At 36.7% G+C, this 144,179-nt stretch overlaps 6 protein-coding genes and 1 non-coding gene across 28 annotated transcripts in view; 4 read left to right on the top strand and 3 right to left on the bottom strand.

Moving 5' to 3' along the window:
• Nucleotides 1-4,745, bottom strand: part of LOC18431467 (uncharacterized) — a 5,372-nt gene extending 627 nt beyond the window's left edge. The window contains exons 1-5 of one of the 2 annotated variants that reach the window (XR_016049602.1): nucleotides 4,508-4,745; nucleotides 1,960-2,038; nucleotides 1,811-1,873; nucleotides 167-306; nucleotides 22-78 (exon numbers count right to left, since the gene is read on the bottom strand). Coding sequence is in view for 1 of the 2 variants with exons in the window: in XM_006841592.4 (XP_006841655.2) it covers nucleotides 22-78; nucleotides 167-211; nucleotides 1,811-1,873; nucleotides 1,960-2,038; nucleotides 4,508-4,707 (444 nt within the window). In the remaining variant the exon portion in view is untranslated. The remainder of the gene's footprint in view (nucleotides 1-21; nucleotides 79-166; nucleotides 307-1,810; nucleotides 1,874-1,959; nucleotides 2,039-4,507) is intronic. The other variant, XM_006841592.4, reaches the window with a different exon arrangement.
• An 8,970-nt stretch (nucleotides 4,746-13,715) lies between these two features.
• LOC18431468 (uncharacterized) lies at nucleotides 13,716-15,206 on the top strand. The gene is made up of 2 exons (XM_006841593.4): nucleotides 13,716-14,010; nucleotides 14,176-15,206. Exons 1-2 carry the CDS (start codon nucleotides 13,924-13,926, stop codon nucleotides 14,563-14,565), a joined length of 477 nt encoding a protein of 158 aa, XP_006841656.2. The 5' UTR covers nucleotides 13,716-13,923; the 3' UTR covers nucleotides 14,566-15,206.
• Nucleotides 15,207-62,087: 46,881 nt separating this feature from the next.
• LOC18431470 (RING-H2 finger protein ATL2) lies at nucleotides 62,088-63,993 on the top strand. Its single transcript, XM_006841595.4, has one exon. The coding sequence runs from the start codon at nucleotides 62,705-62,707 to the stop codon at nucleotides 63,392-63,394; it is 690 nt and encodes a 229-aa protein (XP_006841658.1). The 5' UTR covers nucleotides 62,088-62,704; the 3' UTR covers nucleotides 63,395-63,993.
• A 6,279-nt stretch (nucleotides 63,994-70,272) lies between these two features.
• On the top strand, nucleotides 70,273-98,289 carry LOC18431471 (dual specificity protein phosphatase family protein). The gene is made up of 12 exons (XM_020665636.2): nucleotides 70,273-70,329; nucleotides 70,869-71,045; nucleotides 71,142-71,216; nucleotides 72,043-72,206; nucleotides 75,650-75,854; nucleotides 76,446-76,622; nucleotides 76,712-76,872; nucleotides 77,069-78,143; nucleotides 78,592-78,738; nucleotides 78,851-79,078; nucleotides 80,787-80,944; nucleotides 97,517-98,289. Exons 1-12 carry the CDS (start codon nucleotides 70,273-70,275, stop codon nucleotides 97,821-97,823), a joined length of 2,931 nt encoding a protein of 976 aa, XP_020521295.2. The 3' UTR covers nucleotides 97,824-98,289.
• A 5,936-nt stretch (nucleotides 98,290-104,225) lies between these two features.
• Nucleotides 104,226-109,930, bottom strand: LOC110007012 (hypothetical protein). Its single transcript, XR_016049601.1, has 2 exons — nucleotides 108,913-109,930; nucleotides 104,226-104,615 (listed from the first exon to the last, which is right to left on the bottom strand). It is a non-coding gene; the product is annotated as a hypothetical protein (transcript).
• Nucleotides 109,931-116,055: 6,125 nt separating this feature from the next.
• On the top strand, nucleotides 116,056-124,977 carry LOC18431475 (Tetratricopeptide repeat (TPR)-like superfamily protein). 21 transcript variants are annotated; one of them, XR_016049596.1, is made up of 10 exons: nucleotides 116,056-116,126; nucleotides 116,611-116,874; nucleotides 117,094-117,160; nucleotides 118,017-118,056; nucleotides 118,164-118,296; nucleotides 119,946-120,017; nucleotides 121,249-121,329; nucleotides 123,015-123,076; nucleotides 124,374-124,482; nucleotides 124,776-124,977. XR_016049596.1 is itself a non-coding variant. In XM_011623998.3 (10 exons), exons 1-9 carry the CDS (start codon nucleotides 116,112-116,114, stop codon nucleotides 124,433-124,435), a joined length of 801 nt encoding a protein of 266 aa, XP_011622300.1. In that variant the 5' UTR covers nucleotides 116,056-116,111; the 3' UTR covers nucleotides 124,436-124,482; nucleotides 124,776-124,977. The 21 variants fall into 21 exon arrangements, 11 of the variants coding, with proteins under 11 accessions (XP_011622300.1, XP_006841663.1, XP_011622301.1 ...); XR_016049594.1 differs by having other exon boundaries at nucleotides 124,773-124,977; XR_016049595.1 differs by having other exon boundaries at nucleotides 124,751-124,977.
• Nucleotides 124,978-127,429: 2,452 nt separating this feature from the next.
• Nucleotides 127,430-132,617, bottom strand: LOC18431476 (chaperonin CPN60-2, mitochondrial). Its single transcript, XM_006841601.4, has 18 exons — nucleotides 132,482-132,617; nucleotides 132,365-132,386; nucleotides 132,040-132,171; nucleotides 131,746-131,905; nucleotides 131,272-131,447; nucleotides 130,927-131,022; nucleotides 130,561-130,665; nucleotides 130,303-130,389; nucleotides 130,115-130,204; nucleotides 129,889-129,969; nucleotides 129,734-129,802; nucleotides 129,546-129,623; nucleotides 129,253-129,348; nucleotides 128,971-129,070; nucleotides 128,744-128,847; nucleotides 128,529-128,634; nucleotides 128,291-128,369; nucleotides 127,430-127,840 (listed from the first exon to the last, which is right to left on the bottom strand). The coding sequence occupies exons 1-18, from the start codon at nucleotides 132,517-132,519 to the stop codon at nucleotides 127,732-127,734; spliced, it is 1,728 nt and encodes a 575-aa protein (XP_006841664.1). The 5' UTR covers nucleotides 132,520-132,617; the 3' UTR covers nucleotides 127,430-127,731.
• Nucleotides 132,618-144,179: the final 11,562 nt, after the last annotated feature.

Here is a 144,179-nt window from a genome sequence, read left to right as displayed (position 1 = left end):
AAGTCTCAGAAAAGATCCAACCTTTTTACCAGAGACAGCACTACGGCGTACATCATCTTCTTTATCACGACCAAGGAACTGGGTGCCACAACCAAGAAGCCAGTCATAAGCAGTTCTGCCTAAAGTTAAAACACTGGCAAAACAATAGAAGCGTAAGATATAAAACCTTTGAAAGCTGTATCGGGCTGCTACTCCGCTCTCTCTGCTGCTTCTATATGTAGCTCCCATATAACCAGAGAAGCCATAGCCAGAAAACAAAATCCAGCCAGCCAATCCAGCATCCAGTTACCAGGTTGCAGACCCCAGCTCCAATGTCGAAGAGCCCATCCATGAACAGGCAGCAAGTAATATAAGCACCTCAAATATATGTAGACTCAACATATAGCATTAACTAACCAAGTAACAAACAGAGAAATCCGAAAATAATTTGGTTATTGGCTTAGTTGGTAGTGGAGCAAGGGCTGCATCATTAATGTCCACATTCGTCCCAGTTTATCCGACACAAAAGAAGAAAAACTCAGAAAAAATTGAGAAATATGAAAGAAACCAGATTAATCTAAAGATACACGACACTTACATAAACATCCAAAAGTAAATCCTCAATAATATGACAGCAGATTTCAAGTGTGTGTATATATACGCATACAAGCACAGCAGACTAAAAGTATGGCAGAGTAATGAAAAGTGTATGGATGAGTTTTAAGCATATATACAGAGCTAATGTAATAGCCTGTTAGGCTTTATGGAGTAGGTAACTCCCATTTAGAGAGAGAGGGAATTTTGATCAATCACGAGAAATCCAAATTAATCAATCGTTCAATAAATAATAGGTGCCGTGGACCATATACAGAAAACTGCGTGAACTCAATCTTTTCAATAATACCAGGCACTTCCTAAATAGAACTTCCTTAATTTTTGTAAATGGGTAAAGCTTGAGCCATGACGATATTATCCCACAGATACATGGAACTATTATCCTATAAGAACTTTATAAGCCAGGTGTGGTACGGGACAGAGAGCCAGAGCGAGAGCGTGGTTGGAGCACGAGCAGTGTGTTATATGGAAACTGACATGGGTGTCATATCTAGTACGTGTCTCAAGCATCTAGTATGCCAGCCCAAAACTCTAATATGACACATCTGTCCATGTATGTGTGTGTGTGTGTGTGTGTGTGTATATGGTATTACTTTTAATACCATCTAAAACGGCCATTGGTTCGAACCCCACAAATTGACTACATTTTATATAAACTAAAACATCAATACCACGTGCCAAAATATTAGAAACGCCGTGTTGGAGCAAAAATTCACCCGACACATACAAACAGCATGGAGAGCACGTGTCTGGGCATGTCGACACATGATATGAGAGAAAAGTTGACGTGTCAGAGTAACACTGAACACAAAAGATCAAGGACTCAAAAAGGAAATTGTAAACTATTAATAAAAAGAATGGTTAGAAATAACCATCTAAAAAAAAGTAATGTTAGAAGGCATTGCCATAGATTTAATTAAGAGTTGCAACCAGTGCATGAGCACAGCTGTGACAGAAAATATGACTTCTAAAACGAAAATAGTAGGGGTAAACACGGACAAATGAACATCTAGATGGCTCTAATTGCATGACATCCGCCAAGAAAACATCACTTTTTCATTGTATGGATGTCTCACACTCCCACCAGGACTATTTCATGCCTAGCAAGATCTTCATTTACCTCACAACATCACAAGAGGTGCCTCTACTTAACACAGTTTTGTACATGTCTATTTTTCTACCTTATAGGAAATTAATCAAGTCAATAGTTGCCTACCTCTTTCGGCTTGTGTTTGTGGCTTTTGTGCCTGTGAGTTGAGGCTCTTTCCTTGTCCTTGATCTGCATTAACAGAGAGAATAGAAACTAATTACAAGTGGAGGTTTAAAATAAGTTTGACCCTGCACATTTGGCAGCATACATGATACCTTTTTTCGTTTGTCATCATGCTTGTGTTTCCTCGAACGGTCCATTTCTTCATGCTTGCCATCGGACGAATGGTCACTCCTGCCATTTGATGGTGAGGTATCATCAATATCCAGAAAATTGCTTTATCAACAAATTTTATCAAAAACAAAGTAGACAAACAAGAACAAGTTTGCATGCAGATCTAAAGATCAAAATTGATGCTTTTTGCATGGTCACCCTGTCTTTCATGTAAAAGCAAATAAACACCAGAGATAAAAATATGCCTTCCTAGGCGATTCCCTGATAGTTATCTAATTCTACGCAGTAAAAGCTATGAAATTGATTTTCTTCATTAAATTTATTAGAATGAAATATCAAATAACCCTCCTTTCATTTCTTCACAAGAAATGCCATAACGAACACTAGAAGCACTCAATCTATTAAGATATCCAAATTGAAAGCTTGGATTGACTCAGCTCCATTCAGCTCGCAGCATCTACTTAAGGCTGAGGCAAGCCTTAAGTCTAATGTTTTCTAGGACAAGCAAATTTGGTAGCCAAATACAATACACACACAAGCAGCAAAGTCACGCACAACTTAGTCATTAAGGAGCAAATAAGCCATACCACCTTTGTTATACAAAAAGGTGATATGTAATTTTTATCTAATGCTTGCTCTTACTTACAACTGGACAGACCAGCTCCTTCTCCCTTCTCCGCTACCCTTTCACCAGGGTTACTTATTCTAATTTTAATGAGCATCCAGCACAGAGAAAGAGCTAACACGATGTACTGCAGACCTGGTCTACATAGTTGGTAATTGAACCCTTTAGCCGTGACAGAAGAAACCCTTTAGCCGTGACAGAAGAAACCCTTTAGCCCAGACAGAAGAAACCCTTCAGCTGTAAGGCACCTAGCCAGCCTATTTAAACTGAAGATAAAAGCAGTTTTTGAGGGAAAGTTCTATAGGATCTCCACAGAACGAGAGCGAGAGAAAAACATTCTTGAAGGAAATTTCTCTAGGATATCCATGGTATGAAAGCGAGTTAACGAGGTCGGTTGACCTAGACCCTTTCGAATGAGGAATGTAATTTGGAACAATCTGGGTGCCATCCGAATGATATTCTATGGCCCCTTGTTCATAGGGAGGTCATGACCGCCACAGCCAATGCCACAACTACTAAGCTCAAAGTCTTGCACAGTCTTTCTCTGGCCCATGACGGTCAAGGGAGAACCCCTTAATGTGATCAGGTGTGCCAAAAGGCCAGTCTCCTTTTTTCCCTTCAAAATTGGCTGAACTATTATGGAGGGGCAAAGAAATCAGCATATTTGTAGGCTCGAGCACGAGTTTATTGAGATTCTTTCATTATTTCTTTCAATATGGGACCTGATTGATCCTCGTTTTTTATTTTTTGTGTTCCTCTATCACACCTTATGTTTTTGTCAGGACCCTGGTGTAACTGGATTTCTATGGTCCTAGGCATATGCAGTGTTTCACAGAACACAAGAAGAAATCTATAAAGTTATCAACTTCTCCCTTGTGTTTTCCCTTCCTTTCTCCCTCCTTCATTTTCTCTCTTCTGCCTTAGGGGATATGTCTTGTCTTGAATTCTATTGAGTAAAACTTGATGGTATATTTTCTCATCATATGATGTTAACTATCAAAATCTATAAAGTATATAACTTTATAGAATAAAGAAGACAATCACATTCATGATTGTGATTTTCTTTCAATGACAGATAATTCCTAGATTCTTAAACAACCAGAAGATGTCTAAATGATCCCACCAGAAATTACCAAGGAATGTGACCAACCAACCAACCATGCATGACCAACTGAAGTGAGACAATCACAATTTTGCAAGAATCCGGAAATCCAATAAGATATACTGCTAAAGCCATGAACATTAGTTATTAGATATGCTCCTTCTCACATCGTTTACAATAAAACATATCACGGCATCATTTTCAAATGGTCTTCTGATAATGTTCCCATTAAATGAATGTCCTAATTTATGGAAAGAAATCTCCACATTGTCCTGAAATCAAATACCTAAGAATATTAATGCCATCAAATTCATGATGACATTATGAAATGTCAAATCTAGGCCTGAATTGGCCGTATTTACTAATTTAAATCAGCAAAATACCATGAATAAAGAAACACACACAGACACAAACACAATAAATTTTGTAAATATAACGATTTAAAAAGGCCACAACCCCTCAAGCAACACATACAAAAAAAATTTAAACAAAACTAAACTCAACGATAAGCAACTAAACAGATAAATTATCCAATAAACGGCAGGAAAATCAACCTGAGAAGAAAAATCATAGAATGATAAGACAAAATATTCAGAATCTATTCACAATTTCCCTACTCAACATGCTCCATTCAATAAACCCCTATTTAATTTACCAACCAGTTCTATAAAAATAAAATTGAACAAATTTTAGGGCAAAACTTCTTGTCTGACTTAAAAAGTATAAACCCTAGAACACACACTCCCAAAACAATCCATAAACAATGTCCTATTAGTTGAAATAGAAAGAGAGAAAGAAAAACCTGTAAATTTCTTGAGATGAAGAGGAATCACTAGAAGGGCTTCTTCGCCTGCGCTTGCTGGTGTGACATCTCCTCTTCTTGCGAATTCTGTGCGATTCTTTGACCCTTAGTCGACGGCGTCGACCTCCATGATCAGATGAGTAACTTTCAGACGAAGAAAAAGAGCATTGGGATGACGAGGAAGAGGCGCGAGGCGCCATTGAAGAACAAGCTTTTGGTAGTCGATCCCCGCGTTACTTGTTGGAGAGAAATGCGTCTGTAAATATCTAGGAAAAAGTTTATATGAGGTGCGTGGAATTTAAGTAAGGACAACTGTTTCATGCGGGCTGGACCGCATTTCTACATATGCGGTTCAGAAAAAGTGTAAAGCATCCATCTTCATTATTTCTAGTAGGTGCTCCATCTTAAAAAAAAATGAAAACAAACGGTCCAAATGCTTTCTTATTAGAATTATTATTTTTAGTTTTCAAATTTTATTTATTTTTTTATATTCATAATCTCCATGTTAGAGATTACATATCTTTAAAAATTAAGCTTCAAAAATCCATCTCAAAAACAGATTTATTAATAAGCCCACATTTCTACATATGTGGGCTTGGCCGTACACAAACGGGGTCCAAAATATAATGATATTAAAAAAGGTGTGGTTTGTATAAGGTTGAGGCCTTAAAGAATTAAAATAAAGTGCACCTTCAAATAGTTTTAGAATATGTTGTTTTATTATCAAAGATCTTTATGATGACGTGATAATTTATTTTTATCTCTAATTATAAAATTTAAATATTCAAAAATAGTGTAGATCTATGAATATTTGAAAAACTTCAAAATCGACAATCTAGATGATACATTACAAGATACATTATTTCTAAGACTTGAAAATCTATTTCTTTTCCCATGTCCATAGATCTTGGTGCTAAGATAATCGAATTGAGGGTTTTTTAGCATCAAAACAACATCTTCTTGTAAATTTTTAAATCACGCCTTAGTTTGATTGTTTAGGGCATCGCCCTTATATAAACTTTTTCCTATTAAAAAAGATTTTAATAATTCTCCAATTGATCATCTCAACCTTCTTTTATAGTTTCCAAGAATTAATAATATTTTCAAGTCTTAAAAATGATGCATCTTCTTACAAATTATCTCGAGTATCTATTTAAAAATGTTAAGTATTTATAGTTATGCTCAATCCGTGCTATTTTGACATTTTAAATTTCTGTATGAAAAAAAGATTTAGAGTTTCACTCTCATGAGTCTCTAGCAGTGGAACTACATCTCTAGTCAAAATTTGGAGGTGTATCTTACTTCTACATAAGCTTCACCCAAATATTTATTAATAAGAACCGATATTTTTTTGGTGGTTAAGATGATATGGAAAAGCCTCACCCAAATATTTATTAATAAGAACCGATATTTTTTTTGTGGTTAAGATGATATGGAAAAGCCTCACCCAAATATTTATTAATAAGAACCGATATTTTTTTTTGTGGTAAAGATGATATGGGAAAAGTGTATATAAGGTGTGAACCTTACAGTACACGTAATAGATGCACACAATAAATTCGACAGGAAGATTATTCTAATGTTAGAGAACACTTCAATTAACCATCTAGAATTTTTCTTAAAAAAAAAAGATTTTAAGTCTTAAAAATAATACATCTCCTAATATATCATCTAGATCATCAATTTTTACGATTTTCAAGTGTTTATTGATTAATTCAATCCAATACTATTTCGAAGCTCTAAACTTTTTAATTAGGGGTGGAAACTGGTATTCAGGTCATCATAAGAGCTTTCTTCCTACAACATTTGGAGTTGAGCATTACTTGTGGGCGCCTTCTATAAAACACACCTAATACGTATTAATGGATATTTTTTTTTGGAAAATTGTTTCATGCGGACTGAACGTTAAAAAAAAATGTTCAAAATATTTTGTTTCATGTGGACTAGACTGCATGACTATGTATGTAGTCCAAGTACGTGTTCCATTTAAAAACAATGGGAATTAACAATCCAAATGTTTTCTTACTATAATTATTATTTTTAGTTCTTAAAATTTATTTATGTTTTCATATTCATGATCTCCATGTTAGAGATTACGTATCTTTAAAAATTAAGTCCAAAAATCCATCGAGAGGCCTACATTTCTACCCATGCGGGCTTGGCCGCATAGAAACCGGGTCCTTTTCTTTTTCCCCTAGGGCCGTTTGGATATCTGGAAATATATTGTCTGTGCGTAATACATTACCTGCAAATGGATTGTTATTGTTTGGATAGTATTTTGATGTGGGAAATACATTGTTACTATTTAGCTATGTCTGGAAGAAAAATATGAGAAATGCATTATCAAATTAAAAATCTTTATAATACAAGTTAAACAATGGGAAGAAATTTGATTAGTAAACTACAAGCAGCTTCAGTAATTGAGTAAAAAAAGTTTTTAGATATTAGAGGAAACTAAAGAGGTTTTTAGATATTAGAGGAAACTAAAGAGGTATATCTTATTTCAATTGAGCTTTTACTAATATCTTATGAGGATTATGTTGAGTGAAATTTTTTATTATAATTGTATTGTGTAATTTCTTATATTGGGTGAATTTTTTTATTATAATTGTGCTATTTAATTTTTCATTGAATAGATATGCTAAGGAAAATGGATATAGTAAAGAGAGAGGGAGAATGGAAAAAGTAAGAATAAGGGGGCTAAAAAAAGAAAAAGTCCAGATGAGAGGAAGGTGCATAACGGTAAAGGGGCTTAAAAAAAATATAGATGAGAAGAAGGGGCCTAAAGGGAGAGAAGGAGGGGCTTAACGAGAGTGGGAACTTTATGCAAACCAGTTATTAGGGTTACAGAGAGAGAGGATAAGAGAGTAGGAGATCTTATGCAAACCAGTTATTAGGGTTGCTAAAGGAGAGAATAAGGTGCTTGAAGGAGAGAATAAGGGGCGTAAAAAGAATAAGAGACCTTATACAAACCAGTTAATAGGGTTCAAGAGAGAGGACATGCTTAGAGAGAATGAAGAAAATAAGGGGCTTAGAGAATAAATGGCTTAAAAAAAGTGGTGGACCTTATGCAAACCAGTTATTAAGGTTCAAGTGAGTGGGGACATGCTTAGAGAAAAAAAGGAACAGCTATGCAAACTGAGTAAGAGGACCGAGTAGGAGGTTTAGGATTTTATTTAGCTGGGATAGGGCAAAGACACTGAAGGCGAAAGATTCTAAAGATTACTCGAGCGTAATAGATTTTTCACCTTTATGATTTTTGAAGAAATTTCGGGTAATCTCTTTACAGATTACCAGTCAAACGCATGATAAAGTTTTTATCTTTCACTGAGAGTGTTTCATGATTTTTAAAAAAATCTCGAATAATCTCTCTTTCAATTTTCTTTACTATAAAGAGTACCCAAATCATAAAAATATCATATTTTCTTTATAATCGATTGTCTTGTAATAGATTTCTAAGTACTAACGCTCCCTGGTATATAGCCATAAAGTGCGCCATCGATGCACTTCGTTGTATAGCCATAAAGTACGCCCATGCGAGCATTTTGTAAAATCAGTACCTTCCCTCTTATGCTTCGGGTAATTGCAACTTGTTCATGCACAAAGCGGCATCATCCATGCACCCAATCTTTTAGAAATAATTTCCCTCTAAGATTCCAAACCCAAGCCATCATTCCTGCCATGCGTGTATTGCATTATTCTAGAAAAGATTGTTTTGATGCTCAAATATCTTCAAATTGATCATTTCGACATCAAGATGTATAGACATGAGAAAAAAATGGATTGTAAGTTTTGGAAATAGTGTATTTTGTAACTCAATTTTGAACTGACAATTTTCAAGTTTTGATAAATATGTCAATCTACACTATTTTTGAAGCTTTAAACTTTATAAATTAATATGAAAATATATTTTGAGGCTAGCACAAAGATTTCCAATGTTAAAACCACATTTCTTGATACTATTTGAAGGTAGGGTTTAATTTGATTGTTTAGAGCCTAGGTTCTATACAAACGGCACCCTTATTTTATTGGGCAAGCTTTCTATACTTTTTATGTATAAAACTTATGTACTCCACCTATCCAATTGTTCATTATCAATGGACGGGTGAGATAGTCTCAATCACAATGTCACTCTTCTACACTATTTTATTTTTATTTTTTCTACAAAATATTTTCACACCAAGTTTTTGATGTCCATTCCTCTCTATAACTCACATAGGGAAAACATATAAAATGAATATCCCAAATAAATAAAATAACAAAAATACCCTTTAAAATTTTAGATGGTATTTTGGTTATTGTATTTTATCGAAAATATTTTTTAATATTTGTTTTCGGTGCACTCCATTGAGATGATGGCACGTACTAGATCTAATATTCATATTATTTTTAAAAAATAAAAAATAAAATATTATGAAACCTCAAATCTAGATCAAATAATCAGTGAATTAGACAGCGGACTGAAGGGAAATACATATCTCTTAGTAGGGGAAGTACATAAACATTTCTTTATTTTAAGCATGCCTAGTCGGGGAAGTACATAAACATTTCTTTATTTTAAGCATGCCTGAGGATTCAAGGTTTAAAAGATATGAATCGTAAAAGAAATTTGAACACCGATCAAAATAGTCTCGTAGTGGTTAGTTTTATGATAATTTTATTAAAATGGGATTTAGGGTTTGGCTTATGGGAATCATAAGGATCCCAAATTCCTAACTCATCTACAAATAGGAGAATTACACAAGAGAGCAATTTATTATCTCATGTCAACTCGAAAAGACCCAATTACATTTGTGCGTACGGTTTATATAAGGTAGTAACGTTGTTTGTAGAAGTATGGTTATAATGCTCTAAGAACTTCTATTTTACATGGACATTTTAATGTTAACTCCCATAAAATCCTGTAGGTTACATAAAGAAAGGATGTGAAATACTCAAATTATTTTAGTTGCCCTATAAAATAATTAAGAGTGTTTTTGTCATTAGAATGGGTAATGATGATATTTTTATTAAAAGGCAAAAGATAGGTTTGTTATCTCAATGAGGTATGTTGAAATATTCGTTAAAATATAAAGCCATTTTTATCAATAAAGTTCTTAGAAATTCACTCTCTAATTACTTTTGTCTTTTAGTGAATATATCAACAATATCATTTCTAATGACAAAAATACTCTTACATATTTTATGAATATTGCATAATTCAAACAATAGACTCGGTTCAAAGTCCATGAAAATTTTTGTGACAAACCTCAAGCCCCAAGATTTCAGACTTGACTGTTAGGAGTGATTGTCCTATAAGAAAAAAATTTATATAAATCCAATAGAAAAAGACACCTAAAAAATCCAATAGAAAAAAGACACAGCTCAAAATCAAATAGTAACAAGTAGATCTATAGAAATAAGATACACCTCAAAATCCAATAGAAACGAGCGCTCCGAAGTTAGAAATCTTGCAATTGATGATCCCAACCTCAAGATACATAGATATAAAGAATAAAAAAAGAAATTTAAGTCGCAAATGCATCGTGTAACAAGTTATCTAAACCCTCTATTTTCAAGATTTTCAAGTGTTTATAGATCTACTCGAATTGTAATGTTTATAATTTTTTGAGTTTGATAATTAAGGTTGAACATGAATTTCTAGCTATCGTAAGGTTTCTGGCAGGAGAACTATATCTTTAGACAAAATTCAAAGGTGCGCTTGCTTGTATAGTGTAAGGTAGACACCTCATACAAACCTTGAGTTATATTGATATAAAATACATATTTATATTACTTCTATGATTTTTATGGTGATTTAGGAACTTTTTTTTATTACATGCTCCATTTTTTACTTTTTCCTTTACTTTTACGGGAATCAAAATTTTCAACGATCCATCTTTTCTATCCCTTTTTTATCTTTTATAAACCTTTTAATGACTTTTGCCTTACTTTTTGCTATTTTTTATTTTCAAAAAAAATACCGTGCTCTTTTTTTTTTTTTTTTAAGCATATATTGGGCTATCAAGACTCCATTAATTTCACTCAAATTTGGCATAGTAATATGTCCTTCAGAGAACGTATTTCTACAATAGCATCTTCAGAAGCATGTGGTTATCCAAACAAAAAATTTAAATCAACAATATTACAATCACATACAAAAAAATTAATTCATATTTTATTTTTTTTCAAAACAAATATCTTCATATATATATATATATATATAGCAATGATTTCATACAACCAACGTTTTAAAAAACGGCGAGTCCCGGTTCGACTCGGAAACACGCGTGCCCGTGCCGGTTCTAACCGAAAACCGGGAATCGCCAAGTTCTAGAGTGGAACCGCTGGTTCCCATCCGGTTCAGCCTGGTTCTAGAGTGGAACTGCCGGTTCCCATCCGGTTCGGCCCGGTTCTAGAGTGGAACCACCGGTTCCCATCTGGTTCGACCCGGTTCTAGAGTGGAACCGCCGGTTCCCATCCGGTTCAGCCCGGTCACACACGTAACACATAACACGCATGTGCGAGCGTGCCCCACGCACACTCACACTCGCACACGTGTGTCCGAGCACACGTGCAAGCGTGCCCCATGTACACTCACACGTGCACAGGTGTGTCCGAGCGCATGTGCGAGCGTGCCCCACGCACACTCACACACGTAACACATGACACGCACGTGCGAGAGTGCCCCACGCACACTCACACGCGTACACGTGTGTCCGAGCGGATGCAGGTGCGAGCGTGCCCCACACACACTCACACGCGTACACGTGTGTCCAAGCATACGTGCGACACACATCTGCGAGCGTGCCCCGCGCACACTCACACGCGCACACGTGTGTCCGAACGCACATGCGAGCGTGCCCCACGCACACTCACACGCGTACATGTGTGTCCGAGCGCACGTGCGAGCGTGCCCCCTCGCACACTCACACACGCACATGTGTGTCCAAACGCACATGCGAGGTTGCCTTAATATTTTTATACACATTTTATAATTCATATTGCATAGGTATTTATATACCAAATTTGAATACCCATATTTCGATATGAGATAATTCTCAAACTTCATTAAATGAAAACGAAATGTAAATATAGTCTATTAATCAGCAGTTTATAATTACATAGTTGGTATAAATATTTTTGTTGTTTTTGAATCCCCTTGGGCATGTGTTGTATTTTTGTTGTATATATAGTGGTTGGTATAAATATAAATATTTTTGTTGTGTATATAGTGGTTGGTATAAATATAAATATTTTTGTAAATAATATAAAAGACATAAAAAAATGAAAAATAAAAAAATTAATTTTTTATATAACCGTAAATTTTTGTTGTATATAGTGGTATAATTATTTTTGTAAATAATATGAAAGGTATAAAAAAAATAAAAATAAATTTTATTCTATTTGAAATCTCCATCTTTCTACTAACAATATCTTTTACTAAATTTATTATAGAAACCTAAAAAAATAAATTTTTGAAAAGTTGAAGTGTTATTTCCAAAATTTGTACGCATTTTATTAATTTTTACATTGATAACTAAATATTTTATTTTATTTATGAATTTTTACATTGTAAACCATGTAATATACCATTTTTCTTACAGTTGTCAATAATACATTTTAAATTATCTAATTTGTTGACAGTTGTTGACCATAGGTCGTTCATTTTGGTGAGATGCTTATATTTAGGCATTAAAAGGATTTTTTTCATTTTTTAATTTTTTGGATTGCTTTATTATCATTAGATGAACAATGTTAAAAAAGACAAAAAAGATTTTGAGCTTATAATGGCTAAGATTTTGAAATTCACAAAATGAATGGTCTAGATTCGTTTTTGAAGGAGAACTCATTTTGACCATATCTAAGGTTCAAATTGAATTTGCTCATTGCTTTTATTTATATATATATATATATATTAAGATTCTTGGTCAATCCTCGTTAGATTTTCTGTCCCTAAAATTTAAAATCCAAAATTCATTGTTAAAATAATTTTCAAAAGAGGACTCATTTCAATGGTGGTGAGGCGCCAGACCCATAGAAACCATGTCCGAAATAAAAAGCCCAGAGCGTGAGCGTTGGGCTCGAAGACAGCGGAGAGGGCCGACAAAGCGGCCGTTCCTTTCTCTTTTTGACCGTTAATGATGTGGGGCCCTTCTACTTAACAAAATGACAAACTCCTCTTCCTCTCTCTCCCTTCCAAGTAAGTTATTGGGTTAACAAAGAGAGCACCAATACTATACGATCCACATGCTATGCTCCCAATATTTTCATTCTGACGTTTAAATACCCTATTCGTACATTCAAATGACAGGAATCTCCCTCCTCTTCCCTGGGTAATTTTCCCATGTATTGAGTGTCACCCTTGTTTCAGAAATGGGAATGCATTGTATGAAGTCATCTATTTTTATCACAAAGTCAGATAAGTTTTAGCTATTATATTTGAAATCTTAAATCTGGATGCTAATAATGATTCATAAAATTCGAGAAAACTTTATTGAGCATTTTACACATTCACTTACCCACTCTTAGCTATTTGATTTCGAAAAAAGCTTATATAAAGTGTCAACCTTATACTGCATGCGTAAGGTGCAGCTAAAAATGCACTAGAGAAGGTTGCTTTTATGCTGGAAACCCTCAAATCAATCATCTCAACCTCGAGATTCATAGACATAAAAAATAAAGATTTATAGTCTTAAAAATAGATCATCTTCTAATATATTATCTGGACGGTCCATTTTCAAAATTCTCAAGTGTTTATAAATATACTTGATCATCACCATTTTTAAAACTTTAAATTTTATAATTGGAGGAAACAATAGAATTTCATATCATCATAAGGATATTGCATTTTCGACTAGTTTTGATATGCATCGTAGTATAAAGTTGACACCTTATATAAACCTCAACCTCTGATTTTACATGTGATTAACCTCTGATTTCACTAGCCAAGAGTCCGACCTTTTTATATGAATAGTAAATATTCATAAATTTCATGCTCAGGCCATGGAATTATATTTAACCATTCAAATTTCTCCTGTCCCAAAAAAAAAAAATTGTTTGTAAGGAAAAAAAAAAAGAAAAGCAAAAGTATTTTTGTCATTTTCGTAAACAAGAGGATTTTTAAAAATTACATCATTTATTCGCTCATCAATCACTGGCGTTAATACCGCTGCTTCCGCCGCTTCAAAAAGGAAGCATATGTTTTCCCTGCTCACTTCCCTCCCCTGACTGTATTAAATTAAATTAATAACAATAATAGGATACCACGAACCAGATCCCCATTTCGTCACAAAATCTCTCTCTCTCTCTCTCTCTCTCCTGGTTTTCTCTATCGCAAGAAGGAGCGCTTCTCTCTCTAGAAAACGTGGCAAGAAAGGGGATCTCCTTCCTTCTGGTGTCTCTCCGTCTTTGTCTTGGAGAAAAGAGATCAGGAGATGACGACCAAGTCTCCAATATTCCCAATGCCAGAGCCCCAACACTACAGTGACTATGGCTTTGACCCCCAAATCGACTATTTTCAGGTACCCATCATCCCCATTTCCCTTCTCCTCTCTCTGCTTCCTCTTCTTCTTCTGCCCATTCTTTTTCTCTATACAATTTAGTTTTTAGTTAGAAACCACTTCCCCCATTTCTTTCTCTCTCTACATTTCCCTAATTTTTCACTTCGTGCTGCCTCTCTTGATCAGGTTCTTGAAGAAGCCAAGAAGTACAAGAAAGAAGGCAGAACCTTCGAAGCCCATGAACTGCAGGTTCTGAAGCCATTGCAGAGAGACGACGAGAAGAAGAGCAAGAAAAGATGGTGGAAAAGGTCTGTGTTCTTGTTCTGGAAGTGGAAGAGGAGCGAAACCGTCAGTTTCAGAGAGGAAAATATTGGATATAATGGGGGTTCAACGAAGAATGCGGTTTCAGGGCCTGTTTATGGGACAGAGGGATGGCGTACGCCTTGCAGAAGCAGTCGTCCTTCTTCGGGTCCACTTTCTGAAATGGTACCTGAACTTCCATACCTAAACCTTAAAGACCTCAACTATGTTCAACCCAGAATCTCTACTTCCACGCCTATTTACTTGGTCACTTAGTTTCTCGCTCTCTAAAAAATCAGTCTCCCTTACTCTTTCTCTCTCTAAAATTTATTTGCCTCTAAACCCCTTTTTTCCCTCTATCTAAAACGATTCAGACGGACCCATTTCGCTTTCTCTCCTCTTCTACAAGTACTCTGTTTTCTTTCCTATTCTACAAGTACTCTGTTTTCGTTACAAGCTCCAGTCTCTCTCTCTCTCTTGGATCAATTACTTTTTACTTTTACCGCATTTTTTACATATCTCTCATATTATGTATTTTTGACAATATCCCTGACATTTTATTTACACCCACCATTTCATTTGCATGACTTTCTCTCTCTTCTGGTTATTTCATTTATGAATGGTGCATCGGGCGGTGTATGTGGTGGCCGTTTCAAGGCTGGCTGCCATGGAAAATGCCAAAAAAATAAAATAAAAATTGGAAACGAAGTGAGAGAAAGCATTCGTATTTTTCTCTCTCATCGTATCCAAAATGAAGGACAAGTTCATTAAAGATGAGCACAAAGTTGGTCCATCTGTTTGTATTGTGTGTAATTTGTTCCGGTAATCTTGGGCTATTGTCATTTATTTGTATTACTGACTCAACTCTCTTTATTTTTCATTCCATCGGCAATGTTGAAGGTAAAGGCTACTAAAAAGTATGTACTCCATTTATTTTTATTTCTCTCCGTGAAGAGAATGAAACGCGAGCACGTTCGCTTTGCTGGGCCCCTCCCCTCGCCTAGATGATGGCCGGCCTAAGTTACTTAGAGATTTTGGGAACCGCCAGTGTTCGCAAAACCACCCAGCTGGTTAGAATCGGAACAGGTTGGTTAGATCCCTACTAGTGGGGTGGCGATTCTAGTTAAGGCTGGTTTAAAGGTACATAAGGTAAAAGGACACTCTCCGAAAAAAAATCGGGACCAACATCGGCCTGTTCAATTTCGAACTGACGGTTTTTCTTCAAAACCAGTATGGCTTAACGTTAGTTTTGGTTCGTTATAACGCAGTTCTAACGCATCAAATAACGACAATTATTTGACACATGTCTATTATTTTTTACGGAACAAGATTTTGTAGCTTTTTTTCTCTTCAATTTTGTAGTTTTTTTTTATTTTTTGGATCAAATATTGATGTTATACACCGTAAATTTTCTATAGATCATCGATTATTGAATCAAAAGTCGAAAAACAAAGAGTTCCTGGCGGATTGAAATGGGGATTTTTGAAAATTAAAAATTTTCGCCATTCTATCAAATGCAGCTTTAATATCTCATATATTTTCATAAAAATGGAGGGCTTTGATTGATTGTTGAAGGATTCAACATTTACATATTTCAAGTTTTCCAAACGATGAAGATTTTTGGTTTTTTTGGGCCCGAAGTGCTGCTTATCGAAGAACTGTTTTTATCCAAACAAATTGATTTCTGATCTATCAGTTGATCGATTTTTATTGAATTGATCACTAAAGTTTGATCATAAAGGCCTTATCTATCAAATAAACTAGTTATTTTGATTTACTATTCATTAAATATTTTTATATCGATTTTTTTTGCTGCGTTTTTTCTTGAAATTTTTTGTGATATGAAAAATCCGCAATTTTTTGAATAACGATCTCAATAGTGAATAAATTTTCATGAAATTTGGGGATGAAATTTGGGGCTTTTGAATCTTAATTGAAGTGTCTATCATCGTCAATTTGTTCAAAAAATGAAATATTTGGGGTTGAATTCGACTCTAAAGTTTTTGTGTTCTTTCGCTCGATTTTAGGTTTCTTAAAAAAAAAAAAGAAGTGTGTTTTTAATAAAGTTACGTTTTATTTTTATAAAAATATGTAATTTGTGATGAATATGAGAAAAAAAGAATATATATTTTTTTTAATTTTATATATTTTTTGGTGAGCTTGTTGGATTGTTTTTAATGTTGTATTTTTTTTACAAAAATATGTTTTTTTGTGATGAATACGAGAAATAAATATTTGTTTCTTTTTAATGTTATATATTTTTGATGAGTTTGTTGGATTGTTTTTAATGATATATATATATATATATATATATATATATATATATATATATATATATTTGTGATGAATATGAGAAAAAAATTATTATTTTTTAAGTTTATTTTTGGTGTATGTTACTGATGTCTGTGTTATCAACTTCTTGTTTAGTTGTGACATTTTCTTCTAATTCGTTTTTTTATTTGTTACAAATTATCTATAATTTGTTGCAACTTCATACTCATTAAATTTGTTTATTAGCCTCTATAAAGAAAAGAGGTAGCAACTAAAAAGTGTTTTACTCATCTCTCATGTTTCCACATGTTGAAATGGATAAAAACTTAACCTGTTTTTTTTTTAAAAAATATGCATCTTAATTTTACATTTTAAAGTTGCTATCATATATATATATATATATATATATATATATATATGAAAAGTCTTCCTAATGCCTATAGGCGAAAATGAATAGTGATTTCGCCTACCCTCATCACCGCCCAAGTTTCATCTCGGTTGTTACAATTGTTTGGTAGTGTTTTATTTTTTATTTTATTTTTTTCTATAAATCGAAATAACCTGAAATTTGGTGATTATATATATCTTATTGAGGCACATCTAATAAAAATATAAAAGAAAAATTATTTGAGAAAAAAATTGACCAAAATACCCCTGAAATTTTTGGGGGTATTTTGGTGAATTTTTTTCATGTAAAATTTTTTTTTATATTTTTTGAAGATTCCCCTATTTTTGATGAATACACTTCAGGTCATTCCAATTTGTAGAAAAAAAAATGAAAAATAAAACACTACCGGACAATCGTGACCGTGCGATGAACTTTGAAAGGTGATGGGGGTAGGCGAAATCACACTGTTCATTTTCGTCTATAGGCGTTGTGTAGTGTTTTCCATATTATATATATATATATATATATATATATATATATAATTATGTTTTTTTTTTTTTCATGTTAAAACCCAATTCAAAAGGTTATTGAGTAAATGAGATTTGGCCATTTCAAAATAGATTTGGCCATATTTTTTTAAAATATGTCATTTGGCCATTTGAAGCAGCACTTAAAACCTTGACCCACACCCTGAATTTGATAAACAAGTTACTAAGTAAATGAGGTGCTCTTTCTTACTACCTTGACTCACAACCCTTCGAAAAAATTGGAAATATCTCAAACCCAATTCTAAATCGTATTAAAGGGTTTTTCAACATTAAAACAACATTTTCCAACATCAACATTAAAACAATATAGAAGCATATATTGTTGTATCATCCATTGTTAGTTGGACTTTGTAACTTCACCCATTGAATTTATGTGAAATTATAAATTGTCTTGCATATTTTCATAATATTCAAATATTAAATTAAATAAAAAGTTGTTTCAAATTTTTTTATAAGATAAATGTATGTAATATGATGGTGTATACTTAATCTAAGTTTTTCTATTTGCTTTTAAATTTTTTTGGGGAATTTGACCCTTTTTTTTTAAAAAAAAATCTACTTGACCGGTTAATCTGGTTAACCGCTCCGGTTAGTCCGATTCCGATTCAAACCGCTCCCAGCCTCATGACCGGTTAACCATTCTGATTCGATTTTGCGAACATTGGAACTGCCTACCAATCACTCACAATTCTTTTAAAAGAGAAAGTTTGAAAGAGGACTTTTCAAGAACTTTTTTTTCTCTTTACGAATATTAATAATTATTACTGATAATAAGAGGTTACAATGGTTACAAAGGAGAACAATTGATAGAAGAGAAGCGCCATACTTAACCAAAAGAATCAGCCAAGTTGTTAGCCTCCCTATAAATACAAAGGAAAGAATCAGGGGCATGGCTATATCAAGGATCCGTAACTATAAAGATTTGGGCTCCCAGGGCGCTCTATGCTCTTTCTTACACCATTGTATAACATTTATAGAATCTCCTTCAATTATGTAATAAGTACCTAAATTTTTACTAATGAAGATCTTCAAACTATGAAAGAGAACAAGTAATGCAGTGTGATTGGCCGTCGCTATACCAATTGGACTTCTATAAGTGAAAATGATTGCCCCATTTCAATCTCGCACTACCCCTCCAAACTTAGCCAAGCCTGGATTGCCAGAGAGTTGCTGTCAAAGTTTAGTTTGAACCCACCTAGATCAAGAGGGATCCAAATAGCTCTAGGCTGACTCCTGATAAACTGCGTTCTATACACTTAACCTGAAAACATTGGACAGTCCCACTGCATTCTATGCACTTAGCAACCTTGAGATATTATTTTTTTCCTACGATTTGGAATGCTTATCTTACTTAGGGGTCATTTGGATACTTGGAAATATATTATCTGTGAAATATATTACTGGCATAATACATTATTGCACAATACATTACATGCAAATGGATTGTTACTGTTTGCTATGTCTGGAAGAAATACATTGCTACTGTTTTGCTATGTCTGAAAGAAATATGGGAAATGTATTACCAAAATTTTATCAGCAATTGCCTATAAACTATCATTTCAGCATCATGTATCATACTCTGTTTAGTGACACATAAATTATGCTACCAATAAATGACTTATAGTTGGTAAGATTACAACTCACCTTGATTATAAATGCACCGAAATCATATTAAAGAGTATCAAAACAATTAGCTGTTGTTCATATCATATATAACCTAAACTCCAAAAAAATTTCCTAAATTGTAGAGAGAGAGCCCATATCAAGATTAAGAAAAAGAGCTCGAAAAACTCAAAAGAGAGATTCCCAAATGATGAATCAGACAAAAATCTCGAAAAAAATTCCACAGATAGATACCCACGTACAATAAACAATTATCATATAACCAAAACCCCCCAAAAAAAAAAAAACGATTGACCTTATAAAATAAATATAGATAACTACTGTGTGATAGCCCATGATCAAGATTTTTGAAACCTTTCATAATTAGTGATTTTATTAAACTAAATAACAAGAACGAGCCAAATCAACCTATAACTTTACTAATTTTATGGAAACTAGAGTAACAAAGAACGAAACAAATCAACCTAATCTTACATGCTCAAATCAACCCCTTTGGCTTGTAAAATGTCTATTGTTGCAAGAATCGTTTACCCACCAAACCCTACTTTTATAGGGCATTAAAAAAAATGAAAGCCCAAATTTTTTAGGGCAGATTTATGTCATAGAAAAATAGGTAAAACCCTAATTTTTTAACAGAGAGTGAGAGAGAGAAAAATTGCTCTTACTTAGACACGGTAAGAGAGACAGATGCTGACTTCGAATAGAGGTGAGAGAGGTTGCTCTAAGAGAGAGAGAAAGACAACAGTTATGCTCGTTGCTCCGAGAGAGAGAGAGAGATATCAAATTTGCTCACAGAGGTTACCCACACGGCTTGCTTGTAGTGAGAGAGCACATAGAATGGATGCTAGAAGAGGGACAGAGAAGGGGGATGCTAGAAGAGGTTAAGTTAGCAGCGAAGGGATTTAGGGAAATAACGCGTAAACAATTACTCGTCACGCCCCATAATTCATTTCTTAGCTTTCACACATGCAGTAGTTTTCAATATATATGGGGAAATGATGCATAATCTATTTTCATTTCCTTACTCTTTAAGTGTACCCAAACACTGAGAATGCTAGATTTCCTTGTAATCTGTTTCTTTGTAATGGATTTCTAGGTACCCAAATGACCCCTTAGTCTTAAAGAGGTTACATCACCTAAATTAGAGTCTCTAATATTAGGGGTCGATAACAAGTTATGTTAACCTGACATGTGTCCCACTGCTGAACGAACTTCATAATCCACAGAATCAACATATTGAACTGGAAGGTGTGATGCTTGGCATTGATCTGCCCCTACTTGTGATGAATCACCTACCCTCGACGTATGGGTATGGTTTTGCTACTGTAGACTATGGCTCCGATCTACTGGTGCCCCCGCCTCTGCTTCTTCTGCTCATGGCCATAGGTATGTATTCGGACGGGATACTAGTGTTGCTACTCCTGCTTATGCTTATGGACCTGGATTGGGTCGGGGTCTAGAAATAGGATCAAACATTAAGTTAGGTCTAGGTTTAGAATGATCTAACTCGAGCTTACCCGAATATTTTTGATGTATTATTTATTTTATTATAAGACTATTTTCTATTATACAAGCTACTATTATCTCGTTATATTTTTTGTATGCTACATGATGTAATTTTTAATATAATGTACTTGTACTATTCTATAAGGGTATGGTCTGTATAGAGCCGAGGCTCTAAACAATCAAATTTAAGCGCAATTTCAAATAATGTCAAGAAATATGGTTTCACTACTAGAAATCTTTATGATAGCCTTAAAATATATTTTCATCTTTAATTATAAAATGTAAAGCTTAAAAAAATCGAGCGGGTCTACTAAAAGCTTGAAAATATTAAAAATTGAAGGTTCAAAAATGCATTACAAGATGCACTATTCCCAAAATTTGAAATCCATTTTTTCTCGTGTCCATATATCTTGAGGTCGAGATGATCAATTTGAGGATATTTGGGCATCAAAACAACCTCCCGTAGTGAAATTTTTTGGGTGGGCCTTAATTTGATTGTTTAGAACCTTGTACTTATTTAAGCTTTTTCTATTATATATTATCTCATAAGCTAGAAGATTATGAGATGGGTAGATCCGATTTGGGCTCAGGTTTGGATCCTATTTCTAGACACAATGGATAGGATCTGGGTCAAGAAATAGGACCACACATCAGGTTGGGTCGGGTCTAGGCCTAGGATGACCCAACCCGAATATTTTAGATGTACTGTTGACTTTATTGTGATAATATTGTCTATGATGTAATCTTATATTATCTCATTATATTTTTTATACACTACGTGGCATAATTCTTTAATGTAATGCACTATTATATAATATCTTATAAGCTGGAAACTCATAAGATGGCTTGACCAGACTTGGGTCTATTTTTAGACCCGATGGGTTGGATCCGAGTCGAAATAGGACAAGACATTCGGTTTGGTCGCGTCTAGATCTATGTTCGCCCAACTCGACGTAACGCGAATATTTTAGATAGACTATTTATTTTACTACTATAATATTGCCTATTATATAATCTACTATAATCTCAATATATTTATTATACACTACATTATATAATCCTTTAATTTTTCCTTCTTTAAATGCAATGTAGTATTATATTTTTTATACACTACATGATATAATTCTTTAAATGCATTGTAATACTATATAATATCTTATAAGCTAGAAAGGGATTCCTACAGAGAAAGTTTCTCTCTCTTCCCTTCCATTTTTTTTTTGACCGTTAGATGTTGACCCAATAGGATTCGGGCCGGGTCTGGGTCCACTAGACCTTGATCCGATCGAGTATGGGTCCGGGCTGGGTCTGGTCCACTTGACCTTGACCCGATCAAGTAGGGGTTGGGGTCGATCAGGACCGGATCCAATATAGACCTAATCCAACCCAACCCATTCCCACCCTTACCAAATCCCAGCGATAATGACAATTGCTCCTACATTCGATTTTACCCAAAGGAGTAAAGGGACAGCAATGCTCCTGCTATCTTTCGGCATGAAAACATTGGGATCAATTTACGGGAGGGGATAAAATCTAGGGTTGTGAAATAGTATGATGTAATTTTTTTGTTATTATTATGAAAAACCTTTTCTCTCATTGATTTACCTATAAAAAATAAAAAATTGGCGTTATACTTGGCTTAATATAGTACGTTTATGGTGGTACATGGCACAGAGATATTGCATCTATCGTCCAGTACTACGGACAATCAGTGGGTAGTTACACTGTGCTAGTTTGGATGTCTAGTCATTAAGCACTTCGTGAATCTCCCCATCTGTCATTCAAAGTGGATGGTTGATGGCCCCATTGTGTACCATATGCAACATACATGGTCCGTGCATACGTATTTACCTTATCAGAAAAAAGCTAAACCACTACCCTCTCTCTCTCTTTGCGGCATTTGCTTGAGTGGTGAAAGCGAGGTGTGACATTGGATAGGTCATACGCCTCATTCGAAACTAGGATAAGTGGACCTAGTGTTTCAAGTCATGGATGGGTCGGGTAAACTGGTTATCCACGAAATTGGAATGGATTGGCAATTTTCTTGCTGGTTCAGATCTATAATGATTACTCTGGGCAAGAATAAGTCAATAAAGATATAAAATTAAAATATGTGGAAGCTGGCTCTGGCCGGCCCAGTTTGCTTGATTTGGTGCTAGATCAATTTTCAGTTCCAATTAATAATAACTTAAAGGGCATGGTCACAAAGGCCTTCACTATCCCATCATCCAAGGGTTTAGGGGTGGACTTGACCAGAGTTGGGACCTGATGGGTAGAGCTGAATTTGGTGGGTCAAAATTTTGAACCTGAATACTATTTGAATCTTGCGGGACTCGACCATTACCCGTAGTCATAACGTATATGATAACCATCATGTATCTTTTGCCGCACGCTAGATGTTCATATTTTCACAATATTGACAATATTTACAATATTATTTGTAAAGAAAAGAAGCTTATATGATGGTAAAAAAAACAAAAAACAAAAGAAAAAAAAACTCATAATCATAAGATGATAATGGATCCAACCAAACCTAAGATCCAACGGGTCGATGTATGGGTCCAAACTTTGAACTCGAATACTATTCTAGTCCGGTCTGGGTCCGGGTCCAGGTCTAGCCAGACCCAACCCATTGCCACCCCTACATGGATTTGGATAATAAAGGAAGGAGGGAGGATGCAACATTTGTACAGCCCACTCTTCCTCCATCGACCCGCCTTCTTTGTTAAACATTGTAATCTTAGCTTCGAGTACGTTTAGGACCTGGCATATAACCCCCCCAATTTAGCTACCAATTATCATGTACCCGAAGATTTTGCATAAAAAAAACTCATATGCCATTGATCTGAAAATTTTAGAGAAAAAAAATCATCTTGCTCATCAAGAAAATAATCGTAAGTAGGTCATTTACCCATGTTTGTATAGTAGTTTTTATAAGGCCTCGGCCTTATGAAAAAAAATAAAGCCTCACTTCGAAACGTCACGAGAACTGTAGTACTAATATGTGAATACGCTCATATATCTATTTTCAACTCTAGTTATGAATCTTGACTCCCAAAAAATGGTAAAAGCATTACCACCATTTTTTCCTCCATATTATCCCACTTCTCTTCCTTAATCTCCGTCGACCTCTGCTTGTACTTCTTCCTCTATATGCTGGTGTTTCCCTTGTTTATTCATCCCTCCCTTCTATTTACTTGTTCACAACTCCTTTCCCTCTTTTCTTTTTTTTAATAAGGTTTAAAACAATTTTATTAATGAATTAAAAGATTACAATAAACTACTCAACAAGAACACTGTTGACAGTAATTAAAAAAGAGATGTCCATATTTGCACGCATTTTTGATGCACCACGGCCCCGTGCGAATAATGGAGGCCATGGTTGCAACCGGGGCTTCGGGCACCATACAAACCCAAAACTGTCCAAAGAGCACGTACAAGCCCCAGTCAATATTCATCCTAGCTCAGAAGACAATGAAGCCCCAACTTTTCCATGGGGACTCACCCAATAAAAGCCACAGCATCCCAGGTCTTTCCAGCCCCGAACCACCATGGAGCACGCAATTAGGTGTGTATTTAAGAAGCACGCAGATTAATGACAAAAGGATAGGGGAAGTATATACTATTGTTCCAAAGGACACCCCCAACTCCCGATTCAATTGGATGTCCAAGCTCAAAGAAATGGGAAACTCAACAAGGAACCATAATCCACATGTATACAGGTATGGAGTGTGTAGGATCACTGAGAACCCCTAAAACTCGACTTCATATGGCTTTGGGACCATCACAAATGGACTCCGGATGTCCCAAAACTCCTAACCTACGAATTTCATCTCAATTCGACACATGTAGGTTCGGCTTTTTTAAAGTGGGCCTATGACATACTACTCCAAGATTGTAGTCCAAGAACATTGCAAAAAATGGCAAATTTCTTCAATCATGCCCCAAAATTGAGCAAATTTGATGATGCTATAACTTCCAATAAGTGAGGTGGATTGGAGAGAAAATTGGATATGTTGTTCCCCTCGCCGAGCACTTTCACTTGGCATAAATCTTGCCCATCATAAATGGACCGGATCACAAGAGATCTTAGATAGAAGTTTCCAAGTTTTCATGTCTAGCCCATCCAAACCCATTCAAACCTTGACCTAGCCAACACTTAGTCTACCAAAACCAAATAGTGACACTTCCCTAGGAAACCCATCACAATTCATGTTCGCGCAACCCTAAGAACCAAGTGTAAGTTGATGTGCAAGGAAGTGAAATCAAACCATGCTCTAAGCTAGCGGGTATCGATGGCATAAGTTCAATTCCACTCCCTTGGTGGTACTTGGGTCATTAGGCTCACCTAGGGTGTTTGGCTCACAAGGCCCACCCTTAGGGAGAAAATTTCGAGACTAGTTGCCTTCGTGCCCAACCAGCTAAAGACTATTAGAAGGCTTTTTTTGGCATCAAAAGCCGGTCTAGAGGGCTATGGCCCAGACATGTCCGAACCTACATCCTCTGAGGTAATTCTTACACCTTGTACTCTTTTACCTCAATAAAATTTAAATTTTTTTAGTTTAGCATTCATACGTACCACACGCCTTATCCACTCACACACATATTTGGGGTCACGCAAGTAAAGAATTCTAGAGAGAGAAAGGAACTTTTGATATAATAATTGTACCCCACATTTATTTCTTATGGTGGTACTTTCATTATATATATAATGGTAATACGGTGTAATGTGCACTTTCCTATCCTGTTACATGCATTAAACACTTTCCTCTCTTGTTAACTTCTACGATGTCAATATTTTAATATACACTTTCCTATCTTGTTACATTTTTCAATGGTAATATTTTCTTTCTATTACTCCCCCTCAAACTCCGTTAGGTAGGCATTTGAAGCTTGAGTTTGAAGCAATGATCTCGAAAAACATCTTGTGGCAAAAGCTTGGTGAAGATATCAGCTATTTGATTACGAGATGAAACAAAACGAGTGACAAGTAATCCAATAGCAACTTTTTTTCACAAAATGATAGTGTAACTCAATATGCTTTGTCCGTACATGAAAAACATGATTAACTGTCATGTAGAGAGGACTAATATTGTCACAAAAACGTGTTATGGCTTAGAAAGATGCAACCCAATATCTTGAAGAATAAAAGAGAGCCATTTCAATTATGCAACAGTGGATGCCATAGATCGGTACTCCACTTTAGAACTGGAACGAGTTACAATCGATTGTTTCTTAACACTCTAAGATATGGAGCTGGAACCAAGATAAGTACAGAAACCAGTGGTTGAATGACGAGTGGTTAGACATCCTGCTCAGTCTGCATCAGAGAAGGCATATAACTTAAGGGAACTAATAGATAAGATTTTTATACCACATGATTGTGTACCATGGAGATAACAAAGAATCCGCTTAACTGCCTGAAAATGTGCAATTATAGGGGCATGCATAAATTGACATTCTGTATTAACATTATAGGAAATGTCTGATCATGTTATGGTAATGTATTGAAGTGCACCAACAGTGCTCCGATAAAAAGATGGATCAGGATATAGATCAAAATTCCCATGAATAGTAATCTTCATTGCCGTTGGCATTGAAATAGGTTTGGCACTAAACATCTGAGTGCGTTTAAGAAGATCTCGAGCATATTTGCTTTGTGAGAGAAAAATCCCACCTAAAAATGAGATACCTCTATACCAAGAAAGTAATAAAGAGGTCCAAGATCTGTCATTGTAAATTCCCTTCCAAGTTAAAAAATGAACTATTCTAGACAATTTGATTTATCACTAGTAACAACAATATCATCAACATAAAGGAGAAGGATTATAGTGCTTTTAGTAGTGCGAGAAACAAATAGATATGAATCACAATGCCGCAATAAAACTCAAATGATAATAAATAAGCACTAAATCGATCAAACCAGGCTCGAGGTGGTTGTTTGAGACCATATAAAGCTCTTTTTAATTTGCAGACATGATTTGGATATTTTGAGCTCACATATTTAAGAGGTTATTTCACAATTACAGGTTTTAAGAAAGCCATGTAGGAAATCATTTTTCACATCAAGTTGTTTGATAAGCCAGTGGTATACAATATCTATGGTGAGCACAATCCGAATACTACTAGGCTTAATAACATGATTTAATGTTTCAGATAAATGAATTCCAATAACCTAATTGTATTATTTAGCAATTCATCTGGCTTTAAGTCTCTCTAGACTTCCATCAAACATTAATTTAGACTTATAGAGGCGACGATAACTAGTAACATTCATACTTGGAAGACGTGGAACTAACTCCCAAGTTGAATTAATATATAGGGTTTCAATTTCCTCTTCCTTAGCACGATGCTAGCCTGAGTAATGTAAAGCAGACTTAATGGTTTTAGGTTCAGAAGGGATAATTTCAAAAGTAGGAGCACTAGATATTGCTGTCATGGATGGGAGAATTCGAGGTCTTCGAGTACCATGTGGATATCTCTTAACCATGTGATAACGATGATGCTCAGAGACTGGTAAAAAATTGGATTGATTGGTTTCTTGAGTAGCAACATTTTCATCACTATAGTTGTGTGTTGAATTATCTTGGATATCTTTGATCGGTGTTGCAGTGGTGACATCTCCGTTTACAAGAGAAGTTGGAGAGCTATCATTGATGATGGGCAAAGAAGGACTTGAGGGATTAGATACATCAAGGGCGTCCTGTATGGGTGGTTCATGTGGAACTGATGAATCAAAAGATGAAAGAGCATGTATGTCAAGCTGATAACACTCTGATCATTCTGTATATATGGATAGCTCCCACTAAACTTGAGCACTATCAAACAAAGAATTGGGGTTAGCATAAAGAAATATATTTTTATCAAATACAATATGTCTAGAGATATTGACGTGTCCTGTGGGTGGATATAGACATTTGTAGCCCTTATGTTGGATACTATAACACAAGAATACAAATGGAAGAAAACGAGGACTAAATTTGTTTGCAGCATAGTCTCAAAGATATAGAAAACATCGGCAACCAAATACTCGAAGTGAGGAGTAATTTGGTAAGCGTCCAAATAATAATGAGTATAGTGAATCCATTTCTAAACTAGTAGAGCGAATTATATTGATAAAAAATACTGCAGTATGAAAGACTTCAACCAAATCTTTTTAGGAATTCTTGCATAAAACATCATTGTAATGCACAATTCTATAATATTTCAATGTTTCCTTTCAGCTATTCCATTTTTCTCAAGGGTTCTCGGACATGATAATTGCTGCACGATATCATTGTCATTAAGATGATCAATAAATTATTTCTTAGCAAATTCACCACGTCCATCACATTGAAAAATCTTTAATTCTTCTGTCAAACCTCCTTTCAACCATACAATGAAATGTCATAAATACAACAAAAAATTCAGATTTTCATTTTAAAAGATTAATCCAAGTAAAACGAGTGTAATCGTCAACTAACACCACATAAAATCGATAGATAAAATTGGAGCAGGGTCCCATAAATTTGAATGAATCTTAAAGAGAGGCTCAATAGAGGTTTTATCAACATCACTAAAAAGAAGCTTATAACTTTTTTCCATCTGACAACTAACACAAACATAATGAGATTTATTCCATGCATCAATATTAATTAACTATTTAGATTTTAAGTAACGAACAACTTTATTTTGAGGATGTCCAAGATGTTGATACCACACATCTTCTGATGTTCTTTTATTTCGATTAGAGAATAAATTGTTTCACTTCTTCAAGTGCATACAACCCTCTCTTTTTTCTGCCGCTGGTCAGAGTTCTCACAACTAACACAAACATAATGAGATTTATTCCATGCATCAATATTAATCAACTGTTTAGATTCTAAGTAACGAACAACTTTATTTTGAGGATGTCCAAGATGGTGATACCATACATCTTCTGATGTTCTTTTATTTCGATTAGAGAATAAATTGTTTCACTTCTTCAAGTGCATACAACCCTCTCTTTCTTCTGCCGCTAGCCAGAGTTCTCCCTGTGCTTCTGTCCTTAATCAGAAAACCATTTGATGAGAGCTAAAAATTACAAGAGAAATATGTTGTAAATTAACTAACAAACAACAAGTTCTTTTTCATTTCAGGCACCGAAAGAACATTAAGAGCATTAAAATTTCTAGATCCAATAGCAATATTTCCATCATCAACATGTGAAATAGTTAATTATTTCCATTCCCAACCATGACTATATCTGTATCTCTATAGGGACTAAAATTTTGCAACTTACTTGGATCTCTTGTCATATGAGTGGAGGCACCTGTGTCTAGGAACCATTATAAGTCTTGTGAATCAGCTATAGTTATTAATGTAAGAGCCTGAAGAATATCTTCTAATTAGTACGTGTGGTTGAATTGATGCCAACACTTGAATGCAGCATTTCCAAGTTTTCCACAATTTTGACACTTTCCCCAAGGTGTCTGAGTAGATTGTTGTATCTTGGAAACTTGTTGGAAACCTTGGCATATGGATCGCATCGAAAGTGTACCATCACTTTCTTGATTTTTCTAGGTCATCCCATGACCTACGTTACTGATTTGACTAGTTTGAACAAAACCATATCTTTGATAGTTGACGAACTATTGACCATCAAAGTTGTTTCTCCCTCTACCTCTGTAATTCCGATTTCCTCTGTTGGGTTCAAAAAAAATTTGTTCTCCAATAAATGCCATATATTTGATTTGGATATGAGTATTTGTCAGAAATATGAGGCTGATTTCTAATCTCATGGCTTTGAAGAAGAGGTATAATTTCAGAATATGAAAGAATCGGATGCTTAAACATAGTGGTAGCAAAACTCTCATATATTGGACCAAGTCCATTAAGGAGCCAAAATACCTTATTTTCATCTGGGACAGGTTTTCCAATAGCCATCAAATCATCACAAATACTCTTACATTTGCATATGTATTCTGATATGGTTGAATTCCCTTTCTTGCAGAGTTAGAATTGCTTGGTGAGTTGAAACTCCCTCGCTTGAAAATTACCTATTTAGGCATTCTTCAGGCATTTCCAAACTTCTGCAGAAACCTTGAGACCAACAATAAGGCTACGACATTCTTTTGATAATATCTTTGTAATCCAAGCTTTAAGAAGCCAGTCGGACTTTAGCCATGATTGGTAGTATGGGTTTTCAGTTTCACTCTTACCATCAGGCGAGGAAATCTTTTGACTTGGCGTAGGGCAATCACCATTAATGAATCCAAAAAAATTTTGGCCCTCAATGAAAGAGGGCATTTGAGTTTCCCATAAAAGATCATTATATTATGTCAATTTAAGAGATACAAAATTTCCTATATTAAAGACGTGAGATGAGGATGCTAAGAGAGATAGTTGGACATTAGATGAAAGGTCACAGTATATATATATATATATATATATATATATATTGAAAAAAAACAAGTAGAACTAAAGATTAAAACAAAATATTGCTGGAGAGATAGAGGGTAGAGTAAGAAAAGAGGTGATAGGCTTTACAAGACTTACTCTGCAAGTCTTTGATAACAATGAATATAAGTGAAGGGTATTAAGATAGAGCGTGAAGAAGGTTTAAGGAAATACGGAGTTTAGGAGATAAGTAGAGATGATAAAGACTAAAACTTGAAAATACGGAAGAGGTGATTTAACATCTATCTTATATGCAATGGTGATAAAGAAGATGCTAGGCAGAGATGATAAATACGAAATACTGTATGCAAGCAAGAAGCTAGAAATTAATAAATATGGAAAGCTGAAAATACTCAGGACGACGAAAGATTGAAAATAGAGAGAAACTTACTTTGGGAGAGGAACGGCCCTAAAGTGGAGGGTTGAGAGGATCAATATTGCTATGATACCATAAGAAATTATAGAGAGAGAGGAACTTTTGAGAAGATAATTATGCCCCATATTTATTTATTGTGGTGGTTCTTTTATTGTATATAGAATAGTAATACAATGGTGAAAAATGCATTTTCTTATCTTGTTACTTGCAATATATATTTTTTTCTCTTGTTACCGTCTACAACGACAATATTTCAATATACACTTTCCTATCTTGCTACATTCCTCAATGACAATATTTTCTTTCTATTAGCAAGCACGTACACGCACACGCGGGGTGATGCGGGGGGACTGGCTGACTGGTCCACACCTCGCCTAGCCAAAGAATCGGCCTCCAAATTTGCTTCTCTAAACACATTTTGAAAGGCAACATTAAGAGATGAGCTCCAATACATAATATGAGTCCACAAATACTTCTGCTTCTTCAAATGCCCCCTTTATTGTAGATGAATCTAGCTTCTTGAAATGCCTTATTATCGACTATTGGCTTCTCCATTTCTACCACCCCCCAGATAGATCCTCAAAAGACATATTAAATGAGTTGATTGGGTAATAAAAGCTCATCATGTCCGTTGCCACTCTTGAAGGTCGAAATTGTTTATATGAGTAGATTGTGTAATAAAAGCTCGTCTCGTCGGTTGGCACTCTTGAAGGTCGAAATTGTAATGGACAGAAATCAATTTCTCAAGTTTGACTCTGAGGCATGCAACTAATAAAATATAATCCCGTTTAACTCATACCAGTGTTTAAAACCCAATGGTTTCCAATTTGGATGGGAATAGGTAAGAATTGAATCAGTTATGATATGATATGGGTCCCAGCCTGGTTCCTAGCCAACGGTGAGTGGCTCTCTTGATCAAAATTGGACGGTTGGATAGTAGGAGAAGCATAGATCTATCTTTTATGTTGTAGGGGATGTACATAAACCTTATTTTATATTTATACAATTTGTATAAAAAATGAAAATAAAATACTTTGAGACATCGGATCTAAGATCAAACGGTGAGTGGCTCTCTTGATCAAAATTGGACGGCTAGATGGTAGGGGAAGCATAGATCTTCTGTATTGTATGGGAAGTATAGATACCTTATATATATATATATATATATATATATATATAATATTTTTTAAGGTCCTCTCTAATTCCTCATCCTATAAATACTTATTTTAATTTTTAGTTTATTTTATTTATTTTTTAATATTTTTTAGATCACCGATTCAATGATCCAACACAGATATTAAAACACTGCACATACCATACAGCGTGCTAAGTTAAATTTATTTTGGGTTTTGACCTGATTTTAAAATTTAAAGACAGGTAGTAAATGATTTTAAAATTTGACATAAATTAAAATCACAAATACCTTGTAGGAGAATATTGAATAAGTAAGAGAGCCAAATAATTACATAAAAAACCCTACATATAGACAAATGAAAATTATATTACACAATCATGCCCATTTCTTGTGTTTTCCTTTTTTTCTGTAAAATAACCTCGATTAGGAATTCCAAGGGATTTTTTTCATGCATTTTTTTTTTTTTTTTAACAAGAGATCGTTTAAGATCTTCAAGCTTCTAACCAACTTTTCATAAACCAACCAAATCTAAACTAGTCTTCACTCTAAAAGTATAGTAGACAGGTCAGTTCGAACTCTAAATTTCGCAACGACTCACTCGTCTTTCTTTTCTTGTTGCCCCTTGTGAATGAGCGGTTCAATACTTCTAGTTCCGAACTGGAAGTGTTGATACTTGAACTTCCAAACTGATTACAAAAAAATTTGTCTTGATCTTAAAATTCTGGATCGATATCGTGACTGGAAAAAAAGAAGAAGATATGGGTCCAAAACTTGGAGATCTAAGCTATGGGTCTTTCGGAAAAATAAGAAACACAAAAAGAGAGACTTGAACTTCAAATATGGGGAATATTTTTTTAGAGGAAAAAGTTTACATAAGTTCGCAACCTTATATTATAGAAGTAAGGTGTACCTTAAAAAACCAATAAAAAAGAGTGTTATGAAGTTGGAGAGACCTTCTAATTGATAATCTTGACCTCAAGATATATAGATCTAAAGAAAAAAAAGAATTCCAGTCTTAAAAATAACACAACTTGTAATAAGTTATCTGGGCCGTCTATTTTCAAAAAAATTAAATATTTATAGAGTTGCTCGATTTGCATCATTGTTAAAAATTTGAATTTCATAATCAGAGTTGAACATGGATTTTCAAGCCTTTGTATATTTTTCGACACCAGAACTACATCTGGCAAAATTTAGAGGTGAGTTATGCTTGTATAGTATAAGGTGGACATCTTATATAAACCTCACCCTTCTACGCTGCTCATATTAGAAAAAATGTCCCTAGAAGAAATTGTAATATATTACATATAGAATAAATAAATGACAAGAAATATCAAATAATTCTAAAAATAAGCATGAAAAGCTAATAATAATTAAAGACAAAAAAATTAGAAAAATCAATGCTAAAATAAAAAATTAACTTTTAGGAAATTGAAAAATATTACATATAGAATAAATAAATCACGATAAATATCAAATAGTTCTAAAAATAAGCATGACAAGCTAATAATGATTAAATAAAACAAAATTAAAAAAATCCATGCTAAAATAAAAAATTGACTTTTGTACAAATTTCAAAGTAGAATTGCATATTTCTTTAAAATAAATCATAAAATGGTAAGAAAAAAAAAGAAAAAAAAAGAAAAAAAAAAAGGAAGATGCTCGATCTAGCTGTTGATTAGCAGATACTAGCCGTATCTAGCATTATAATACCCTAATTTCAACTAAAAGGTCAGCATTTTTTTCAAAAAAAAACCCAAGATTAGTTTTTGTCAAATAAAAATCATGAAAGTTTATCGTAATCTATACAAATCCTTGTTTTTCACAGGACGCCTAACAATGTCTAAACAGAAGCTTCTATTGAAATAGCGCATTAATGCTCCAAAATATAATTATTTTAGAAAATTTTGAGGCTACTTTTTTAACAAAAAGAAACGAGCATGTAAACATGGAATGATACAAATATCGTGTGAAATGATCAAATATATGTGTTAGGTGACTGTTTTTCTATTTTTCATTAATTTATTTATTTATTGTTAGCAATTAATTTCATCATTAATTAAAGGGTTATGTTAGGTATTATACGATATAGTATTTTATAATGGAAAAAAGTTTATATAGGGTTGCAACCTTAAAATGTAGAATTACATATGCACCTCAAAAAATTATCGGAAATGATGTTTTAATCTTGAAATATCCTCTAATTGATCATCTTGACATTGAGATGTATAATTATGAAAAAAAAAAAAGAAGAGTTTTTGAGTCTCAGAAATACTGCATCTTGCAACACATTATCTAAACTGTCCATTTTCAATATTTTCATATGTTTATAGATCTACTTGATTTAACCATTTTTGGAATTTAAATTTTCTAATTAGATATGAAATTAGATTTTTTAAGATAATCCTAATAATTTTTTAAAACAAAATTACATGTTATGATAAAATTAGGAGGTGCACCTTAATTGGATTGTTTAAGGTTGTAACCTTATAGAAACCACACTTTTTTATAATTGTGCTTAATAAATTTTGGACACTTATATATCATTGTTTTGTATATGAAACATTTTTTAGTAAGGGTATTTTTAGTCATTAGGAGAGTGTGACATCATCCACATGAAGTATGATCACCTCACATGGAGCACACTAGTGGTATTTAATGTTCTATGTAGTTGATATCACACCCCTTCTAACGACAAAAAATACATTTACTACAATAATATTGTATTATAAAACAATGATATATAAGTGTCCAAAATTTGTTGAGTACAATTATAAAATGCTCTATAGTATGAACACCATAACACAACCCTTAATTAAAAATAGTAAAAAAAAAGTAGTGGAATACAAAGTATACCGCCAACATCAAAAAATGATCAATTGTAACTACAAGATAACATAACCTTAACCTCAAAAGATACTGCACCTCCAACTGCCGAAAAACCCAACTAACCCCCATTACACTTATGTAGAAGTATGTAGACCTCCAAAACGGATCCAATCTACCCCACTATAACACCCCATCCCTTTAACAATCACTTCACAAGCCATGGTCGAGGCTTCGCGCAACCGGCTCACTAGCGACACCCATAAGAAATAACATAAAACAACAACGGTGCACCAGTAGGCAGCAACACACAACCAGCAACCGCAAAAAAGTGTTTGAATGGGTGGTAAAAAGATTAAGTGTAACGAGAGGGAACAAAAAGGAGAGGAGGAGACGAAGCGGGGGGAGTCTGACAACCACATAGCACAACCTAACTCTCACAGATCCCCCAAAAAACTAGATTTGACTACACTAGCGTTCAAACCCCGAAACTGAGATCTGAAAACTGCAACAGGACTCACCTAGCTTGTGTCTTGTCTTAGGTGTTAACCTAAGTAGCCAAATATGCGGGGGCATCCTAGCCTTCAAGGGCAACCCTAAAGGCCCAAGCTATCCCAATGCAGCCTAAGAAATCCGCAAACTTAAGGGATATCTCATCATAGGCATTAACCTATAAAGGGGAGAGAAACGACGACGAAAGGAAAACGAGGTAAGAAGCAAAACCTAGACCATGGATGAAAGACAAGGAGCGGAAGGAGCAGGCGAGAAAAAGGGGATGGGACTGGGAGGGTGGATAGAAGAGGTGATACGGCAAAAAAAAAGGAGGAAGAAAGAGAAAAAGAAGAATGGGTCAGATAGGGTTTGGATCCACTAGGATCCAGATTTGGATACAAAAAATCTAGATTTTGATACAAAAAGTATACATTATATCCATATCCAGATTTGGATCCGATCAAATCCATAATATTCTGATTTAGACTAGATCCAAAAAATATACATGGGATCCGGAACTGGATTCGGACCCGATCGAATCCAAAAAATTATTTTATATATCGTTTTACAGCTATAAACTATTTTCCTAGTTCGGGATAGGGTCCAAAAGATGGATTTCAAATCCAAATCCGGTAAATTTTCAGTCCTTGTGGTTAGGGTCATTAATTTAGTCAGTTTCTAATTTAGTATTAGTCTCTCGTTGAGTAAGTGTTTCCATCGCTCGATTTTAATGGGTTTTCATTGTAGAATACAACCAAATTCGAACACCAGTTACAAGTTTTCCATGAGTACCATCCATAGGCACCTAACAAGTTCCCAACATTAAATTTTTTCCCTTATCAGGTTATATAATAACATAACTTACTCTCTCTTTTCAACCTTGCAGGACATGTCGTTAAGGTCCTTTAGCCTAACATTCAAATAAGTGAAGGCAGGAATAATTGGATAGGGACTCCAAATAGAGAAACGAAAAAACAGGGATGACTACAATAGAAGAAATAGTTTCGGTCCTAGCCTATTTAATTGTAACATGCTCTTGGTTGGGACAATTATGGGAGCTTATAATGTGTTCACATGGGAGCACATTGTAGCATGCAATATAGGTAAAGCACGACTCCGCCCACTGCCGGGCTGAGTCCGAGTAACTTGGCCCAAGTTAGGTAGGTCTTAGCAAGGTTAAAAAATAAAATAAAAATGCATAAAAATGAAAAATATCTTTTTAAGTAAAATAAAGCAAAACACATCTAAATGAGGTTAAAAAAGTAGTAAAAAATACGGATTTTGAAAAAATCAATATGTAATTGTGGGTATTTCAGAAAAGGTGCAGTTCGTATAGAGCCTAGGCTCTAAACAATCAATTTAGAGCCTACCTTCAAATAATGTCAAGAAATGTAGTTCCAATACTGTAAATCTTTGTGATAGCTTTAAAATATATTTTCATCTTTATTTATAAAGTTTAAAGCTTTACAAATAGTGTAGATCGACAGATCTATGAAAACTTGAAAATTGACAGTCTAAAAATACGTTACAAAATGCACTATTTCCAAAACTTGAAATCTATTTTCTTCTCACGTCCATACATCTTGATGTCCAGATGATCAATTTGAGGATATTTGAGCATCAAAACAACCTCTTATAGAAAAAATTTGGAGGTAGACTCTTATTTGATTGTTTAGGACCTCGGCTCTATATAAACTTTTCCTATATATATATATCCCACCAAACTCGGGATACTTGAGCTTGCACTCCTGACAAATTCGAGTTATTCGGGCAAGCCCGAGTTGGTTCGCCGGAGTAGTCAAACACTAGTGGCATATAGTAAACATCCATTGTCTAATTGTTCGTTGGGCAGTGGAAAGTTTGCAGCAATAAGGGCGAGCTTAGATTAAATGGTAAACAAAGAGAAGGGCCCTCTATATTTGGCAATTTAGGTTAATACCTAAGATAGGGCACAGTCTTTTGTTGGCCCTTGGTGAGTCCTGTCGCGGTTTTGAGGTCTGTATTTGGGGGGTTTGAACTCCAATGTGTAGTCAAATACAATAACTTTGGAGAGTCGTGCGAGATTAATTGTGCTTCGGGTGGGTGATATGTGGTCAGTAGCTGAATGGTTTGCCGCTCAACCTTTTGCATGTGGTAACTTATAAATTCACACAGAAATATAAAGCGAGTTCATGGCAAAATTTCTGTGTGAAATGTCGGATTTCCATGACCCATAGATTAAATTTTGGTTATATTGATTTGGTTCTATTTTAGACTATTTGTTGATAAGTTCTTATTTAAGATGGATTAAAAAGACTAAAGGTTTTTTTTTTTTTTTTTTTGACAATGCCCTCAAAATAATTGCATTTTTAGAGAGAAAATAAAAAAGACGTGCTGAAGGATAAGTGCTTGTTAGGCTCAATTAAAATGAATTTTAATGGCAGCTCATTAGATAACCCAAGTTTTATCGATTATCGTGGGGTGGTAAGGGATTCTAATGAGAAGGTTATTTTGTCTTATGTAGGGCCTTGTGGTGTCGCAACGGCAAAACATACTAAATTTTCTTATCTTTTTTATGGGATGAGATTGGTGATGGATAGGTATCCGACTTCATGTTGTATTGTGAAAGGAGATTCATTAAATGTGGATAATTGGTATAACAAACGCAGCAGACCACCTTGTAAAGTTCAGCAATTGTGGAAGGAGATTCATTAAATATGGGTAATTTTCAGCAATTGTGGAAGGAGATTCATTAAATATGGGTAATTGGTGTAACAAATGCAGCAGATCACCTTGCAAAGTTCTGCTCATGTGGTTAGAGGTGATGGATATCTGTGAAAATTTGATGATCTCTTTTCAGCATGTTTAACAAGATGCCAAATTATTAGTAGATGGGCTTGTTAAGTTTTGTGCGAGCCTTTATTGGTTTCTGATGATTTGATTATTATATTATAGACCCGGTTTTTATGAGTTCCCCGACTCATACTATTCTCTTGCAGTCGCAGTGTAACACTTATTTTTTATATTGATCTTTGATCCAAATTTGTAGAGATCCATGATCTACACTATGAACATCATGAATATAAAAAAGAAAATAAGATAAAATAAAATTTTACAATAATTTTTTTATAAAATTTTCCTATCCTTTGGATAAGAATCTTTAATTGTGAAGGTCCATCTTAAAGATGAACGTGTGTGACTCACAAAACACTTTTCCATATATCATTCCATTCCATTTGTTTCTATATTATTCCATTGTATTTGTCTCTTATAATAATGAAAGCTAGAAATGTGGTAAAAAAAAAACAAAAAAATTGCTGGAGGATAAAGTGCTTGTTTTAAAAGGGATGTTTTGACATGAAAGCCTCGTTTAACTTGCACGTGTTCCCAGCTTTGACTGTGAGAATTTCTATTCGCTCATAGTACATGATGGTCCTGCTAGACCATATTGTACATGTTGTTTCACTGGCAAAACACTTAATTAGGGGACTTCTATGACCTGAAAGATTTCAATATATCCTTGATTCATTTTTTGATCAGGTTATTATATTTTTCAAAGAAAAATTATAAGTCCTAAAACCGTAGGTGCTATCTTCCGTCCAAATGGACAATCAAGACTCATTCTTGGAACTTGGAATAGATTTGGACCATCTTTTTGAGTTCCAAATCATATTTGATTGTTTTCTTGATTGACATTAAAGATCCATAGTCATCATTTAGGAATTTTAGGACCCCATTACATTGGTCCCACGGGACCACCAAATCTTTTCCCCTTCTTTATTGAATCAGTATTCCATCATAGACGGACTTGAAACGTTTTTATTGGTATTGTGGTCAAAGCCAGAGAGAATTTTAGGACACGGTTTTTATGAGTCCACGTTGAAATGATTCACCTCTTAACCATTTATTTATGAGATGGATTTTTTTACTTAATTTTTAAGGACATATAATCTCCAACATAGAGATCGTGAATATAAAAAAATAAATAAATTTTGAAAATTAAAAATAATAATTCTATTAAAAAAACATGTAGACCATTGGTTTCAATTGTTTTTAGATGGACTAATATTGTAGAAATGTAGTCCAGACCACATAAAACAATTTTTCTTGTCTATATTGATAGGAATTTCAATGGTAATGATGATCATAGGGTGATGGCCCAAGGACAGCAGTGCAACTACTGAATTTCATTCTATTTTGAAAAGAAAAATATACAATAAGATTATCTATCTTTGACATATGGAGGTCACAATTGATATTAGCCTTTGGACGTGAAATTCTACATTTGTTCGATTGACCAGACTCAAAGTTCACAAAACAAATTTTTGAACTATGTGACTAATCTAAGCCGACAAATTTTACGTCGGATAGTTATTTAAAATTGTAACCTCCTTGTATTAAAGATAAATGGTCTTATAGTATACAATCTCATCTTAAAAATGGTGTCTAAATAAGACTTTTTAAGGTGGAAAGAGCACTTAGTGAAGGCACGTTTATGGAACACGAGGGATCATTGCCATCAGTGTTAAGAAGACATGAATCGCCCACCGACTTGGTCTAGCGGCAAATTGTGTCAGATCGGTGGTTTCAACCATGGTCGGCAGAATCGGGTGGCTATATACCAAAGAAACAAAAATCAATTAGAGATATGGGAGAATCGGGTCAATTCCTAGTTTCCAAATGAAAGTGTTTGTAACCAGTCTATTGAATTGAGCAATTCTGAATCAATTCGGCCATTCTGAACACATTGATTACCATCATCAAGCACCAGTCATGTCCCAGTCTCTACCTCTTTTATCACATGCCAAAACACCTTCGTTGACCATGTATCATTGCCAATCATGCACAGGCAATCAGTAACAAGGGTTTGGCCTTTCATAGTGCTTGGATCATGCCTAAACTATTCATACACTAAACTCAATAGAAAATAACAAAAAGACAAATAATGCAAATGCTATTCCTAAGTCTTGCATTGAAGGATGGCATGTTCTTGAGTCTTCACAACATGATGCCCCTTATTATCACACTACCACCATGTGGTCGCCACTCTTAAACGTGGACTTCCTCTGTGTTGTGAGGGCCCAACCCCCTCATTCTGTGTTCCTCAAACCCTTTCATGCATGTAGGGATCCAATGCTCTCTCTCTCTCTCTCTCTCTCTCTCTCTCTCTCTCTCTCTCCTCCACAGGGCTTTCAATCACTTTGCCTTGATGTAGTGCGAGCCTTTGCACCACCAATACTTCCATAGTAGCTCAACTAACCCTTTATTTTTCCTGTTTTCTTTTTTTTTGGCTAATTTAGTGGGAAAGATGAGCCCTTACTCGTCTTTTAATTAATTAGTAGTTTTTGAAGTTGTTAATATGAATGGAAGCCACAATGTGCAACTGAGGTATGTGGTGTGCTATCACCACGACCTCAACCCCTTTCCCGCCTATCTTCTTCTTTATGTTGTAAAGATACGTAGTATTTTTTATTTACATTCACATGCTACACACAATTAAAAAAAAATGGTTTGATAGGGCTGCACACAAAATTAAAAGAAAATGGTTTGATAGGGCTGCAGTCCTATCAAAATAAGTAAATCCTCACCTCATAATTTATTGAAAATTATGATGAGTTATGAGTTTCAAAATAAGTAATCACACCTCATAACTTATAATTCATAGATTCGCAAGATCTGTATTATTTTTTGAGTTTCAAAATTTATTGTCAATGTTGGAAATTAATTTTAGAACCATCATAGAGATTTCAGACGCCAAAAATATTTTCCAGACAAGAATTTGAGGTGAGTTTTTATTTTGTTATCATAAAACCCAGGACTTATAGAAGGAAAAAGTTTATATACGAATGCAACCTTATAATGTAGAACTACGGATGCACCTAAAAAATCCATTGGAAGATTTAGTTTTAATGTTGAAAAACCCTTTGATTGATCATCTCAACACCATGAAAAATAAAAATATTTTTAGTCTAAAAAATAGTGCATTTTAAAACATGTTATCTACACTGTCCATTTTCAAGATTTTCATATCTTTATAGATCTACTTGATTTTAACTGTTTTTAAATTTAAATTTTATAATTAAATAAAAAATTAAATTTTAAAATAATTTTAAAAATATTTTACATCAAAATTATACACACCTTACCTCTACCGCTACAAATGCATCCGTAGGCCAACTGCACCCCTTATAAAAACATCATCCACGATTAAATTCTCCAATACTCTCTCTTTTCTTTCTCTCTCTAAAACGTCTCAACTGCAGAAAGAAAGTTATCGTAACTCACATGGGATGGGACCATTGAGCTGGTCAATGCCCTCTAAAATGGGGAATTGATCCGCAACGCGGCGATGTGGGGTCACACGCTTTAAACCCCACAACAACTCCAAGTGGGTGTAATATTTTAATTTTTTGGGTGGATTGAAGCAATTTTTTTTTTTTTTTTTTGCTGGTTTTTTATTACGCCAGGTACCGAATTTCTTGACTTTTTGTGATCGGAGAGAAAACAATTGCCTTTTTGGAAGGGAACAAAGTACATTACATTCACTACAAACAAGGTCCTAAATTTCATATTTGACAACCCATTATACTAGTTCTATTTATAAATAGAAAAAGTTTATATAAAAGTGGGGCATAAACAATTAAACTTAGGTGCATCTCAAATATTCACAGAAGAGATTGTTTCAATGCATCTCAAACTTTTAGAAATAGTGCATCTTGTAATGCATTATCCAAAACGTCAATTTTCAAGATTTACAAGTATTTTATAGATCTGATTGATCTACACAATTTTTTAAGCTTTAAATTTTATAATTAAAAATGAAAATAAATTTTGAGGCCATCATAAAGATTTTCCATACCAAAACGACATCTTTCAATATAATTTGCAAATGCGCTTTACTTTGATTGCTTAGTTTATATTCTACGCATATTTATGCCCAGTCGGTCTTGAAAAGATGAAAAGAAATTTACTAACTAAAGAGAAGGATGGAATTCTGGATAGAAATGTGTATCCTTTTGGGGCCTAGCCATTGGAACAACAAAGATTGTGCTTGTCTGAAAGAGAGAAGGGATGTAATGCGATTGAGAATATTGGTGAATAAAAAAAGTGAAAATAAAAGACCAGATACCATGGGCCAAAGGTACGACAACCTATGAGTCACAAGAGATCATCTAAACCTTGACTTTATCCCTTGACAAAAAGATTAAAAAAAAAAGATCAAAAAAGAGAGCTAAAGGTCCTAAAAAATGAAGGGATTAAAAAAGGGAAAATGGTTTGATAGTACTGCAGCTCTCTTAAAATAAGTAAAGCTTCACCTCATAGCTCATCAAAAAATACACTTCAAGTATGCCTTTATATGGATCATATCGGCTTGAAAATTATGGTTGTGAAAAAAATTAAGCTTTCAAACTTAAAAGTAGTGTATATCGTAACAAATTATCTAGACCATCTATTTTGCCCTAAAAATAAGTGTTCAAATATCTGTAAGATCTGTTCTATTTTTTGAGTTTTAAATTTTATTTTCAGCATTAGAAATTAAGTTTAGAGTCATCATTAAGATTTCCGTACTTTCCGGATGAGGATTTGAGGTGAGGTTTTATTTTGTTTCCATAAAGCCTAGGCCCTATAGAAACCCCATTCTTTAAAAAGAGTGAGAATAAGTTATCATCTGTAGTTTGTAAAGGAGTGAACCAAACGCGCGCCCAGTTAAATATGATGGTGACTCGGAGACTGCATAGAACTCGTACATCATTTTTCACTAATATGAAAGTATTAACAATAATTTAAAACGCGGATAAGTATGGAGAATAATTAAAAAAGGCCAACAGCTGCGTTGACGCGACACGGTTAGAAGTGTGAAATGCGAACAACGCAATTGATTTAACAATTTGATAAAGGAAAAAGTTTATTATAAGGTTGACACCTTATAACATGTGGAATTAAGGTCCACCTTTAAAATCCTTCCAAAAAAAGTTGTTGTAATGTTAGAAAAATATTTAATTGCCCGTCTTGACATCAAGATGTATAGATATGGAGAAAAACACAACATATTTCAAGTCCTAAAAAGAACATATCTTGCAACACATTATCTGGTTCAAGATTTTCATGTGTTTATAAAATCTGCTTGAGTTGAACCATTATTGGAGTTTACATTTTTATAATTAGATATAAAAATAGATTTTCACACTATCCTAAAAATGTTTTACACCAAAATTATGTTTCATGACGAAGTTTGGATATGTACCTTAATTTGATAAAATTATGAGCTTCGGTAAGGCCACACCAAGAACCACAAAATTTATTAGAGCCGCATTACAAGATCCCACTAGAAAAATGAGTCCAGTTGAAAAAATCCTTTGTGAGGGCTGGAAGTTTATTTCTGCATATGATTGTGGAACTTGAAGGTCCAAAAAATAGTGTAAACCGGACATATTTGTGAATACTTGAGATGTACAGTTTAAAAATTGCAAAAATATTCAGTTTTAGGATTTGAAATTTATTTATTTCTTTTTCAAACATATGATTGTCAAGGTGGAAAAAATCCATTTATAAGTTTTTGCAAAAAATTTCATTTTTAAGACTTGAAATTTATTTCTTTCTTTTTCACATATATGATTCAAATCTATGATTGTCTAGGTAGATATAATCGATTTATAAGTTTTTTGGCATCGAAAATGTGATGCATTTTCCATTAGATTTGACGTGGAAAATCAAGTTAAAAAACAGACTTTGAGTTTTTTTATTTTTTTTCATGATCTTTCTGGATCAAATATTGATCCTTTTCTACAAAATATCCTCCTAATATCTCGTCTGATCATCGATTCATCAATTTTCTGCTAGAAATAAGCACATATTTTGGATTTGTGTGAGCTTTTAAGATCAAAATTTCACTTTTTTTGACCTGCGTAACCCTAATCTACCATTCTTTCTTATTCTCGCTCATATCCTGACTTGCTAATTAATCGCACTAGAAAATCCCCAAATATATTAGAATAAATTTTTTTGATAAGTGACGTTTTAGGATCCAAATTTAGGTTTATTGAGCCCAAAACCCTTATCTGCCATTCCTTGTTGTTCTCCTTGTACAAGTACTAACCCAAAAATTCACTGTTTGTTTCAAATTGTTGATCATTGATTTCTCTAGCAATGACATAGATAAATTTGGTTCAAAACATATTGGCTTTTGTACATTTTAGCATCCGGGTTTCGAGTTTTTTGAGATTCAAAACCCTAATCCGCCATTCTTTGTTGTCAATTTGAAATACGTTTCAAATATTTTGTAGTAGATCTGACTGGCAAAGCCCTATTGAAATTTGTCGGATCAATTACAAACTTTAAAGAGACCTAAGCTCTTTTGTTTTTTTGGAAAAATGACATTTGAATAAATTTATCTTATTATAAATAAAAACAATATTATTTTCAGTTTTGTTAGAGTTTTTGTAATTTATTGTATAAGAATTGTTTTAGATTTTTTTGTTAATTTTCCTTGATTCCTAGTGAAATAGATATTTTCTTGCTTGGTTCTTTAATTTTTATGCCTTGAATTTTTGAAGAATCTTTTTTTTATTTGTAGATATTATGTTCTATTTTCTTAGGCTTCTTGTTATATATTATGTTAACTAATTTACAGAATTTGTTGTTGTTTTCTTTTCTGCCAGACTTCCAATAATTTCAGTTTTTTGGCTTGGTTTTCTATTTTTTTAAGAGAAAGTTCGATTTTCAAAAATATTATTTTATACAAATTTTTAATTTCCACTTTTTTGGCTTCTCAACAATTAAATAATAAATATATTATAAAATATTTATTACTCTTTATTGTGAAATAACTGTTTTCCACTCTAACTAGAACCAAACTCTTGGTATTCATATTCCTTCCATAATATCACCAAAGCATGCAACATCTATGTCAATGTTTATTCGCAAAATATTCATTTTGATTTTCAAAATTTTTAAATATTTTTCAATTTTTTTAGCTGCTTGATGTGCCTGAACGAGTCGAACAGGTCAAAATCAATCGATTCCCGAGGTCGATTGCGAACCGATAGGTCATCAATTCAACCATCCGATCCAAACTTTAAGCACCTAGACAATGCCTACCTATATTTGTAATGCGTGATGTTTCCCTTGGCTGCATAGATTGTTATCAACGTTGGTACACCTATTGCAATCATCATCTTTTAGACCGGCACTCGTGACTGACATCATACACTGATCATTAATTTTCATTTTATAGTTAAACCATTGTCCAAGAAGAGAACTATGAAAGTATTCGAGACTTAAGATCATTAAAAGGGGAGACCAACTAAAATCTCTATAGAATCTGCTTATCTGTATAATACATCCTCTCTACAAGAGGCAGCATGACCTTCCCTCTTTATGTGAGAAGCCTATGACTCTCTCTTTAGAGGAAGCACACATTTTCCCTAAGGTTACGCAACTAAATGGCACACATATGTTCTCTCTATATAATAGGAATCTCATACCAAATAAAAAACTTCACATAGATGTCTAACATGTCTCAAAACTTAAAAGATATGACCAAGAGCCCTAATCTAATATGCCTTTCCTTGTTATTAATTTCTACTTAGCATTATTTATGGTAGGATATCTTCAGGACAATGACTCCAAATATCTCCCTAGTGACAACAATATCACCAGCTTGCAACTCCACCCTCATCATACAACATTATGATTTCTTCTTATTTGCTCAATAAACCTCTTTTGCCATTCTTGTTGGAGAAAATTGATCTCACAAACCAAATGCTCTTATATTTCTCGCTTTTCTTCAATTCAATGCACAAATCCTAGCTTTGTACTAAACCATGCATTCTAATATCATTTGTTGGGATTCAAACATCCTTTTAGATGTGAGAACATGAAGCTAGAAAATTGGGATCCAACGAGGATTGTATACTTAACCGGTTCTAAACAAAATAATTGGGTAGAAATGATATTGAGAGCATAAAAAAGTAAAAGTATAAAAGCACACCCACCATAGGAACACAAGATCTATGTGTTCACCTAAAAGGGGCTACATTGATAGGCATCACAAACTGAAATCCATTATATCATTGGAACTTACGTAATATATCTGGGACATAGATTTACCCCTCTAACTCTTAAAAACCTTAGTCGAGCAACCCTTTTAAATTAGCTCTTTCCATTTGTTGGAGTTATGTGGCCATTTAATGGCCTTACCAGAGTATATAAAAAGCTTTTATACGGTGATATTGTAACTCCAATAGGAGTGGGGCCAAATGAGATATTTTGATATTGTAGCTCAAATGGGCTTTGATGAGTTAGGCCCGATTGATGTCTAAAATTGCTTAGCCCTGAGCATGTGACACAACAGTGGCAGGTTTATAGAATTGTTCCTTCGTGTGATTGGAGAGATGCCCAATGTAGTTGGCAAGGGGACTTCGTGACCCCTATGTACGGCTAGTAGACCTAAGAGGACAATGATCAAATCCTCATCATTAGCAAATCAAAATATATACATACAATGGCCATCATGGTTAGCGACCCATTGGGACGTGTATATATGTTGAGGAGATGACCCCATGCACAATTGTAATATTGTTTGTAAGTCATATGCGATCTTGCTTGTCTGGGGGGGGGGGGGGGGGGGGGAACTGTAATTCATAGACAAGAACAATATTCTCCTCATTTATCGGCTAATTTTGATGGACTAATCAATAAACGTTGCATTGGGCTGTGGGTCACAAAATCTATTGGGGCAGTTTGAGAAAATGACTATAGTTGCTAATATAAATGAAATGCCTTAATGAATTTACATGATCCTTGACTCGATAGATCCAATTTTCATTTAATTATATTTAATTTTTTTTAATTATGAAATATCAATATGAATTTTTAAAATGCTACGTATATTTTGTTTTCTCAAAAAAAAATTTAGGTGACTAAAAATTGTCTTTTCAGGGTTTTATAAATACACAACTATTTTAGAAATATTAAATGCATTTTAAAAATCATTTTACTAGGTTTAAAATTATTTGGGGTGAGTGGGGCTTGTTTGGAATAGGGCCCACCACATGGAGACCCCATTTTAGTGGGATGTGGGGTCCACATGACTTGTTTTCTCTCTTTCTTTAGTTACTTGATGCTCTAGAGAGAGAGAGAGAGAGAGAGAGAGAGAGAGAGAGAGAAGTTTGATTGATGTGTTTTCATGGACAGCTATTCTTGATATTTTTGAAAACTATCATAGTTTTATAAAATCAAATATTTGATGAGAATGAGTCAAAGAAACTCAGGGATAAGGAAAAATATACAAAGATATTATTTACTTTTAGTACAAAGAGGTCACAACCAGTCTGTCCATCAAATTTCAAATCAAATGGTTGTAAGTGTAATTATGACTAAATTCAAAGAACAACAAAAATTTTCTTAAACTTTGTGACATATCCCAAGTCATCCAATTGAACATCTAATGGCTAGATTTAATTGTGACATACTTATGCTAAAGATAAACGGTCTCATAATATACAATCCATAGAGATTGTGCTTCTAGTACATTCCTTTTAATCATGATGATTGATTTAGGGAATGTGTAGCTCAGATCTCCTTACCCCATATATAACCGACAGTCAAGACTAAATCTCAATAAGATGACAAACTCTAGACCCCATAAACCTTAGTTTGCATATATAAATACCCCCTTGGGAGTAGCCTCAAAATTTCATCTCCTCACCCCATATATCTTCTTAGACCGACAGTCAAGATTAAGTCTCAATAAGATGACAAACCCTAGATCCCAGAAACCTTAGTTTGCATCTATGAATACCCCTTGGGAGTGGCCTCTCTCTCTCTCCCTAGATCCAAAAAACCTTAGTTTGCATCTATAAATATCCCTTGGGAGTGGCCTCTCTCTCTCTCTCTCTCTCTCTCTGTCTGTGGCTACACGCTCCTTCCTCTTATCTCTCTTTTTCTATCATCCCATAGCTCTCTAGCCCATGTTTTTAACGGGTGCCACACCCCAAGATAGGCATAAGGGGTGCCACACCCAAAGGTAGAGGGTGCCTGATACCATTCAAACAACCTTGTTCATGCTCCTATAGTTAGAAATAGGGTTTGTCTTGGCATTCCATTTTGTGAGACAAAGTGAAAGGACTCAGATCATATGTGCATTGGTGTTATAGATTCAGAGTGGGGTATAACAAGTCCTTGGAGGTAATCATTGGTAAGGTATTCTAGTATGTTACCGTTCTATATTTATTGATTTATTCTTGAGTATTGTATCTTGATTTTAGTTAAACAAAAATTTCTTATGGCACTTGAGTGAGCATCCTAAATTGTATTAGGTTTTATCTTTATGGGACTAAAGTTGTATTTTAGATATCATTAAGTGTTCTAGCTGGTATAACTAAAAGAAAGTAAGAAAATTTGAACGGAATATACTTGGCTAGATCACATTGTCCACCTTGCACAATCAGCATCACTTGCTGATCACTCATCCCTATTTCATAGTTGAATTACTCTCTTAAAAGACAACTTTAAAAGCAATTAAGACTTTCTCTCACCAAAAGAGAAAACCATCCAAGATCTCTATGATAACTACTTCTTTATAAGTTTTAAGCAATAATTTTAATCTATTTATCTAAGCTTAGCGCTGCTTATGGTAGGCATGTAAATTTGGATGTAAGCCACTATTATATGATAATTTATCTAGAAAATCTATTGTATGGGCTGCATTTTTTTGACAATCTAATATGCAGAAAGCACATTTTGTTTCGTATTTATCTCCTTTAAATATTTACTTTCTCATATTTGATTCACTTTCTTTCGTCCCTATTATGCCTTACAGGTAGAAGCGATGTAAGTTTCCCATAAACCCTTGCATGGTGTGAGCTACTTAGTAGCCATGCCCATCAACCTCTTTCCACATTGTATAAAATTGGAAAAAGTATATATAGAGATCATTTATATTTAGCACAAAGAGGTCACTCTCATCCGTCCCTTTAAATCGGGTGATTGTAAGTGTCTCATTGGCTAAAAATTAAAAAAATAAAAAAGAAAAAATCTTGAACTTCGTGATACACCCTAAGCCATCAAATTTAACATCTAATGCCTATGAGTAATTGTGACCTCCTTGTAAGAATAGTAAATGGTCTCATAGTATACAACCCCAATATAATCAGTTCCGCAATATAGTGTCAAATAAATAATATCTAGGGAAAATTATAGATGCTAGATAGGGTTTCTATGCGTCGGGCCACACGCATGTACATGCATGGCCCCTTTTAAAATCCATGTCAAAGATGAGGTTTAGATCTAATTTTTTTTAGAGATTCATGATCTAAGCCAAAATTCTTGAATACAAAAAAATAAAATAAAAATCTCAAATTTTAAAGGGTGCGGTTTCTATAAGGCCTCAACCTTAAACAATCCAATCAAGGCGCACCTCCAAATTTGAACATAATAAGTAATTTTGGTGTAAAATGTTTTTAGGATTATCTCAAAATCTATTTTCATATCTAATTATAAAAGTTTAAACTCCAAAAATGGTTAAAATCAAGTAGATCTATAAACATATGAAAATCTTGAAAATGGACGATCTAGATGAAGTGTTGCAAGATGCATTATTTTTGGGACTCAAAATCCTCTTTTTCTTTCTTCATAGTCATGCATCTCGATATTAACATAATCAATTAAAGGGTTTTTCAACATTAAAATAACTTTTTTCGATGGATTTTTGAGGTGCATATATAGTTTTACATTTTAAGGTTGCAACCTTATATAAACTTTTTCCAAATTTAAAAGCATTTTTTTAGTTTTTTTGTGAGGTTTTTTGCACCATTAATTTAGGTGACCTATTTTTTTTATTTCTATCTTGAGATGGATGTTGGATGGGTCAGGGGCCACGTGCATCCCTTGACTCACGAACGTCTTTTCCATATTACGTCCTTTAACCTTACTTTCTAGGCATTGCCCCTTCCCCTCTTTCCCCACAAAATAAAATAAAATTCTCAATACTATTTATTTTTTCATCTACTCCCAAGTAAAGAAGTAGTCTGTTTTTTGGACAAAAATTACCTCCTAAACCCACCTTTTTGTGCCTCCTTTCTCAGTCAATCTCTCTCTCTCTCAAGAAAAAAACTCAAGCCAATTTGGCATTATGTATGTCAGGCCGGTTTCAAGAGAGGGACCAGAAACCGGTCCAGGACATTATGTGTTGGGCCAACTTCACTGCTTAAAATGAAACTAGTCTAGTACAATGTGTGCTAGACCAGTTTCAATAGGGACCAAAAGCTGGTTTGAGACGCTATGAACTAGACTGACATCATTGCTACAATGACGCCGACTTCAATAGAAACCAGAATCAGGTCTGATACACAATGTGCCTGCCCTTATTTTGTGGGGGGGGCCAGGGGGGGGGACAACAGAGAGAGGGAATGGTGCAAAAAACAAATGAGAAAATTGTGGGTTCTGGTAGCTGAGGAGATGTTTCTGGTAGCCCACTAGTGCTGCCGGTTCTTACGGTGTTCAGGGTGGGGATGAGAAGATCACAGGAAGCAAGTTTGGCCAAGAGCTAGATATAAAGATTGGTCAGGATGCTGGGGGCGGTAAGACCCCAGTAGTTGCAGTTCCCTTTAGTTTCTCAAGTGGTCTTTTATCTGAGGAATATTTTCCCATTGTTGGCTCCTTCTCCCCACCTTCTTCTGATATTTTCAGATTGAGTGACTGGGCTAGAAGATGCTGGAGGTTGCCCTAAGGTTAAAATCTTGGGGGAAAATATGATAGTCTTCCTGTTACTTCATAGGGAAGATGCTCAAGTTGCCCTCTCGAAACGGTTTGTTAGGATTAGGGGGAAGTTTCTCTCTCTTAACCAGTGGAAAACCTCATCCCATTCCTCCTACTTAAGCAAGGAGAGCGTTTGGATTAGAGTTCATATTGTGCCTCTGCATGTGTGGTCAATGGATACATTCCGCAAATTGGCGGATTGTTGTGGTGAGTTTTGCGATATCAACAGAGATTCAGTGAAGGGGGTAGAGTTATGCTCTATTGGTATTCGGGTTTGGAAATGGCATGGTGACTCAATCCCGAATTTTGTTAGACTCGTGGTTGGCAAGGAGACTTTCTCCATTGCTATTTCAGTTGAAGAGAGGAGGGGACCTCTTCTTCAAACTGTTGTTCAAGAACCCTTTGAGAACGAGGATTGGAGAAAGGTCTCTAGTCGGTCGTATGGCGACCTAACTGGTTTGGAGAATCACACCGCAATGGTTTCAAGACGCCCTAAATGTTGAAAACCCAAAAAAAATGGAAACACGCTCCAAATTTGAAAATTACCACGCGTTGGACTCTGATTGGTCGTTTCGCGAAGACACCGACACATTGTATAGACGGTCGTTCATATTGTGGGCTGATTGGCTCCGTCAAGAAGACATGTGGGGACTCCTTTAATGATGGTCCACCTCCTTCGGGTGTCTGCGAGGGTTCACCTAATTCTCATCATCTTCTTGGCCTCAAATATACGGCTCATTCCTAGGCGCCGCCCAAAAGGATGGATAGCCTAGCAACGTACATTCTGACGATGCTGGCCACTTCCTTATCCCAACCGTCATTTCCTTTGCTCGCTCCTCAGGCAAGCAGAAGCTTCTCTGTTTGCCCTTCGTCTCGGTGTGGCTTCTAGCTTTCCTTGCTGTTGCTAACAGCCATTGTTCAGAAGTTGCTTTCAATCTCCTGTTGGTGGTTGTTGCGAAGATGTTTCCCCTTTTCCACCGTATAGTGGCTAAAAGGACTCCTTCCTCCACTAGACCGAAGTTTGACCCTCTGCTTATTGATCCACTGGTAGTGATAGTGCTTAACGACGCAGACGATTATATGGCTTTGGATGGGGAGGCTCTGCACCCTGCTCGTGATGTTCCACCTTCTACTGCTGAAGAAGTCGACATTGGTTTGGGGGTTGTTGACCCTGACCGTGCACTGGTGGTAGTGGATGCTCCGCCTCCTCTCGCGGTCTTCCATTTTGATGTTAACCCCCTGCTTTTTCATCTTATTGCTGCCCCAGTTCACCTATCTGGCTTTCCCACGGCTGACCCGGCTCCTACTGTGATGTCCCATGAAGTAGTTGTGGCCGCTATGTCTGAGGAACAGAGGGTTGCTGGTCCGGTCGCAGATTGCGGCTTGGACTATGATGTTCCCATTGCGGTAGTGTTTAAAGACATTATTGATAAGAAGAAGGCTGAGAAAATGGATAATAGGGGTGCTCTCCCTTCCGATTTGGCAATGGCGGCTCTTTCCCCGGGGGCGAGCCAAGGGAAAGCCAATGACAAAGTATCGACAAAAGGGACGAGGTCCTCCAAGAGGCTACTAGCTAGGGAGGAATGTCGCGCTACCCCGCCTGCGAGGGGGATTGTCTTCTTGGAGATGCAGGTGTCTAAGGTTGTGGGGCGCTCTCTCGAAGACAAGGATGTAGAGGAAGAACTGCAGGAGGTTGATGGCCTTGCTACCGGCGACCGGGTGAGGAACGGCCTAGGTTCCTCTTCTCTCAACCCTTCTCCAGAAATATTTTAACCTGAAATATTAGAAGTCTGGGTGACATCAACAATAAGAAGGATGTCTTGTTTTTAGTTTCACGGTTTAGACCCGCAGTTCTTATTTTACAAGAAACAAAACTTCCCGATCCCACAATTTTTAGTGTGAGAGAAGTTTGGGGATCCGGGTCTATTGATTTCCTAGGTATTGACTCTGTGGGTGCTTCGGGTGGCTTGTGGATATTGTGGGATCCCACTAATTTGTCTTCTTTTGCTCTCTTAAAAAAAAAAAATTCCTGATGGTAGGGTTTGTGGGGCCTGGATCTGGTTTTTGTTGGGGCTTACTGAATGTGTATGGTCCTCACAATTGGGCTCAAAAACAACTTTTTATTAATGAGCTAGTTGTCGTTATTCAAGATTTTTCTTTTCCTCTATGTTTGGGGCAGGGGGGGAGGGATTTTAACTTTATTAGATGGCCTGATGAGTGCACTTATACAAACTCTATCTCGACTGCTATGCGTTTATTCAATGATTTTATTGTGACCCATGCTCTCACTGATTTGCCTATTTCTGGTGCCCATTACACGTAGACTAACAATAGCTCTTCCAATTTGTCCATGTCTAAGTTGGATAGGTTTCTGGTGTCTGGGGAGTGGGCTGAATTCTTTCCTTTTGTAGATGTTAAGGCCCTTCTCCTCTACTCTAAGGCCTCCCCTACTGGTCCCAAACTTTTCAGATTTGAGGTCATCTGGCTTTTTGAGAATGAGGTTAGGGATGTTATTAAGAGTGCTTGGGAGAACTCTATTTCCTTTGGCTTTATGAACTTCTAGCACCATAAGAAACTTCTTTGTGTTAAGCATCGGCTTATCGCATGGAAGCACGATAATAGATTTCATGTCAAACTCAAAATTGATGAAATCCTGAGTTATCTTTCCGATTTTGACGCTAATGTTAAAAATTCTTGCTCTGTCTGAGGATCAGAAGCTTGAAATGACCACTAGAACCTTTGAATTGCAGGAACTTCGATGAGTTGAGGAGGTTTACTAGAAGCAGCGGTCTAGGGTTAAGTGGTTGAAGGAAGGTGACCTTAACACCAAATTCTTCTATACTATTCCAAATACTAGGAGGCGCCAGAATGATGTCTCTGGTTTGGTGATTTCTGGTACTGACCCTGACAATTGACTCCACGATTGCTCTGGCAGTGACTGACCACTTTAAAAGTGCCTTTTCCTCTGAGGTGCAAGTCACCCCTAGGCTGTCCCGGGTGGGGTTTAAATGTTTACCCGCCGAAGCGAGAGATCTCCTTGAAACATATGTGTCTATGGAAGAAGTTAAAAGTGTTGTCTTTTCCCTTCCATGGGATAAGGCGTCTGATCCTGTTGGCTTCCTCGTAATCTTTTTCCAGAGATTTTAGAACATGGTTAGCAGGGAAGTCTTGGAGATGGTTCGAGATTTAATGAGGCGTGGTGAGGTTTTTAGAGGAGTTAATTCTTCCTATGTAGCCATGATCCCCAAGAAATTTGTCATTGCAAGCCTGAGTGATAACAGACCTATTAGTCTCTTTTCGAGTCTTTATAAGATCATTGCTAAGGTGCTTGCAGATAGACTGAAAGTGGTCCTCCCTGCTATTATTACTGGGCCTCAGTCTGCCTTCATCAAGGACAGGCTGATCACTGATAGTATTCTCGTGGCACAAGAGTACATCCACTCGAGAGTGTTGAGTCAAGAGGCTGGAGTTGTTATTAAGTTAGATTTGGAAAAGGCTTATGACAGAGTGGAGTATAGTATTCTGCTCAAGGTCATGAAGAATATGGGTTTTGGGGTCAAGTGGAGAAGCTAGATCTTTGGCTGCCTTTCTTTCGCGTACTTTTTCATTCTTTATAAAGGTAGCCCTACTGCGTTCTTCCGTGCTACTAGGGGACGTTGACAGGGGGATCCTTTATCCCCCTTCTTGTTCACCATTTATGCTGAATGCTTCAGTCAACTTATCCTCAATGTTGTAGCTAAGGGCCACTTTAATGACTTTCAATTGCCAAATAATGGTCTGTGTGTATCACACCTTCAATATGTTGATGATACACTACTATTCTGTGAAGCTAGAACTGACATGATGGCTAATGTTGCCATGTTTCTGCGTATTGGTGAGGTAGCACTGAGACTTAAAGTCAATTTTGTTAAGTCGGTTGTTATTAGCATTCATTGTAATGAGACTTTGTTGTCGGATTTTGTTGCTATTTTGGGCTGTAAGGTGGATTGCTTTCCTGTTGTTTATTTGAGGTTACCCATTTCAGATGGGCTCTTACCCCTGGCGGTTTGGGATAAAATCATTCAAAGAATTGAAGTTAAACTTGATCTTTGGAAGTATAAATGCCTTTCTTTAGGGGGTAGGATCACTCTGTGTAACAATCCTAAACTTTCAAAAAAAAAAAAAAAAATTTAAACTTTTAATACATGATGATTCGTTTGAACATGATGGTGTTTAGGGACCATCGCTACTTTTCAAAGCTTTTCATTTAAAAGCTTTGTGTTTCCTTGCTCTTGCCACGTCCACTAAAGGACGTGGGCTTTAGGTGTTTAAAGCGTAAACTAACGCTCACACCTGTAACGTAATAAAAGATTGAGGTGTTTAAAGCGTAAACTAACGTTCACACCTAAAACGTAATAAAAGAATAAAATAATATGTTAGTAGAATTTAAATTCAGAGAGGTGAAGACTCCTACCTTAGAAAACTTTTGAGATTTTTTCTCTGGTCGAAACACAGTGAACTCCTCTCTCGAGCCGAATTTTTATCGGAAGCTCCCTCTCAAATATTTGTGAGTAAGTGACATCATCTTCCTGAAAAATAATCTGTTTAATAAAAATTGTGATATTTTATCTATGTTAGAAATTTTGAATGCTGTAAATTATGAAAAATAAATTTCTTTATTTTTCTTGTCTATTGTTAGAAATAAATGTGATATTTTTGCTTTTAGTAAAATTGTGATATTTCTTTCTACAGTTTTGAATATTTAGACATTGTGAAATTCATGTGCAAATGACTACCTTATTATTTAAAAATTGACATTTTTGCAATTGATTATAGTATTGTTGCGAAATGTTTATTGTGGATTGATATCCCATAAATTGTGATAATTCCATATTCTTGAATTTCTATAAGAGTTTTTCTATACATATTAAATTGGCAACTATGCTAGAATGCCTTTACAAACTGCTAACTTTTGAAATTTGAGCCCAAAATATTTGATTGGTTATTTTTGAAATGTTATAGAGAGTGACTGTTATTAATGATTTCAGTGATATGTTGAGTACATGATATTGCTGCTTTCGAATGTTTAAAGAGATTTAGAAATAATTTAAGTATGCAAGTGGACTCATCCGATTCGCCGGTGATGTATAAGTGGACCTATCTGGGACGCCGGTAGGGATTAAGTGGACTCATCCGATACGCTGGTGAGGTATAAGTGGACCTGCAGGGATTAAGTGGACCTATCTGGGACGCCGATAGGGATTAAGTGGACCCATCAGGACGCTGATGGGGTATATAGGTGACCTACTTGGGACGCCAGTAGGGTATTTTGTGAAATCCTTTGAACTATGCATTGCCGTTAAAAGTGTTATAAGCATTTCAATTACTTGGATTATACTTAATTATGCATTTATTGAAAGTGAAACTGTTGATGCATTTCTGTTAATAGATCTCATTTTGAAAAATATTGATATCTTTCAATCATGATTATTTTTAGGATTATGATGATCACTTACCGAGTAGCCAAACTCATCAAACTATGATAAACATTTTTTAGCATAACTGCGGTTTCATTTGAGTGCTCGTCAGGATCAACTTTGGGAAGATATTGAAGTTGTGCTTAAACTTTCTTTTGTTACTTTTTAAAAATTCGCCATTGTAAATTTGTCCTAAAAAGAGATGTATATATGTGTTTTGACTGCCACATCTCAGGAATATCAGTATTGTAAATTCTTGAGGTGTGACACTCTGATTACAGCCTGTCTATCTAACCTACCCATATATTAGATGTCCCTGCTGCAGATCCCGTCGAGAGTGGCCAAGAAGATTGAAACTATGATGAGGAAATTTTTATGGGGATCCTTTGATAACTAGAAAAAGTTCCACCTTCTTAGGTGGGATAGGGCGTGTACCCCTAGGAAGGAAGGTGGTCTTCGTTGAAGGCGTGTCACTTTGGTCAAGGAGCTTAGTCCTTAAAGATATGTTGTGGTACAAGGTGGTGGCGGCAAAGTATGGTATGGACAGATTTCATGTGGGTGGAAGCAAGAACTGGGTCACAAGGACTGTCCATGACCTGGAAATCTATCAATTATTTCAGGGCTCTGATTCACAGTGACATCCTGTGGTGCTTGAGAGATGGTTGTAATATTTCCTTTTGGCACCACAAGTGGGTGGGCTGTATGCCTTTAAAATACCTCTTTCCAACCATCTTCCTTCGTGTGGTGAACCCTAATGCCACGGTAGCTGAGGTGTTTATTCGCAGGGGCTCTTAGGTTAGCTAGGCTATCGCTCTCCCATACGATAGGATTTCTGTTCTCATTTTTTAAGAATTTGTGGAGCTGCAAACTCTACTTCGTGATGTTTATGTTCCTTTGAATGCCTCAGATACAGTTATTTGGGAGATTCGGACTGATGGTCAGTTCGCAATCAAATCCATGTATGATATATTGCTCAATGATCGGTGGAGATGGTCTATGCCAGAGATCGCCTCAATCTAGAAATGGCATTTACCCCTTAAAGTTCAAGCGTTCTTATGGCTGGTCGTCCTTAATAAGGTGCTTACCACTGACAACCTGATCAAGCGAGGTAAGGTTTTGCCGAATGCTTGCTTGTTTTGTAAGTCGGATACTGAAATAGGTTCGCACTTGTTTCTTCACTGCCCTTTTATCCTTCAAATTTGGCATTGGTTTTTTGATAAACTGGAGATGCCTTTAGTTATGCCGGCTGAGGTTGTTGGCATCATCTCAAACTTGTTTGTGTCATTGCCCAAGTTTGGGTGGCCCTGTGGCAGACTACTTGAGGCTTGATTATCTGGGAAGTATGGAAAGAAAGGAATCAAAGAATGTTTGATGGATGTTGTCTCCTTTTTGAAAAATTATTAGAAAAATTTCTTCACGAGCTCTGGCGTTGCTGCTCCATCACAATGTAGGGGTTTGACATTACAGAAGTTGACATGAAGAGAAGTCTTCCTATTCTCTTCCTTTTGGGTTCCTTCAAATGTAGACCATAGGGTAGATGGGTGGCCCTTTTAATAGGCACCCTCAAACTTAACTTCGATGTGAGCTCTTTTGGGAATCCAGGGAGGGCTGGATATGGGGGTGTGGCGAGGGATTCAAATGGTTCGGTAATTTTTTCCTTTGTTGGGCCATCAGGTTTCACAATGGCCAACCATGTGGAGATGCTGACGCTCCTCAATGGCCTGAAGCTATTCATTAAAAGAGATGTAGGTCGGTTTTGTATCATAGAAGGACGCTCTCTAAATATTATCAATTGGTGTAATGGTGTTAATAAGCCTCTTTGGGAGCTGAGATCCTCCTTGCTACAGATTTGGGACTTGTCCAAGTCTCTTGTTATTTCCTTTGTGCATGTCTTTCACGAGGCTAATGCTTTAGCCGACTCTCTTGCCAAAGGAGGGACATCCTTGTCCTCGCCTCTTTGTTCTAACTCTGTAATCTTTTTTAGCTAAGCAATAAAAGTTATGAACTTCTCTAAAAAAAAAGAAAAATGTGGGTTCTGGTGTTTCACGATCAATGTTGGAAATGAATGGAAAGTGGTGGACCGTGCAGAACTGCATATTGGATCACTTCAGTGCAGCACGAAGCCGCTGACACCGAGTTGGCTCCTATGCCACTAGCTATGCCCTACTTGGTCTCCCGGCACGGTGGAGATTCAGTAGTGCGTTATGAGCATCGGGGCAAAACAGGTGGGGACGTGGGGCGGTTTCGCAACTCAAGTGAACAAAATAAATGAGAAAATGTGGGGGTGTTTTCATCCTTAAAAAAAGTTACTTTTTACTTGGGGCGAATGGAAAAAAATAAAAATTAGTATTAGGATCAATTGTGTGGTTTAAATAGTGTTTGTTTTTTGGTAGGGCCGCTGGGGTATCTATAATTTGCCCCGATGTTTGAAACATCTTCAAAGAATCACATTCGCATGGGTTAAAAGCGTTAAAAATTCATGTTACTTGTGCTATGTCTCTCTCTATATTTCTTACTATTTTTCAATTTTTGTATCTACGTTCACATCTTCTTTTTTTCCTAAAATATCCTCACTTGGAAACCTTCAAGATCCTTATCAATCATTTCGGACCTTAATGGGACTTCAGACTTTTATAGTTTGAAGTTCAATCACTTAAGACCTTGAAGGTCCAAAGCCATATTAAAAAAAAATCCATTTGAACTTTAGTCCAAAGTCATCGTCAGACATTGTGGGAAAAAAAAAAAAACAGAGGATATGAATTAAAATGTAAAAATTGAAGGGGATTTCTATAATAACAGTAATTTAGGGGGCATTAATGCAACTTTTTTAAAAAATGCAGATATCATGATTTAAATGGACTGGGATGTAAATTATGAATAAAAATTCACAATGCCATAATGTCCATTGCTAATTACGTTATAGTTGAATTTTTGATTTTTTATTTTTAACTTATATGTTATAGTTGATTATTCTCAAATAATGTCCATTGGATCATTTGTTTGTTATTTTTTTGGAAATGTGTTTCAAAACAACTATCGTGTTTTATTTTGTGGGGACATTTCAAAGTGATGCAAAGTATGTTTTAAATGAAAATTTCAATCTTATCTCACTTCAAACTCGAGGTACTTGGGAATATGCTTGTTTGCACCTAATTGTATCTTAATTTATCTTAATTCTACATCATTCAATATTCTAAGAAAACGAGTCCATGCCTCCAAGTTAAAAATGAAGTTTGTTGTCAATTTCTTCACTTTGTTTATCTTTCGAGTATCTAGTTCTTCGAACTGCAATTCGCTATCTCCTTCAGTATTCCGGGTTACACAAAGCTCAATTTTGATCCGGAAAAAGTCACTTTAATTTAGGGTAGATCTTAGCTGCACCAAAACAAACCTTTATGTCGATATCTTGAACCTTGCATTTGCTTCTGGAAATCTTGAATGGTCCTTTTTCTAAAATGCTGGTGCCACTACATGTCCTAACCATAAAAAAACACTGATGGTCTAGGTATAAATAATTAGGGGTGTGATTTGTATAAGGTTGCCTCCTTATACTGTGGAAGTAAGGCACCTATAGAATTTATTTTGAGATGTCGTTTAGGTTGGCACACTTCTAGAATTTACTTTGAGATGTCGTTTAGGTGTCGAAAACCATCGGTGGCTTCAAAATCTATTTTTATCCTCAGTTATAAAATTTAAAATTTCAGAAATGGTACAGATCAATAAACACTTGACAATATACGGTTTAGATAACTTGTTCCAAAATGCATTATTTTTTTAACTTGGATTTCTTTTTTTCTTCATGTCCATCCATCTCAAGGTTGAGATGATCAGTTGGAGGGTTTTTCTATGCCGGAATACTCTCCACTGTATGATTTATGAGGTGCAACTTACTTCAACAGTATAAAGTTGCAACTTTAAATGAACTTTTTCCAATAATTAGTGCGCATCGATGGTTAGAGCAAGAACCATTGATGGTCTAGGTCAAAAGAAGCCACGCACCCATCAAGAGTCGTTAGATTGCTCACCTAAATTCTTTATGCTCCACCAAAAGTTTGGTTTGCTGGTTATTATGTTGGTTCGATTACCAAACCATTTACATAAGGAAAAAGCTTAAAATAAGGTCAAGGTTTTATTGAAAAAAAAAAAAAGAGAGCGAAGACTCATCTCAAAACTCGCTAAAAAAAAATATAGATCCAATCCCAGAAAACCTTCAAATTGATTGTCCCGACCTTGATGGTTGTGGTTGTGAAAACAAAATTAGGATTTCTAAGTCCTAATACATTACCTTGACAGTCCATTTTCAATTTATACTATTTTTTGAGCTATAAATTTCATAATAAGTGGTAGAAATATATGCCCGGATTATTTTCTGGGCAATATTTTTAGGTGAGGCTTTACCTTTTTTTTTATATATATATAAGGCTTTAGGCCATACTGAAACTGTAGAAGTGTCTCATAAATGCCCTCGTACTCTTTTTTTTCCATTACTTTTTCTTTCTTTCTTTGATATTTATTTTAAGTTGGACTTAAAATAAAAAAAAAATCTAATCATACCGATCGCATTTTCTTTTACGAACATAAGCCTCCAGTGCTACCAATAAAAACTTAAATTAGTCGCATAAAGAAAAAAAGTTATATAAGGTGGACATCGTCAAATGTATAAAAATGTAGAATTAAGATCCACCTCTAAAATCCATAAAAAAAATGTTGTTTTGATGTTGGTAGCATTATGTGATTAAGCTGCTGGTATCGGTTTTCATTCTTACCAATGCTAACCTCTTTCGAAAACTATTAATGGTTTCAGAAATTGCAAACCCACTACTAATGGTTAACATTTAAATAAATAAATAAATAAAAGTTGTTTTGATGTTGGAAAAATATCAAATTGATCATCTCGACATCGAGATATATAATTATGGGAAAAAAAAAAGAAAAGAAGAGATTTCAAATCCTAAAAATAGTACATCTTACAACACATTATCCAGACCATCTATTTTAAAGATTTTCATACATAAATTTGCTTGATTTGAATTAATTTTAGAGTTTAAAATTTTATAACTAGAGATAAAATAGATTCTTGCACTATTCTGAAAATTTTCGACACCAAAATTACATCTCATAACAAAGATTGAAGGTGCACCTTAATTTATTATGTAAGGCTGCAACCTCATGCAAATCACACTCAAATCTAATATTGTAGTTATTTCTTGAAGAAAAAAATGTGAAAAAGGGCCCTTACTAAAAAGTCTTACACACGCGTAAAGAAAAGATTAAATTAGTAGGAAAGAGACCTCATAAAGTGACCTCAATTTCATGGGGAGAACTCCATGACTCAAGAGGAACACCTCTTTTAACTCAAAAGTTGAAATCTAACCTATTTCAAACTTTCAAAGCCAAATGTTGAAAAGGAAATAGAGAAATCTATAAAAAAAAAATTTATTTTATTTTTGAAAGTTATAGTCTCATATATTTCATAATTTACACTTAAGTCCAACTTTCTGAAAACAATGTATATTTTTCTACATATAGGACTAAACTCAAATTTAGCATGTTGATACTTTTCGCCATCACACTCCTATAACAAATCTTTCAAAATTTAAGCTAACTAAAATTATCAAAATAACCTTGAACATTATAGGGATGTTTTAGTTATTTATCATCTTTGAATAACTTTTTAATAATTTCATAGACGTGTGAAAAGCATGACTATACTAAATTTACACTTAATCTAATAGATGAAAAAAGACAAAAAGAACTAAAATGTTTCTTATGCTCTTAAAAAATAGGACCATAGTGCAAAATACAAAGTACATAATTTTTTTTTTGTATTTTAAAAATAAAACAATAAATTTCCATTCTCTTTGAAAACCTCCAATCGATGATTCAAGTGAGAAAGGAGTCAAAGCCGACGCACAAAGTTTTCGTGAGTGCGCTATCCTAACCAAAACAAACAACCTTTTCGCTAAAAACACACCAGAAGCAGCGCCGAATTTTCCTTCATTAATTATTTCAAACACATATATATCCGTATTATTCCCTCCTCACACCTAACTCTCTCTCTCTCTAACCTGCCACCCCTCCTCTCTCTCTAAACCTGCAACTCCTCCAAATCTTTGCACCATGGGTTTATACAATCTTTTGGTCCTTTAACATATACTCCCTCATCTTCATCTGGTTTCATTAGATTGTAGAGAGGGAGACAAATTTATTGTTCTTTTTTATTGTGACACGCGTCAATACGTGGATTCCTGGCATTTCTCCATTTTCAGGCTGAGTTCGCCTGGAATTTAGAGACAGAAACATTTGTTCTGTTTTTGCTGGAGGTTTGAGTCGGCAAACAGTGTCTTTATCCGGGTCTGTTAACTTCCAGAGTCTGAAATTCATAATACATGAAGAGATAGAAACCCAAATAGAAGAACCAGGGCTCTTCCCCTTTCAGAGCTGCCTTTTAGAGAGAGAAACAGTGTTCCCTGTCTCAATAACCCTACTGCGCCGCGCCCTGTTCCCACAATCTAGAGAGAGAAAGAAGTCTGGGCGTTCTGCTTGTTAGAGAAAGAAGCTGTGTACCCGATTTCTACAGAGAGTTCAACAAATTCTAGAGAGAGAAACAAAATTTTAGAGGGAGAAACAACATAGAGTTCAATGGATCAAGTGCGCTCAGATGAAGCCCAACCTAACTACGCCCTAACAGGGAAAATCATGATGAGCGCGGTCGTAGTCCTCTTCACCATCGTCCTCCTCATCCTCTTCCTCCACATCTACGCCCGCTGTTTCCTCATTCCCCAAGCAACGCGCCGGACCCGTGCGCGCCGGCGCCATCGAGCCGCGGGCTCAGTTAACACGCACCATTTACAGCAAGCGAGTGGGCTGGAACCCGCCCTCCTGGTGGCTCTGCCGACCTTTGACTTTGACCCATCCAACCCAGCCCACCAGGGCTTGGCCGACTGCGCTGTTTGCCTCTGTGAGTTTGAGGCCGGCGAGATGGGCCGGTTCTTGCCAGCTTGCGGCCACGGGTTCCACACCGAGTGCATTGACATGTGGTTTCTTTCTCACTCTACATGTCCTCTGTGTAGAAAGATTGTGAAGAAGGGGGATATCTTGAATGGGGTTCCACAAATTCAGATTGTGATAGACCCTGCCGCCTCGGGTGCGGTTCAAGAGGCTTCATCTGTGACCGCATCCGGGTCTGGGTCTGGTTCGGCGAAGATTGGAAGGTCGCTGAGCTTCGATCATATGTGTTCTTCCAAGGAGGGTTTGGATAATGAAGAGAGTAGCAGTAGCAGAAGGGCTGAGAGTTTTAGGAAGTTGAGGAGGATGTTGAGTTCGAGATGATGTAATGGATAGAGCCTTGTGACTCAAAAAGTCCCACATGATTTTGTGTTGGTTTGGGGTGTGAATCATGTACCTCTACTCATCCGGGTCAGGTCTGGTTCGGTGAAGATTGGAAGGTGGCTTCGTTTGGACATTGAACAGAGTAGGAGTAGCAGAAGGGCTGAGAGTTTGGACATTGAAGAGAGTAGCCGTAGCAGAAGGGCTGAGAGTTTTAGGAAGTCAAGGAGCTGGTTGAGTTTGAGGTAATGTAAAGGATAAAGCTGTCTGACTCAAAAGTCCCACATGATTTTGGGGTAGGTTGGTGCGAATCCTCAGTAGGACCTCTGCTTTTTCGTCATTTCGTCCGAACCTCGTAACAATTATATAAGATAGCTACACGAATCTTGTTCTGTCATTCTCGGGCTTTTATCTTTATTTGGTCCTCGACCCAGCAATTTTGGATTCACAAACTTGGGCTAGAGTTCCTTCTACATTATCCCTATTGTGGTTTGAATGGGGGGTATTTGTTTTTGCATTTGTTTTGGGTACTAGGAGATGATCATGCTCTGTAATATACTACTGGAAGGGAAAAAACATGAGGCAGTACTTCTTTTGGTTCATATACGCGATTCTGTGATATGGCTTGTGCATTAACTGCTGTTTTCCTAACCATTAAGCACAGAAGGGCAATGGTGACTGATGAGATGCTGAAGTTCTAAGAAGCCAAATACTTAATAACTAGTGAGGCATGGTTTGTTCTCAAAAAGTACATGAGCCCTTGCCCTCTTCCTTACCTTGTTCATTTATGTGTTTAATTCCTCAATTTTTCTAAAATCTAATTGTAGCAATTGCCCCAACTAAAGGAAATTCAATGCCTTTTGTATTTGTAAAATTCTGATAATATATTATTTGGGAATAATTTGGTTATGTAGTTTATTAGGGTCCGTTTAATAAAGGTGAGGATCTTGAATTTTCCCTTGATCCATTTTAAGCATGGATGAAGGAAGTGGGATGCATTAGGTACGCAAAACAACTTACTCTGAATAATTGAGATAAGGTTTGGATGATGATAAGTTTATTAAGGAGTTTTGAATGAGCAATGATTCCTTTTATACCAATATCAAAGATGTTCGCATGGCTCATGGCAATTGGTTTTTCACTATAATTTTTCCAAGGAAACAAGGTAATTAGGAAATTTACTAATTCTATGATAAAATGAGTATTATAATTAGTCATTTTCACTAAATTTAACTCGTATATGGTTCAAAAAGATTATATTGGCCATTTGTTTTGGAGTAATGATACTATGAGATTTTTCCACATCCATGTGAGTAGGACCCCAAAGGATCACCATTAAATTTTGATACAGATCTCTATAAAAGTTATCAATAAACTCATTCACTTAAGTCTTACGTCCAAGTGATAATTTTTCTAGAGATTTGTGTCAAAATTTAATGGTGATTATTTTGATATTACTCACATGGGTGTGGGAGGGTCTCATACAGTCATTACTCTTTGTTTTGCGAAAATTTTTGTGTTGAGGTATGTAAATAAGTTATAGATGCTTTGTGGCTTCCAGCCATCCAATTTAAATGGACAGTTGGACAATTAAAAGCGTCTTTATTTTAATATAACCAAAAAAAAAGTGGGAGGATGTGATTGGCTCTTAGCCGGTAGATCATCTAAAGAAAGCCTTAAAGCCCCTCACATCCAAATTGCTCTTCAATGGAGATTGGCCATTTTCTACAGGGAATAAGATTGTTTTCTTATGATACTGGAGGTGCGATTTTTTATAGTGAATCGGATTGTTTTCTTGTGATACTGGAGGTTTGCAATAGAGTGCATCATTTTTTTTGGCAAAGTCGTAACTGTTGTGACAATATTAATAGTGTCCAGGTGTAGGTTTTTCAGGTAGAGGGATTAAGGCTTCTAGTGAAGTTGAGCTTTGTAAGTCATTATTATCATCAACCTTTTTTTAATTATTTGGAATGAGCACGACTAGGCTTCCAGTGAAGTTGAGCTTTGTAAGTCATCATTATCATCAGCCTTTTTCTAACTATTTGGGGTCGATTAAGAGTAGGACTTTGTGAGAATCATATTTTTTATTGTGTCAAAATGTAGCTTTCTTTGAGAGAGTTGCAAGTTATTCTAGCAAAACTTCATGGCTTTTTCTTATGATTCACTGGTGTCGGGCAAGATTAGTAGTTTTCCGGCAATACCGGATCTAGATTTTCAGGCAAAAGTGTCCTCTTCATTTGCAAAGTTGCAGCTTTTCAAGTGAGAATCATAGCTTTTGTGGCAACAAATGTAGCTTTTCTATTGAGTTCTAATTTTTTCGGCCGAAAGATCGGAGAAATTGCAAAGAGAGAGAGATGGGGCTGTTTTGGGTGCATTAACTAATGGAAAATTGTTTCATGCGGGCTGGATCGCATAACTACATATGTGGTCAAAAAGCGTAAAGCATCCATCTTAAATATGGATGTAAGTTCCATCTAAAAACAATGGAAACTAATTGTTCAATCGTTTTCTTACTAGAATTATTATTCCTAGTTTTTTAAATTTACTTATTTTTTCATATTCATGATCTCCATGTTAGAGATTATATGTCCTTAAAAATTAAGTCCAAAAATCCATCTCAAAAATAGATTTATTAATCCGCCCGCATATACGGGCTTGGTCGCATAGAAAACGGGTTCTTAACTAATAAAGGTTTCGATGTTCAAAACACTAGATAATAACTGAACACTTGTCAAAATAAAATATTTTGCTATGAAAGATATTCTTACCCATAGTGGTTTTCATTGAGATGACCATGCCCACGCCATCATTAGTTTGAAGCAGTGTCTTAAAATCTGGTGATTTTTTATCTGAATCGTGAATTCGATTGGGAATCATCCAGGACTGAACAAGTTCTTGTATGATATAGGTCTCAACCCAATTCCCCTAAAACCTCCCTCTTATAAAAAAAATTTCGTTCTTTTTTTTTAAGCTTGTTTAAATGTTTTTTTAAGCCCCTTTTAATCCCCACCATCTAAACAAGCATGCACAGCAGAAAGTTTCAGAAGGTTGATCTTTTCGCTCTATTGTCAGCTTACCATAAAATATGTGAGGTACTTTTTTTTTCCACGTTCATTTATATTTAGAAGATGGCATATTATGTCTTCTGGCAAACACGTTGCAGAGAAAGGACAATTAGCAGCTGCTTATTAAGAGCCCTTAGAATATGACATTAACAAAATTAAGCCCATTATCAGACATAGAAGGGAAAGATGAAGAGTTGAGGCAAGCTTTACAAAGGAGACACCTCTAGACATATGAAAAGGGGCCTCTCTTTCTCTCTCTCTCTCCACCCCTGGAACTTTTCGATTTCCAAGCTTCTCCTTTCATGCCAGCCACTTCTGTCCTAGAAAAATGAATGTTGACATTTTAGAGCACTGAATAGTTTGATGGATTCTCTCGCCTTAAGAAAGGTCTCTCTAGAAAATGTAACTTTACTAACAATTCGATCTTTGATATTTGAGAGCAATGGCAAAGAATAAATTGGATGAATTGTAGCTCTCTCTCTCCTCTAAACCCCAGTTCTTCTTAGGATTTTTATGCAGTGAATGGCGTTAATTGTAACATTTCAATGCAGTACATGATCTTTAGTTGAACCCAAATAAAATTCAGAGATAGGGCAAAGGATGCTTCAATCTAAATGTCATTCTTGTTATTAACCAAGCCACAAGTTCTATGAAGAAAGAGCAAAAGCGTCAGGGATTCGAAATTTTCCGCACGTGCAGGCTCAACCATGCCCAAGGTTGGCTCCACAACTACTTCAACTCTCACAACTCCTACCTCTCCCTCTTCTCCAAATTCAAATCCAAAATTCAAGCCACAGGGTATGTCTCACAATCGATTCTGGTGTGTTTGCTGATCTCAATGAACTCAGCATACCTTCCTGAAGGCCAAGATCCACCAAATGTTTAGTGAGCTTGGGTGACCCCTCAAATTTTTGCATCGATTTAACATCATAAATTTCACTTTGAGGAGATAAGATGTAGTAAAATAATCATATGAATATTTTATATTATGAAACATATTTGTTTGGGGCAAGCTTTCTATGTTTCTCCTACATCATAAAACTTATATACTTTCCCTTATCCAACCTTCCATTTTGAATGGAGGGTTAAGATTGCCCCAATCATAATGCCACGGCTCTACAGTATTTTATTTTTAATTGTTTTTCTATAAACTATTTTGGCATCAAATTTTGGAGGTCCAATCATCTATTAAACTTGCACTAGCAGAAAAATATATAAAAAAAAATATTTCCAATAAAATAAAATGACCAAAATATCCTCAAAAGTTTCAAGAGGCATTTTGGTCATTATATTTTATAGAAAAATATTTTTAATATTTTTTATAGGTGTGCCCCAATGAGAAGATGGCACGGGCCAAATTTCATATTCATATACTTTGTATAAAAAAAAACTAAAATATTTTGAGACTTCATATCTAAGATCAAATGGTAAGTGGCACTCTCGATCAAAATTGAAAGGCTGGATGGTAAGGGAAGCATATATCTTCTATATTGTAGGCTATGTATAGAAACCTTTCCCGTTTATTTTTATCTCTATGTCAATATGAAGTGTCAAGGTGAAGCTAGATTGGGGTTTAATGATTGTTCTCCTTGAGTGGCATTGCCTCAAGCTTTAACGGCTCAAAGTTGTTGGCCTAAAAATGAGAGAAAACATGTGTGCATCGGTGGATGGGGATGAAAGGGGAAGTTTGGAGAGGGAGAGAAGTTCTCTATCTAAAATGTCACAAATGGGATTTAGGTTGTATAAGAAATTGAACCCCCCTTTCCCACCTTAATTTAGAGGGGTATTTTCACCCCTAAGCACCCGCCCAAGGCTAGGAGCTTGTCCCTAGGTGGGCACCCAAGGACCCAGCCTGGAAGTGCTGCCTAGGGTCATGTGATGTCCCCAGGCCCTAGGCTTACATGGGAGACTGTCTAGGCACTAGGTGACCGCTTTTTTAATCACTGATTTTTCGATATCTCGTTCTAGCTAGATAATGACCTGTAAGGGAACTTTTTTTAGTTGGGGTGATAATCTTTTCTCTCTATTGATTACAAGGAGACCATTCATTAATATAGTCAAAGAGCTATAGTTGTCCTTGTTATCTCTCTAAATGCTTTCTCCTATGTCTCACGCTTTGTGTTCTTTGTACCACCAAAAAGACTCCTCTAGTCTTCTCTCTCCTTCCTCTTTCTCCATCCAGTGTCTCTGCTCTCTCACACACTTTCTCTCTATCTAGACTACCACATTACCTAAACCCTATCATGCAATCCTTTTCACAACAAGACTACACTATCTCAATCCAAATTGGTCTTAGAAGAACAAGATTCATCCATGTATTTAGAGAGAAATGTGAATTCATTTGTTTATTACAAGAAAGAAAGTATAAGTTTTGGTTTTTTTATTTCATAAGGTAATTTGGTCATTTGCCATGATTAAATTATCACATGGGCAAAGAGAAGCCTAAAGTCATAACTTTAGATTTCATTAGTCTAAAGTATTATAAAGGGAAAAAGTTTATATAAAGTGTCAACTTTATATTATAGAAGTGAAATGCATCTGAATAAGCCAATGACAAAAATTGCTTTGGAACTAAAAAACCTTTCAATTGATCATGTCAACTTCGAGATATATGGACATGAAAAGAAAATGATTTCAAATCATCACAATAGCATGTCTTATAATGTATTATCCAAATTGTTTATTTTCAAGATTTTCGAGTGTTTATGGATCTTATTGATCTATTATATTTATAGATCTTTAAATTTATAATTAGGGATCAAAATAGATTTTGAGGTCATAACAATGCTTTTTGGTATTTGTGCTGCAGCATTAGGCATGGTTAGAGGTGGGTGCTTGATTATTTAACATTTATTAGAAGGAAAAAGTTTATATAAGTGCGAGGGTCTAAACAATCAAATTAGGACGTGCTTCAAAAATTTTACTAGAAGAGGTCGTTTCAATGCCAAAAAATCCTCATATTGATCATCACGACCTCAAGTTGCATGGACATGATAAAAAATAGATTTCAAATTTTGGAAATAGTGCATCTTGTAATGTATTTTTGGACCATCAATTTTCAAGATTTTCAAATGTTCGTAGATATGCTCTATCTAACTATTTTTGAGGCGTTAAATTTTATGATTAGCGATAAAAATAAATTTTCAGGCCATCACAAAGATTTATTATTTTAATACCATTTGAAAGTACGCCCTACTTTGCTTGTTTAGGGCCTCAGCCCTATAGAAGCCATACCCTTAATAGAAAAGGTGTGGTTTGCATGAGGTCCAACATTAAACAACTCAATTAAGGCGCACCTCTACATTTTATCATAACTATAATTTTGAAATTAAATTCTTTTAGGATGATTTGAGAATCTATTTTCATCTGTAGTTATAACATTTTAAACTCTAAAAATGGTTCAAATCAAGTAAATCTATAGATAGATGAAAATCTTGAAAATAGACGGTCTAGATAATGTGTTGCAAGATAAACTATTTTGTAAACTCCAAATCTTTTTTTCTTTTCATATTCATATATCTCGATGTGGAGATGATCAATTAGAGAGTTTTCCAACATCTAAACAACCTTCTATGATGAATTTTTGAGGTGCATTTTTAATTCCATATTTTAAGGTTGCAAACCTATAAAACTTTTTCTTAAAAAACTCTTTTTAAAATTTATTTATTTTTTGTCTTTTAAAAAAAAAAGTATGATAAATTTTTTTGTCTTAAAAACTCTTTTTAAATTTTATTTTTTATTTGTTAACACTTTTTATCTCTGCACCACTTGCGCATGTACACTCGGACTCGTTATTTCAATGGGAGGCAGAAACCGATGAACTCGGGAAATGTTAAGCGGCGGAAACCGGTTATCACTTCAATAATCACTAACGTATGACAACTGCATAACGGACCGAAAGCAACAAATTGACGAAGCATTTTTTATGCAAATAAACTACGGTACACTTTACGTGGTACGAGCGCAATCGCTTCTATAAAGTACTAGAAGTGTAATATGCTCCATGGGGAGTATATGTTATACTGAGTACCTTACAAGACAACGGGAAATAAATTTGCCATCTCAAATTTAAAGAAATAGATTTTGAGTATTAACCATTAACACACTAAACTTCACCGAAAATTTACCTAAAAAATAAAAATCACCCAACAAGTTGGGTTTATCTTTGATCTTAAGATGCTAACCAAAAAATAAAAATAAAAATAAAAATCACCCAACAATTTGGTTTATCTTTGATCTTAAGACGCTGCTTACTTCACAAAGTGTAATCTGATGAGGGTAATTGCTAAGGCGAAGATGTTAAATTCGAAAATCTGGGTCTCATTACAAGTATATGGGGTGTAAATAGACACTATGCTCCAATGGGAGCACATTTACACATTCACAATATGATTTAATAATCAATTGAAAAGGCTGAGCCAAAAGGCACACTCGCTCGAGTTGTTTTCGCTTCGACCTTAATCTGTGGCGGGAAATTCTACTGCCAAAACAAAGCATACAACCCCTCCACTATTACGAGTGAGTACCAGAAAAGGAGGCGAAGAAAAGCAAAGGCGAAGAAAGCTGGTGGCATGATGACAGCGTCTCAGGTAACCCCACGCTCCACCTATTTATTAATCCCGTTTTTCTTCTTTCCAACCCTATCAGAGATGCTGCACAAATTTTCTCCTCTTTTTTCTTTACAGGAAAGAGAAGAACCAGATGAAGAAGAGAAGGAGATCAGCTTAGAAGAAGAGTCCCCTCCCTCTGTTTCTTCCTGTGTAAGTCCCTCTGTTTCAGATCTCTTGGACTCTGTAGTGTTTGGTCGTTTTCTCAAGCCCTGTGGTTTCAGTTTAGTGATTTTGTTGGAGATCTCACTTTTCGTGGAGCATTTTCTCAAATACTAGGGTTTAAGTTATGCAGATCTCATGGTCTGTTGGATTTTTAAAGAATTGCCTCGAACTCAGGGGTTTCAGTGGGGAAATGGAGGCTCAATTTCAATTTTGTAAGGATTTAGGTCTGTTATAGTTATGGAATTTTGTTAAGAGCTGGTGTTTCAGTGGGAGATGGAGCCTATATATGATTGTAGAAGCAGCTTGCTTCTGTTATGATCATAGCATTGCCTGAATGACTTGTGATTATGTGGAAGGTGGAGCCCTAGTTTCAGTTGCATAAGGATTTTCTTTTTCCAATTTTATAACTATGGCATTGTCTCAACATCTAGTCTTTCAGTGAGAGATGGAGCTCTATTTTCATTTGCATATGGATCTTTAGTTCATTAAAGTTATTGCGCTGTCTCAGCTTCCAGTGTTTTAGTAAGAGAGACCGCTATTTTCATTTGCATAAGGATTTTGGGTCAATTGTAGTTACGGCACTGCCTGCATCTCTAGTGTTTCATTGGGAGAAGATGAAGCCCTAATTTCATTTGCATAAGGATTTATGGGCAGTGGTAGTCATGGCATTGTATTAGAAATTATAGTTCATTTTGGGAGATGAATCTCTAGTTTTATTTGCATTTTTACAATGGATTAATCTGGTAAATGTGATTTGTTGGTTTTGTTTCTCTTGCATTTTAATGGTGGAAAGGTCGTTTTTTTGGTGATTCAGGTTATGTTTCTTTTTGGGGATTCATCTGCTGGTCCTGCTTATCTGTTCACGAAATGGTTACAATCTGTGCGTAAACAGAGTGGAAGGTATCGATCTTCGGGGTTTCCTAATCGACCATCGAGATTGACAAGTATGCCATTACTGTTGCCCTCCGATCATGCCAGGTTTTTCTCATTTTCCTTTTCAAATCCACCTTTATTTTCAGATAGCTCCTTACCTAAGGATGCTTTTCTTTAGAAGAAAATTGGGCTTTGGATAGGACTTAGATTTTTGGGCAAGGACCCTGGATGTTTTACCTCATTCCTTTTAACTTACCACACCTACCTAGGCACCCGTCCACCCATCCCTCAACATCACCACACACACGCAAAAGAAGGGAAAAAAAGGAAGATTACAGTTGATTTTGTATTTAATTGCATGGATAAGGTAATTGAAAATAAAATATTCGAATTTATACAATGACCCAGAAATGACATTTAGTATCAGAATGCTGAACAATAGGAGCTGCAGCTCACTTGCTAATGTTTAGACTTTCAAACTAACCATATGATAAGAATTATTGCCCAAATGATTTGAGATTTCAATTTTCGACAGCCTCTAAATGAAGTTGGGGCTCACAATTATAGTTGAGGCAGAATATGAAGACAATATAAGTTGATGATTGAATTTTTTTTGTTGTTTGGATATAGAATTTCATCACATATTTGTGTACATTCGCTTGTAAAACCTATGCGTCCGTTCAATTCAAGTTCAAACATATTTGTTCATGGAATTACCCCCTTGTTAGATATCGGACTTGCTATTGATTTATCTCTTTAACAAACTCATAATCTGTTTTATTGAGACATCTCATTGCTAGCAAATATTGTTATGATAATTTAGGAGGGATGGTGAAACCTCATTGTAGAAGACGGCTTTTCAGGGAATGGAATGGAGTAAACAATTGTTGCTCCAAATTTGCTAGCAACATCAGTTTTCATCCTGGAAATGGACGCAAAACCAAAATCTAGCTAGAACTTTGGACAGGAAACCAGCCAATGTCTACCCAGAGCTATACCATTTGGCTATGGGCCCAAACACCCTGATGGCGGATGTACTCCAAGGAATGGGACAGAAATCATAGACTTTGCGCCGAAGATGCACATCTGAAGGATAATGATATTGGGGCTTTTTTAAGCATCGTGGAAGAGCTACAGATCTACTCACTGAACAGGGCAGACAGACTTATGTGGAGTCCTGATTGCAATGGTGAACACTTTGTCAAGTCCATGTATCACACAATGACCTGGTTCTTGGTAGATAACCTTTCTGTTCACAAAGTGTGCTCCACCCTGGGCCACTGAAACCTTGGGCTTTTTCCTGGTTGGATGCACTAGATAAGGTTTTGACGGTTGGTTTCCTCAAGAATAGAGGTTTGGCCATTCCAAATATTTGCACGTTGCCCAAGAGTGATGCCGAAACTGTCAACCACTTTTTCTGCACTACTCTGCTAATCTTGAAACATGCTGCTATTGAAATAGTTCGTTGAAATCTCATTGTTTATGATAGTTTTGTCTATCGGTTGTCCCCCTTGCACTGAGGCGCTTCTAAAATGATGGTTGAACCCTCTAATTCCATTAGAAGGTCATATCCCATGGAGATTGACACTTTTGGCATTGTCATGGACCGTGTAGTAGGAGAGAGAATATATATGTTTTGATGATAAAAGATCTGGGCTGCAAATCGCCCCAACATAAGAAGAATTGAGTTGCAAAGTTTGAATTCTTCTTACATAAGAAGGATTGAGTTGCAAAGTTTGAAAGGAAAGTAAAGCATACCATAAAAGGAATATTGGGAGTCTCGGTGGATGATTTGCAAAACAATTGAAAAGAGATGATAAAAACAAATATAAAAAAAAAAAGAGGCCTAGAAATTGGATCCCTCCTATGAGTGAGGTATTCAAGTTGAATTTTCATGGAAGTTTATGAGGAATCCATGCCCAGCAGGTGTGTGGGGCATTGTAAGGGACCACTTGGCAAAACCTTGATGGCATGTTCCGGCCCACGTCAGATTTTTGATGCTAACTAAGTCGAGGCATGGTCATAACTTATTGGTCTCTGAAAACTTGACTTGTGGTGGAATGGATTAATGTTGGTGTAGGGAGATCCTGCCCTTGGAAGCTAGACGACAGTTTTGAGGAAATTTTGGAACATATGAGCAATCTGAGGCTCATGGTATCATTAAAACACGTGGAGAGAGGCAAATGAAGAAGCAGATGCGTTGGCGAAGGAAGGAATACTAAATTCGCCTTGACTGTTATAGTGAACAATTTAAAAAAAAAGAAAAAAAATTCTCCTTGACTGTTACTTTCTTTTGGCTTATATTGTTTTGATGTTTAGACTCTGATGTAAGTAGTCTCTTTTTTGTTCATGGAACTATACTTGTACATCAATTTGGTAAATTTAAAGAGAAATACTGAATTTCCAAAAAAAAAAAAAAAAGGACTCATAGATATTGGCAAGTGAATGCTGCTTGAAGCTGCTGGACCAAGAAGTGGAATATTGGGAAGTAATACTCATGACCTCTTTATCATTCAGAAAATCAGAACTGTTGGTGGTTTGTTTTCTTGATGGTGCTAGTCGAGGCTGCATGCATGTATGACATATAGGTATTCACATCTCTCTTTTTTTTTGAATTGTGTTCTTGATGTTAGCATTCACGTATGTGATTCTCACCTGACTAGACATTTGGCATCATTTCACACAGCCTGATGCGTCCACTAGTGCAGAATCCCCATGAGTGACATTTGATGATCATTGGGTTCTGAGATGAGTCAAATAAGTCTAGTCATTCAATTAAGATGTGCTACATCAAATCAAGGAAATCAAATGACCCAATTGAAGTGTGACTCACATTCTGACCCTAAACCATCAAATTCTCTGAAGGATAAACTCACCTGGAAAAAAACCTGCTTACTTCAGGAAGAAAGAGGAAGGGGGGGGGGGGGGGGGGAAGGGAACACATGAGTGTAGACTCTTCAACATGGGCATTGCGACTGTCAGTTAGTTATGAGTTGTTCTTGTGTGCTTATTGGCTGAGGGGTATGCCTATTGGTGTTGTAAATTAACAATTTCATCTTGGTGAGTACTTAAGATTTTTGGATGCACAGGTGACTATTAAATGATTGTGTTTCACAGTGACTTGTGTTTGTTTTTCGAGACTTAGTCCTACAGTCTTTTTTGAGTCCATCTACATTGTGTTCCATTTTCGGATCATCTTATGATATGAATATCCAGAAGACAAGAACTGGAACATATATTTCTCATTTCATGCTTCTCTTTTCCCAATCATGTAGATTCTTTCAATTGCATTATGTATCGATTGAAGTTGCTTGCATGCTTGGCTAAACCTTTTGCTTTATGTGCTCATAGATTAAGTCTTTTGCGTTGTCCTCTAGGTATGTGTGTAATATATCTTTAGATGTGTAATATAATATATCTTTCATGTTGTTTTACCATGCATTCTAGAATCTCGGGAAACTCTTTCCCTTGATATCTTGTCTAACCAAGAGTAATGGCATTCTACAAGTCCAGAATGACAGTGATGTTTTTTCAAAATTTTTCTACAGATCAAGAGAATATGATGTTGATTCAGTAGATTCATTGCCGTCCGAACATGCCCCAGAGATCAGTTTGTGGGAGAGACTAGGCAAAGCTGCACGGTTGGACATTGAGTCAAGTGAATTTTCTTGGGACTTGCTGGCATCTCTGCACCATACGGAACACAGTAGCAGTACTGACCAATCTGAAGAGGAAATGATGAAGCCCCTTGAGGTATTTGAACATTTTGAAAATTAAATGCTTTCTCTCATCTTTATGTGCAGTCTTACGTTGAAAAAGAAACTTTTGATGAAGAAATTTTAGTGGTACTATATGACTTGGACATCAAGGGCCATTATGACAATGAGCCTACTTTTGTTCAGTGGAAGCAATTTATCTTTCAACTTCAGTATGTTGACTGATGTTGTCCTGCATAGTTCACGTTGCCGTGTTATTAGCTCATATGTTATTAAGAATGTGGTATATATGGTCATAATAATTTTCTGTGGATGGTAAATCCCACAGTTGTTATTTGTCCTTCTGAACTTTGAAGTATCAAAATACAATATAAACTTGGTATGCCATGTATTACAACTTCCAAAAAAAAAAACTTGGTATGCCATGTATTATAGTTTAAATTTGATATTGATTACTTTCCTTTGGATTTAAAAGAGTTCCATTCTGCGTTTTAGTTGATTCTAAATGGAGTAGTACTTCAGTTAATGTTGAGCCAAGTCATTCTGAAGACAATGCCTTAACTTTCCATTATGCATCCTTTTTACTAGCTTGTCGCATTTATTTCCATTTTCTATTCTATGGATCTAGGTAACTGTCAACTCTGGGGGAGTTGTTTTCTTTGCCTTGTTCAACAGACCTGAGAGCGATGAACTCATACCAAACGAAGCAGCAGCAGTTATAAAATTTTCTTCCTCTAGGATGGCAACACAATCAGAGCGCTTGGGTTATGAGTTTGCCAAGTGGCTAGGAATCCAAACACCACAAGTGCGTCTCTTCTGCTCCTTGAAGCTGTCTTGAGAAATTCCATTCTACTTCAATAATTCTAATTGAATTTTTTTAAAAAAATAGTGCAGGCTAGAGTTATTCATAACAGTAATCCAGAATGGCAAAGAATCAAGGATGCTGCTGGGAAAGCAAAAGAGGCTGCAGTTGCAGAAGGTGATGAAGTAGGGGAGATGACATGCTCTGAATTGTTGGAAGCCCTTGAACTGAGTCGATGCCTTCTTCTTATGAAGTACTACCACATTTTGCTCTCTTTCTCAGCTCATTTCTCTTGATAATTAATTCTTTCTTTTCTTTCCCCCTTTTCTTTTTCGTTTTCATCCCATTCTTATTTAATTCCTATCCCAGAAAAAAACTGACATTAAATTGACATTTAGAAACACTGTATATCGCATGACTCCTATGAACAGTCTGCTTTATTTTTGCAGTTATGTTCATGGGCCCCCCCTCTTAGACAGCATTAATGCCTTCAATTTCCAGGAAGTAGCTGAAAAGACAGCTTCAGCTCTAGGCAGGATATTGTTGTTGGACCTTGTTCTTAGGAATGAAGATAGGCTTCCCTGTCGCCAACTTGGGTGGCGTGGAAACCCAGCAAACCTTTTATTTGCGGAGAAATTGGCCTCTCCAGATATGGAAGCCATTCAGGGTGATGCACTTGTTGTACCAAGAAGAAACAGGATTATAAAATCTCTCCAGAAAGAGAGAAGATTCTATTCAGTTGATAGTAGGCTGAGTCCTGGTAGACATTCCTTAATATCTCAGAGCTCTGATGCATCCGAGTTTATGGCTTCTTCCCCTGAATCCACTCGTACAGATTCAGGGATTTCTGACTTTCATGATACCCAGTTTGGCGATTTTCATATTGTGGCGATCGATTCTGGAGTCCCTCGCAGGCCCCCTGCTGGTAAACGCGCAAATGACCAAGTTCAGTATCCAAAGTTGGTAGAGCTCCTCCTCAATAGTTCCGAGTTCTCTGCAAATTTGCTTCATGAATTATCTGCGGGTAAGTTAGGGTATCATGTCCCAGAAGAATGTATTGGACAAGTGGAACCTTGTTCTTCTGATACTGCTATGATTGTTCATCAGTTTCGTGGTGGGTTTCGTGCTGCTCTGAGGGAGCTCCAGAGCTTTCAAATATTCCTCCTAACTGTTTACCAAAAACTGGATGGGCTTCTTCGAGCTTTCTTATTGATAATCAATAAAAGCTCAACAGGAGACAATGAGAAGGAGGAGTGTGGGCTTTCTGAGTCACTATCACAAGCTTCTGGTTTTAGCCAAAATTTTCCGTCATCTTTTAATAAGGAACGGAATGTACCAGAAAACCATGCAGAGTGCAGTGAACCTTCTTTCAAGTCATCTTCTTCCAGTTCTAAAGAGAGCCCAGACTCGGCTTCCCCTGTGTCACGAGAAAATTGGCACGGGAGATACTCTAAAGGAGGTGGAGATCCTCTTCGAAGCTTGCGCTTAACAACGAAACTTAAGGACTTCAACAAATATGCCAAGGTAACTTCTACTTTATTGATGGTATGCCAAAGTAAATTCTGGGGTTAAATGTGGTTTTTAAGTTCCCTGCTTGGAGCATAATATACGGGGAAACTGATACATGTTATGATGATATTCCATATTTTCTAATAGTGGCCTCAGCACTTTGGCTTCTCTGCTACTAAATTTCTTACAATATGGCCAGACCTGTATTATTTATTAATTCATATATTCTATGTTCTCATCGTAAAAAGCAGTTTACCCCATACCTATTCCAATCTTTCAAAGTATATTTGATTATAGTTTTCAAATTGATGGAAACAATTTACAGTGCTGGAGTTTTCTAGATGTGTTCTAGAGAGAAAAGGAAAATACATTCTTTCTTTTTATAGGAAATCTGTGGAATATGTGTGGAATTTCTTCAGGTTCTTATGCATCAGGGACCTTGCTAATGGGAATTTTGTCTCAGTTAGATGCAGAATTAAGCAAAGAGTTAGAGCAATGGAATGAGATGCTGAGAATAGAGGCAGTTAAACTATGCCAAGACAACAACTTTCACACTGGTTTTTTTGAAGGAAGCGATAACAACAGTGTCATTGATGCATACGAGTTGAAGGTAATATCCAGCTCTTCCATTGTGGGTGTTATTACTGATTTTGAGTGGAAGGTACTCTCAAGTTCTTTTATATATTTATAATGGAATACTTATAGGGTTCTGGGTTTTGCAGGTTAGGCTTGACCACCTTCTTGAGAGGATAGCTCTGATATCTGATGCTGCGAATACAGAAAGACCATCTTCAATTACAGGTAACCTGTTTATTGGTGGAGCACTGGCCGCAAGATCTGCGCACACCCTCCAATACTTGGGCATCACTCATATACTGTGCTTATGCTCAAATGAAACTGGGCAATCAGAATCTCAGTATCCTGAACTGTTTGAGTACAAGAATTTCTCAGTAAGAGCTTTTATCCATGCTTTCCTCGCTCTAGATTAGTATCTACCGAAAGCGCTTATGGCTCTTAGCTGGTAGTTCCCTTCAATCCATCCAGTAGTGTTTCCTCAAATTTCTCATGGTAAGTTGTGGTCTTGCAGATTCACGTATCAATCTAAGAACTTCAAAATAAGCATAGTTAGTGCTTTATCTATTTTTCTTTATGCCTCTTTGTCCTATTCTGATTTCCTGGATGTCCATGGTCATTATTCCCGAACTCCTCCTAATCTTAGTACTTCCATGCGATTGTTGCTGTACTAGAGTTTCCTTGCCAGAACCTGTTTTATAAAAAGTCGGGATTGGAACTGATTCCACATTGGTCAGTCACTGGTTCCAGATGGGCCTGAACCAGTGCACCCTACCAGACTGCACACAATTGCCTGGTCACTGTAGCAAACTGGGTAATCGCTCAAAATCAGGAATCGGGCGATGTTTTAAAAAAGGATGAGGTTTCTATAAGGCCCAGACTATAAAAACAAAATAAATCCTCACCGCAAATCCTCATCCAAAAAGCACTTTCGGCAATGGAAATCTCCATGATGGCACTAAAATCAATTTCCAACACTGACAATGAAATTCAAAACTAAAAAAATGGTACAGATCTTGCGAATTTATGAACACTTATTTTTAGGGATAAATGGACGGTCTAGATAATTTGTTACAATAACCATATTTTTAGAGCTTGAAATCGTACTTTTTATCACAACCATAATATTTAAGCCAAGATGATCGATGTAAGGTTTTCTAATGCTTGAATTGCAATTTTCGATGAGTTATAAAGTAAGGTTTTACTTATTTTGACAGGGCTGCGGCCCTATTAAACCATTTTCCTTTAAAAAATCGCTCAGTTTTGCCATTTGCATCGTTGGGGTCCTCTTATTTTTTTTTTTTTAATTTTCTTTCACCCAACCTGTCTTTTAATCCATTCCTCCCTCATCCTGTTTTATCATCTCTCTTAAGAAAACAACATTTTGATCAATTTTTCATAGATATACAACATCTACACTTCTGTGTAGTGTTCAAAGACGTGGCCGAGTCCACTTGGACTTGGTCCAGTCCACTCGGCCTCGGCTAGTAGCCAAGGCGCGTTTGGGTCTACACACTTAGCAAGTGTGTCATCCGATCTATACTTGATGGAAAATTGATCGAAACAATTATTTCTAGGATAAAATATCCCCTGTTCTTCATCCAAATAGATGAATCTTTGGTCGAGTTGGATCAAAAAGTCTGATTTAGGTACTTTTTCATCTATATTTTTGTGTGAGCAAAACCTGTTTTCTCTCAATTCTCCTTGACATAGATTTCTCTCTCGTTGTTAATTCAAATCTATGTAAACTTGGTTCTATTTGATGTCCATTCAAATCCTCTACGACATCTCATACTTTCTTGTTGGATCAAAAGCTAGAAATTGAGAGGCCTGGACTTAAAATCCTCGGTTCTTCTGGGAAATGATGCGAATTGAACTTTCCCGTGAGGAACTTGCTGTGTCAATCCTTTGTCAGTTTATTTTCTTACCCATCAATTAAGGGCAAAAGGGAAATTCTTTCTACCGTTATGAGTTCATGTTTTACTGATTCTTTTTTAATTCTCAGCTGCCCCTAGTGACTTGTTTCCTTTTTTCCGTAGTGTTCACTGTTTATCTAGTCTGACATATCATGTTTTTCTTGCACAGATATGTGACACTGACGATGCGAAGATCAACAATCTATTTGAAGATGCTTCGGACTTCATTGAACACGTGGAGAGTTTGGGAGGAAAAGTTTTGGTTCATTGTTTTGAAGGAAGAAGTCGAAGTGCTACTGTTGTTCTCGCCTACTTAATATTAAGAAAGTGAGTAAAAAACTGAAGATCCAAATCGCCCTTATTATTACTTTAAATTATAGTATTATTTCTTTCCTATAGCCTTAGTGTGATAAAATGCTATCCAGCTTGCAAGAGAGATTGATATATGGAAGTCCTCATGGAAATCTCCTTACCTATGACAAAGAAAAACTAACAGGGAGGGAGTGAAGAGGGAAGGGAGGGAAAGGGAAGGGGGTGGGGGGGAGGGAAGGGCTGGGAGTTGGGGGGAGAAGAAGAGGGCAGGCGGGAGGGAGCCTGTAGAATTGAGTACAATTCTCTCTGCACTTCAGCAACTACCTTCTTATGATATGATCCGGTAAAAAATTCTGTGGAGAAAGTGACTCCTTCAATGCCCCTCTGAAACAGTAACCTATGAATCATAGTAGACCGACCCACAAGGACCATATGCCTAGATTCCCTTCACACAGTATCCCATAGGCCCAAACCATCAGCTTCCCCTTTAAAAACGTCTCATCTGGTTTGAACAATCTCCATCCCCACTTTCCCTCTGCCACCCAATTCCTCGTCCCAGGCTTTACTCCTACTCCCAATCCATGCCCGTAAATTTTACCTATGAGAACGTGTTCACCCAGAGCTAGCTATGAATTGAACTCAAGCGAAGAAATATTAATAGGGTGTTTTTTTTTTGGGGGACATGTTAATGGGTAGCAATGGAACCCTTGACGTCATGTTGTGGCTCCATCACCTTGATCAGCCAGGCTTGTGCTATTAAGGTCTTCCTATCTTGGGGCCTTCATTCCTCGTAAGATCTCACTATCAATACATCATTTACGAGGAGCTTGTGGAACTAGCACTTCATAGGGGTAAACTTCCTCCATTTTTTCCCATCACAAAATGAATCCAGCGAGCCCTTAAAACCACACGAATGAAGTTCAAAGGAGCTTCCCTCCACCATAAACCATGGTCCTTGTCCATTGGAGCTCAGGAAACTCACAAAGTTTGGATTAAAGCCCAGGGTATCCTTTGCACGCGTGGCATCACGAAGTTGATAAGGAGGTTTGAATATTGTTAAGGTTTTCAATATAGTGAATTGGATACCTTCGGCAATGTGACCCGTGGGCATGGAGCAACCCTTATTGAATATCCATCCACCACTCATCACCCTCTCTACAGTCCAATCCAGGTTCCTGATTCATTCTTTCCCTAATTGAAGACCTTCATGCTATAGAAATCAGCCATATCCAGAGATAACCAGTACCATTTAGATCCTAACCGTACCCTTGTTGAACCTAACCCCCATGGTGATCCAAACAAAGGCAGCTTGGAGAAACAGATACTGACCATGGCGATGATCTTGATCATGGAATGGGGGCTTCGTAGTCCACCAGGAAAAATGACAGAATAGTAACAACTTGCAGAAGACTCATAGACATAAGGTAGCTGGTAGGAGGAAGCTTTATGTGGCTAGAAGGTAGACCCAGTCAAAAGCATGACATGTGCATCCCAATCACAGATCAGCCAAAAAATATCCTCTGCCCTTTCAGCTCTCAAATTCTATTCAAACCATATGAGATTCTACCCAATTCAAGTTCCTCCTGCAACCCATGCCTTTACCCAACATCCCCTTCATTGCGCCAACTTCTCCTAAGGTCTTTCCTGTCCCCTGTAGCCTCCAGTGCTCCTCATCCTGAGATCCTCTTTCCACCTACCACCTCCTCCTGGACAGACCCCTCCCCGTCTTTCGACCTCCTCCTCGCCTCTTCCTTACTTCTCGGTCCTCCCCCTCGCACTGCTTCTCTACTCCCCACCCCAGCCCCCACTTCTTCGCTCAGCCATCCCCCCCCCTCCCTCTCTCCCTCCCTCCCTCCCTCCCTCCTCCTCCTCCTCCTCACACGGCTCCCCCTGTGCTGAACTTGTCCTCTCAGCTCCTCTTTGATCTCCCTCAACCCAACCTCTTTTCCCCCTCTCCCCTTGCCCCTATCCCGCAGCCCTTGAGACTGCCCCCATGGCAACCCCCGGAGCCTCCCCATGACAGCCCCGACAATCCCTTAGGCTCTCAGAGCCCCACCCTCCTCCGGTGGTTAACCCCCTCCAAGCTATGCCTAACCCCTCTTCGCCACTCCTCAAAGTTAGCACTCTCGTGTCGCTCCCTAGGGCTTCGGATCTGTCGCCCTCCTTGGCCCTTTCAGCGGCCAACAGGAAGGCACCTACCCCCCCGGTCAAGCCTTGCCTGCTCCCTATTCGGCCCCCCTCGTAGCTAGGCCTCTCGTGTCGCTTTCCTCGGCTACTGATTAGTCGCATTCTTCAACTTCTAACTGGCTGCTATCACCCTCGGAGTCTTCGGTAGTGTGTGCCTCCTCTGTGTCCTCAGTCTTGGTGGATTCCAGATTTGTAGACGAGTTTGATCGCGTCCAAGGTAACTTCGACCGAGTTATGGATGTTATAGGTTTCAAGTTCAAGGGCCCCAAGAAAGCCCTTTTAGATTTTGCCTTTGAGGATGTCCCTTTGTCTCGTAGAGGTAGGAGGGAGCTTGCCAATCTGGCTTGTGATATCAACTATGATATTGATGTAGGAGAACTTGAAGAAACATGGAAAAATCAGCAAGAAGCACACAATTTTGGAGAAACCCTAGGGTTTTCTCCCTCCTAGGGCTCAAGCCTTAAGCTTCTTTTACGGGACAAAGTCTTTATTTTCTTAAAGAAGAATACATGAATGACTCTCCAGCCCATCCGTGCCTTTATTTATATTAAAAATTATTGATTTGGACAATATTTGTCCATACAATTTAGCTTTTGACCAAAAGGTCCTAACTTAAATATAACTTGAAAACTAAAAAAAACCAAAACTATTTCTTGCTCTTCTTGTTCTTCTCGAAGCCCTCCTAGGGTTTTCATCCCCCAAATATTAGCGAATATTAGGAGGAATATGTGGCTCCCATAGAAGATACTCGTAGCTACTTGTGCTCTGATCTCCATCAAATATCAAGTCCTCAACCCTCCCCCTAGGCGTCTCCGCTTAGACCCTTGGCTCCCCTGGTCCCAGCCAGGGTCGCCGTCTCAGGAGGGCCGCTCTATGCCCCCGAAAACACATGTCCACCCTAAACTTTTGTCGCTCTCACTGCCCAGCGGTGCTTACTTTGGTTGAAATGAAGTCTCCCGAGCCCTCACACCCCTTGATCCTCCAAATCTGGGGATCTCGATCGTGCAGTTGGCTCTCGCTACCGTCTGTGGGTGCATCGAGAGGGATTTGGGTGGTCGGGACGCTACCCTACATTTCTCACCTCGCACATCAGAACTTTCTTGGTTAACGACGGTTTAGATTGGAACTTCTCGGTTGTCTATGGCCCATTCGCAGACCTCCTCCGCAACCTGTTCTAGGCAGAATTAGACCTGGTCTCCTGCCTCCCTCATCTGCTTTGGTGTCTTGGAGGCGACTTCAACATGACCAGGTGGTCATTTGAGCGTAACGATAACCACAGTTTCTCCCCTGCCATGTTTTTATTTTTTGAGTTTATGACTAGAAATAACCTTTTAGACATGCCTCTTCAAGGGGCTTTGTTCACTTGGTTGAGTCACTCCCAAAACCCATCCTTGTCCAAGCTTGATAGATACCTTATCTCCCTTGAATGGGGACTACCTATTCCCACCTCAGATCACCGTCCAATCCTTCTACATAGCAACTCGTCCCCCCGTGGTCCTAAACCCTTTCGCTTTGAGCTTTCTTGGCTCGAAGAACCTAACATCCTATCACTTGTCCCTGTGGGGGCGTTCTTTTGACCCCCACGTCCATGACTTTGCTGGTTTTTGCCTCAAGCAGAAACTTCGACTTCTTTAGTCTTCGATCAAGAATTGGGCTAGAACCTTACTTGGAAATTTCTTTGAGTCCAAAGCCTCTCTTCTCAATGAAACTTCCCATTGGGATGCCACCAAGGAATCCTGTTCCCTAACCCAGGCAGAAAGGATCCATAGTGATAATTGCAAATTCTCTTTCCATGAAGTTCTGTGTAAAGAGGAACTATACTGGTATCAACGTTCAAGGGTGAAGTGTTTGAAATGTGGTGATCAAAACACTGCTTTCTTTCAGAAAATCGCCAACTGCTGGAGGAGGGATAACATCATCATCAATATCAAAATAGTAAACCAAACTTTTGACCAGTTGCCCCCGGTTGAAGAAGCCATAGTGGATTTGTTTTTCAACCTTTTCTCCTGGCCAGCCAGCGCCCATCCTGTTGTGGACAATCTCTCCTTTCGGACCATCCTTGCTACCCAAGCGAGGTGGCTAGAGTCCCCTTTCCAGACGACGAGTTCCTCGGTGCAGTCAAAGCTTTAGGACATGGCTCTTGGCCCTGATGGCTTCCCTGTGGCCTTCTTTCTCTCTTTTTGGGAGTCCCTCAAGGCTGACATCCTTTCCTTCTTCAGTGAGTTCCACGCAAGAGGAGTTGTCCACAAGGCCCTCAATGCCACTTTCTTGGCTTTCATCCCAAAGTTGAAGGAGCTGAAGAGCTCCGTGACTTCCGCCCCATAAGTTTGGTTAATTCGTTCTTCAAACTCCTATCCAAAGTCTTGGCCTCTAGACTTGAGGAGGTTCTCCACTGGGTGATCTCCTCAACTCTGGGGGCTTTTGTCGAGGACCGACAGATTCTTGATGGAGCACTGGTAGCCCACGAGCGCTTACACTCCCAGCATCTAACTAAAATCCCAGGCTTAGTGCGACCACATGGATTGATCTATTCTAAAGGAGACCCAGCAGAGATTAGGGGGTGTATTTTTTGTCCACAGGTGGCGTAGATGGATCAGGGGGTGTATTTTTTGTCTGCATCCTTTTCGATCCTAATAAATGGCTCCCCCAAAGGGTTCTTCAGCTTCAAGTTGGTTGAGCGAAGGTGACCCCCTCTCCCCCATCTTATTGGCCATTATTGCAGACAGTGTCCAAAAAAGCAGACCGCCCAGCGCATAAGGCGGCTCGCCTAGGTTGCCACCGAGGCGGTCCAAAAGGCCTGGGCGCATCGCCCAGGCCTAGGCGGTCAAACTGGGCGGAAGTCCCTGGGCAGCTGCCTAGGCTGTACGAAACCTGTCTAGGCGGGCGCCCAGCACCCAGTCAGGGGCGAAAATTTTTATGTTATTTATTTGTTCTATTGTTTTTTTTTTAAACATAAAGGCTTTTAAGGATGGGTTTTAGGTTCATTTGAAACCTAAACCCACAAGAACCCATTTTAGAGAGAAAGACACTTCAAAGAAACTAAATTTTATGATTTTCATTGGATCGAAGTGCTTCTCAAAGTTACGAAAAATAGATCCGAACATCACCCATGTAGATTAAATTTAGTTTTGGAGTTTTATAATCCTATTAGGGGGCATTTTTTATTATTTTAGCACCTGCAAACATCTCAGAGGTGAGAGTTTGGAGTTCGTGCAATCAAAGTAAGTGCAAAACTTTCGTTTTTAGATTGCTTGCTTTATTTTGAGATGCATTCTTCAGGATCTAGTCGAAGTGGAGATCTGGATTGAAAATATGGATATAACCTGAATCCAAATGACAATAATTGCATTAGATGCAATTATTGTGAAAAAGATACAAAAAGGGGCATAAACTGGTTTAAGAAACATCTTGCCGGTATTAAGGGGGATGTTGCCCCTTGTAAAAATATTCATGAAGCTATCAGAGAGGAGATTAAGCAATATATGGCTTCTGTAAAACAAAAACATGAAGAAAATCCTTGTCATTTGAATAGATGTATTTCTTCTTCTTCTAGAAGAAGTGATCCAGGTTGGAAGTATGGTTATAACTTAAAACCAAACGATAAAAATTGTATAAGGTGTAATTTTTGTAAAAAAGATACCAATGGGGGTATTAAGTGATTCAAGAAACACCTTGTTGGTATTATAGGGAATGTTGCTTCTTGTAAAAAGGTTCTTGAAGCTATTCGGGATGAGATTAGACGATTTCTGAATTTAAAAGAACTAGAAAAAGATGAAAATGAGCATTGTTCTATGGAAATATCTTCTCTAGGTTCTTCTAAAAGTGGTGATCCGGGTTGGAAGTATGGTTATAACCCGAATACGAATGACAAAAATCGTATTAAATGTAATTATTGTGGAAATGATACTAATGGGGGCATTTACCGGTTTAAAAAACACATTGCTGGTATTAAGGGGGATGTTCCCCGTGTAAAAGTGTTTCTGAGGCTACCAAGACGGAGATTATACAATATTTGAGTTCAGGGAAGTACAAAAAGATAGAAAAGGGTAGAGCCAAGACTCCTAGGACCTCATATGCACATACTAGTAAGAGGGAGATGCAGATTCAAAAGAAACAGAGGAGGACAAGTGTTATATTGAAGAGGGAGATGACTTTTATGATGATGGCCTCGAATCTGATGCATATGATGAGGCTTATCTTATTCCTTCTGATGATGATGATGACTGAAGACTCTTAGTGTTGAGTGTTGACTGTTGTGTCTTAGACTGTATATTTTATGAATTATTGTATATTTTCTCTTTCTTATTTTTAGTTTCTACTTTCTACTTTCTAGTTCTACTATCTAATTTTTGTGTGTACAGTCTACAGTGTATCATATTATCCGTGTATGCTTGTATGGTTTTACTGTTTTAGCATTGTATGAAAATATGGATTATGGTATTATAGATTATCAAAATTCTCTTCTCGACTTCTCTCTTCTTTTGTTTCAACTGGGATTATGGTCTTATGGATTATCAAAATTCTTATGGATTATAGTCTTATGGATTATCAAATTTCTTATGGATTATCAGAATCAAACTATCTCTTTCTTTCTTTTTTTCAACTGGGTCGCCCATGTTTTGGGCGCCCGCCTAGGTAGCTACCTAGGTGCTAGGCGGCCTGGACCCCCATGGCCTCTTGGGTGTCGCCTAGTGCTTTTTGAAAATATGGCAGCTGAGGTCTTTAGCCAATCGATCTCAAGTCTATATGCAGCTGAGCTGCTCGTCGACTTCTGCTTCGGCCCCAATGGACCTATGATATCTCACCTTTAACACGCAGACGACACTCTTCTCTTCTGCGACCCAACAACCCAGCAAGTAGATACATTGAGGATTTTCTTAAAGTGCTTTGACATGGCTACGGATTTCCGAGTGAACCTGGCAAAGTCGTCCAAATCCTAATCGTTGTATCCTCTGCCTCAACGATGAATAATCCACCCCCACCTCCTCATCCACTGCCCCCTAGCTATGGAGTTATGGGTGGAGATCCTTTGCCTGCCTCAACGATGAAGAATCCAACCCCCACCTCCTCATCCACTGCCCTCTAGCTATGGAGTTATAGGCGAAGATCCTTTGCCTTTTTGAACTATAAAATACTCAGAGGCAGGTAAAATTCTCTTGGGTCCCTCACTGACTCCGTCAGAAACTCCATCATCTGCTGGGCCAACAGCAGCAAACTCTTCCACCCCATCCCCTCCTTGGCATTCCACCTGAGCTTCCCCTCCTTGGCATTCCCCTCCTAGTCTTCCGGCCTTATAAGGTTTCCGAATCCTCTTTCTGGCGGCCCCCCAGCATAAACCAAATCAGATGAAATTTTGATGGATGCTCTTTGGACAACCCGGGACTGTCAGGAGTGAGTGCTTTATTTCACAACTTTGAAAGCTCCATTGTCCACTCTTACTCCCACCGTATTGGGTTTTCGGACTCGACAACAGCTGAGGCCAGCATCCTCCTTAAAGGCCTTAGAGCCTTCGACCTATCATGGAATCCGTCTCTCATTATTGAAAGGGATAACCGCGTGATCGATTGAATCTCATGAACATCCCTCGGCCCTTGGAGACTACAACACCGTTTAGACGAGATCTTCTTTCATTTCTCGAGCCTCTTGATCACTTGGAGCCATGCCCATAGAGAAGCTAATGCTGCACCGATGCCCTTGCCAAAGAGGGGGCCTCGATCCCCACCCTAGTAGCTGCTGGTCTATGATCCTGGTTAACATTCTCAAAAAAAAAAAATTACTCCTACATTCTAGACTTATGGCCTCCACTTTTTGGGACTTCCCTTTGAACCGGGTTGTGAACCCGTTACCACATCTGTTGTCTCATCTAAAGCATCTATCCACCTAGAGCCTCATCGAACAGCTATCCAACACTCTAATTTAAACTAGTTGACTGCCTATTCGGAGTCGCCCCCTCACTTGGACTCTCATCCAGTGGGCACCCGTACCCATGCTCCACCCAAATGAGCCCACACCTGTCAGCCCATCCCAATGCCCTGATGATTGGCACATAGGCTACTACTTGGATAGTTGCAATCAGCCATTGACGACCCTATAGTACATTGGACCCCAGATGCCCCTTATCCTACCATGATATGCACGGAGATCTACTGCAAGCCACATATGGGTGGGCAAGATCTTCCCACACCCCATCCCTTTGCCCACCATTCTAAACCCTTCTAGCTTTGACCACATCACACACCAAGGTCCACCATGACTCATAGATGGACATCCCTCATGACTTCAAGCCCACCTCCCCAACAAAAGCAATGAGCTCCCCTCACCACCTTCCATGTTACTCGTCCCATCCCCCTTTCCTCATAGATTGACAACCCAAATCCAACCACTTTTTTGCCACCACCACCACCACCAATTGCTACCCTCTTGGAGATGTCCAATATCACTGATGTAGAGCATACAATGGTTTTAGGGTTGTCCGACATTTGCCAATATCGAACAAACCAAAAGATAGGGGTGTTTGGTGTTTCTGATATCGGACATGCCTAAAAAAACTTAAAAAGAAAATGTGAATTTCCAACTTGTCTGATGTTGAAGATGTTGGACAGGGTGCAAAACTAAGAAAAAAGGGTAAATTGGGTTGGTGGGGGTGGGTTTGGTTCCATGTAATTTTGGGGAAAATGTGATGCATACTGTTATAAAGGGAGGGGGAGACGGGAAACCGGTCCAAATATAAATTTTCCTCATAATTATCATCAGATGTTGAGTCTTTTTGCTTGATTGATTTTGAGGTAATCAAGAAAATCGACAGTGTGGATGGAAACAAAGCCCAGATGTTGAAAGTTGTGGTTCATCTACAATGGCCCTATCATCGAGATAAGTGACATGTTTAGTTGGAGCGCCTTCAAAGGACCCATATTGAATGCCAAAAGTGGTAGCATCATGGGGCTATATTTCTTTTAGCCAAACCTTGTGGCCTTGCCTCCTAAGACTTCAGCACTTAGGGCCAAGTTCAGCCTGGCACCCTCATAGACGTACAAGAGAAAGAAGACAAGGGTCGTTGCTCAATTCTACGCTTGCTATTCGATAACTAGTATATTGCCGCCGATGCCCACCAAGGGTTTGGGCCACAGGTTTATATGGACCTCAGGTTACACTATTTGTAATTGAAATACAGTGAGCCACTTGACAGCCTGCCACTGCCAAGGCCCGCCAAAGGGGTCCTTACAAGCCACCCATGACCCACAGGCTAACCACCTTATCATGCCACCTGATAGGTGGTTATTGATCGTTACAAGCCACCCATGACTTGGATGTTGTCTCTCTTGAATTTGAACTCTGCCTTTCCTGCCAAGGCTGTTTGTCACAAATTCGGCGCCATCATTGCCTTGTCTCGCATGCTGCTTAGCCTCCCACACAGCATCCTGCACAATTTGACAGTCTGTCCATGGCCTTAGTACCTCCCCTCGTAAAGGTTTCTTGGATTAAAGAATTGGACAACCGGGTTTCTTGGTAGTTCCTACAGCCAAGTTGCACTAATTCTCATTGGACTTGTAGGTCATTTCTTGACTTGTTACTTGGGCCAAGGGAGGTTCACATGTCGAGCCCTTTGTCAGCACTAGTCTACCAAAAATGTGTCGCCCTCATGCTGCATATGCGATGATAGAGGAAATGATGCAGTCTGTTTGGAACAAACTCGTCCCTGCATATATGAGATCCCCCCTGCATATACGAGATCCCCCCCTTTTTTTTTAGGTAATACATCCCAGGGCACCTGACTTGGGATTTCTGTGGAACAACTTTGTTTAATCAATTGCAGTGCATAAGAGAAGAACCAAGAGTACAATTGTGAGGAAGAAATGGAGTAAAAATTGTATATATTATGTCTTTCCCCTTTATAAAGACCTTGTTGATTATTAAGGCCTCCTTTCTCACTCTTCCCCACGTTCCTAATCATGCCCCATCTGCTTGCATTTTTCTCCCTTTCATAGCTGGAAGTTGAATTGAGTGGAATGTGTTATTTGTGCAGCTGCTATTTGATCGTGGGTTAAATCTTGCAAGAGAGGGTGAGATTATTGTCATGATATGGTATTTCTTGCAAATCGCGTTTGAGCTGAGCTGGAGCTTTCATTCTGCTGTTAGTCATGCCGACATGGGTTTCCCACCCCACATTCCATGTTCCATGACCTTCACTGTTAGATAGTAGCAAATGACTCCAAGGGAGTGGGTTTCATTCTCCATTAATCTCATTCCTGAATAATGATGGCAATGATTTTCAGAGTATTGGGTATGCATTTTGGCTTTGGAGGTGCCATGAAACATTGAGATATCCATAATATCCGATATTGTTTAGCAAGTGATTTGGAGTATATATCCAATGTGTCCTTGCAGATGCTCGCGTCAGAGGATTTAGACATATACTGGATATGCCCCTCTAGGGCTACCTATCACTAGAGGACTTGGACATATATCAGATATGCCCCTGTGGTTGCTGACCACTAGAGGACTTGAAGACATATATCAAAAATACCCCTGTGACTGCCAGCTACTAGAGGACTTAAAACTAGAAAAGAGGACCTTGGCCAGAATCTTATAGGAGCTATTCGCCAAACTAATAGGGGCGAAATCTTTTAGCTTCACCGCACCCTCTACTTTGGGGATAAGGGCTACAAAGGTAGTGTTCATTGCCTTGTTAATGATTCCCCTATCATAGAATTCGGCAAAGAAAGCCCGCAAGTCTGGGTGCAAGAGCTCTCAAAAGCGATTATAAATGGCTATTTGAAATCCGTCTGGGCCGGGGGCTCTATCCTGGCCTAAGTCTTTAATGGATGAGATTATTTCCGATTCTAGGAAGGGTACGTCAAGACTTTGAGCTTGGGCAGGTGAAAGAGTGAGAAAAGAAAGCTCTGCCATTTGTTGGCTGAGGCGTGGCAGAAAAGAGATCCTTGAAATATTGAATAATGGTTTCTTCTACTCTAGAAGGGTCATCCAATGACTCCCTGAGACTGAATTTGTGTGATGAGATTTTCACTTCTTCTACAATTGGCAATCTTATGAAAGTAACCAGTGTTGAGATCTACTTACCCAAAAAAAAAAAAAAAACCAGTGTTGAGATCTCCTGTCTTGAGCCACCTGACTCTGGAACGCTGTGCCCAAAAGATCTCCTTCCGAATGGTACATTGAAAGTCAGCTTTGTATTGAGATCTCAGGAGCTGCTCATTGGAAGAAAGAGAACGGGACTCCTCAAGAGTGTTGAGGTCATGAATCACTGAGAGTAGAGAAAGTTTCATAGCCCAGAAATTCCCAGGTAAGTTCTTGCTCCAAGTTTTGAGGGCCTCTTTGAGGAGCTTGAGTTTTTGTTGGAATCTGAAACCAGCCCAACCTTGAATTAAGGGGGAAAAGAGGATCACCAGGAAGGAACAAGGGAGTGGAGGGAGGATTCTTCGAGCCAGGCCATTTCAAAGCGGAAAGGTCTAGGGCCTCCTAAGGGAGGGGAGGTACCTAAGAGAAGAGGTTTATGTTAAAAAATAGTTTTGGCTAAAACTCGTGATGTGGTGCCTGGGAAGGAGGCCTCCCACTCCAAACTGCGAAGGAAGCGGTCGATCTTGGAAAGGCAGGGGGATGGAGAAGAGTGGTTCGACCAAGTGAATCTTGCTCCAAGGAGAGGGATATCCATGAGATCATTGTTAACTATCCAGTCCACAAAATCCATCATAGCCTGAGAAATAGTGGAAGAATTTGATCTTTCAAAAGACCATCTAGTGTCGCTGAAGTGACATCCCAGACACTAAGAGGGGGGCGGGGGGTCTCAGAGGCTGAGAATTTGGCCTGTGAACTTCCACAGAAGACCGTCCGACAAATGAGAGAGGGACACTATGACCGAAAAGGAGGCCACCACGGAAGAGGAGAGAGAATGGGAGGATAGGTCCTAGATAACCCAAATACCCCTGGAGGCACCCTGGGCTTCGAGGGCAATCCATTGACATGGCCTATGACCCCAGACTTGACTGATTTGGTGGAGAGACGTAACCTGGAGCTTGGTCTCAATTAGAGTTGCAATAGAGGGTTGATATTGAGAGCAGTAGGAAAGAACGAAGGATGTATTTTTGCTAGAGCCAAGGCTGTGGATATTCCATACTAAAATCTTCATTATCTGGACAGGGAAAGAGAGTGTGTAGCCGAGCGGCTAGGAGTGGCTTGCGCCCCCGCCGGAGAGGGGGAGCACTGGAAGAGTCTCAATCGAAATGCACATAAAAGAAGAGATTGGAAACTTCTCTAGATTGCTTCAGACTTACTTTGAAACGTGTCTCAGCATTGGAGCGACAAAAAGCCTCCACATCTTCCTATGATCCATCGAACTTAAAACCCACAACCCGGTGCACTTGGTCAGCTTTCCCCGGCGCACTTTCTGTGGACCTGACTTTGTCTTTCAAGGTTTGCCAATGAGAAAATCCTTTGGTTGCGCTCTTTCCAGATGGTCCATAGGGTTGCGGCCACTAATGCCTTCCAAAGCATTAGTCGGAAAAGCTGAGACACTGACTCGGGTGTAACCCATGATCACCTGAACAGTTGGAGGATATCTTCCCACAGAAGGCTAGCTGTGCTGCAATGGATGAATAAGTGTGAGTTTGTTTCTTCATTGGCCATGCACATCACACAGCAGTTGGGAAGTTGCAATCCCCGTTTTTGTAGCTTATCAACTATGAAAGCTCTCTCCGAAATGGCCACCACCCAGTTGAAGACCTGGATTTTTGGGCGGATGTAGGGAATCCAAGCTAGGGTTGTAGGCGGTTTGCCTGTGAGAGAGTTTTGCTGGAGGGGTGATGAGTTTAAGGTAGAAAGAGAAGACTGTGAAGGCTCCCGAGGAAGTGGGGGACCACAAGATTTGGTCTTTACCATGATGGGGCAGAAAAGGGGAATGTAAAGAGTTCCAAGAAGGCTGGGGTTTCTGCATCCGTATGATCTCTACGATGGTCGGGTTCCACACTCGGGGGATGTTGCGGGTGGAAGGTGGTCTGCAACCAGGGTGTTGGGATCTCTAGCTAGTTGGAAAAGGCTGGGGAAGTGAAGCATTAGAGGGAGGTGGCCGATCCAACGGTCTCTTCAGAATCTGACTTTGTCGCTCTCTCTAGGATGGAACGGAATGTGGGTTTTCAAGCAATGAAGACAATGGATAATGGATTTCCAGAAGCCCAAGGATGATTAATGAGGTCTTCTGGGAGGAATCATGGGGAGGAGTTGAGACGATATTTGTGGGTCAAGACCTGGTGCCACATTTGGCCAGCCTGGGTAGCAATTCTCTACCACGATTTACCTAGTAGAGCTGGGTTATTCTTTCAAAGACTATGGATTCCCAAACCACCAAGGGATCTAGGTTTGCAGACTGCGTGCCAAGATATAAGGTGATTTTTTCTGGATTCCTTGTCCCCTGACCAAAGAAAGTTGTGCATAAGTTGCTCGAGATGCTGAGCAATCGTGGGTATGTGCAAGAGCGACATTTTATATGTAGGAACGTTTGAGAGCGTTGCTTCTCTGGCCACCAAGGAGAGGTGCCTTCTTTTCCATGTAGCAAATTTGCTATCACAGCGATCGATGATGTGGCTCGAAAGGCTTTTTTTCAGGCTTGCCAAGGCACAAAGGCAATCCTAGGTAGGTGGGAGAGATGGAGTCAGTTTTGCAACCTCGCCTATCAGCAAAAGCCTGGGTAGAGAGATGGTGAAGGGAACTGCTGATCATCTTGGATTTTGTGAGGTTGACTTTGAGGCCCGTGGGAAGTGGAAACATTTGAGAAAAAGGAGTAAGTTGTCAACCTGTTGGGCCAAAGCGTTACAAAAGACGAGCGTGTCATTAACATATTGGAGGTGGGGGATGGCTGGAACATCCCTAGCAGTCTTGAAGCCCTCTAGAAGCTGTATTTATACATCCTAGAGAGGGATCTGCTGAAAACCTTAGCAGCAATTGCAAAGAGGAAGGGGGAAAGGGGGTTGCCCTGTCTGAGGCCCTTGAGGAGTGGAAGAAGCCACGAGGAGAGCAATTACTGAGAAAAGAAAAATAGGGTTGGTGGATACATCCTCGGATCCACCTTCTGCGAAGGGTTTCCTCCAGGATGGCCCAAATGACATGGTTGTAGCCTTTTCCCAGTCCCGTTTAATGACCAGGCCTGGTGTCTTGGAGACGTTTCCGGAGTAATCATTTGGTATGCTGTAAAAAAAGATGGACTGCGTGCTTTTGGAAGGACCTGTAGCTGCACCCTCAACCATTGTAGGTTGACTTCCCTTGCCTATTCAGTGTAGCTTCCAACCAGAAAGCCACTGTCTTCTGTTTCTGTGAGCAGCGTGGCTCCCAAACAATACGGACGTCGAGGTTTATATGCAATCTAGATGACAACAAAGCCTTAGAGCTAGCTTTCGTGCTGCTAGGCTACAACGCCACTTCATACCTCGTTCAGGCCCTGACAAAATGGTATGTAACTTAAACCAGTTCTGGATTATTTTTCAGCTTCCTCTTTTTACTAGACTCTTCATCAAAGGGATGGAAGCCCACTACCACCTTCAATGACCTGGTTTACCCCTGTTCTACTGAAAGCCCAGGCTTTTAATTCTTGGTCTTACCAACTGGGCGCTTACCCAAGAGGCGAGGCGTTCCCCTACCGAGCTTGTGTCCCATGTGTAGGACCATGGAGAATCCATTGACCACCTTTTTGTCCACATTAACTTTGCCTCACGAATTTTATCCCTTAACCTATATCTCTTTGGATGGAATTGGGTTACACTTGCTTTGACCCCTCAGCATCTCTCTTTCTTTCTTCCCATTTCCTAGCTATAGGCTGCATGCTGAAATAGGTCTATGGATGGAATTGGGTTATACTTGCTTTGACCCCTCAGCATCTCTCTTTCTTTCTTCCCATTTCCTAGCTATAGGCTGGTCTATATTCGAGCGCAAACAAAGCAGCATTGAGCCATTTGAGCAATGTTACAACTTACAAGACTTGCCTCAGCCAAGGGACTCAGTCCTTGGTTGAGGCAAGTTACTCGCCGAGTCCCAATGGATTCAGCGGAGTCCTACATAGGGCCAAAAGCCCTTTTTGGCCCTAGATATAAGTTTTGAAAAAAAAAGAAAATTTTTGAAAAAATAGAAGAAAAGTTAACTAAATAAAACCAAAAGTAGCTTTGAAAAGTTGAAATCCTCATCTGAGCCTTATCCCAATTATTTGGGATTGGTTACACGAATTCTATTTCGTCATTTCGCTCCAACAAGGGCCATACCCTATACCCTCAGTCAGACCATACGTTACCATGTCTTTTCTCACTATTTCCATCCATATCTTGTTGCATCTTTCTCTTGCCCTTTCAGAGCCTTCCAAATGAGTTAAATAAGCATAAAAAAATATCAAAAAATGGATTTAGAATGAATTGATTTATAGTTGGGAATATTTACAAAATTCAAAATATAAAAATAAGGATTATAGCGAAAAATATTCACCAATCATTGCCAGAAACATCCAAATCATATACCAAAATTTCATGAAGTAATCCTGCTTATTTTGTTTCATTTTTTTGAAATTTTTCTTAATTTTTTTTATATGTAACTTGAGTTTGTACACACAACTTGGGGTAATTCAACCTTACCTTGTTAAGTCTCTCGCCCGATTGCAAGTGGACTCGGGCAAGTCCCTTAACACTGCATTTTAGAATCGCCAAAAATCCACAATCATTTTCTGGGCCAAGAAGGCCAAAGTCAAATGTAGTTTAGCTCCTATTCCTCAGTCATCCTTTGACGCCTCATTTGCTCCATCTCCTCCCAATGGCGCATTCTAGATCCTTGCATTGAATTACCTGAGACTGGAATCACCACGATCACGTTAGTGGCTGCTCTGCAGGGAGCCCTGGTATGGCTGGCGTTGAAAGTGCCTTTGGAAATCACATGGGCGCCTGCTCTTGTATATGTGGGTCCCATTGGCTTCTCGGACACAAACTCGGCCGAAGCGCAAACTCTGGTTATGGGCCTCAAATTTATCGACAGGGGTTGGAGGTATATTTAATTTATTAAAGGCAATTCACAAAATGTCATTAACTGGAAACAGACTTCCCTATTTTTTGAAAATCGACAAATTTATTGAGCTTTGCTGCCCACTACCAGTCACATTTAAGCATACATGAAGGGCTGAAAACGACATAGCAGACTTTTTGGTCAAGAGGCATCAAGACCAAACCTCTGTACATCCATAACCTATCCCCAAATCCCATCCCTAGCTGTACAATTTTGACATGCTAACTTTCTGTACAAATGAACTTAACCCATTTTTCTAGCATCTGTACACCATTTACCCTCATCACCGCAAATTCTATAAATCTAAAAAAAAAGAAGAAAAAGAAAGAAAAGAATTTAATGAGCTTTCACTTGCAGGAAATTCACCCTTCTGGATGCATGGAATGTGCTGAAGAAAGTTCATCGTCGAGCGCAACCCAATGATGGTTTCATGAGAACCCTTTTGGAATTGGATAAGAAGGCTCATGGGAAGGCTTCAATGGAGTGGCAGCAAAGGAAACCTGTAATGAAAGTGTGCCCTATATGTCGCAAGAATGCAGGGCTTAGTAGCAGTTCCCTGAAGCTCCATTTGCAGAAGGCACACAAAAGGATATCATTAGGAAGTGTTGACAGTGCCATGATCATGGAGATCGAAAAGGCTCTGGATACAGTCAGGATAAGCTAGGCTTTTCGATAACCAGTGAAATGTATCGAGCTATGGACATAATGAGGGTCAAGTGATTTGACATTGATGGAGGCAGTTGCAGTTGACACCTAAATGTTCCCTCGCCCCATAAGGCGAAGAACGAAGCACAAAACCACGTTGTGTTTCTCGCTCACCCAGATCTCTTGCAAAAACAGATTAGGTTTGGGTCCATATTTAACTAACAAGGACTGGGGAGAAGTATGCACAAGGAGGGAAGTGGTGGTGCCATGAACCAGCTCTGCAGGTGCTTAGATTGAGAAGTGAAAATCTACAAAATGAAAAGTACATAGGTTACCCCTTTTGGAAGGTAACTAACTGCAGTGGCAGTTATTTTGCTGGCTTAACAACGCTGGGTTTGAAATACTCCGCGTTGTAGTGTTGTATCTTTATTATTTGTCGAATTTTTTTTGATGTTGCTCATAAATTATTGATTTTACAACGTTCACATGGACATGGTGCAAAAGTAGCCCTGGCTCATTCTACTTTTGATGGTTGGTTTATGAATTCCTTCTCATCTGTCCTGCATGCTGTTGGATATTGCGAATTGTGATCATTCAGGAACTTCATCCAGAGATGCCCTCTATTAATGCTAGTGTGAAGACTTTTGTGTTACGTGCTCCGTAGAATATATCCATGCTCCGTAGAATGTTCACCCAAAGGAAACGGGTGGGTGAAATTTGTACAAGGGGACTGTAGAAGGCGCACCTCACACCTTTAAATCTTGTAAATATTAAAGGAGTGCAGTTCGTATAATAATATAATGAAGAATGATTTTATGCTACGGTTTGTATAGTAATATATTAAAACAACATCAAAAATTATGGTAGGACCATTTATTGGACTTTATTTTTAAACTTTTTATTCTAATAAATTCTAATAATTAATCGTAAGAACGAAAAAAATTAAAAGCACAATTTAGAAGATATTTTTTAAGACCAATTAATATAGGCCATCCATGGTTAGATTTAATTTTTATCTTTCTAAATTTTTTACATAATTTTATAACCGTTATATTAACGATTTTTTAAAAAAAATTTAATTTTAAATTCGAAAAAGCCTAAATTTGAAAATTTGCGTGATCTAAATTTAAATTTGGAGAGGACTCTTTTTTACCAGGGTACAAATTTAATTTTTTTTTTTTTAAGATTTGATTATTAGGATGAAAGGAGTGTAAAATTTAGAGCCGCATAAGTGCCACAAATATGGATGAAAAGAGTGCAAAATTTAAAATCATATAAATACCACGAATATGATTTTCTAAAGGGAAAGCATCTATCTTAGAAATAGAAGTGGATGTGCCATCTAAAAAACAATGAAAGCTAACTGTCCAAATGTTTTCTTATTAAAATATTTTAATTCTAATTTTTATTATAATTTTAATTTTTTTTTCATATTTATGATGTCCTTCACATAAGTCTTAAAATCCATCTCAAAAATAAATTTGTTAAGAGGCCTGCATTTCTATTTGGGTCCTTTTCCTAAAAGATGTTAAAATCCATCTCAAAAATAGATTTATTAAGAGGCTTGCATTTCTATGCGGAGCCTTTTCCTAAAAGGTGTTAGCCCGCATAGATACCGGGTCCTTTCCTAAAAGATTTGATTTCATTATATTACACTGAGACATAATATCATTCCCCACACTTATAATGGCTTTCAAGGATTTATTTTCATCTTGGTAGATATTGTTGATCTGGCAACAAGAGGGGAAGTCTTCTTGTTATTTCAGATGTTTAATTTGATCAATGTATTTCTCTCGGCTTTTATATCGATAAAAGCTTAATACTCTTATCCAAAAAAAAAAAAAGTATTGAACACATCAATGAACACTCTTTTAACTACCCAGAAAACTCTTCCCCCAAATGATTAAATCATTAAAGGTGCATCTTCAATAAGAATGAGGTCGACAACTTAAAAATCTTCTTCCAGAAAGCAAACTTAAATGAGGAATGCAACACGGATCAAATCCAATCATGGACGCTAAATTTCCCTCCAATAACAATGAAAAGCCCATGTCGCCCCTTAAAATTCCATTTCGTGGTCTCTACCCTCCAACCAAAACCAAACAACCAACTCACATGCAAGCCATTCGTTCTTATATCAATATCCATTTATGTGGCGCCCCCTACTCCATGAAAGGAGTTTTGACGGTAGTATTGTCGAGTCCCATAATGAGGTATTTTATACCGACGGAAAAAAAAAAACACACGCGCCCGCGCCCTTAGGGGATTAGTGCCTCAAGTTACAACTAAATAAGCCAAACGCTCTCGCAGACTCCAACCTGTTTACACTTGAAAGAAAATGTTGACATAAAACACCCCGCTGCATGGCACACGGTACACCATGCGTATCATCCTCTGTCCCTCGACTGTATCCTACGGCAGAGATCGGCATCCCTAACACTGTTAATGTTCCCAAGGTGCAGCACACATACCATACACAAGTAGTCAAACAATTGTCTGGCCTCGCTTCTTCAGCAGCTCCCTAAGCACACGAGAGGCGGGGATTTGAGGGATGCCCCTCTGTCGGGCCTCTTCAAACATGCGTCGGCCCAGCTCCAAAGCCACGTCCGCAGTTGCGGATCGCTCATCCACTAACCCAACTGCATCCGACTCCCCTGACTCGTTCGCATCAATCTCAATGGCCTGAGTTATAGGAAACCTGCTATCCTTGAATTCTATATTCGAAAGAGTTGACGGCTTTTCATATAGGCTTGGGTCGAGCTCCTGTGGCAATTCGCTCCCATGTTTTGTAGTCGAGTGGGGTTCCATCGACGCCCACACAGCTCACGCCTTGAAGGCCATCGCTCAGCCCAGTGCTTTTGTTTTTAAGGGTCGAGGATGCGGAGCTCAGTTCACGCTTTTGGTGTGTGTCAAGGTGAAGAGTTGGGGTTTCGGTGTGGGTAAGTGTAGGAGGAGCTGTTGGGGGTTTTGGTGTGGAAATATGATACTTTGGTCGCAGGGTCAGGTCCATGCCGCATCCTCCCTTCTCTTCATTTTTGTCTCGGTCTTCATCGAATTGAGTCTGATGCTGATGGTCATGGACAGGAGGATTGTTATCTGTGGGGGCATATGTGGCTCTGACTTGTTCAGAGAGAAGACGTCGCCTTCTGAATAGGTTTGAAACAGGGGCCAGGTAGAGCTTCACCATTGATGTTCCCCGCCTAATCATCCTTCTCGCACCGGCTTCCTTTCCACCCCACAACTCTCTCTAAGAAATTCAGTTCAGTCTTAGATCTTCAAAGAAATTCCTTCTCTAAGAAATTCAGTTCAGTCTCAGATCTTCAAAGAAATTACTTCCCTTAGTCTTCAATCTCACTCTACTGGACCTCGCATGGTTGGTTTTATTCCCTCGGATTGATAGATATAAAGAGTGAGACGCTTTTCGTTCGTGGCGCTTCTAGTAGCTGCCGGCTGCCTCGCGTCTTCTTCAAATGCTGCCCAAGCGTACAACTCTTTATTCTTGTCTTTGTACTCCCATAGGAGTATATTGTGCATTTATTCCCTCGTGTAAAGGCCGAGAAGTAATATTAGGGAGGTAACCCTTTCAAGCTACAGAATATTTTCACAAGTAAAAATTTTGGAATTTAACTCTCTAAAAGCCAGATAAATAATATCTGATAGCGTTTCATCAATGTCTGCATCAATAGGGGTGATTTCAGATTGCATATGGGTCTTTATTTCCATGCGTCTAACCTTTCATCCCACGGCTAGGGTGATTTTAGGTCACTATTTATGGCCCACGTAAAAAAGTCAGATCGAGTATTTATTTCCATTCGTCTACCTTTACTATACTATATTTTTCCTCCAATATTGACAAAACAAAACATTTGTATACCATTATTTTCCCTCGAATATTGACAAAACAAAACATTTGTATACCATTCTCCTCTACAACTCCCTTAGGCGTAAGTGCTAAATGCAAGAAATTTCTATTTAAAATTTTGGGATCCATCTAAGTAACATCAAATGATTACGTTACGTTGAAAGGGCAAAAAAAAAAAAAAAAATCTTAGGTTGTTGAACATATCGATCTTGCCCTCCAGAAAATTCGATTTTTCCTATCAAAGTTGGGATATTATTTATTATTTTTTGTGAGCTACATAGAGAGTGATATTTAAATTTTTCTTATATGATGTTGGTGGTAGATTCTCGAGGTCACATCCTAAAATTTGGGCTCCAACAAATGCTTCAAGCTTTGAGTTTTACCCAAAGGAGCAAATGCACGATATGCTCCAGCGGGAGCTACAAGTCTTTTCATCCCTAAATTTCCATCATCCCTGTTAGCCCTTTGAAGCTTCGGGTTCATTAGCTTTTTTTTTTGCTCTTTTTACAAATTTGAACACAAAATGCCTAACCGAAGTCATCCATATTTTTTTTTTTTTGACTTGATATGCAAATTTTATTGATGCTAATGATTATAATAATAATTATAAATAATAATTATTACAATAATAACAACAACAATATTTAATTATTAAATAATTCATCACTTATAGACATTTTGAGGAATTTTTTTTAATAAATAAATAAATAAATAATAATAGTCCATTAACAATAGTAATAAAAATCTTGATTAATCATTTTCCAAGTTCGAAAGCTATTGATGCAATTGTAAAATAGGTCCTAATATTTTTTAAAAAATTATTTTCTTTTCATGTCTAAATTTATAGATTGCGGTCTATGGAAGTAAGATTGGTTTTAGAAGAAGTTGACTAACGGAAGGGTTTGGCATTTTATAAAATAAAAATATCAAATTTGTAAAAAAAATAAAAAAAAACATAATTAAGGGGCTAATAGTCCCAAATTTTAAACTTGAGGGGGTACAAAGGATTTTGGTGAACCCTAATAGGGGAGGAAATTTCGGGGAGGGAGTTGAGGTTATTTTCCCAAAAGTTTATATAAGGGTGAGGATTTGAGCGCATCTTAAAAATTTCTTTATATATTCCTTGGTATATTTTTTTTATTGTTTAAATGTTTACATTTATTTAGAATTTCTATAAATTTGAAAATTTTGACTATTTGGCTGGCAAAAAAAAAAGTAATTTTTTTTTCTTATTAGACGACACATTCCATTTGCAACAATCTTGCTCTCTCTTATAATAAAGATAAATGCTACCCATAAGAAATAGACATAAATATCAATAATTTATGGAACTACAAACAAAAATGGAGAGAGAGCATTTATGTTATCCATCGTACAACATTTGTCCTTTTTCTGATAATCCCATCATACATATGAAATTTCAGACTTGTGAGATTCACAAGAGAGAGATGGGGGTTCAAGGCAGAGATGGAGGAAGTTCATAAATGAGAAATATAAGTTCATAAATGAGAAATAGTGGGAAAGAAATGGGGCACGTTTCAAGAATTTGAGTGAATGGGACTTGGTCATTAGAAAAAAATTGAAAGGATAAATATTGTAGTTTGGACATTAACTTTGCCATGACGGATCCTTAGCCCGTCATCGCAGTCTCAAGCTTGGAGAAAAAAGGAAGATTATGTTAGGTAGATAGTCAGCATAAAACTTTTACAACATCTATTTCATGACTCATAATCAAATTGACGGAACAAAATTTGTAGAGCCGACTCCAAATAGTTAGGACAAAGCTCAGACGATGATGATTATAATTTGAACAATAAAAAGCATTCAAAAGGAGTTAAAAGGTCATTTTCTTTCAACTTAAGACAGTATGTATGACCTATCTATGAACCTGAAAATTTATCTGGGATTATAATTACAGAGTTGAGGGTCCCAAGATGATAAACGATAATCAAGCGACAGCAACACCGAACATCACAAAAACACCCATAACCAAGAAAACTAAACTTCCAAGGCTGTTGGTCCTCTCATCAAGGAAGTCAGGCGTCTATGAAGAAAAAGGAAACTCCCTCAATCTTTTGAAAATGCCAATATATATTCATATGGGAAACGAGCATCAAGATCCAAAACAAGCTTGCCAGATTCCAGAGTTCCCAAACAATGGGATGTTTATTTCACAAGACTTAAAAAAGATACACTTTCCCCTTCAAGTGAAATTTTTCTGAATCTTTTGACGACGTGGTATACATGAATATGCAAAGATGGAACGAGTTAATAATATATTATTAACTCGATTCATTTGAAGAAGCCATTAATTAATGAAAAGTACACAAATATACGGTTGAATTTTGATACAAGGATGTCACAATCACTCGCGTCCGTTAGATTTCAAATTGGATAATTGTGAATGTAATCACTCGTGTCTGTCAGCTTTCAAATTGTATAGTTGCAAATATGTCATTAACTAGGCTTAAAGTTCAAAATAAATATCTCTAATTTTGTGTCACACCCCAAGCCATCCAATTTAACATCTAATGGCTAAGCAATTGTGAACTCCTGATAAAAAGTAAACAATCTCATAATATACAATCCCTTAATTACTTGAGAATAATCCAAATGTACAAAGGGCGTTTCCCTTCATTTATCAAATTCATAAGCAGGTTATACACAAAAGTTGCAAGTACCATAAAAAACCTAGTCTTTGATTAAAATATGAAGTTCAATATGTGTAGATAACCATGGAACTCACTGAGGACTTAGACCAGTAAGCCTCTTTTAAGGTGTGTGGTGGTGCAATTTCAGGAAGAGTGTTTCAAGTTTTCAACAATTTAATGTGCCCAAAAAGGAGATTCAGTTGTGATTTGATTGTACTTCAAAATATGATTTTTCTTCTGTCATGGAACAGTCGGTTTTGTGCACACAACTTGGTCCTCATTCAGCAGGGTCCTCAACCTAGGAAAATATAATGACTTCAAAAATTATGTGATCAATAAAGTATGATCGATACATAATTTTCTAAAAAATTATGTGATCAACTAGGACCTTAAGCAACAGGGACATTTTATTTGGAGTATTATTTAGCTTCACTCAAAGCAGGTCTCTTAACCACTGATTGCAACAGAGAGGTTGGTTATAAACATATATAATGGCAAGTCATCCATATTTTGATTTATTTTATGAAGATGTACTCGGCTTCCAAAGAGAGAGCTTAGATTAAAGCTCTTCTGCAGAGCATAAGTTGCACTATCTTCCAGCACTACCCTTCTTTTTTTTCTTCAAATTTCTTTTGGATTGTTCCAATCATGTATTACAAAGAATAGATGAAGACATTGTGCTTGATTATCACATTGTTTCTATGCAATTTATAGCTAGCATGTCACTAATTCACCACTCTTTTGCATATATCTGTGGACAACCATCAGATTTCTTACTAAAACCAACTTCTTCTGCTTGTCATCAATTTTCACCAACGTTCTATTTTGATGAGTGTCGTGAATGGTGACTATCAACATGCTACCAGAGAAAAAGATCAACTTTCCAATTTCATGTGGACTAGTCAAACGACCAGCAGTTGGTATACTGATTAGCACTAGAAATTCCAAAAGGTTATTCTCGTTTTTATGTAGGCGTCCTGAGGTGATTGAGTTCATGGTAGCAGGGATATCCATAAAGCATTTCGGATTCAAGCAATACAACAAACTCCCCTGAACCTATCACACATGAGGTTTTGACTGTATCATATGGCCAGTTGTGATAATAAATTCCAAAACAAAGCTGGGTGTTTATTATTTACATGAAATTTGGAAAGTAAGGCGACCCAGGTGATCGATTTTTTACATTGACATCAGGAAAAACCAAACTACCAAGTCGATAGCTATTCAGAAGTAGGAGGCCATAATCATTGCAAGAAGATGGGACATAGATTTGTTTCCACTATCTAAAAATTTTTGTTGTACGCTTTTCTTTTATGAATTTAACATGATAGTGAAACAAGATAGAGAAAGGGCATTCTTGACTTCTTGTCACATCAGAATATAGTAGACTTCATTTCTAAGAAACAAATCTGTTCTGTTAATTCTGCAAATTATTGAACAAGAAGGTAGATTAGAAGATTGCTTTGTTGTACATGCATGGACATGGGTATCAACCTCGACATAGAATGAGCATACTTTTCAAAGCTAGAACATAAATAGAGAATTAACAAGCAAATTTTGAATGTACAGATATTACAGAAGGAAAGTCATTAATGTGAAATACAGCACATGAATACCCTTAACTCATTTTGTCGTCTTGGAACTCGTTTTGTGGGATCTCTACAATAGGGTACAACTACTACTAGAAAACTAAAAGATTCAAACCATCTAATCCAACTGCCATAATTGCATATTAACGTCTCCAAGCTAGTGCCCATTTTGTGTCCCAGATATGCCTGGGCAGCGTCCAACCATGCCATCAATTGAAATTTTGACCACTCCCAAAATCCATGGGATAGGGCTGCACATCTATGAATGTGCAAAGAAGTCTTTGAGATTTTCAAGAACATGAAAGTCATGGGAAGATGCACAGAATGCATATGTGGGATTGCACCGCAACAGGAGCATGAGTAGACGTTTTACAAAATGAAGCCTCCTTAAAAAGACTAACTTGAAATGATTACAAAATTTAGGCTGGATGCGCCTCTGGCATAAATGCACTCATGTGCAATTAGGGCCCTGTCCAAAATCTGCCTGTCCTGCATCAGTAAGATAACAACTTCAGCACCTACAGAAGGCGAGGCTAGAACTTTAGAGGGCATTTTGTACAAGCTATTGAGAAGGCTATTGGCCTGAAATCCTACAATTTTTCTGACCAGGTTTGGACCAGGGCATTGAAAGTGTAATCTCGCCCTGTGAATAATCCCTCATGCTAAAACTGCAAAGCAAGCAGGAATGTCTGGGGGCTAAAGAGTCCCAGAACGATGACACAGGGCCACCAGGAACCATCTGACCCTGGGGCCTTAGCTGCCCAACTCATTCACTCATCATCATCAAAGCCTTTCCCAACTAATCGGTTGGCTCCGTCCAACTTATCCACTGCTCCATGGATTTTAGCATCATCAGTAAAAGATCTTTCTAGCCATTTGTCCCTTTCCTTAGGCAGAGTAGGAATCGTGGGTCCAGAGAAGTGATGGGCAGAAAACACTCAAAGTAACTGGTAATAACCCTATTCATTTCCCAAGGCCACTCATAGATCTTAGTGCATTGGGTAATGATGTTAGACCTTCTCCGACAATGGGCAATCTTATAAAGTTAAGTCGTGTTCTCGTCTCCTTCTTTATGCCACTTGACCCTAGATCGTTGGAGGTTGGAACCAATAAATCTCGTCTTGCTTAAGAATCTAGTACTTCAGCTTCAGTTCTACCCTCTCAGCCCTTTACTTCAAAGTCAGGCCTCCAGATTCTTCTACCATGTGTAGGATACTGATCTTTCGCAATATGGCCTCCTTTCTCCTGGGAAAGTTACCGGGGAGATTGCAACTCCACTGTTTGAGGCAGCCCATCAAGAACTGCAGTTTTTTACAGAGCCTAAAACCTGCCCATCCTTGCACTGCAGAGGACCACCAATGAGGAATCAGTTAGTTCTGCTCAGTTTCCTCTAGCCACATCATCTCAAAACAGGAAGGTTTTAGACGAGCAAGGAGTTCAGAGTCAAAAAGCATTCGGATGTGGTTCAAAACTAGATTGGGGAGAGTTCATGAGTGAGCTCCAGGGAACTCCTCCTGCGATACAGGAGAAACCAGGAATCCATCAATCTCTGTTAGGATCTGGATGGTTGCACAGTTGGACCATGTGAAGAGAGACTGAATGGGATGTCAATCAAGTTGTTTCTAACATGAAATCTGAAAACCTAGCCATACTAACAATGACATGGCCATTTCTGTCCTTCTCAAAACACCATCTTGTCACATTGAATTGGCCCATAAACACCACAGGATGGGGGTGCAGGGAGGCAACTCAATCAAATTCTGCCCAAAAATCACCCAAGGTTTGGTCTATAAAGGCCATAAAACACAATGAATTTCCAACTTAAATGATGCGACACTCTGGTCAGGAAGACCAAGACCAATTATGTGCCTAAAAAAACTGATGAAAAGGTGAAAATTGTGGGGTAGCAAATGACCAACTTTCCGCCATGTCTCCTGAGCTAATAAAACCTCCCAATGGCAAGGTCTCCTACCCCAGGTTTGACGGACTATCTAGGGTAAAGGAAGTTGAGTTTCTAACACCGTGAGGATTTCCAGAGGTGCTTAAGGGTAATGTATAAGTGAGGAGGGCCTTTTTCTTCGCGGCATCCCCCCAAACCCTGACTGTACCAAACAAAGACTTTTCATTTGGGGCCAACAATTTGATGAGCGGAGGCAGAACAAATGAGAGACCACCTTCAAGGTTTTCAGCCCAAGTGGCTATTAAGATATGGGTCGATTTGTGTGCGTTTCTTGATACAAATTAAATAGTATTTAACTACTTCTAGGAGATAGCAGACCATATACCACCAACTTCTTCTTCTTTTTAGTTGGAAAAATAGAAATTCCATTAATTGAGCAAATTTTGCAATACTAATTTTGGTCCTATAATTAGATATATGAGCATGTGACTATAAGCCCATATTTTTCTTCAAACATTGTAAATGTGGTAGACATTGGCCAAACACAGCTATAGCTAATATTGACCATCATTGGCAGCACTTGCATCTCAAAAACATGGGCTGCATCAAACCTTTCTGATTACATACAAAACCATGTCCATGTGTATACCTCCTGGAGAAAAGGGAAACAATAGATATAGGAATTGGGGTTGGGCTTGAGTGGCTAGCAGCTGACATTTAGCTTATGTATGTGCCATAAACAAGATCTTTAAAACATTCCATAACACCGAGAATCCAGCAATGAAGCGAAAATCATTTACGATTTCAAATGACAATTAAGAGTGGAGGGAGTTTGAATATATAGATCTAATAAAAGGATCAACTATAAATAAATCTAGACAATTTCACATATTCAGATCCACAAAAAGTGAACATTTCAGAGCTACAGCCAACCAATGCAGATAAAGGATCAATTAACAGTACAAAAAATCTCAGAACAGAGGCCTTTCATTTCCAACTGATTCAGAACTACGAATGATGAAGGAGTAATTTAGTGTTACAAATTCAACAAACAGATCAACTGTACATAAATTTTTATACACAAAGAGGATCAAACCCAAACGCACCTTGAAACCGGTCAATAATTTTCCAAGGCCGTTCCAGCACAGAATCCCCATCCCAAATCCTGTGACACCAAAACAAGTAAGATCACATCCCATCAAACTAAGGCCCAACGGTAGATAAGTTCACGAAATGCACGACCCTCTCGGGCGCATTGACGGAAGTCTCGAGAAAGCGACCTAGCTTCTTCAGAGAGAAATGAACACAATGAGAGAGGGCAATCCACCCAATCACTTCATAAAAAAACGAGGAGAACGCCGAATTCAAAGGCTCCTCCCAACCCGAATCCCACCCTCCTCCACCACCACCATAATTCCATCTCCCACCACCAAAAGACCCATCTCCATCACCAAATTTGCCATTATCAAAACCCTCACCACTGTTACCGTCATCCATGTCATGAACATGTGGTTTGCACTTCGTTTTGCGAGCTAGGGCCCGAGGAGCAGCTTTAAAGGTGCGACGCTTTTTTACGGGAGGAGGAGCGGCAGCATCAAGAGGAGAAAGGGTTGCGGAGATGGACGGAGAAGAGACGCCGGAAAAAGATTCCGGCGTCAAAATTTCTCCGGAATCGGAGCGGAGGAGAGAGAGTCTGAACTTACGATGACGTTGAGCTAGGGGATCCGCCGAGTAGAAAGAAGGAAACCCTAAACCTAGAAGGTGGTTAATGGCGGCAGAGGCAGCATCGTGGATTACCGGGAAATCCATCGGTCTCAAAATTTGGTGAAATCGTGTCTTTGCTTCTCAAACTCGTGACCGTTTGTCTCTCTTTCGCTTTTGGGTTTGTCAGTTGGTCGCTGATATTAAAATACAGCTCAGGCTCGGATCGGATCGGCTCGGCTCGGCTCGGCTGGGAGGAGGGAGGAGGCAGGTAGGTGGTGGACGCATCTGATGACACGTGGGTAACAGGGACAGGGTTGACCTGGCGGCCAAGAGATCCTACCGTCTGGAGTCCCGGTACCCGGTCCATCAATGTCACATTACTTTTATAGTCTCCCTCCGTTTGTTGAGAAAATGGAAAGGATTATATGTTTCCTCTGCAGAAGGAACGATACGTGCTTCCTTTTCATTGAGCGCTCCAATTTAAATCAAGGGAGCTACTAACCGTTTGATTTAGATTTGATTTTTTAAAATATTTTATTTTTAACTATTTTTATATTAACTATGTGAATATGAAATTTGGGACGTTACATCGTCTCAAAAGAGTACATCGAAATAAATATTAAAAAAATAATTTGATAACATATAATGACCAAAATACCTCTAAAACTTTCAATGGCATTTTAGTTATTTTATTGAGAATTTTATGTATATATATTTTTGTAGGTGCGAGTTCAAAAGAGGATTAGATGGTCAAATTTGGTGTAAAAATGTTTTGTATAAAAAATTTTTAAAATAAAATAGTATGAGGGTGACATTGTGATTGGGGTTATCTAAACTGTCATATTCGAATGGATGGTTGGATAGGGGAAAGGATAAAAGTTTTGAGTTGTAGGGGAAGCATAGAAAGCTTGCTCGTGAGAAAAATGAAGCTTTTCGGTGCTTCGGCCGATTCGGGGGAAGACTTCAAACTTTTTTTTTTTTTTAATTTAGTTTAAATAAAGATATTTATATATAAGATATATATAAATAATGGAAAAAGATTTAAAGTTTAAATAAAAAAATTTACAAAATATAGCTATATAGCTATTTCTTTGCTGGCCGAATTAGATCTGAAGCATACTCGATGCAAACCCGAAGCGGTCCGAATTTGACCGAAGTAGCCTGAAGCGGTCCCGAATCTGATCGAAGTGGCAGCACCACACTTCGCTTCTCTTCGGTTTATGCCTAAAATCCGAAGGCCTCAGCCGAAGCGAGGCGAGTTTGATAACATTGCAAAATATACTAGAAGACCCGAATCCATACTTGAAAATATAATACGGGAATTGGACTTGGATCTAGGTATGAACCTGACCCAGACCCCGAATAATATTCGGGTCCAAATTTTAGACCATACCTGGACCCGATGTCGGGTCTAACTGTCAGTCCTAAGTCTGGTTGAGTCCATTGCCACCCCTACTCAATATTTTTGGACACTACTTTTTTATAAAAATATCTATCATACCCCTGCTAATTACGAAAAGTGCCCTTGTGAAAAAAAATTGTATGCAAAAAAAGAGTATATGAGTGTCAAAAAGAAAAAAAACAGTTGAATACGTTAAGGTACTCATGAGTACCCTAATATAATCCTTAATATATTTTAAAAATATGTTGAATATAGTGGATTGTATACGATGAGACCATTTACCTTTGATACAAGGAGGTTACAATTACTAACAACCATTTGATGTGAAATTTGATAGCTTTGGCATGTCACAAAGTTCGAAAAAATTTATTTTGAAGTTTGAGCTTGGTCAATGAAATAAATACAGTCATTTAATTTTATATCCAATGGTCAAGATTAATTGTGATCACTTTGTACCAAAGATAAAATGTCTCATTGTATATTTCTCCTAAATATATGTACGATTATTTAAATATTGTGATTATAAATATATAGTTATATTTATTTAAAGAAACAGTTTATATAGAGTCGAGGCTCTAAACAATCAAATTAGAGAGTACCTCAAAATTTTCACTAGAAGAGGTTGTTTTGATACCTAAATATCCTCAAATTGATCATCTCAATATCAATATGTATGAACATGAGAAAAAAATGAATTTCAAGTTTTAGAAGTAGTGTATCTTGAAATACATTTTTGGACTATTAATTTTCAAGATTTTCAAGTTTTCATACCAGCTCGATCTACACTATTTTTGAAGCATTAAATTTTATAATTAGAGATGAATATATATTTTAAGGTTATCAAAACTATTACCAGTATTGAAACCACAATTCTCGATAGTCTTTAAAGATGGCTCTACTTTGATTGTTTAGAGCTCGGCTCTATACAAACTGCACCTTTTATTTAAATACCATATATTAAATATTATTTAAATATGATCACTATTCGGGTCTGGTCCGGGTCCAAGAATACCATTTGAGTCTAGGTTCGGGTCTAGATAGACTCGACCTGATGGGTCCAAATTTTGGGCCTATATTTGGACCAATGTCGGGTTTACCCATCAAGTCACGGGTCAGGTCGGGGTCCATTGCTAACTCTAGACCAAACCTTATTTTCCCTCTTCTTTCTTGTTTGACAAAGGTTAAAGTAAGGGTAAGGTTTTTTTTTTTTTTTTTTTAAAAAAAGCCTCATCTCAAAACTCACTAAAAATTATACTTGAGACTATGACAACTTTGAACAAGCATACATGGCTTTGAGCGTCGCGTAAAACTGCAGTTACACAATGATTTTGTTCTTATGTCAGGGAGCATTTAGTTTAAGGGATTGTATACTATGAGTTTGTTTATCTTTATTACAAGGAGGTCATAATATTTTTGGCCATTAGATGTTAAATTGGATGATTTCAGTTGTGTTATAAAGTTTGAAGTTTCTTTTTTTCAATCTTTGAGACTACTCAATAACACTTTTACGACCATTGAATTTGAAATCTGACAATCAAGAGTGATGATCTCTTTCTTGTACCAAAAGTAAATGATCTCTTTACAATTTTTTTTTAAATTTAAAAACATAGAATAATATAAATAATATATGCTAATAGGTAAAGGAAATGTATATGATGAGACCATTTACTTTTGATACAAGAAAGTCATAGTCATTGTCAACTGTTGGATATAAAATTGGATGGTGGTGGTGTATCACTAATTGAGCAGAAATTTCGAAACAAGATTTCTCGAAAGCTGTGACCTTCTTTATGTAAAAAATGAATGGTCTTATAGTATACAATTCCAATTGTAAAATATGTAAATAATGTCGTTATTTATGGGAATGTTCTTTTTCAAAAAACAAACTAGTAGTTCCTCAAATATATGTACCAATTTGTTTTAGGGAAAATTTTGTATAAAACCCTAATTCTTCGTATTATTTCATGGTAGACCCTTCTTTTGTTTTTCTTTCAAGTAGCATTAGAAAACCCCGAAAGATTTCATAATACCCCCTTGTCTCTTATCTCCCTCTTGTAATGACTTTTGATCATAAAAATTAGCTCCAACAAATCTTTTATACTATTTCAATCCAAAAACTTTTTTAATATGTGTGGAATAGGAAAAAGATGGTTAAAAAAGTTTTTGGGATGAAATGGTATAAAACGATTTGTTTGGGCTAATTTTTATGGTTAAAATCAATAAAAAAAGGGAAATAAGAAATGAGGGGGTATGGTGAAATCCTTAGGGATTCTTTATGCCGCTTGAAAAAAAAACGGAAAAATGGTCTACCATTAAATAATATGAGAAATTAAGGTTCTATAAGAAAATTTCCCTTTGTTTTACACTTATTTTCTCTCTCTTCATTTATTTCACTTTTTTTACGTGCTTTCTCATTTTCCACTCCATTTTTTCTTCTTCTTTTTTTTTTTTCGAGAAAGGTATATGTATATACTATTTAGGGAAAATAACGTGCATATCCGTTATTACATTTATATTCGTTTTTTTTCTTAAAATTCTTGTCATTTCTACCCACAATTACTTCTTTTTTTTTAAAAAAAAGAACGAGGTATCTTGAAATCTGAAATATAGAATTGTTTCTATATATTCTTCTACCTAGACAGTTGATACATGTCCAAGCCATTTACTCCTTTCTATACCTTATTAAATTTAAATTAAATGTCATTCATTATCAAACGACTGTATAATATATAATATAATACTTCGGACTTTGATAGTTATGTAGTATTCAAAGTGACCTTTCAAAGAAAAACTTCAAATTCGTAAATCCGAAGTTGTTTGTGTACTGTCGTTCAACATACAAACCTAAGATTTTGAAAAACTTGTTTATATATATGGGAAAATATCTCCTTGTCTCCCTATTTTTAACTTCCATATCTCATGAGACCTATAAATTAAAAATATTAGTTATAAATAAAAAGTCTCAATCTTTTCTATCTTACAACCCCCTGGACCCTTTTGATCATAAATTTTTTATCCAAACAAACATTAAAATGATACCCTCTCTCTCCCTCTAAAACTCCATCTCTCTCTTCGCTTCTATGTGGGTTTACCAGCCAAGGGGTTTAGCTTGAGCTCGAACATGAGCACACATTCTTATGTGTAAGAGAGAGATGGAGTTTTAGATAGACAGAGATGGAGTTTGGGTTTTAGAGAGAGATGTAGTTTTAGAGAGAGATGGAATTTGAGTTTTAGGGAGAGAGATGGAGTTTGAGTTTTAGGGAGAGAAATGGAGTTTTGAGAGAGAGAGAGACGATGATGTGAGAGATAGAGATGAAGTGTGGGTTTTAGAGAGAGGGAGTTTTGAGAGAGAGAAACGATGATGTTAGAGAGACGAAGTTTTAGAGAGAGAGAGATAGGGTCATTTCATAAGTTGTTGAGGTCAATAATACACGGTCAAAATGGTTTAGGGGGTTAGAAGATAGAAAAGATGGAATCATTTTGCTTACAAGTAATATTTTCAATTCTTGGTTCTAACGAGATATAGAAGTTAAAAATAGGGGATAATACCATATTGTTGAACTTGGTTTTTGTATAAGCTTTCAACAAAAACTTCGGAAGTTTAAAATATGAGGTCGTTCCTTCGTTAGACAAACTTAGGATTTTAAAAATCTAATTTTTTTTGTCCTCAATTGTTCCTCGTATTTTTGGCCCTGAAAGACACCTATAGGTCTTCGATAAACTTCAAACCTTCAAAATCCGACCCATGAACATTTTTATCATTTTAAAAAAATGGCAAAAAAAATTGGCTATCGTGTAATAACATTAAAAACAGAAGAACTCTTGAAATAAGCACTTCAGAGCATAATTAACAAGTCGGGAAATAATAAAATATGGGCCGATCAAAACAACACTAATAAATCGATTTTATTTCAAAAAGTTGGAGGAAGTATTGAGTGTAATAACATTAAAAAAAGAGAAACTATCGAAGTAGGTACTTTAGAGTATAATGAGGAAGTATTGAGTGTAATAACATTAAAAAAAAGAGAAACTCTCGAAGTAGGTACTTTAGAGTATAATTACTAAGTCGGGGAATAATAAAATGTTGGTTGATCAAAACATTAGTAATAATTCGATTTTATTTCAAAAAGTTGGAGGAAAAAATTTGGGTAAAAAACATATATCGCCAAAAAATAAGGTAAGTTATAAAATAGTGAATATTTCAGATTTGATTAAAAAAAAAATATAGTGAAAAAATCGAATATGTAAAGATGACACAATATAAGATTATGATTTGCAGGTATTATATATATATTAAAACCATCAAACAATAATTTTATAGCTTTACTAGTGCCATAAGAGTAATACTTAACAATTTTTTGTTAAACTTTCAATAAATCCACTAGCAATGTTTGCTCTGTTGTCACATCACAAAACATATCGTACATTTATTGGAAACATAAAATGAAAGAACAACAACACTAAATACAAGAACTAATCAACAAATAATAAGAACTATGAATCGGTATAGGATTTTTTTTCAAAGAAAAAAAAAAAAAAACTCCTCCACTATAGGTTTGATGTTAATTAAAATAAAACGCAAAGACCCAAATGGGTCAAATAGTGGTCCATCCAAAATTTCATGTTGTATATTCCGATGAAATAAAAAATAAAAAATAAAAATGAAATTAATCAAGCTTTTCTATGCATAAAAAACAAGAAAATATCTTCAAATTGATCATCTCGACATCAAGATGTATAGATATGATAAACAAATAGATTTTAAGTTTTGAAAACAGTACATCTTGTAAAGCATTTTTAGACCGTTAGTTTTCAAGATTTTCAAAATTTTATAGATATGCTCAATCTACAATATTTTTGAAGCATTAAATCTTATAATTAAAGATGAAAATATATTATAAGGCTATTACAAATATTTTCGAGAAACCACATTTCTCGACACTATTCAGGTGCAGTTTACTTTGATTGTTTAGAGCCTCGGCTCTATACAAACCAAATTGGCTTTCATTCTCCATCACGGTCCAACCGATTGATTTGACGGTGATGACCATTACGTCAACAATGCATGTAGTGGTCATTACCAATTACTAATCATAGTCTGCTTCAGTATAACTAATTCTGATATCCAGGCGAATAGTCCGTTGAGAAACAAGAATCTCCTCCTCTCTCCACCAATAATCCTCTCTCCACCAATAAAGCATGGAGCAACTGAAGGTAATCTCTCGCCGTTATATCTCCTAAAACATTGAATTATGCCTATAGGAAAAACATGCAGAACTGCCTTAAACCATATAGAAACCTCCAGCGTAGGTTTCAAATTCATTTCACTTCAATTTATGGAATATTTTTTATTTGGTGAGTCAATGCAGTAAACTTTGGGTTGCGAAATGTATATTCTGTTTTTTTTTTTTTGTTTTTTTTTTTTGCTGTTTCCCCATGAATGAAAAATGAGGAACAGTTGCAGAAGTTTTTAATCCTAAATTGGAAGTGTTGCCGGATTGAATTCGCATCAAATTGGAAGGACAATAAACCCTAAACACTTGAATGAATCCCATGGCTTTCGATCCATATGAACACATGATGATGAATAACTGGACTTGTTTAATGAATTCTCAAGAATTGTTACCCAGGACTTAAAAGTGTTATTACATTCTGTACAGAGATAAGGCTTACATATTCTATGACTTCAAATTTGCAGTTTGTCCTGCCTTCTTCCTCTTCCTCTTCCTGTTACTACTCTGCTATGGCTGTTCCTTTGGTAATCCCTGCATCATCCACATTGGCCTTTTACTGCAAAACTCGGGGCCGGTTGCGCCCTTTTGGCATTACGCAATCAAGATTGGCCATACCACAACGCACCGACCTTTTATCTGTGTCGGCAATTTGGGACGCTTTAACCGGTGGAGGTGCTGCTCGAGAAGCTTCAATGGCTATAAGACAGGGAATGCAGCTATTCAGACAGGTGGTTGCCCCTTGCACAATCCTTTTTCTCTCTACTTTCCTATTCTATATTGCATAAATGAATGGGGGCTGCTACATCTGTAGACACATTAGTTTTTTATCAATGAATCTCTGCACGGTTGCTCCTCTCTGTCTACTGTTCTATTTTCTCCTCCAGTCTTGAATAGCTGCCATTAAAAGTTGCTAAATCTCTGGACCCATTTGTTTTCTATCAATGAAGGGTGATGTTCAGGGGTCCTTGGATGCATTTGATAAAGCAATTGAGCTGGATCCTCGCCAGAAGGCATGTAAGTAAAGGGGTTTTATGGTCCTTGATGGATAGTTGATTGCGTTGTCATCAATTTCTGATTAACCAAATATTTTGCCGAGTTCTTTCTTGAGCTTTCCCAACCAACTTGGCTCAGGAGAAGTCCCATTCTGTAGTGTGTGCATGTGCTCAGTGACAATCAGGCTTGTTATAATTGGAAAGTGTACAAATATATTTTCACTCTCTCTTCTGAGACTCAATGTGTTCCATCTCTTTGTAGTCATTGATCAGCCGTAACCTGTCACTTGAGTTCTCTTCAAGGAGAACATGAAGCCTTTTTGTGAGTCAATATTTAAGTTCCAATTGGCTTTCACGATTGTTGAAGGCACTAAGCTTCCTGCTGAAAGCCATTCTTATTGGATTCTATGAAGTGTTTCTTTCTCTTTATTTCCTTCTATAATTTCCTGAATTTGAAGACTTTGCCACTGTGTCTGTCTAGGAAACTCCTCTGGGAAGGAGTAGAAGCAGAGGAGTTGTCATTTTTAAGTGGAAATTCGTGCTTTGGTTTTACTTTTTAAAATGGGATGCCCTCTTCCAGTATGATGTCCTGGTTACTAAGTTTGGAAGGGTAGAGAAGTAATTTACAGATTTATTTTAACTCTCTCTCTCTCTCTCTCTCTCTCTCTCTCTCTCTCTCTCTCTCTCTCTTTCTCTCGGTTTATTTGTTAAATAATGAGTGAAAACTTTGATGCAATCATTTTGGACATGGATGTTTGAAATTTTAACTTTGAAAGTAAAGGTAATATGAGTTAACTGTTTGCCAAGACCAGTTCATGTTTCTTGGGAGCATTTCTATGATGATGAGTTATGACGACTCTATCTTTAAACATAAACAGATCTTTGGCAAAGGGGGTTATCATTGTATTACCTGAGCAGGTATTCCTTATTTCCTTTGCTTACAATCTGCATGCATGTTCTTTAATGACAATCAACAGAAGTTTTGTGGTAGTGCAATTGTGAGTGAGGCATATAACTGGCATCAGGTTTGAAGAAGGGGCCAAGCAATTTCGGCTAGATGTTGCTAAAAACCCAAATGATACAGAAGAGTCAATATGGTGTTTCCTCTGTGAAGCTCAATTATGTGGACCTGATGAAGCCCGGAGGTGCTTTCTAGAGGCAAGTAACTATTATTCGCTTGTTTGCTTAGTAGTACATGTGAGAGTCCATTTCAAATTCCTCGTTGGTTATTAATCTAGAAAGGTCCAATTTGAGATGTTGAACCATCACAGTTTCTGTCATTGATTGTCATAAGAAGGCATGAAGTTTCTAGCTGATGACTACACATGCACCTTAATTTTCTTATTAGTTGGTATTGATGTTTTTTATTTATTCTGTGTAAGTGTATTGTGCTATTTATTTCATTACTTGTATACCAACTTGTATATCTTTACCAAAAGAAGAATCTTATACTGATTTCAATTTGAACTGAAAAAAGAAAGTTCTATATTATAAAAGAAAACAAATTTTCAATTACGAGTTTTCCTCAAATTGTTTTTTGGCTGTTGATTTGATAGTAACAAAATAGATTGCAGAGCATTATTCTTAAGTGTTATAAGTTAATCCAAACCTGAATCGTTCAAGCTATATATCACTGGCCCAACCAATATATCTAGGAGGAAGAGACTAGTTGGGAGCATTTTAATAGATCACTTCGGGATCGGCTTTCTATCTCGGAAAATTACACCACAAGTGAAATCTGCAAGGGAGCAAGAAAAGGGGGGTTTTCTTGTATTAATTGAATAATTGAACTCAATAGATTCGGTATTGGCTTGTCATAGATGTCCATACAGTCAAAAGTACCAACCTTGGTAGGTTCGACTTGGGTGTTGTCTTCACAAAGTAGTATAATGTGCATGACTCTTATACTCCAAAATGGTGCCTTCCGTTTTACCAGATACATTTTTGGAGTTTCATTCGAACAAATTAAAATTGCAAAGCAAGAAGCCAAATGTCTAACTCATACTTCACTACTGCCCCCTAAACACATAACCCACCCATGCTCCATAGTTGAAACTACTGGCATACCAAAATGCAGCCACTTGGCCATCACTTTCTTAAACTCTCTATTTCCAGCTGTTCTTCATCCTGGCCTTGTTAATGCTTTCCAAGTTGTCCTTTGATTCTGTTTTCTCTTGCTTGGCATTGTGTTTCTTGGCTCTCCCTTGTCTTCTTCTATTACCACCTGCTTTTTCAAGTTTTAGAAATATAATCCCATATGTAAAGCTCACACTTTTTATTATCCTTTTTAGGTGTAATTCTGTTCATAAATGTCGAAATTGAGTTCACAATTTTGGAAAGAACCTCTTCTTGTGGCTATAAGAGCACGCCTTGACTTCCTCCCGCCAATTTTCCTTAATTTTTGTAATTATAAAATAAAATGATTTTGTCCATCTCTTTGCACGACAATAACATTCCTATTGGACCCCTCTGCATATGTGTGTGTGTGTGTGTGTGTGTGTGATGCGTTTGAACATTTTCTATGCTTACAACCTTCGAGGGCTTGCAACAAATGTATCTATGTGATGAACACATTCCAAAAGCCTCATTTATCGGGTTGTCCTAATCAAGGAAATAAATCCCTCTTCTCACCTGCATGCTATTAGGGAAGTGCGAGGGAGTTTGGTATGGTTTAAGTTCCATGGTTTTCATTTCAAGGGCTTCCTCTCTTATTTGGATGGTTGGATCTCCTTCAAAATCATGCCAATTCATAGCAAGATTCTTAGGGTGACTGTTCTGTCGATTATCTACTTTTGGATTATGTGCAGGTTGCTCGAGATCCAAGACCTGTAATGCGTGAAGCCTATACTATGTTTAAGGATGGTGGGGATCCAGATAAGGTGTGTGTATGAAACTTTGTTAGACTTGTCTCTGTTATTGTTAAAAAAGGGTTCATTGGATTACTGAAGTACTTCTAATTCACAATCTCATCTCTTCACCGATCATCTCTTGGTACAATGGCCTAAAAATTGTTGGCCTCTGTAGCTACTTTGTTTTTTTACTTCTGTTATCACAATTTTGAGCCTTCTGTGATATATCTTCAAAATTGTAGATGTCTTATTGCAGTCATTCACACTAAGTTGTTAAGCATGAAACTTTTTGGCTTTTTTCAGCCCCTTACACCATATGCATTTTAGATGATGGCCTTTATGCCTGAATGTAGGTAAACTTGTCAGTCTCGAACCTGCATCAGTCTTTTTGATTATCCATACCTTGAAAAGTGCGATTCAGTTTATGTTTGTCTGTGCACATGCTCACATACTATAAACAAAACATTCATGCAATGTCTCAAAATTATGTGTTTTACATCTAAGTTATATGTCTGTTATCTCATTGGCCTCTCTTAGGAAAAGACAAAAGGAGAGGCTCAATGCATTATTGGGTTGGAAAATCTCCAAAATAACATCTCCATCACATCTTACTCATCTGATGACATTTATCAAGTCACGTTGTGTTTATCTTTTACCTGCCTTGCTTCCCATATTACGGTCAATGGCAAGTCAACATAATTCATTGGCTCTTTCTGTACTTGGGTCTTGGCTAGATTGTCTTGGCTAGTCACAAAATTGAGTTAGAAAACTTAGAAACTTGGATTTGTGAAAAAATGAACATATGTCCCATAAGTTTTCACATCTTATTTACTGGATGACCCTCTCTCACTTGTGGCCTAAAAATGTTGCTTAGTAAATTCTATGTCCAAATGCATGTCTTTTGTTCTTAGTCCAACTTATTGATGTACAAGGATATACAATTCTTGATTCATTATTTCAATTATCTGTTATTGTCTCAGTTGTGCCTATTTGGAATGGTATTTTAACCTCACATCTTAGATGCCTCTTTGCAGCAGTTCACATGCTTAGTGGTTCATCAAGAATTGACAAAAATGATGCTCTTTCTCTTTGAGTTATCAATATATTTTTATGACCTTAGTTTTGCTATACAACAAACCCACTGCTTAAATCATGAATCAAAACCTCCTATGTGAACCTCGAATGGTATAGGGTTGAAATGCTAATAATGAATTTTTATTGCTTCTAATTCTGACCATCTGTGTCACTTTGGTGTTTGCAGCTTGTTTCCACATTTCTATATGGAAAAGAAAATGAATATTTCTATGCTGCATTATATGCTGGGCTTTACTATGAATCTCAGGTTTGTTATTCATGGCAGCATTTTCTCTTAAATTAACCTCATACTTACTGTTTTGGTCTCATGCTCTTAGTTTGTAGGAATCTTCCTTGAAAGTAAGAGTGTGTGTGCGTGTGTATGTGTGTGTGTGTGTGTGTGTGTGTGTGTGTGTGTGTGTGTGTGTGTGTGTGAGAGAGAGAGAGAGAGAGAGAGAGAGAGAGAGAGAGAGAGAGAGAGAGAGAGAGAGAGAGAGAGAGAGCATCATCAGTTAATGCCATGCTATCATGGATCCTGAGAACAGTCATCCTGGAATGTTTTCCTTTCCATTTTTCATGCTTATTTTTGGTAAAAATAATAAGTTATTTCCGGAATTTGCTTAATGTGACTTTGAGAATAATTCAGATGCATCCAGTATAGACTAGTTTATGTATATATAGGCATGATGTTCATAAGTAACACGTGCACATTCTGATTGTAATTTTGAAATCTGCTACTTTGGGTTTTTTTTTTTTTTTTTTCTTTTTTAATGCTTACCTCGATATCATGAGGATCTCATGATTTAAACTTTTTATATGATATTTGGTGTTTGTCTGAAGACATGTGCATTTGTTTTGTTAATTTTTAAACCTGCTTTATTTGACTGGCATTTCATGTTTTCCTTTGGCTACATTGTGATTTATAGATCTCCTATACTGCTTGACTAGTTGATCCTTTTTTAAGTTTTTCCTTTCATGAATGGAATGAGCATGTCTTCATTTTGAGGCTTGGAGCCCACATCTTTATGTATGCAGAGATCTATATGCTGTGCTTTACCCTTTTTTTTATATGCCGTGCTTCATTTTTGCTATTATGAATCTCTGCTGCTCATCTAGAGGTCTAGTGGTACCTTTCCTTGTCTGCAATTTTACATCTGAAGCAGTATTAATTTACATGAAACCTATGATAAAAAAGATTTTAATTAATATTTAGTGAATCTTTTCATTTTTCTGTTTGCTGAGTTTTGATTTTCCAGTTGTATGAAGGATGCATTTTTTGATGTATAAATTCCATTAAATGATAGAAATACCACAAAAGTGTTTTTTTTTATTTTTTTATTTTTTATTTTTATGAAATCAACATTGACTCAATCTTTATGAATGCGAAGTATGTTGGCATTGTCAACTTGCGCTGAGGTAATTGTGATTCCTTTGGGACTACAGCAGAACCCAACTGTCTGTAGAGAAACATTTCAACATCCAAAAGCATTAGAAAGAGAGTATGATACTAGCAACAATACATATGAATCATTTTCTTGAACTCCTGTTGCTCCTTCTAGTGGTTAGGTGCTTCCCTAAAAACTGGGGATCAAGATCCCATGGAGATCCCTGTCTGGGAGAGCTGGAGCGAGATCCCGGACCAGGATCCACACCTAGGTTGGTAAATCCTGGAAACTATTAGCTAAAAACTTATGAGTGGAAAATGGCAGTAAAATGGTACGCATATAGAACTCTTATAGGGCATTGAATTTGTGACTATTTGACCACACTTTTAGGCATTGGAAAATAAGAGAAACATCCAAGTCATCCAGAAGTTGCTTACTTTCACTGCTGCTTGTATTCCAATATTAGATATTATGCACAAAGTTTCATGGTAAGTATATCATTATGTTATGTTTTATGTATGCTTTTCTGGTTTAATAAAGAAGTAACATGTCAATTGCACTTACGCAGAATGACTCAAAGTCTGCAAAGAATCTTATACTTGCCGCAAGTCAATCTCCCTATGCACTAAGGTTAGACATTTACTAAGAGTTCTCCACACTTTCTTTATTCAACTTCTTTCCCCAAATATTAAAATCTATGCTTGGAGCTTGGTGGGCACTACAGATAATCTGATTTGTTTCCTGTATGAGAAGATTTCCAAAAAGGCTATATGATTTGTTTCCTTCATTCCAAACAGAAGAGTGTGGCTAAGATTATATGGTACACTTGGGTTTGGTATGATTCAACCTAATAGAGCTAATAATTCTTTATGTTCTTCATTGGATCTTCATTTCAACTGTTGTAACCATCAGTATTCCTCCTTTTCATAGAGATTAATTGATTTAACTCATGTTATAATGGTTGTATTCATGTGTCTTGCTTATCTAATTGGTGGCTTTGCATTCATGCTTCAATAATTGCAAGCTGAAGTCTTAATATTAGCTTTTTCGCATTGCTGTATAAGCAAGACCTTATTTTCTTATGCAATCCACCTTTCAATGGCTAGATTTCAAATTATCAATCTGCTTTAAGTTTGCGGTCGCATAGGTAAGTTTTTTATCCAAGACTTTTCATAGTAACCTTGTACACATGTCCTTTGTAATTAACCAATGTCCTTTTGTAATTAACCATGACCTGTACCTATCACCCACAGTAGATCTCAATGAGATCTAATTTAGATATGGTATGGTTTGGTTGAATTCCTGCAAATTGATTAAACACGTTATATATTCAGTGTTCTTCGAAGATTTAATTTACATATTAGCAAGTACAGACTTGCATCCATCACATACCATGCAAAGACGGCAAAGGTGTGGTTCAATGGCTTGTTCCTGTCAATTTAATGTCCCCATTAAGTGGTTCAAATAAGTGGGAAATGTAGGAAAGAGAATTTATCAAACAATTTAGAAACAGAATACCAAAAGGAGAACTTTTGCACTTGAAATAACTGACATATTTGACATCCTTTGAAATTGTCAAAAAAAGAAAAGAAAAAGAACATAGCCTGATTATTGAGCACTAAACAGATTGCATACATATTAGAAGATTCCTTTTCTGAAACTTCAGATAGCTTTTAACCACCCTTATGGCACTGCCTGCTGATCAAAACGCTGTGTCCTAGGACAGATTTCACTATTAGTTCTTAGTATTCTGTAGTTGACTATAAGGAGGATAGCCCTCGGAGACCACCTTTTCTTTTTTTTTATAAAGTCACTTTGGTTATTCTGTTGCAGAAGTTATAGTCTTAGCAGTTCAGATTGGGATGAACTCATATGAAGATCACGTTGATAGTCATAATGATACTATTTCCTTCTCTCTGTAGGTCAGATGATTACATGGCTTCCCTTTCCAAAGTTCATTGCAACTATCGTGATTGGCACCTCAGCTAGTTGAGTGGTCGCATCATGCAACCTATATCATCCACATCACCAATAAGGTATGCTAGATTATTACGCAGTAGCCACCTTTTGATCTCCAGGAGTGCAGTGAATGTTGAGGATCATATGCTCGTGTATATAAAAGACATCATGCTCTTCTCAGGTTTACTGGTTTTGCTGATTTTTTATGAGCATCTTTATCATCATGCGTCCAATGTGAATCCATTCATATATACTCTATATGCCGCACGTTCCAAAATTTGACACACATGTTTCATGTTTCTCTCCAATGCAACAGAAATCTTTATTTACTAAATGTTCCCATAGTTCATGTTTTCCTTCAATGCAGCAGAATGGAGCCTAACGGTGCATGGTGCTTGCACACATTGCTACTAAAAGTCACCGCAATGATGTTTATGACTTCGTCGCCTGTTTTATAATGTTAATAGAAAGGACTTTAAACATCCAGATTATGCAAAATTTGTTTGGAGTATAGCAGGCATGGTTTGTATTTCATACAATATATAGCAAAGAAATCCACATTAAGTTCTAAATGATGGTTTGTATTTAGCACATAAATAGCAAAGAAATCCACATTACAATCTCAATGAGAACGTGGTTAGGGATGCGGATGTCTCCACACACCATGCCACCCTTCATTACCGTCGATAAAATATCAAAAAACGAAAAAGAGAAAACTCAATGATGAGAAAAACTCAATGATGATTTATCACCGATCATATTGATTTTCATTCACCACAGACAGGATCAATCTCCAATGTACCTACCCAATATGGATTGCCAAATAAAAACGGTACTTCTAAAATTTAGGGGGAGGAGATTCATACTATGAGTGGGAATGGATCACATGCCTGAAGCTTTGCACAATAAGACGTACACTTACGCACAACTGATGCATGAGAGATGCCTAAAAAACGAACAATTGGGATACTATTTGGCCAATTCATGAAAATTTCTTGTTCCTACATGGCACTTGACTGCCAATAAGCTCTAAAAGAAGCTGAAAATGTCCAATGTAAAGCTTTACTTTGCACGTCAGTGTGCTCAGATTTTTAAGAGTTTCAGATCTCCAATTTAATTTCGGGTTGTCTAATACCGTCCCTATTCTTCAAAACAAAAAGAAATATGTTTTTTATTTCAAGAGTATACATCATTAAATCGGTTTTTAGTGCAATGGTTTTTTTTGATAATTCAATGGAGAAAACAAGCCACTACCCAGTGACATCAGTGGAAATGAAAGTCATAATATGGTGATTAGAGTGTGGAGGTGCTACTATCACATCCCCAGCCCAGGGAGTAGTGTTTGACAGCCCAGGGAGTAGTGTTTGAAGGCCTCTAGACCTGCTTAATGTTAACTTTCTTGAAGTTCAAATACTTGCATCTAGAGCTATCAGGTGAACCTCAACGTGTATTGGGAGGCTCTTAAAATGATCAGTTGAGTGTCAAATGGGTCATACAATCAACCGCGTGCTCAGTCTAATTTGATATTAACTTCTCCAAAATTCTAAAACTTCTCCATTAACCACTTCGGTCAATCATTATAAATTGAAAAATTATACAGAGGCTTTAGATCACAATTATTCTAGTCCCTCAATTTTAAATTGGGTGATTACAAATTTGTCATTGGCTAAACTTGAAACATTAAAACACAAAAAAAGAAAAAGAGAAAATTATATACATATCCATTTCATTATTATAACTCTACCGAATAGTTTATGTTATTACCACCATGTCCGTTTTTTTCATGCCAAAACGAATTTTTTTTAAAAAAATAACTTTACCGTTTTAACAAAGGTATTCAAAGTATTTTTGGTTGTTCAACAACAAAAAATGCACCAATTTTGATTATTAAAGAACCGAAAAAAGTTCTCTCGTGAGGCGCATTCTTTCTCTCTCTTTGAAGTCATAGTTATTCGATAAAAAAAAAAAACTAGTTGGAACCGCTAAATTTAGAAAAAATCTTAGAGATTATGAGATTAAAAGATTAAGAGAAAACTTGTAGTATATTCTCGCTTCATCTCTTTGAAGTCATGATTATTCGAATAGATTTCGTTATTACCACCGTCTTCGTTTTTTTCATATTGAAAAGGACATTTAAAAAAACAATGACTTTACCTTTTTAACAACCATATTCAAAGTATTTTTGATTGTTCAACAACAAAAAATATGGCAATTTCAACTCTTGAAAAACCGAAAAAAGTTCTCTTGTGACATTTTTTCTACCTCTCTGAAGTCGTAGTCATCCGATAAAATAAAAATAAAAAAACTAATTTGAATCCCTAAATTTAGAAGAAATCTTAGAGATTATGAGATTAAAAGATTAAAAAAAAATCCTGTGACGTATTCTCTCTCTATCCCTTTGAAGTCATGGTTATCTGATAAAATAAAAAAATAACAACTAGTTTGAACCCTTAAATTTAAGAAAAATCTCAAAGATTATGAGCTTCCAAAAAATAAAAAAAATGGGGGAAAGGGACAGTTCAAAAAAAAAAAAAAACACTACTTCTACCCAAGTAATGGAGAGAGATAGAGAGAAGATACACACCCACAAGAGAGAAACTTTTAGTTCTTGAAAAACCAAAAATTAAGTTAATTCGAAAAAAAACCGAAAATTAAGTTATTCAAAAACCGAAATTGACCTGAATACTTTCAATTCAATTATTCAAAAAAAAAAAATACTTTTTAAAAATTTTTGTTTGGAGATGAAAAACAAATACAGTGATAATAACGAAAACTATTCGATAAAACCGTACCTACAGAAACTATAACAGATGTGTATATAATTTTTCAAAAAAAAATCTCCAACTTCATAACACACTCTAAACCACATCTAATAGTTCGCCGTGCTCGTAACCTAATAATGGTAAAGACTCCTATAGTATAGGTATCCCTTATAAATTTATAATCAACTAACATGCTAAATGTTCGGAAAAGTGCTACATGCTAAATGTTCGGAAAAATGCATATGCTAAATGTTCGGAAAAATGCTACAACTCGTAACCAAGTTTATCAATATTAGAGTCGCCATTGAAACAGACCTTAGAAAAGACATTGGAAATGAGACCAATAATGATCACTGCTGCATACGCCCACAAGAATAAACTGGTGAACAAAGATAAAATAAACCAAAACTTCCTAGTCACCTCTTTGATTACAAGTTAGCTCCAAATGTTCCTGTAATCCGAGAATTGGAGAACACACCAAAGCCTGGAGAAGGATTCACTCAAGGGATTTTAAATGCCTTATGACAGATTTCCACACACGCACACTATGCTCTTCCACTGCCTCTAGTAATCCATTCCACCCATCCCACCACCCATGGGCGGAGTCATCTCTTTCTCGTCTTTAGGAAGCTCAACAACAGTAGCCTCAGTTGTCGTCATCAAAGAAGATACACTGAAATGCATCCAAATGACAGGCAGTAAGGTTAGACTCAGACTTTGAACACTAAATGTCAAAGAACATTGGGCGAAACTAACAATAGCCCACACTAGTAGTTTGGAGCTCAAGTCTCAATCAGATGCACATTGTGGTTCAAATAGCATGCTTTACTATTGAGGAAGGTATAGGATCAAGTTTCGCATGCACAGATTGAGAGAGAGAGATGATCTGACATTTCAAGAAGTCAGGTGGGCGATCCTACAAACAGTTGCATCTTGGAAATTCAACTCCCCACGAGCAAGAATTGCTCTAATATTCATATTGAACTTGTATTCCCATATCACAATCATTTCTATTTAATTGAAAGATGCAAATCAATACCACTCGAGTTCATTACTAAATAATTAAAAGGCAGCTTCCAATAACATGCAATGAAATAAAAGGAATAAACAGGAAGATTTATACCTAGCAGCATCCACCAATGCAGTTCTGATAACCTTCAAGGGATCAATTATTCCTGCCTTAACCATGTCAACATATTCACCTGATTTGCAGAGAAGGCAGGTTAGGAACTACTCTTATCACCAATACTTATCCATCAGGTATCAAAACAAGAAAATACACGAGGATAGAAAGAAATAATAGAAAGCTGTTTCATTGTCCAGTAAAAGACCAGGAAAAAGGAACAAAGAATGAGATGCACCTTTAGCTGCGTCATATCCAAGATCAGGGTTATCTTGTTCAAGTAACTTCCCAACAACCACAGCACCTTCTACTCCAGCATTGGATGCAATAGTGTGCACAGGCATCTACCAAGATTTATAGCCAAATTTAAGAAGAGTTTTTCACCCAAAAGAGCAGGGCGTTATATAGAATATGGTAAAGACCAGAGAAAATTTAAGCATGTCAATAAAGTACCTTAAGTGCATTCTGAATAATTTGAACACCAATCTTCTGATCAAAGTTGGCAGTATGCAGCTTTTCTAGCTCCCTTGATGCATAAAGAAGTGCAACACCACCCCCTGCAACAGATATTGGAACTTTGAATTCTCTAAAAACAATTGGAAAGTTATCAAACTACAAAACAGGGAACCCGGGAAAGATGTCAAACGAAATCCACAAAGTTGAAAGGAAGCTCAACAAACCTGGTACGATGCCTTCTTCAACAGCTGCCTTGGTGGCATTTAGAGCATCTGTAACTCTGTCCTTTTTCTCACTAACTTCAACTTCACTGGCTCCTCCAATCTGCGAAAACCACCATATAAGACCTCATCTAGTCAAATTAAATCTAATGTTTTTGCCCCACAAAGATGAAGTTCATATTTAGATAACATTTGATTTCAGACATTTTTCAAATTGCAAAAAGATGAAATCATTTAAATCAAGTTTTTCAACTCAAAATGCATATGAAGAAAACAAAGACCTACCTTGAGAACAGCCACACCTCCAGAAAGTTTTGCTAGTCTCTCTTGCAACTTTTCCTTGTCATAATCCGAAGTGCTGGCTTCTATGGCAGATCGCAACTGTTATGACAGCAGACATGAGGTTAGATCAAGAGACAACATGAGCACTGATCATGACATCCATCACTACTTCACACATAATTCTGCTTCCAATAAACTTCTCTTGGGTGAATAGCTTCCAATAAACTACAAATAGCTAACTAGCAAGCACACGTGGGGTGGGGGTGGGGGGAGGAGAGAGAGAGAGATGTGCCAACCTGATCACACCTTTCCTCAATGGCCTTTTTTTCACCTGCCCCATCTAGAACCACTGTATCATCTTTAGATACAGTGACCTGTCAGAAACAAAATTTACCATTGTGAGCCACCAACCTCAGTGAACCTAAAAAACAGTCATGTAATATTGCATACCATCCAATATCTTAGATATTGGAAGACACCTCACCTTTTTGGCAGTACCCAGCATATCCGGTTCCACTTTTTCGAGGTTCAAACCAAGCTCCTCAGTAATAAGCTACCAAAAAAAAGTTTATCAATTGATGAGGAGCTCAAGGGAACAGATTCAAACTACAAAGTAAAGAACAATAGCAGATATCTCACCTCTCCACCAGTGAGTGTGGCAAGATCCTGCATGCTAGCCTTCCTGTTTTCTCCAAAGCCAGGAGCTTTAATGGCACAAACCTTGGAATATGGAAACATTTATGCTGGTCAATTATCTACTATAGATTCATGTTCTGATTAACTTTATTGATTTGGAGAAAATTTCACCAAATAACCCATAAAAAATTCTACAATACATGACAAACTAATAGGATGGCACACTTACTTTAATCCCAGCACGGAGCTTGTTCAAAATGAGTGTCGCGAGCGCATCACTTTCGATATCTTCTGCAACTATCAACAAAGGGCGTTGCAACTGGAAGGGGGAAGAAAAATCAGAAACCAGTTACATGAACTATTCGCTGGAAACAGCCCTTTTGACCCTTCAAGAAAATCAAAGAACAAAGTGATTACCTTCAAGGCAAGCTCCAATACTTTGACAATTGCATTTAAACTCGAAATTTTCTTTTCATGTATAAGAATTAGGGGATTATCAAGTTCCTGGCCACCAAAAAAAAGTGTATAGGATATACTATCTATGGATAATGGCTCTACATTCAACAAAAACAAACAGAAAAATAGCAGATTCACAACACTTGCTATGCGCACTAGCAAATTTGGTTATAGAAAGAAGTTAAAATAAACCGTTGTAAAGAAAACAGTCGAGCTTACACATTTCTGGGTTTTTTGGTTGGTGATGAAATATGGGGATATATAGCCCCTATCGAGTTTCATTCCTTCAACAACCTCTAATTCATTGTATAAAGTCTTTCCATCCTGTAAAGAACATGGGAGTGTCAAATTTACTATATACATTGACATTTCTGTAGCGAAATACAAATTACAAATTTGCCAGAACAACATATTAGAAACCATGATTTAACAAAAATTGAAAAAAAAAAATACAAAGCCTTCCAACACAACCAGCAAAAAGTTCCATACACAATTCAAAGTAAGAATATAAAAAAAACAATGCCCAATCACTAAATGTTTGGAAAATGACAAGAGATGGTTAGATTTAAGATGACAATGACATACAGCAATGGTGATGACTCCCTCTTTGCCAACCTTCTCCATAGCCTTTGCTATCAACTCTCCAATCTCTCTTTCTCCATTTGCTGATATGGTGCCAACCTAATCGAATTGAGAAAGACAAATATAACTAATCCACATCCTTCTTCCAAGGGGCCCAATACAATTTCACCAAGATTCACTGATGTAAATAGCAAACTCCAGCAGAAATTATGACAGAAATAAATTATAATACAATTCAAACCCCTTAAATAGCAGGAGAAATATGAAGGTACAAATAATCGACAAGAAGAAATCATTTTGCAATCTTACAAAAAAATAGTTAATGCATAGAGGAGGTGAAAGACAAACCTGTGCAATTTCTTCTGATGTGCTGATCATTCGTGCCCTGCTCTTTAAGCTGGTGACAACAGTATCAACAGCCATGGTGATACCACGCCTCAAGTCCATTGCATTCATCCCAGCTGCCACCGACTTGCAACCCTCAGCATATATTGCACGTGTTAGGAGAGTAGCGCAAGTGGTACCTGCATCAAAATAAAAAATAAAAAAATCAAAGATGTGAGTTACTACTGTCAAAGCACTCCTTAAACATAATGCAGTAATGCAGTCACACACACCTACGCACACAGAGTGAACAATTGCTAATTAGAATCATAGATAACAAGACCAGCTTATCAGCTACCGGTGAATAAGCTTTCTAATTCACCCAATTGAATAAAACTACATATTAAAACATTAGCTTAGACACATCAATTGTAACAAAAAAAAGCATGATATTACAAACCCTCAACAAAAAACACTGAAGAGTATCAAAACACTAACCATCTCCTGCAACATCATTTGTGGCATTTGCAACTTGTTTGACAAGGCTTGCGCCCACGTTCTTAATTCTATCCTTAAACTCAATGCTCTTTGCAACAGTCACACCATCTTTTGTGACTTTAGGAGCCCCAAAGCTTTGTTCAATAACAACATTACGGCCCTTCAACATAAAAAAACAAAACAAATATCCCAAATAAAAAATGCCATCAGCATTCAGCTGATCCAAAACAAGAAAGAGAGAGAGATTATCTTAACTAAACATAAGATCCATCCACTTTAAAAAACAATTCATACCTTCGGTCCCATGGTTACTTGAACAGCATCAGCAAGCTCCTCGACACCCTTAAGCATCAAAGCACGAGCCTCAACCCCAAACTTAATATCCTTTGCTGCATAGTTTCTATTCCAACTCACTCTGCTACCAATCTAAAATCCAAATTATGTAGAGACAAAAAAGTAAGCAAACAATCTTAATTCTCGAAAAAAAATGGACACCCAAGTTTCTTCTATTCATGCGCTCAGTATAAAAAACCCCCAAAACTAGCATTTATGAAAACCCAAATAGAATAAATCAATAAAAACCAGGTTACTCTAGATCACAGAAAGAAGAATGTCATACCTGTTGGCTGGCATTTGAGAACCTACAAAGAAAAAAATCACAGTTCAAAGGAAATAAAAAACAAAACATATGAGTAACAAAAGTAAGAACGATTACAAGGTAAAGAGAAACACTTACCGTGCCTTGGAGGCAAGTCTCGCAGCTGCACGATACATTGAGAGAGAGAGAGAGAGAGGTAGAGCCACAGTGAGAGAGGTAGAACAACTGTGATAGAGAGAGGGAACTGGGTTAGGGTTTTGGAGGTTTAAGACACGGAAGAGAAGACGGCGTTGGGAAAGGACGTGTACAATTTAAAGAGTCGGGGAGAGGATTCTAAAACCCTGGGAGTTGGATGGGGGAATAGTCTAGAAGTATCGATTAGGGTTTTTGGGTATCAATGAAATTTCCCCTTTCAAACTTTCTCGTTTATATGTTAGCCATTGTTGGGGAAAAAGGTCTATATAAGCTTGGAACCTTAGACCGTTCAAATAAGGTGCACCTCAAACATCCTATTGTGGACAGTAAACATCCTTTTGTGGACAGTGTTCCGATAACCCTCAACTTATCTAGACCATTTATTTTTATTATTTTTAAGAACTTTTTATCCGCTCGATCTATATCATTTTTAAAATTTTGAAGTATAAAAAGATATTTTGAAGCCATCATAAGATTTTCGACACTAAAATGATATCTCTAAATAAATTTTACAGATGCGTCTTACTTCTATGGTATAAGGAGGAAACCTTATGGAAAGGTGCACTTATAAAAACGTTAGAAAAAAACATCTTCTATGTCTTACCTCCATGGTATAAGGAGGAAACCTTATAGAAAGGTACACTTAAAAAAACGTGAGAAAAAAACATCTTCTAAGTAAAACGCACTTAAACCTTAGAAGGTGTAAACCTTCTAAGGTGCACTTATAAGATGTAAACCTTAGAAGTAAGGTGCACTTAAAAAACCCATTGAAAAAGGTTATTTCGTCACTCGAAAATTCTCCAACTGATCTCTTGACCTTGATATATATAGATTTGAAAGAAAAAATGAATTTCAAGTCTTAAAAATAGAGTATCTTGTAACACATTATCTAGGCCGTCTATTTTGAGGATTTTTTAGTGCTCATAGATTTTCACTATTTTTTTAGGTTTCAATTTCATTATAGAGGTGAAAAATAGACTTTTAGGTTATGATAAAAGTTTCAACCAATGGTTTAAAAAACGGATCGGTGATCCCGATCGGGCTTCCAAAAAACTGATCCAGATCGGCGAATCGACGATCCGGATCAGGAATCGGGTGAATCGATCATAATAAAGCTTAAAAAAAATCCGAAAAAATTATTAAAATTCATTATAAATATTGTTTTTTAGGAATTCAATAAGAAATGAGGGTACTCTATTAAGAATTTTCATGTTTTTGAATGAATATGTGAATATTGATATGTTCTTTCCTTGCATGAACCGCCATTCAGCATTTAATTTACATCACACAAAAGGATAAACATAGAATTATCATGGAATAAGTATATCAACATACATGGACTACAATAAAGCATAAAATTAGTAACATATGATCTAAAAATAAAATGATAGACGACGTTGTTGTTCTTTTTGGTCACGCTGGTGTCATTGATTGAATTCGTTTAACAATTCATTGATTCGATCTAAAAACGAATCATCGATATTAGCAGGCGTTTAACTATTCCCAAATCCCTGAGTGTTAGTGGTTTGTTGTGTTCCCAATCTAAACTCCCCGAAAATTGTCCATCCTTCATACTCACCTGCACTGTCGTGCTCATCCCTACACTGTTGTTGTTGGGACTCGATATGTGAATAATATGGCTGGGAAAGGCTGGCCTCAGAATCATCATCTCTCTCATTTTCTCTTTGAATAATATGGATTAAAAAAAAAAAAAAAAACTAATTGTCAAAAAAATCGATCATGGATTAAAAAAAAAAAATCACAAATTTTCAAAAAATTCTATCATGGATTACAAAAAAAAATTCGATCATGGATTAAAAAAAAAAATCACAAATTTTCAAAAAATTCTATCATGGATTAAAAAAAAAAATTCGATCATGGATTAAAAAAAAAAAAATCACAAATTTTCAAAAAATTCAATCATGGATTACAAAAAATTCAATCATGGATTACATAAAATTCGATCATGGATTACAAAAAAACACAAACAAAAAAAACAAAAAATTCAATCGTGGATTACAAAAAAAGAAAAAAACTATTCGATCATGGATTACAAAAAATTCAATCATGGATTACAAAAAACTCTATCATGGGTTACAAAAAAACAAAAAAGAAAAAATTCGATCATGGATTACAAAAAAAAAAAACAAACATTTCGATCATGGATTACAAAAAAAAAACAAACATTTCGATCATGTATTACAAAACATTCGATCATGGATTACAAAAAATTCTATCATGGTTACAAAAAAAAAAAAAACCAAAAATTCGATCATGGATTGCAAGAAAAAAAAACAAACATTTCGATCATGGATTACAAAAAATTCGATCATGGATTACAAAAAATTCTATCATGGGTTACAAAAAAAAAAAAAAAACAAAAAATTCGATCATTGATTACAAAAAAAAAAAAAAAAAAAAAAAAAAAAAAAGAAGAAAAATCCGTACGGGACTCACCGATTCCGTACAGTGAATCGGCGAGTCACTGTACAAAATCGTCCGGTTCTCTTTAGAACCGGACCATTCCCGTTTTTTTCACCGATTCGATCCGTTCATGGCGATTCCCGAGTCGAACCGGGCGAGTCCGGTTCGACTCGGCGTTTTTTTAAACACTGGTTTCAACACTAAAAATACATCTTTTAATAAGATTTTGAGGTACACATTACCGTGATTGTTTAAGGTCGACACCCCTCTTAAAAAGGGAGAGTCGTTCATGAGCCATGGGACGCATGCGTCCCCTCATCCATCCATCTAACGTCCATCTTCTAAAAGGATTTTAAAAAGTACTTTTAAACTTTTTATTTTTTTGTTTTATTTTTTATATTTGAGAACTATGGCTTAGATCACGTATCTCAAAAGAATTAGATCTAAAATTCATATTTATGGTGGATTTTAGATGGGACATATGTATCGGCCCACTCGTAAAAGGGTAAGGTTTGTATAAGATTGCCTCCTTATACTGTAGAAGTAGGCACACCTATAAAATTTACTTAGAGATGTTGTTTTGGTGTCTAATACCTTATGATGTTTCCAAAATCTCTCTTTATCCTTAGTTATAAAATTTAAAATTTGAAAAATGGTATAGATCAAGAAACACTTGAAAATCCTGAAAATAGCCGGTCCAGATAACAAGTTACAAGATGCACTAGTTTTTGGACATGAAATTCATTTTTTTCTTCATGTCCATTTATCTTAAGGTCGAGATGACCAGTCGGATGGTTCTCCTATGCCATAACAATCTATACTAGAGGAATTTTGAGGTGCACCTACTCCAACAGTATAAGGTTGCAACCTTTTATAAACTTTTTTCCTCATAAAAACCTTGTCCCACTTAAAAATGTCTTATGCTTCCTTTGGAGCATCCACTTCCTTGACAACACGTTTGATAATAGGTTAGGTTAGGCTGGCCCAAGATGGGTTCAGCCCAATCCTAACCAATGGGCCTAAGCTTGGGATAAGGGTCCTTGCTACTTGGCCAGCTTAGTGTTAATCTTGTTCAAGGAAGTAGAGCTAGCCGTACTGGTAATTTTGTGAAAAAAGGATATAAGTGATTGCAGGGTGAGCCTGGCTTTGCTATAGTCCCTGCCCTAGCCAGGGTAGGGCTAGTCCTGGATTTTGAGGTCTAGGCTCTAAAGTTGTTGGGTTAGGCCAACCGCTCCAATTTCAATTAGTTGAAGCCACCCTACATGGTTGCTCTTTATGATCACAAATTTTAGGGTATAACTTACTCAACTATGTGGCCAACTTCAAATAAATGCAAAGAAAAAGCCCTCATAAGTACCAAGAGAAAATAACATTTTGAGATTGAGGAGGGAACATTTAATTTTTGGAATGGGTCATTAGAGGTTTGGAAAATTGTCAATCTAATTCTACTTTGGAGGGTAACCCGGCTAATTCACTCTCAAAATCGGGAATTAGCCTGATTCTCTCTAGTTTAAGTAATGCTAAGTATTTATTATATTTTTTTAATAAAGAAAAATATCATATTATCCCCTATTTTTAACTTCTATATCTCATATCCAAGAATTGAAAATATTATTTGTTAGCAAAAAGACTTTATCTTTTTTATCTTTCAACCCCCTAAACCCTTTTGACCATGGCTTATTGACCTCAACAACTTATGAAATGACTCTATCTCTTTATAACTTTATCTCTCTCTTACATTATCGTCTTTCTCTCTCTCAAAACTCCATCTCTCTCTAAGACCCAAACTCTACATCTCTCTCTCACATCATTGTCTCTCTCTCTCTCAAAAGTCTATCTCTCTCCCTAAAACTCAAACTCCATCTCTCTCTCTCTAAAACCCAAACTCCATCTCTCTCTCTCTAAAACTCCATCACTCTCTCTAAAACCCAAACTCCATCTCTCTCTCACATATAAGATCGTGTGCTCGTGTTCAAGCTCAAGCTAAACCCCTTCGTTGGTAACTCACCGAGAAGCGAAGAGGGAGATATGGAGTTTGAATAGGGTGTCATTTTAGGGTTTGTTTGGGTAAAAAATTTATGGTTAAAGGGGTCCAGAAGGTTGTAAGATAGAAAAGATGGAGACCTTTTGCTTACAAGTAATATTTTCAATTCTTGAGTCTCATGAGATATGGAAATTAAAAATAAGGGATAAAGATATATTTTCCTTTTTAATAATTCAAACTCTAAATCACCAAATAAACAGAAAATATAGCATTATACAACCTTTATTGTTTTCCTTTTCTTTTATAATTTTCTACTTGATCGCCAATTCAATATACACACTAGATTGGTCTAATGGAGGGCCAATCCCTTTGTTTCAAACCTTGGGTGCAACCCAGTGTAAAATATGTTCTTCCAGAAAAGTGAAAACATTTGCTGCTCTAGCGGAGCATACTATGGAGATTTGCTCACTTGGTTAACAACTCATTTTAGAAATATTTTTTTAGATCTAAAATTTGGGATTGTAATCTTAAGAACCTAGAAAATAATACTAAAAAAAAAACAGAACTCTCTATGTCCTTCAAAAAAACTTAACATCCTAATATTGAACACGAGCTGTCGAACTTTTGGAAGGCGTTCAAGAACTCAAAAAGCAAATTTTTTTCCATGAAGTAAACTATTTGATGATACTAAGATCACGAAAGTTTGGATAAAAAAAATCCTTCTAAGTATGTCTTCTACAAGAGGGAGTAGTTGTGCAATATTGCTCCCACGGGAGCATAGTAGTTGTGCTAAAAAAGCTAGTAATTGGATCTTTTGTATTTTCTTGTAATATATATTTGTGTAATGTATAAATGGGAAAGGTGAGTGAGTCATTCGTATAAACTGAGTAGCCTTTTTCCTTCTCTAAAGTCCCAATCTAGGGTTTGCAATTCTTACATGGGATCAAAGCCAAGTTCATGTCTTTTTTTCTCTCAACAGACGTGTAAGTTGTAAGGGCTCTCTCTCTCTTTCTCTCTCTCTCTCTCTCTATGTAACTGCTATTTCTTTCTCTTTCTAAGAATCCCAAAATTGTAATCTCTCTATCTCTTTAACTATTGCATTAATCTCTTAGTTTTAAGTGTGATCTCTCTACTCCTCCCATCGTTTTTGTTTCTCTCTTTAATTGCTTTTATCTCTCTCTAAAAGTCTTGATTTTTTTTGAGATTTCTCTCTCTAACTGTTGCATTAATCTCTTAGTTGTAGGTGTGATATCAATATATCTGCCATCGTCTTTGCTTCGCTCTTTCATTGCCTTTCTCTCTCTCCCTCTGAAATTGTTTAATGTTTTCATTGGTTACACCAAATCGAAGTGATTTCTCACTATTCATCACTAATCTTATCTTTCTTTGTAAAACTATTACTTGCCCAAAAGTACTTTGGCACCTTATCTATCGAAATTGGTTATGGAAATTTGTCCAAACTGGAATTTGTTCAATACTATGTTCGGCACTTTATTTACCGAAGTTGTTTATGGAATTTGTCAAATAGCACACTTCAGCACCTCATGTGCCAAAATTGTCCCTAAAAATGTCCAACAAATTTCGGCATTTGTTGTACCGAAGTAATTCTTGCTATCTCCCAGGATCATCACCTTCCTACAAATTTCTCATCTCCAAAAGTTCAAGTGACGTATCTTTAGTCATGGTTTCATTCAATTTTCCGTCTTTCATATATATTAAACTCAGTAGAGACAACTACCTCGAATGGAAGGCACAAGTTCTAAATTTTATCAAAGGCTTGAACCTTGAAGGTCACCTTGATGGGTCTAGTCGGTTATCAAACAAATATATATCTGAGAACTCCCTTGAGAAAGAAATTGATCCTAAATTTCTAAAATGGCAAATGAAAGATTAAACATTATTAAGTTGGATACTTTATATTCTCTCTGTTGCTTTGCTCACTAAAGTAATGCATCTGAAGACATCTCAAGAAGTGTGAGAGACACTTTATAATGCCCCTATCAAAGGGAAACATTAGCCGATATCCTCCAACTCAAGATTGAATTGTTCAACTTACAAAAGGGCTCTTAATCAGTAACTGAATATTTGAACAAATTCAAGATAATATGTGACCGCCTTGCAGAAATTGGCAATTCAGTAAATGATCAAGATATGGTTTTTTATACACTCAAAGGTCTTGGTCCAGATTTTAAGTCGTATGAGACCTCCTTAGTAACCAAACCTCCCTTTCCTTCATTTTTTGAGCTTCGATCTTCTCTTCTCATATATAAAGCTTGATTTGTATCATCATTGATTGTTGAGAATAATCCTCAAGCCCTTGTCAGTACATTATGGAATAGAGGTGGCTATATTCGAGAGTGTGGTTGTTATGGAGGGTAGAGGACATAACCAAAATCAACAAGGGATTTTTGGAGCCAACCCAACATATCACCAAGCCCTACAGTCAAGAGTGGACACACAATCTCATGTTACTTGTCCACATGGGCATATTGCTAAAAAAAATGGGCCATAAAGGGCAATCCACTAGCATACGTTTTCATCAACTTGTCAGTTTCTGCACCAACCAATCGCTCTTGGATTATGGACAGTAGCACTCTTTATATTACGGATGACAACTCTCACCTTCAAGGTATGGTCCCTTGCCATGGTTCCTATATGGAGTTCACATGAGATGATATTGTTGTATCTATAAGCCACATTAGAACTATTTCTATTTCCATGACTTGTGGTTCTTTGAATATTCTCAATGTTTTACTTGTTCCTAAATTAAAAAAACAACTCATATTTGTATCTTAGTTTGCTAAAGACTTTAAGGGCAAGTTTGAAATCACCCCTTATGATTATGTTATGAATGATCAACAAAGTGGGAGGGTAATTACTGAGGGGGTGCTGAGAGAAGGCATATATGTCCTCCAAAGTAACTAACTCTATAGTTTTACTAAATCCATCTCTAAAGCTAAACGATGAGCATTTGTCTTGTGGCATGAACATCTAGATCATCCTAATTTTTCTATAGTTCGTCATCTCGGAAGAGAGTTAGTTCTTTTAAATTTTGTTTATGACTTACCCAATAGTTCACTATATTCATATTGCCAATTGGGCAAAAATTTTAAGTCTGCCCTGTGCTTGGCTGGTATGAAGTCTAAGGTGCGTCTTGATCTAGTTCATAGTTAACATGGAATTCATCATCAATATTTATGCTCATATACTCGTACACAAAATAGTATAGTTGAACGCAAGTACCGACACATTATTGAAAACAGTCTTTCTATGATGTACGCGAATGGCTTGCCACAGTTTCTTTGGCCAGAGGCCTTTTCCACTGCTATGTATCTCATTAATAGATTATCTGATTCTTCTCTATCTTTCATATATCCATTCCAAAGACTTTTTCATAGCAAACCAGATTACTCATTTCTTCGGATTTTTTGTTTGTTTATTTTCCACATGTATATCCTTCTCAAAGAAACAAATTTTTACTTAGAGCTCATGAATATGTTTCTATTGGATATAGTTCATATTATAAGGGTTATCGATGCTATGATAGAGTGTGACTTCACTTTTTTATTGCGCGACATGTAACATTTGATGAAACTAGGTTTTACTTTGAAGATCATCATTCATTAATTGACACAAGCAATGCTATGCTAAGAGAAATATGTGCACCTACTTTAATGTCCATATCAATTGTAGGAACAACACACTTACGAGGTCTTGATCTCTAAGGAGGTACAAATGAACTATCTCAGTACTTCCTTCAATCACCTATTCACCTTGACTGGTATAATTCACAACTACCTTCCTCAACTTTGTTAGTGAACAACTCACCACCACCTCTGCTTCCTTCTTTGTCAAATTTAGATACAGCTTCTATAATTCCATCCACATCACCTTCTGAAGACTCACACATATCTCAACATCGTTCATCTTGTTCCATACACCCACCTAAATACCTATCAGATTACCATGTCTATTTTCAACTGCATCCACTCCTTGCATTCCAGTCAAAAGTGCAAGAACGAAATACCCTATAGAAAACTATAACTCATATGATGAATTGTCTTCTAATCATAAGGTATTTGTGATAGGAATTTCTCAAATCCAAGAACCAAAAACTTATGAAGACGCTGCTTTTGACATTGGATGGCTAACATTTATGAAGGAAGAGAATGATGCACTCAAAAGAAATAATACAAGGATTTTTGTTCCATTGCCACATAAAAAGACTGTTGTAGGCTCAAAATGGGTGTACAAACTTAAAGTCAGATTAAATGGCTCAATTGAAAGATTAAAGTCAAGACTAGTAGCTAAGGGCTTTAATAAAGAATATGACATCGATTGTGATAAGACCCTTAGTCCAGTTGCCAAGGCACCTACTATTTGTTGTATCTTGTGTACACTGCTAAGCTCAATTGGAAACTTCATTAACTTGATGTGAAAGATGTATTTTTTTCATGTAGATCTGAAAGATGAAGTATACATGCAACAACCCAAAAGATTTGAGGATACTTTGTACTTGCACAATGTTTGCAAACTGAATAACGTTATCTATGGACGCAAACAAGCTCCTCGTACATGGTTTGAAAAGTTCAGTTTCTTGTTCAACAAGGCTGGTTTTCGAAGAAGCATAGTTGATTACTCTCTATTCTTGAAAGAATCGTGGTCAAGTACCATTTTTTTCTTAATATTATTTTTGGAAATGATGTCAAAGGCATTGAACATCTTAAAGAGTGTTGAAACTGGACTTTGAGATGAAGGATCTTCAGGAATTGAAATACTTTTTAAGGATTGAAATTCATCAAACAGATAAATGAATTATTCTCACTCAGCACAAGTACATTTTTTATTTACTTTCTAATGCTAAGATGCTTGAATGCAAGCCTGTGTCCACTCCAGCTGAAGTAAATAGAAAGTTGAAAAATGAGGAAGGGGTGTTGTTATATAATTCATCCTTTTATAAAAGTATTGTTGGTAGCTTCCAATATCTCACATTTACATGCCTCGATATTACATATGTTGTGAATACGGTATGCCAATTCATGCAATCCCTTAGGCAACCTCATTGAGAAGCTACAAACATAATTTTCAGGCGATTTTGAGGTATTTGAAGGGTACTATACTTGATGGTATATTCTATACTTCCTTTGGCTCTCTTGATCTTAAGGCATATTAATGCTGATTAGGCAAGATGCCCTAATGATTGTTGCTCAATTATTGGATTTTGTATCTTCTTGGGTAATAGTCTGATTTTGTGGAGCAGCAAGAAGTAGACTTCTATATAAGGTCCAATACTGAATCAAAATATAAAGCAATGAGTAGTGTGGCAGCTAAAATTGCTTGGTTGCACATGCTTCTCAAGGAAATTAGAATCTCCTTTAGTGAGCCCACTGTTTTAGCATGTGATTATCAAAGTGTAATGAGACTAGTTACAAATCCTGTTTTTAATGCTCGCATAAAACATATAAAAGTTGATTATCACTTCATTCGAGAAAAAGTTGTATCAGATGATATTTCTATGATATTTGTTCCTTCATCTCATCAAGTTGCAGATATGTTCACCAAAGCATTAACAAGAGAAAAAAACCATGAGGCAACTAACAACCTCTCAGGGGCCGTTTATATACCTAGAAATATATTGTTTGTAAAATATATTATGAGCGTAATACATTACTGCGTAATACATTACCTGCAAATGGATTGTCACTGTTTGGATAGTATTTAGATGCAACTTGAGAAATACATTGCTATTGTTTGGCTATGTCTGGAAGAAATATGAGAAATGCATTACCATCCAAATATGAAAAATATGGCTATGTTTGGCTAACATGATTAGACTTTGGTTTTAACATGATAAGTCATTGGAATAATATGATTGGAATAACATGATTGTATTGTGATAAGCCTTATTTTTATTTATTTGTTATAGAAGTCTTTCAAATGTCTCTCTATAGATAATTTCAAATAAACAATAAATTTATGATACCAAAATCAAAATCTTTCTGGTGCAAGTTAAAAAATTAGAAGAAGTTTGATTAGTAAACTAGAAAGTTTGGTAATTGCAGTCGAAAATTTTGAAGCATTGGAGGAGACTAAAGAGGTACCTTTTTTTCATTTGAGATTTTACTAATATCTTATGATGATTATGTTGTGTGAAATTTTTTATTAGAATCGTTTTGTGTAATCTTTCATCGATTACCAGTTATTATTTTTATTATTTATGTTTTTATACTAGAGCTGATGGCGGGCTACAACCCAAATTGAGATAGAGGGATGTAGAAATTTTTTTATTATGATTGCAGTAGAAAATTGTCTCTTATCAAGTTCTACAACTGTTTAAATCAAGTTAGATTTCCCCCTACTTTCATTTACCAATTATTACAATTGGGGATAAAGGGATGTAAAATTTTTTTATTATGATTGCAGTAGAAAATTGTCCCTCATCAAGTTCTACAACTGTTCAAATCGATTTAGATTTTTTCTGACTTTCACCGACCAATTATTAAAATTTTTTGTTTTTATATGAGAATGAGATGAGGGCTATCACCCAAATTGGAGATAGAGGGATATATAAATTTTTTATTATGACTGCAGTAAAAAATTATCATCATACACCTGTTCAAATCAATTTAGATTCCCCTTTTCATATCCCCTACTTTCACTTTCTACTTATTTTAATAATCATAAGTATGCATTCATATCCCCTTACTTTAATAATTATAAGCATACTTGTGAGAGGGAAATAGTTTTTTAAGCGTGGATAGGGCCGAGAGATGCACACAAAATATTTCCAAAGATTACCTGTAAACCACGTAATAGATTTTTTCACCCCTTATGCCGCGTAATGGATTTCGTGATTTTTGGGAAAATCTCGGTAATCTTGGGTAATGTCTTTTCATGTTCTTACTATTAAATGTACCCAAACAGTGCATATGAGATATCTTTGTAATCTATTGTCACTTAATAGATTTCCACGTATCCAAACGGCCTCTCAATATAGAGTAATGGATTTAGTGATTTTTGGAGAAATCTCGGATAATCTTGAGTAATGTCTTTTCATTTCTTTACTATTAAGTATACCCAAATAGTATAAATATCATATGTTTTTGTAATCTATTGTCACTTAATAGATTTCCACATACCCAAAAGGTCTCTCAATATACAAGACTCTATCGGATGTTAAGAGAGTGAGAATTTATTGTTATATTGTCATTTCAGTTTTGTAAGGGTCATTAT

This window comes from Amborella trichopoda, chromosome 2 (genome assembly GCF_054954075.1).
Source record: "Amborella trichopoda isolate Santa Cruz 75 chromosome 2, AtrichopodaSantaCruz75HAP2 v2.0, whole genome shotgun sequence".
Classification (NCBI taxonomy): Eukaryota; Viridiplantae; Streptophyta; class Magnoliopsida; order Amborellales; family Amborellaceae; genus Amborella; species Amborella trichopoda.
Note: the sequence above shows the minus strand (reverse complement) of the source record. Positions and strands in the feature narration are given on the sequence as shown.

Excerpts from the sequence above, each read along its gene's own strand:
- LOC18431470 (XM_006841595.4), top strand. The coding sequence starts at position 62,705 with ATGGATCAAGTGCGCTCAGATGAAGCCCAACCTAACTACGCCCTAACA.
- LOC18431471 (XM_020665636.2), top strand. The coding sequence starts at position 70,273 with ATGAACTCGGGAAATGTTAAGCGGCGGAAACCGGTTATCACTTCAATA. Across the intron at positions 70,330-70,868 it reads TCACTTCAATAATCACTAAC|GCTGAGCCAAAAGGCACACT; the intron begins GTATGACAACTG and ends TCAATTGAAAAG. Across the intron at positions 76,873-77,068 it reads CGATGCCTTCTTCTTATGAA|TTATGTTCATGGGCCCCCCC; the intron begins GTACTACCACAT and ends TTATTTTTGCAG.
- LOC18431476 (XM_006841601.4), bottom strand. The coding sequence starts at position 132,519 with ATGTATCGTGCAGCTGCGAGACTTGCCTCCAAGGCACG. Across the intron at positions 129,803-129,888 it reads CCACACTCACTGGTGGAGAG|CTTATTACTGAGGAGCTTGG; the intron begins GTGAGATATCTG and ends TTTTTTTGGTAG. Across the intron at positions 128,848-128,970 it reads TGAAGAAGGCATCGTACCAG|GGGGTGGTGTTGCACTTCTT; the intron begins GTTTGTTGAGCT and ends TATCTGTTGCAG.
- LOC18431468 (XM_006841593.4), top strand. The coding sequence starts at position 13,924 with ATGACGACCAAGTCTCCAATATTCCCAATGCCAGAGCCCCAACACTAC. Across the intron at positions 14,011-14,175 it reads CCCAAATCGACTATTTTCAG|GTTCTTGAAGAAGCCAAGAA; the intron begins GTACCCATCATC and ends TCTCTTGATCAG.
- LOC18431475 (XM_088858553.1), top strand. The coding sequence starts at position 116,165 with ATGCCTATAGGAAAAACATGCAGAACTGCCTTAAACCATATAGAAACC. Across the intron at positions 121,330-123,014 it reads GGCTTTACTATGAATCTCAG|AATGACTCAAAGTCTGCAAA; the intron begins GTTTGTTATTCA and ends GCACTTACGCAG. Across the intron at positions 123,077-124,368 it reads CAATCTCCCTATGCACTAAG|GTCAGATGATTACATGGCTT; the intron begins GTTAGACATTTA and ends TTCTCTCTGTAG.